The sequence below is a fragment of the Gossypium arboreum genome, chromosome 13 (genome assembly GCF_025698485.1).
Source record: "Gossypium arboreum isolate Shixiya-1 chromosome 13, ASM2569848v2, whole genome shotgun sequence".
Classification (NCBI taxonomy): domain Eukaryota; kingdom Viridiplantae; phylum Streptophyta; class Magnoliopsida; order Malvales; family Malvaceae; genus Gossypium; species Gossypium arboreum.
The window spans coordinates 127,663,338-127,807,516 of record NC_069082.1 but is presented as its reverse complement, the minus strand read 5'-3'; the positions used below and the strand labels follow the sequence as shown (position 1 = coordinate 127,807,516).

Below are 144,179 nucleotides of genomic sequence, written 5' to 3'. Positions count from 1 at the left end.
GTAGGAGCATTACTGATCCCACAAGCAAAGACTGTTGTGCCATATGGGATTTGTTCACCAAATCACTCCTCGACTTGGTGGCTGAAATACATTATGTTTGTTGTTTCCTTTCACCTAAATACATTGATACATATACATTACTGTCGATATTATCATAATTGCAAACATAACTGATGCTATTTGGCCGGCAGGGATTGGTGCATATACATAATGTGCCTTATTATTACCCTTGCAAAAAAGAAGTGAGGGAAATTATCGAAAAAGAATTATCTTTCACTCTCAACAAATTAGAGATTTTCGAAGTGAATTGGGATTTTAAAGATGATACTTAATTACTAATCAAGGTTGTTTGTCTTTGCCTTATTTTTTTTCCATCATGTATTATAGGCATTATATTAGGAAGGTGTTGACTAGAGATCGGTTGCCAAAAAACGGGTTTCTAATAGAAGAGTCAATTATACAAACAACCGAGAGGAATGCCGCGGTTCGAGACTGGTCTCTAAAGACTCAGAAAGAAAGAGGGGATAGTCTAGTGGAGGGATGTATTGCCAATTTGCCCGAGCACGTAACTATGAATGTTCCCCAGAATAACCTTGAAGAGTTGGTTCGGGTTTGGAATCAGTGGGACTTGGACACTAGGGGTATCTTCACTGAAAGATATGGGGACATAGCCAACTTGATTATCACAACGTGAGATTTAACGATTGATCCAAGCCATAGTCGATTTTGGGATCCGCCTACCAATGTTTTACTTTCAATCGTGAAGACATGACCCGACTATAGAAGAGTATGCTACTTTGCTTCGTGTCGAAAACGTACAACCTTATAAGATATATGTGAAAGAACCTAAGCCAATGACCTTCAAGAAAAAGTTAGTGAGATTGACAGACATGACTAACGCGTGGGCCAAAAAACAGAGAAAGAAGAAGAATGAAACCATTTGCATTCCATGGTCTTCCCTACGAGACTTGGTTCTGAACCATCCTGACATGTTGAAAAGGGTAAATCTATTCGCTCTGGCCATTTACGGTTTGATCATCTTCCCGAAGGTCCTTGGACACATAGAAGTTGCGGTGGTAGATTTCTTTGAAAGGTTAAAACAAGGAATCAACCCCGTCCCAACTATTCTGGCCGAAACCTTCAGATCAATAAGTAGCTGTAGGAAGAAAGGGGAAGGTCATTTTATCAGATGCGGGCAGTTACTCAATGTTTGGATTCTGAGCTACTTCTAGAAAGTAGAGCGCACATTGTTCCATATGTTTTCTAAAACATTCTCCCCGTTAAAAGAAGAAAGAATGGCTGAAGGAGGTCACTGAACAAAACTGGGTCTCAGTCTTTCAGAATCTTCACGCCGATGACGTAACTTGGAGAGCCCCGTGGATACGCCCGTCAATTTTGCTATACAAGGTCGGAGATCAAGATTGGGTGCCACTACTCGGGTTATGGGGAGAAGTTGGATATGCTCTACTAATGGTCCAAAGGCAATTTTCTTCGCGACAATTCATACCTGCCACTGGAGGATTAGCACAATCTGAGTTTGCTTTTGTGGGCGAGGGATATGGGAAGAGGGTTTGAGCTATCGCAAAGTCTTGGAAAAGAATTCATCTCATGGAATTAGCTTTATACGCTGACACTCTCACCCAAGATTACGATATATAGAGAAAGCAACGGGTGAACAGTCAGCAAATCTCGTCAATGAACTACACTGTCCAGAATCCTTTCTAGGAGAAAATGCCGTCTGAGCTAGAAATGGCAAGACAAGAATTTGAACGAGAAAAGGCCAAGATGTCTCGAGACCTTAGTGCTCTTCAAGAGGAAAACTACCAATTGAAGATCGACGTTCAGATTGAAAGATCCAGAACCGAGAAAGTGCAAAAAGAAGTTGAAGTCGCGAGAAATGACTTAAGGGACCTCCATCTGAAAAATAAAAAGTTAAGAGGCACAATAAAAAATAGTGGGTTGGGCAAGTCGTCGGCAGAATGGAAAGAAGAGATAAGCAACATTAAAGGCGGGATGGAATTTTGGAAAGGAAAAGCGAAGAAAGAGGAAGAAAAGGCTGCACGGGCTATGATAGAATTGAGGAAGAAGAACACCAAATATGAAGCTATGTCTGTCGAGGTAATGACTAGTCGATCTAAACGTCAAGAACTAAAAGAAAGGATAAAAGAGTTAGAAGGTATGCTGCAAGATCGTCAACAATAGCTAGATACTCTCTTGAAGGCTTTAGAAGAAAAAGATAGTCAGTATGATAGAGACGTTCATGCTTACGAAGAGGGCCTCCAAGAAAAAGAAATGCAACTTAGCTATTTGATCAATGAAGTTGGTGGGGTAGCCATGCACGTGGTGCAATTATCGGAAGAAGCTGAAATTCTCATTTGCCAATTCCCTCCAAGTCAAAGATCAAATATATCAGAGTTCTTAGCGCGAGTAAAAAAATACGGCGATATAGCTAGGAAGTTTGTGTAATAGCTGAATCGAAAACGGAAAAATATTTTGTAATGAACTCTTTTGATGAATGGAATGCCTAAAATAGGGGCTATCTTGAAATCAACATCAACTTCTTGCATTTCTTTCATGATTAACATTCATTTGACATTTATGCATTCATTCATTCATTCATTCATTCACTCATTGCATATCCCATAATTGTTCGCTAAAGTTAAAACCTACAATTCACAGTTGTAATACCACGAGACTGGAACCACGTCATTCGTATAGAACGCGTCGACAAGCTAGGGCAATGGAGGCTAAATTCAATGAAAGAATTGAAAGGATGGAAAGACTTCAGAGGGAATTCCAAGAGCAGTTGGCCAAGTCGCAGCAAGAGACAAGAGATTTAATGGTGAGATCTCGAGAAGAATCACTTGAACAAAGGGACCAAATGGCCAAAATGATGGAAATGATGTCAGCTTTAGCTAAAGGAAAGGGACCCATGCAGAGCCCTGACGTCGAGGAACCTCGGTCAAGAGTTAATCACAGTCAAGATCCACTCTATCCCCCAGGATTCACTCCGCCGCATGCCCACGCAACACAAAGAGGGTACACCCAAGGGGAACCCACAGACCTGGAGCAACGAGCGGTGCCACCTGCTCACATAGGGTAAAGAGTATTCGTATCAAACACAGGAGCTAGTCCTGCTGATCCACTCGTTCCAGATTTGGACGATCCAGCAGAAATAGCTAGGTTAAAAATAAATGATCATGATGTTCAGGAAAAATATAGGAGCTTGGAAGAAAGGCTCAATGCGATAGAAGGTACTGAAGCCTTCTCTGCATTGAGCGCAAAAGAACTCAGCTTGGTGCCCGATTTGGTTCTGCCTTCGAATTTTAAGGTGCCTGATTTTGAAAAGTACGAAGGGACAAGATGTCCAAAAGTGCATCTTGTAATGTTTTGTCGAAAAATGACGGGTTACGTGAACGAAGATAAACTACTCATACATTACTTTCAAGATAGTCTAGTAGGATCGGCTCTTCGGTGGTATAACCAGCTTAGTAGGGAAAAGATCCGATCCTGGAAGGACTAGGCATCAGCATTCTGTGAGCAATACAATCATGTATCGGATATGGTGCCAGACCGGATGACTTTGCAAATGATGGAGAAAAAGCCGTCAGAAACTTTTAGACAGTATGCGCAAAGATGGAGGGACGTCTCAGCCCAAGTGGAACCCCCACTAACAAAAACAGAGATAACCGCTCTCTTCATCAATACTTTGAAAGCACCATTTTATGACAAATTAGTGGGAAGTGCCACGAAGGACTTTACGGATATTGAAATATCCGGTGAGCTTATAGAGAATGCCGTCAAGAGCGGTAGAATAGAAGGTCAAGAAAGTTTAAAAAGGGTAGCGCCCATGAAGAAGAAAGAACCAGAAGCTCATATGGTGGGAATGGGAAGCCGTTATACCCCTAATCCATATCTAAACCAACCCCGACCTCAAAATTATCCTCCTCCAAATTTCTATTATCCCCCTCAAACCCCTTACTACCAAGCACCACCTCCTTCCTACCCCGTATACACCACGAACAACCAAAAACCCGTCACCATATTCCCACAAAACATGATACCCGCTCAAAGCCAGCCCAGAAACGAACCAAGACCAGTAAGGCCTAATTCCGAGAGACCTCAATTTACTCCCATCCCTGTCTCGTATGGGGAATTATACCCAAAACTTTTGGAGAAACAACTAATTTCTCCCCATTACATGGTACCCCTTAAACCTCCATACCCAAAGTGGTACGATCCAAACGCTAGTTGTGCATACCATGCGGGGAACCAGGGGCATTCCACGGAGAATTGTCTAGCCTTTAAGAGGAGAGTTCAAGGACTCATTGACGCGGGTATCCTACGATTTGATAGTGCCAGTAAAGCAATTGGGAACCCGTTCCCTAACTATACCGAAGGAAATGTGAGCACAGCGGGGAAAGAGGAAGAATATAAAGTCAGAATATGTGTTTCAGAAATAAGGACGCCTCTGCAAAAAATCTGGGAGGTACTGGTTAAGAAAGGATTGCTTTGTCACCCCGATAGAATTCTTGGATAAGAAGGTCAAAGTTTTTGCAATTTTCATGGAATTGTAGGACATGACATTCAGTCATGTAAGGATTTTAAAATGTTGCTTCAAGACCGGATGGATAATAAGGAAATCAAGGTCCTTAACAAGAGGGAAGAGGCCAACGAAAGAGAAATATGCGCCTCTGACAGCCAGTCATCAGGTCCTCCTTATAGCGCTAATTGACCATTAGTAATTTATTATGACGTGATGAAAGAGCCGGTGAAACCAAAAATGATAATCGAAGTACAGTCTCTTTTCCCGTACAAGGACGACAAAGCCGTACCATGGAAATACGACGTTAATATCGTCACACCTGAAGATAAAAAACTCAAAGCCATAATTGGAGATGTAGGAGAGGTAGGTTATTTTACCCGAAGTGGAAAATGTTATTCGAAAGAGGTCGAACCACTGAGAAGAAGAATAGTGACTGGAAGCAAAAAAGGAAAGGAGTGATGCATGAGGCCGAAGTCGAGTAAGAAATTCCACCCGTGCAAGAGACTAAAAAGCCTGTGGATGAAGAAGAAGCACAGGAGTTCTTGAAATTTATCAAGCACAGTGAATACAATGTGGTGGAATAATTGAATAAGCAACCAGCACGAATCTCGATTTTATCCCTGCTGTTAAATTCGGAGCCACACCGGAACGTTTTGCTGAAAGTGTTAAATCAAGCTTATGTGGCAAACAATAATCCGTGGAGAAGCTTGACAGATGGGTGAACAACTTGAATACGGATAATTTCATCTCTTTTAGTGATGATAAAATACCACCCAATGGTAGAGGCTTAGTGAAAGCACTGCATATTACGACTCGCTGCAAGGGCTACATAATACCAAACGTGCTCATCGATAATGGGTCGGCACTCAATGTCATGCTTTTGACCACACTTTCCAGAATTCTGATGGATTTGTCCTATTTAAGGCCCTGTCATTCCACGGTAAGGGCATTCGATGGGACAAGGCGTGAAGTCATGGGGAAGATTGAGATCCCTCTAGAAGTGGGTCCTTACATATATGATGTCGAGTTCCAAGTCATGGACATCACACCCTTATATAACTGCCTTTTGGGAAGACCCTGGATCCATTCTGCTGAAGCGGTCCCATCATCCCTCCATCAAAAGGTGAAATTTATCATGGATGGCTGTTTGGTCACTGTCGAGGGAGAAGAAGACATTGTCGCATCTATCTCTGCTGATGCGCCATACCTTGAAGTAAGCAAGGACGCAGTGGAATGCTCCTTCGGATCCCTTGAATTCATCAATGCCACTTTTGTCGCCGAGGGAAACAGAATTTCGGTGCCAAAACTGTCGAGAAATACTAGAATGGGTGTCAAGTCGACTGTAGGAAGGGTAGCTCAAGCGAGAAGAGGTTTAGGGAGATATCTACAAGGAATAGTCAGGGCTCTAAAGCCAGTACACCACAAGGCTCGATACGGTTTAGGGTTCCAGCCTGACATGCGTCAAAAAAGAAATCAGTAGAAGAAAGATCAGGATAGAAGGATCGCAAGAACATTAGGCCGAGAACCAGAATGGGAGCCTATGGAATTCCCTCATTTGTCAAGAACATTTACGTCTGCAGGAATGATATACCCAGGGCAATATAGTACATAAAGCACAATGTTAATGATCGAAGAGGGTTTTCAGAATATCAGTATAAATGTCATTGACAAAGGAGCTGACGCGAGTAAAGACGTCTCAAAGATATGCCCTTGTCCCCCGGGTTTCATGTTGAACCATTGGACTGCCGAGGATCTTCTTGTAGTTTATAAGTCTTCAGAGTAATGCTCAAACGTTAACATTCTGTTATGTCCTTAGATATAATAGAATTCTTTTGTAAGAGCTTGCATTCGCTCTTTATCATTTAAATGAATATCAATGAAGATGCATTTTGTCACAATTTTTCGCATTATCACTAATTCCATAATCATTTCATAGCCTATCTTTACATTTGCCTCATGCCATACCATAACATTCAGTTTGTTGGTTTCAATACTTAGATGCCCCTCTATAGTTTCCTTTTCCATTCAACTTTCAGGTGCTCAGATATCAATTGCATGAACAAACCCGTTCTGAGTCCCGAAATCGATTTTGAGAAGGTCGTTTGTTTAGGAGAATTCGTCAAGAAAATGTGAAAACTATGTCTCGCCTCTCGACTTGCTAAGAATGGTGGAACAAGAGGATAAACAGATTTTGCCTCATCAAAAATCTGTTGAAACAATAAACTTGGGAATTGAAGAAAGGAAGCAAGAAGTGAAGATTGGGACCTCTATTTCAGGGGGCACCAGGCATAATTTGATTGCTTTGCTCCGTGAGTACAAAGATGTATTCGCATGGTCATATCAGGACTTGCCAGGGCTGGATAAAGATTTAGTGGTTCATAAACTCCCATTAAGGCCAGAATGCAAACCCATTCAACAAAAGCTAAGACGGATGAGACCTGAGATGTTGTTGAAAATAAAAGAGGAAGTCAAGAAGCAATTTGATACTGGCTTCCTACAAGCCTCCAAATATCCAGAGTGGGTGGCCAATATAGTTCCGGTACCAAAGAAAGACGGCAAAGTACGAATGTGCGTGGATTATCGTGACCTGAATCGAGCAAGTCCCAAAGATAATTTTCCCTTACCACACATTGATAATTTTCCCAAAGCAATTTGATACTGGCTTCCTACAAGCCTCCAAACATTCATTGTTTTCTTTCATGGATGGATTCTCGGGGTATAATCAGATCAAGATGGCCCCTGAGGATATGGAGAAAACTACCTTCGTAACAATGTAGGGAACATTCTGCTACAAGGTGATGCCATTTGGGTTAAAGAATGCTGGGGCAACATATCAGAGGGCTATGGTGACGTTATTCCATGACATGATGCATAAAGAAATAGAGGTCTATGTCGATGATATGATTGCTAAATTCCGAGGGGAAGAAGAGCATATAGTGAACCTGAAGAAGTTGTTTGACAGACTGAGAAAGTTCCAGCTAAAGCTCAATCCGGCCAAATGTACGTTTAGGGCTACCTCAGGAAAATTGCTTGGCTTCATTGTCAGCGAGAGAGGCATTGAAGTTGATCCAGATAAAATAAAAGCCATTCAAGAGTTACCACCTCCGCGCATACAAAAGGAAGTCAGAGGATTTTTAGGGAGATTAAACTACATCGCCTGATTTATCGCTCAACTTACCAACCAATGCGACCCAATCTTTCGAATCCTTCGAAAACATAATCCCGGAGAATGGAACGAGGAGTGCCAAGTGGCTTTTAACAAGATAAAATAGTATTTGTCTAGTCCTCCAGTGCTAGCACCACCAATGCCGAGAAGACCATTGATATTATATTTGACTATGTTCAAGAATTCAATAGGTTGCGTACTGGGGCAACATGACGAGTTCGGAAAGAAAGAAAAGGCGATCTACTACCTCAGCAAAAATTTTACTGAATATGAGGCAAAGTATTCGTCCATAGAAAAATACTGTTGCGCTCTGGTTTGGGTAGCTCGGAGACTCAGGCAATATATGCTGTATCATACGACATGGCTAATTTCAAAGTTGGACCCAATAAAGTACATGATGGAATCACCTGCACTCTTAAGAAGAATGGCACGATGGCAGATCTTACTATTAGAATATGATATCGTCTATGTGAGCCAAAAGTCAATAAAAAGGAGCGTAATAGCTGACTTCTTAGCAACTCGAACAACGGAGGAATACGAGCCATTGAGATTTGATTTCCCAGATGAAGACTTGATGTGCCTTACAGAAAAGGAATGTGAGTCATCAAAAGAAAAGTTATGGAAGATGAGCTTTGATGGTGCATCGAATGCATTGGGGCATGGGATTGGAGCAGTCTTAGTATCACCAGAAGGAAACCATTATCCGTTCACTGCCAGGTTGAATTTCTTTTTTACCAATAACATAGCGGAATATGAGGCCTGTATCATGGGACTTCGTGCAGCAATTGAACGAAACATCCAAACTTTAGAGGTATACGGAAACTCAAATTGGTGATTTATCAAATTCGTGGAGATTGGGAAGTGAGGATTCAAAATTAGTCAAATCAATGATCTCGTGGGTGGTTGATTAAAGAATTCAAAGAAATAACTTTTAATTACTTCCCACGAGAAGAAAACCAGTTAACTGATGCCCTGGCCACTTTGGCTTCAATGTTTAAAGCAAACAGAGAAACAGAAATAATGCCTTTTCAAATGAGCATATATAAAGTCCCTGCACATTGTTTCAGCATTGAAAAAGAGCCAGATGGACGGCCATGGTTTCATGATATCTTAGAATACATCAAGAATCAAAGGTATCCCAAGCAAGCAAATGAGAACGAAAAAAGAACAATCAGAAGAATGGCAGCGGGATTCGTTCTTGATGGGGACATCCTGTACAAAAGAGGAAAAGATCAGGTACTCTTGAGATGCGTAGATGCTGTTGAAGCCAGAAAAATACTTGAAGATGTCCATAAGGGAATTTGCGGGACACATGCCAATGGTTTCACTATGGCCAGGAATATTATGAGACTCGGTTATTACTGTCTGATGATGGAAAGCGACTGCATTAATTTCACAAAAAAATGCCACAAATGTCAAATTTATGGTGATAAAATTCATGTAGCCCCTTTGCCCCTTCACGTCATGACTTCTCCGTGGCCTTTTTCTATGTGGGGCATGGATGTTATAGGGCCAATTTCCCCAAAAGCTTTTAATGAACACCGATTCATTTTTGTGGTTGTTGATTACTTCACAAAATGGATAGAAGCCGCATCATTTGCCAATGTGACGAAGACTGCAGTTTGCAGGTTTTTGAAAAAGGAAATCATTTGTCGATATGGTTTGCCTGAAAGAATCATTTCAGATAACGCTTGAATTTGAACAACAAGATGATGAAAGAAGTGTGTGCGATTCCAAATAAAGCATCATAACTCCTCGCCTCTATCGCCTAAAGATGAACGAGTCATTGAAGCGACCAACAAGAATATTAAGAAGATTATTGGGAAAATGATCGAGACGATAAAGACCGCACGAGAGTTACCATTTGCTTTGTATGCATATCGCACATCTGTACGGACATCTACGGGAGCAATTCCTTTCTCTCTGGTCTATGGAATAGAAGCTGTGTTACCCATCGAAGTTGAGATCCCCTCGTTACGAGTCTTAATGGAGTCAAAATTAGAGGAAGCAGAATGGGTTCGAGCTCGATATGACCAGTTAAACCTCATCGAAGAAAAATATTTAAAGGCAATTTGTCACGGGCAGATGTACCAAAAGAGAATGATCGCTGCTCATGACAAGAAGGTACGGCCAAGAGAATTCCACGAAGGAGAACTCGTGTTGAGAAAGTTCTCCCAATACAGAAGGACTTACGAGGAAAATGGGCACCAAATTGAGAAGGACCATACATCGTAAAGAAGGCATTCTCGGGCGGAGCTTTGATTCTCACTGAAATGGATGGGAAGGAGTTACCTAATCCAGTGAATTCAGATGCTGTGAAGAAGTATTATGCCTAAAAAAAAAAGAAACAAAGAAAAAGAGAGAGGGATCAAGGTGAAAACCCGAAAAGGGCGCCTTGATTAACACAAAAGATTAGGATGAAAACCCGAAAGGGCGTTCTAATGAAGCAAGCACTGGCTTAAAAAGCAAGGTGTTTTGAACGGTGGGTCAAACAGAGAGACTACAGTATTTGAAACATTTCTGAAAACTCGAAATCTCTTACGCAAGAAAGCCATGCTTGAAAAGATTTTTGATTGAGGAACGTGGAAGAGTTCATGCGTTGAATATCTAGAGCATTTGTATTTGTTGAAATGCGATCCCCTTTCTCTTTATGACACTTTTCTTTTACTATCATTGATTAACTTTCTTTGTTTGCTACATTTGAAATGAATAAATGTGAGGTATCCTTTTGTCCCTACCTAACCATTTTCATGCATCTCATTATGTGGTTCATTTACATGATAAATAGTGAAATGACATACTCTAAACACAAGAAGTGCTAAGTATTACCCGGATAAGAATTTGATAAGTACAAGAGCCTCAAAGCAAGGACAAAGTTCAACCAGGGGCAAAAGGGTGATATTTGAGAAATGTTGATTACTCGTAAAGCTTGGAGACGAGTACGAGGTTTGAAGAGAAGGTCGAGAATCGAAGCAACGAATGCAGACCCTCAAAAATCATGACGAAAAAGGACATACGACAAACATGCCTAAGGCGCATAGCATAATCATGTAGGCATAAAGGCATTTAAGATAAACATGTGCATATCATGATGACATCATGCATGATATATACAGGTACTCCAGTAGAGCAAGAGGGTGTGATGATAGCTGTACTGAATCAAAGGAAAAGACACCTGAATTCCACCAGATGACAGGATTTAGTATTTTGATGTTTTTTCTGTTTTCAAAATTCAACTCATATTGCGAGAAGTGAGTTGAGCCTCGGGGCACGCCGAGGTATTTTTAATTACTGTTTGTAAAAAAAAAAGTCGACTCATATTGCGAGAGGTGAGTTGAGCCTCAGGACATACTGAGGTAATTTCAATTTATGTTTTTCAATTTATATTTTGCAAAAATCAATTCATATTGCGAGAGGTGAGTTGAACCTCAGGACACGCTGAGGTATTTCTAATTTCTGTTCTTAATGACTGTTTTTAAATCAACTCATATTGCGAGAGATGAGTTGAGCCTCAGGACACGCTGAGGTATTTTCAATTTCTATTTTTTCCAATCTATTTTTTTCAAAAATCAACTCATATTGCGAGAGGTGAATTGAGCCTCAGGACACGTTGAGGTATTTTCGATTTTCGTTTTTCAATTTATGTTTTTCAAAAATCAATTTATATTACGAGAGGTGAGTTGAGCCTCGGGACACGCTGAGATAATTTCAATTCCTTTTTTTTTTTTTAAAAGTCAACTCATATTGCGAGAAATGAGTTGAGCCTCAAGACACATTGAGGTATTTTCAATTTCTGTCTTTTAAAAAAATCAACTCATATTGCGAGAGGTGAGTTAAGCCTCAGGTCACACGCTGAGGTATTTTCAATTTTTTGCTTTTTCAAAAGATCAACTCATAATTCGAGAGGTAAGTTGAACTTCGGGTCGCATCCCGAGCTATTTTCAATTTTTTTTTTTGTTTTTCAATAAAGAATGAAGATTAGACAATCGAACAAAATTTAGTGCTTTTAAGTCTTTGCACTATCCCTGTTTCACAGAGATGAGCAAAGAGGGGCAACTGTAAACACTAAGTTTTTGTCCGACTAGAGTTTGTTGTTTAACTTTCAAAATTTTAAAAAAATAAAAATAAAAAATTTTTAAAAAATAAAAATTACATTTTGACCCCTAAACTTTTCCTAAATTTCATTTTGACCCTTAAACTTTCTTTAAATTTCACTTAGACCTTTAAACTTTTTTAAATTGCATTTTAACCCTAAATTTTCTAAAAATTACATTTAGCCCCAGAAGTTTTGTTGCATTTGTGATTTGGTCCTTTAGACAGATTACGTGATTTGGGGTACCCACTTCCCAGATTTTCAGGCCACAAACATGGGTGGTTGCTCCTTCTTCACCCACTACCTGCAAATAGCATAAAAATAAGCAAAATGGGAGAAATAAAAAAAAAACCCACACAAAAAAGAGGAGGATTCTCCCATTTGAGAAAAAAGAGCAAAAAAATTCAGCAAAAAAATTTTCCAGCAAAAAAAAACAACAAAAAAGGAACATTCAGCAATCTAAGCAAGAAAAAACTCCAATATCCGGCAAGCAACCAAGCAACCAAGGACTAACCACCATTAACACCACAACCAAGCTCCCAAACCGAAACCCACTCTAAATTTCCGAGCCAATCGATTATCAGCCACCCCAAAACCCAAACCTCAACTACCCGTAGCCTGATTTCATGTGGTGCATACGGTGGCTGCTGGTGACGCGCAAGGTGGAAGGAGAGGGAGAATAGGCAGCTTGAAGTTTGGATTTTCTTTGTTTGCTCCTGGAACTTGTTTGTTTTTTTTGGGGGGGGGGGTTTAGTATTAAAAAAAATATATTTTAGTTAATGGGTTGGTTTATGTAAGGTTTGATGGGTTAAATTTAGTTTGGGTTAATTAGTGGGTTGGGTGATATGTTAAGTTACTGGGTTGGGTTGGTTCTGTTGGATTATTAAGTTAGTGAGCTGAGGTTGGTTTGTGTTGGGTTGAAGTAATTTGGATTTTGTATCTTTTATGTAGATTTTATTTGTAATTGGGCTAAACAAAATTGGTTTAAAAACTACAATAATAAAAATATATTATTATTACCAAATATATCATTTTTCCTATTTTATTATTAGTACATGATTTATTTTTATTTTTATTTTTATTTTGTAAATATCGTTATTATTGTTATTCTAATATTCTAGTATTCCATGTTAATATTTTTCATTAATGATATCTTTTTTTGTATCGTTTATCTATTTTTAATTTCTCACTTTAGGAATATTTTTTTCTCATGTTTTAATTAATTTCAAAAATAAGGCAATGTACCGATTTCACATTAAGCCATCGATTTCATCGCTATGTTGGGTGAAATTCATCGGCTTGTGTTAAAAACAGGACACCCTTTCTAAAAAATCGAAAACTAAAAATTCTCATTTTTTAATTGGATCACGAGTAAATGTCAGATTGAATTTGTACTTTTGAAAATCAAGACAACACAAGTTTAATAAGATACCAATTTTGGACGTCGCGAGGGTGCTAATACCTTCCTCGTGCATAACTGACTCCCGAACCCTATTTTTTTCTCTGGCTTTAAACGTAGACCTAAACTCGGCCTTCTTTTTGTTTAAAAAATAAATTTTCCTTTGAAAAAGAGGATTTATTAGGTGTCCGATCACACCTAGGAAAAAGGATCGGTGGCGACTCCCTTTTTAATAAAATCGAAAGTCGGTTTTTCAAATTTCCAATAAATCACCTCAATTAGTGACCAAAAGAAGAAATTTTTACGTCACTACAATTTGTTCTCAAGATTTGCACAACATGTGGGTGAGCATTTGTCAAGCGAGAAGACAAAGCATGTTTCTATTGTTGTTTCAATTACTAAGAAATAATTGTCCCTATTTATAAATCCAAGTAGGTTCAGTTCCTAGAAAAGATTAAAGAGGTCAGAAACGATCCTACTTAAAATCCAATCTTTTATATAGAATATCGCACTACTGTAATTTAACAAAACACTGAAATTTTTTATTTATTTTTCATTGTTTAATAAATCTTCATTTTTAGAAATTTTATTTGCTCTTGTACCACATTTTCTAGTCTTGCTTATGCATGTCATTTTAAGGATGGTTTGGTCGACCTCCTTTACAATTTAGTGAACGCTCAGTTCTTTTGTCGATCTTATTTGCCACTTTAGACCATTCGAGGTTGATTTTCTTATCGTATTAAACGCTTACAATCACTCCAGATATGTCGTGCTTGAGTTGTGATAGAGCTAATTGTTAACATATCATAATGTTCTATTGATTTTCTTTTCACAATCAAGAAGATATCATTAATATAATAAAAGGAACACAACAAGAGTCTGGATCACACTACAAAACAGACCAAAATACAGTAAGAGAAAACAAACAGAATAAACTATACCAGTAAACAGTAGCAAGGCAAACACATGTGAGGATCAAAACCATGAACAAAACATAAAACGACGTGCCATTGTTGTACAAATAGGGTAAAATAGAGTAAATTATTGTACTAAAAAATCACACTAGGTTCAACAGATCCAATTTCCCAATAGCAAGTCAATATTCGAGAAGATCTTCCAAAAAAGGCCTCAACAAATGTTTCAGAATCCATGACACAAAATTGAGAGAATCAAATTCTTTAATCAATGTATTATCATTATAATGGGCCAATTTAGTCCTGGCCCAAACAGAAACCCAAATACAAAAAATAGTAAATAAAACCAAAATAGTAAAATAAATAAATAAATAACAGTCGAAGTCCATTACAATTACAAGCCCAAATCAGAAAACCCTAATGGCCCAAATGGCCCAAAATTTAAACAATATTCAAAAAAAAAAACCTAGCTAGCGCCGCACCCTAACCCTAGCCGCTACCGCTCCTAGCATGCCACCACCAATTGCCTGCCACCGTCGTCAACCACTACCTGCAAGAAACAACAAAGAATAGTGGCTAAATAGTAGAAAAAAGCAGTGAAATATAGTATGTAAATCGGCTATAAAAGCCACAACAACCAATGTAATTTTTTTAGGCACAAAAAGTAATAAAAAAGAAACAAAATAGAAAAAACAAATTAAAAGAAAAGGTAGTCTATTTATTTTATTTTATCTTGTGAAAATAGAAAAGAAATAACCTCTTTCTTACCTATATCATGGTCCTTCGCCGCGTAAGGCCGAGGCTATTGCCTCCAATGAAAGGCAGAATCGTTGTCGAGGGAAGGAAACCGAAAGGTTTTTAATCTCTTAAGTTTTTTTGCCTTTTTTTATGTCAAATCAGGGCTAAAAGGGATTAAAAGGGTTAAAAGGTTTTTAAAAAAGGTTGAAAAGGATTTTTTTGCGGTTTTCCAGACCGCCGACGATCGGTGGCAACGGCGGTCCACAACGACGCTGATGGTCGGACCCTGAGGCGATTTCAGAGAAAAAACAAAAAGGGTTTTCATTTTTTTTTAAATAGTGTAGAAATGAATTTTTGAAGCATTTTTTTTACTTAAATAGGGTGCCAAAACGGCACCATTTTAGGCTAGTTTGAAATGCCCCAAAACAAAGTCATTTTAGGGCCAACCCGATTATCGACTCGACCTGCCTCAGGATCTGCGTGTTTTTTAAAGGGGGGATATTTGCGCCTTTGGTACTTCCGCTTTTAAGTATTTCTCAATATAGTCCTATTTCTGTTTTTTTTCTTTTAAAATTTATCCCTTTTAATTTTAATTTTTTTTTTATTTTGGTCCTTTTAAATGATGCGCATAGGGAAGTTTGGGATATTTTCCCGCTAAGTCCTTGTCCCTTTTAGCGTGTTACATTTTAGCCCTTATTAGTGTATTTATTTATTTCTTAATTTTTTTTAATTTATGGCCTTAATTTCATTTAAATTTCGATTAAGTCCTTTATTTTTAATCTTTATTAAACTGCTTTTCTTTTATATTTATCTACTTATTTATTTATTTATTATTTCTTTATTCTTTCTTATATATTTAAAAAAATATTGTTTATATTCCTTTTATTTGTGTATCTTGTCATCATTGTGTGTTTTTTTTAGTATATTTCTCATATACTTAAATTTACTATTACTTATTTTATTTATTTATTTATTCTTTTACTCTTTAAATACTTAAATTTAATATTATTTGTTTTGTCTATTTATTTATTTATTTATTATTCTTTTATTTTTAAATATTTAAATTTGATATTACTTATACTTCCCTTTCATTTTATTTTTTAAATTTTTCAATGTTACTTTATTTATTTTGTTATTAATGCCATGAATTAATATTCTTATTATGGCCATATTTACATTATTATTACTATAGTATTTATTCATTTATTTGTTATTTATCATTCTATTATAAATATTCTACCCACATGGTCATCTTATATTATTTTGCTATCACCATTAAGTTTAAGCATTTATCCATGTATATATTATGCCTGAATAAGTAAAATGCATATTGTTTTAAGTATTACGTTTGTTTTTTTGTACGATACATAAAAAAGGTAAAAATTTTAACTTGTGGCAATGTTCATTATTTTTTGAATTAGAAAAGTCGTGTTCCTAACTTACGGAGTATGGCTTCTTTCTAAAACCGAAATAGTTGAATATCCATTTCAAAAATATAAAAACGAGATTTAAGTAACGACTTAAATGGCGACTATTCTAATTTTCGAAAACTAAAGGTGTCATGTCCTTACTCACGGGGCATGATCCTTCTTCTCAATTAATTCAGAATTAAACCTTTTCTATTAAAATATCTTAATACAAATGGATTGCATTTTAAATTCTTTTAAAATTTTCAAATTTTCGACATTAAAACATCAAGTAATCAATTAGGTATCAATTTTGGGCGTAACGAGGGTGCTAATCCTTCCTCGTGCGTAACCGACTCCCGAACCCATTTCTTGAATTTCGTAGACCAAAAATCATTATTTTAGTAAATCAAACCTTTTATTAAAACGATCAAATTACAAGGTGCGATCACACCTCATAAAAAGCATTGGTGGCGACTCCCATTTTCGTTTTCAAAATAAAAATCAATTTCAAAAAAAAAGGTTTCGGAAATCATTATTCCATGAAGATCAGCAGAAAAATTGGAGTGTAGCACCAATCGCCTTTGTTATGTGAGGGAGTTTGTCTTTCATTGCCTACTGACAAATATTTATTATTTTTTCTTCCGAATTGTAGAATCCTATTTATGAATTGAATTAATAAATTTCTCTTTTAAAAATTGTATTATTTTGAGAGAAAGATAGGTCCGGATGATAAATCGAATTGTGGATTCAAAAATCTACAAATATTTAATTTGATTTTTTTTCAAACTTGGATACTTTTTGGTTTCAAATTTTAAAATTATTATATGTTGAAGATTCAAAGGGGGTGGAGATAGATGCCCAAACATCCATGATCTAAATTCGTATTTTACATATGCATATAATAGATGCGGATTCAGATGTCAAAATCCACTTATATAATTATTAAATAAATTTAGATCATAATTATTAATATTATTAATTTTAAATTTTAATAATTTTATGAATAAAATAGATTTAATGTTAATTTTCTCCAAATTCTTAAAAAAAAAACAAAAAAAAAACCTTTACCTCCTCCCTTTTCATATTGGTTAAGTTGAACCAACTTATCCTATAATTTTCCCCCTACTAGAAACCACATCTTGTTGAATCGACCATGTATTATATAGATTGGAATATTCACATATGCTATTAGAGGTAAGCACTCGATCAAGTTGAGTCGAATCGAGTCAAAAAAATTTGAGTTAGTCGAGTTAACGAATCCTATTTTAGCAACTAAACTTAATTTAAAATTTTTTCGAATATGGTCAAAAATTTTCAAGTCAAGTCGAGTCAAGTTAACGAATCCTATTATTTATACTCAATGTTGCGTTTACATAAACTAATTATTTAACTAGTAGACGGAATACAAAATTATTTAACTAAATAAACAATATAATGGTTTTGCTTTTAACGTAATGGGTAAACATTTATCAAAACGATATAGTTTTGTCTTTTTTTTTTTAATTTGAATTTTCAGATAACTCAAATATGAATGAATTGTGTAATTCATATTCGAGTTAAATCAAAAATTTAATTTTTTATTTCGAGTTGATCCAAATAACTCAATTAACTTGATTAATTTGAACTATTTAATTCAAAATTTAAATTTTATCAAATTTTTGAATTAAATCAGATTTTGCTCACCTTACATATCATTGTCACTAATTAAGAATTTCAGTCAACTTGTTTTGAATATTTTCAATTGATTGTACATTTTTATTGCCCCATATCTATTTTTTATATACTTTAATTAATATTTTTATTGCCCCATATCTATTTTTTATATACTTTAATTAATATTCTTAATATTTACGAGATTTTATAATATGTAAATCTAAATAACGAAATTTTCAATTTCACCTTAAATTATAGCAAATTCGTAAAAATACACAAATTTTAATTAGAGAATATTCCATGATTTTGTTGATAGTTCCAATGTTAGTTCAATACTATAAAATCTATAGATTATTGTGTTGTAACTGGTTCGTGAGACCACCTCTCGCATTCCCACGTTTCGTGGAATCACTCCCATACGCTTAGATTTTGCTGTCAACCTTTGTTGCTCATTACTTTCACATCTTTATTTTTGTGATAGTGAGATATATAGTTGGTAGTTTTTTTTTCGGAGAACTATTATTATAATACCAACTAAGCTTAATGTCTTTAAGTTTTGAAAAATTAAGAATAAAAAATATTATTTAGTGAAGTTTTGAGTGATTAAAAATTTTGGTAGTTTTTAATTTTTCGTACGGTTAAATTTAACGACCTCATCTGTAGTTCGACGTGATCAACAATAATATTATAACTAAAAATATTTATATTCAATTTTTACCGTTGCTCTATATTGTAAACAGTTATTTATGTTTACATATCGTGATAGATCCAAGAAATGGAATCAACATTTGCAGATGATTCCATAACAATAAAAATTGTTTGCTGGATGTGAATATGGAGTCTCCCAGTCTATAGATTATGGTGTAATATATTGATAGGTACAAGAAATGTAATAATCTATTGCCTTTAAATATATTGATTGATCCAAGAAATGCAATAATTTATTGACTTTAAATGTATTAAAATTTATATTTAACAATACTTTAACTGTTTTAATTGCATTTATTTTAAAACATTTGAAGGCAATAGATTATTGCAGCTCCTGTATCTATCAATATATTACACGATAATATATAGACTGGGAGACTCCATACCCACATCCAGCATTGCTATGGCATCATCTGCAAATGTTCATTGCACCAACGCCCCTGGCAAACAAATTAGCTATGCCAATAATTCCTCACTACAAGTATCTTCCTCCATCTCTTCCATTATTTTATGTATGTATGTATGTATGTATATATGTATTTCCATTAAACAAAATTGTTCACTAGTTTTTCTTTTTGTTTTTTCAGAAAAAAGTGCAATTGAAGACAAGGCCATTCCTAGAGGATACCATCAAAGACATGTTGAGCAAGATGGTTCCTGTTCCTTGTATTAAGGTGGCTGATTTGGGTTGTGCTTCGGGTCCTAACACATTCTTCCCTGCATGTGAAATTGTGGGAATCGTCACTAGGATTTGCGGAGAAGCACATTCTGAATCGCCTGAGCTTCAAGTGTTCCTTAATGATCTTCCCCAAAATGATTTCAACACTGTGTTTAAATCTGTTCCCTCATTCAATGGGAGGCCTTGTTTCATAGCCGGAGTAGCAGGTTCTTTTTATCAGAGGCTTTTTCCGAGTAACAGCATTCACTTCGTGCATTCTTCTTACTGTCTTCATTGGCTCTCAAAGGTTGACAAATATATATACAAGCATACATATATATATATGCATCATGATTTTTTTAAGTGTTCTTTGCTTATAAGCTATGAAATTAGAACAACTGTAATGAGGCTGGTGGGAACAAAAAAAAAAAGTTGAAAAGGAGTTAGTATTAACTATAAAATCTACCTCTCTCATCCATTAGGTGGTTCATGTTATACCATCCCTAATTGCATATATAACGACATTAGTATTAACCATAATTATACAACTGTAATTGGTTTTTAGGTACCAGAAGGAGTCAAGAACAACAAAGGGAACATACATATAGGAAAGTCGAGCCCTCCTAATGTATCGAAAGCTTATTCGGAGCAATTTCGAAATGATTTCTCTAAATTCTTACGCTTTCGCTATGAAGAAATGATAAGTGGAGGACGAATGCTTCTTACCTTCATTGGTAGGAGCATTACTGATCCTGCAAGTAAAGACTATTGCACTACATGGGATCTACTAACCAAATCGCTCCTCGACTTGGTGGCCGAGGTTCACTATTTTTTTCTTTCACTTGAAATACATTGATACATAAACCGCCACGTTGCATTTAACATAGTTACAAACATAATTGATTCTATTTGGTTGGTAGGGGTTGGTGTGCAAATCTGAAGTGGATTCATTCAATGTGCCTTACTATTACCCTTGCAAAGAAGAAGTGAGGGAATTCATTGAAAAAAATGGGTCTTTTATTCTCGACAAATTAGAAAGTTTCGAAATGAATTGGGATTTCGAAGACGATATTTGCAACGAAAATTTCATATTCGAAAAGAGTAAAAGCGGGCAAAATGTTGCAAATTGCATACGAGCAATTACAGAATCTATGATTGCTAGTCATTTTGGAAAGACCATAATTGATGATCTGTATTCAAGATTTGCACAACATGTGGGTGAGCATTTGTCAAGTGAGAAGACAAAGTATGCTACTATTGTTGTTTCGATGACTAAGAAATAGTTTGTCCTAGTTGTTGCTTTGGCTATTTGCTTAAAATAAAAATTGTAATGGAAGTGCTAGACTGTGTGGTTATTATGGCTTAATTTTGCAAAATTTGTCTAAATAAAAACTTAGAAATAATAAAATTTGTTTATGTAGTTTTGTTTCCCTATATTCATGAAGCTTAGCTCAGTGAGATAATTCCATTATCTTTAATCCATAATACAACAAGTGAATCAGACTCTATCACTTCCCAAGTATGAAGATCTCACCTTTGTACTTAAATACAAAAACCCTCACCTCTAAATCTTCCCCTTAAGAATTTAGACAGTAAACACTAACAATATTTATAATAACAATTTGCAGTTTCTCACAAAATAGTTCCTCAATGAACAGAGTAGAATGCTCTCAATAACATCTCTTTTCAAAATCTATACAAGTCTCCAAACACATATCGATTTCGGTTTGCTAACATAGAATCTAAGCAAATATAAAATAACTCCTTCAGAATAGCAATTACATCAATAACAACCAAAATAAAAGCACTTGAAGATATGCTCTTTAAAATCAACAACACTATCTTATTCACATCTCCACATTCCAATGGCTTAATTGATTCACCCGAATCTTATCAAATCTTCAAATGTCAAGGAATGATTTCCATAGATAGACCAGAGGATCTTCAATATAACAACATATAACCACATCTAAAAATTTTCTTAATTAAATTGTCAAATCAAATGAAACAAGTTTTTAATCATCTCAATGGCAATCTACAATTAACACTACTGAATATCATTCAACAACTCTTAACACATTTTTCAATTAAATTTATATTTTTTTTTTATGTTATACAATCAAATGTACCATGGATAGGCATAAATTTCGACAAAATCAAAACAAGAGCCTGCTACTCCGGCTATGAAACAAGGCCTCCCATTGAATGAAGGAACAGATTTGAACAGAGTGTTGAAATCGTTTTGGGGAACATCATTAACGAACACTTGAAGCTCAGGCGATTCACAGTGTGCTTCTCGACAAATCCTAGTGATGATATCCACAATTTCACATGCAGGGAAGAACGTCTTACCCGAAGCACAACCCAAATCAGCCACCTTAATACAAGGAACAGGAACTATCTTCCTCAACATGTCTTTAATGGTATCAAAAAATTGAAGTATAGATTAACTCTCAAGATTCAATAGTGTAGGGGTCATAATTGAAATTTTGGCCATTTGTCTTATAATATAAAAAAAAAAACCAATGCAAACTTAAAAGAAATAGAAAGTCACATGTCAATCTCTAAGATTATTAAAGTATTCAAATTATATATATCCACGTAATGTTTTAATAAAAAAGTTAACAATATTAACTATTTGAACTAATTAATAATATTAAAAAATATAAATTATATTAGAAACTAAATTATAAAGATTAAATTTGAAAGAGACCAAAATTATAATATAACCACATTTTTAAAATGTCAAAAAAAAATTAGCATAAGGAGTATGCCACTTGTCAACAAACAAAAGGAATACATGCTTCACTGATTTTGATGTTATTGTTATAATATTCTTGATTTCATCACTGTTTTTTTTTTTTTAATAAGTATGATGGGAGTGCCATATGTAAGAAAAGAATACATGATTCATTGATGTTATTGTTATAATATACTTTGATTTCATTATATTTTAATCAAATCAACTATCTAAATAAATATATATATATATATATATATTAGTATGGTTTACTTATTTTTTAGTTGTGTTAATTATTTATTTGTGTTGAGTTATAGAATAAAAATTTGAAGATTAAAATATAGTTTAAATAATATTTTTAAACTAAATCGATGGTCAAATTAATTAGACTACTGGTTCAATTTAATAAATCGTTAAAAATATAAAAATAAAAAATATTAGAAAAACAGTTCAATCAGTCTATATCAAATTGTGGATCAATTGGTTTGATGTCACGCTTTGAACTAGTACCCTTATTGTTTCCCAGTTCCAATAATCTGGTTGACTGATTTAGTTTGGTTCAAATAATTATGACTCTAAATCTTTATACATTTTATATATTTAAAATTGAGTCCTCTACTTTCTTAATTTTTAAAAATTCATTTTTAAATTAAATATAACTACGTGATATTTTAAGCAAAAAGTTGATGATATTTTAATTTAAGTATAATTATATTAGAAAGTAAAGTAAAAAGTACTACATTGTATAATAGTTGAATAAAATTAATCATTTATCTATAATAATGATAAAAGGACAAAGCAGCATGGTGCATCCACATGTCACGATAAGATAAATAAGCAAAGTCCACGAGAATAATGAATGGGGAAAACCCGAACCCAGATATTTCCACCACTCATACAGGTTGATTGAGAAAAAAAGGTAAGGTGGTTAAGAGATCCCAGAGTACCATTTAATGTTTTAATAAATTAATTATTCTACTTTTTTCTAGGAAAGGACATAAGCTAAGCATTCAAACAGATACTATGACACGGTTGTCTGTTTGGGATTAAGGAAACAAAGTTCAATTGGTTTTGTGTTGTTTTTTAACGGTGGAAGCTGGTGAATTGTGAAGACAGAGGAGGTGGATCCGGGAGGAAATGGAGAGCGGTGGCTCGAATTCAGGTGTCAAAACGGCGTTGTTGACCAGCGGTGAGAACGGGAAACGTGTTCGGTTCGTTCGGCGTAACTCGGTTAACTCACTCAGGAATGATTTTATGTTAAGGTTGCCTGATAAGGTTCGGACTGGTCTTGATGCTGAATCTCCTTTCGACATTGATGTTTCCAAGACCAAAGGCTTAACTCAAGGTTTTTTTTTTTTTTTATCTCTTTCTCATGCTGTCTTTTTTTTTTTTTAAATTTTTTGTTTGGTTTCTGAGAAAATGTTGGTTGGTAGATAGAAAATTTTAGGTCAAACGCATTTTCGGTTCCTTTCTATTTACATAATGAGTCAATTCATTTTAATTTTTAGTATTCACAAATTCTATTAAATGTGATTGTGATTGTAAGTTTGTTGATGTCTTACATTAAATTTGTTGAATTTTTATGATTTAGAATTAAAATAACAGAATTTGTAAACATTCAAGATTAAATTTAACAAATTTAGCTTTTAATATTTATTATTTTTATCAATTTAGTCCTATTTTTATTTCTAACAAGGGCTAAGGTTGTTAAATTTTAGAATCAAGTCTAAAATGATAGAATTTGTAAATGTTCAAGGTTAAATTAGTTATTATATCAATCAAAAGTAGATATTTTGTCCAAATTCTAAAAAAAAATCAACAAATTTAACTTTCAATATTTACATATTTTATCAATTTAGTCCTGATTCCAAATCAAAATTAGGATAAATTGATTGTGACTAATTACTTTTAGTTGTTTACTTTTCAAAATTGAAGATGACTAAATTACTCTTAATTTTTTAAAAGAATAAATTTACCTAATATCAAAATTAAAAGAGTACAAAAAGATTATTTACCAAAATTTCACATTGTGTTTTTTTTCTCTCTTTGATTAGGTGAAAAGGAATACTACAAAACACAATTTGAGACCCTAAAATCATTTGAAGAAGTTGATGCCATTGGTCACGCTGAAACCAGTGATGATGAATATGAAGATGAAGAACGAATCCAACATGAAAGAGCTATGAAAATTTCTAATTATGCAAACATTGTCTTGCTAGCTTTTAAGGTATTTTTTTAATTCGTTTTACTATTTATGTTCAATTTTTTGCTATATCATTTGTTAATATCACCTATTTCCTTGTATTGATGCAGCTCTATGCTACTATAAAGAGTGGTTCCATAGCCATTGCAGCATCAACATTAGATTCTTTACTCGATCTCATGGCCGGTGGCATACTTTGGTTCACTCACTCGACCATGAAAAACACGAACATCTACAAGTATCCAATCGGAAAACTACGGATACAGCCGGTCGGTATTGTCATATTTGCTGCAGTGATGGCTACACTAGGTTTGTCCCTTCATTGTTGCTATTAGTTTAATAAGTAAAAGTATTATGGAGGCCTTTATTAAAAAAAGGACAAATTGATTAATGTATATTAAATCAAAGAGTATATTAGTCTCGTTAAAAAATTCATCTATTTCTACTATTAAAAATTGTTCCCTATATGATAAAATGAGGTACACATGACGTTAGTTATTCTATTAGTTCACCAGTTTTTACCAATAAAAATAGATGAAATTTTTAACAGAAATGGTCCATTTACTCTTTAATTCAATGTACAATGATTAATTTACTTATTTTTTTAGTAACATGAGCAAAATGCAATCTCACTCCTAGTACAGGAGCCTCCATAGTACTTTTACATTGCCTCTTTTCGTGAAGTTTCTATGGTGGTCGCCATGTTTTATACGTGGAAAGCTTTCCAATCCTGAATTATCTGTATTGGCAATAACCTGACCTGTTCGGTTTATGTTTGTTTCGGTCATTATCATTCACATTTATAAGGTGTAATAATAACTATCTCAGTCAAAAACAACATGAATCGTTTCCGTAACACGAAAAGTGTTCGAAATTATATCAAAGTTACGTTTTTTTTCGAACTTTTTTCGGGCACATAATACTCGAATGGTAACAGGGTTTCAAGTGTTTGTCCAAGCAGTGGAACAGCTAATAGCAGATGAACCTACAGAGAAAATGTCTGCAGATAAATTAATGTGGTTATACACCATAATGTTGTCTGCTACATTTGTGAAACTTGCCCTTTGGATTTACTGCAAAAGCTCGACGAACAAGATCGTCCGAGCTTACGCAAAGGTTTTCCGTTCGATCATTTTCGATGATTAATTTTATTTTTTTAGGATTTTGCTTCGTGCCCGTAACAAATGTTTGATTTCCCAGGATCACTATTTCGATGTGGTAACAAATGTAGTAGGATTACTTGCAGCCGTTCTGGGTGATAAATTTTATTGGTGGCTCGATCCCGCCGGTGCTATCGCTCTCGCGATTTATACGATAACGAACTGGTCAGGAACTGTTATGGAAAACGCCGGTAAGTTCACGATTTTCTCGATCATTAAAGTACATAAACCAGACATGCTCATACAAACTGAAATACGAGGTTGTCTCTCCCAATGCAGTTTCGCTAGTAGGACAATCAGCTCCACCCGAATTTCTACAAAAACTGACATACCTCGTCATCAGACATCCGCATGTTAAGCGTGTCGACACGGTCCGAGCTTATACCTTCGGCGTTCTTTACTTCGTAGAGGTTAGTTCCATGTCGCTTCATCCTTTTACATACAATATATATATTACAATGTGTCATTAAAAAAGAACAAAATACAATCTAACTCTTAATATAAAAAACTCTATAGTACTTTTACCATGTGTCATGTGTCCATATGAATACGTGGACATGTTTTTTCTATTACAGGTTGACATTGAACTGCCTGAAGATTTGCCATTAAAAGAAGCACATAACATAGGTGAGACATTGCAGATAAAGATCGAGAAAATTCCAGAAGTTGAACGTGCATTTGTTCATCTTGATTTTGAATGTGAGCATAAACCAGAGCACTCTGTTCTTAGCAGGCTACCAAACAGTAAAGACTAAAGTGTTTTTTTTTTTTTAATTGGAAATTTGTTTGAAAAAAATTAATTAATTAAATATTGTTGAGATAGAATTATGTTACTCGAACTCGAATCTAAACTTATATTGTTTTATTTATTAAGAATGTTATGTTATTTTCTTTTTTAAAAAAATTAAATGTATATTTAGTTGTTGATTGAATTTTATTTCAGTTAACATCATTATATTACAACAATCAAGAAAACGTAAATTGAGTATGCTTAAACATATATTTTCTTCAGATTTAAATGTTTAAGTTCATAAGTAAAATAAGCCTTCTATTAATATATATATATATATATATAAAAGCTATGAAATCAAGATTATTTAAATTGAACTTAAATCAATTTTTACTCAATTTTATTTAATTTATAATTAATTTAAATTGTTTATGATGTAAAATATTAATTTTAATTTTAAAATAATTAAGATAACTTGAAATGTTATATAAAATTTTATTTTTTTAGAAAAATACTATAAGAAGTTATATAAAACTCATTTTATTAAAATAAAGTTCAAAATTCAACAATCAAAATTATAAAAAGAAAAAAAATAAAACAAATTAAACCGAAATTAATTGAATTGAATTGAATTGTGATGGACCAAATTTATAATTAAAATTTATATTCTTATTTAATGTTTTTGAATTTATATAAAAAATAATTAGACATTAATTAAGGGTGAGTTTGGATGGACGGTGCGGTGCATTTAACTTACTTTTTGTCTTACGCTACAGCATCGTTATAATATCGAATCATATTACCATCATTATTTTCACATTAATCACAATTAAATACACCAGTTATCCAAATTCACACTAAGCTTTGAATTTAACTTCATGTTGATAAGAATCCCTGACTGAATCAGGTGACTGTAGGCCTCTGGTTTTAGGCATATAAAACTTAATTACAGTTAACCCCAAACATCTCAACTTATTACAATTAAGCATTTTATAATTATACACATTCAAATTACCATGTATGGTCAGTTTAATTATGTCGCTCAATCCCTGTAATTTTGAATTTTGGGAATTTAGTACCTTTACTAAGTCGTGATTTAAAAATTAAAATCTAAAGACTATTAATGATTTTTGTTAAATTTGGATATGTAGCATTTTAATATTCAAAGGTTTGGTTTAAAATTAAAGTTTAATTGATAATATATATTCGAATTTAACATAAGACATGTAACAAAGTTATTAATTGGATTTTAATTTTTAAAGCTAAATTTTTTAAATTAAAATGGATGTTTAATTTTTAAAAGTGCGAAAAATACAAAGACTAAGGTCATCATAGCCTAGTGATCTTATTCCCTTTTGTTTAATTACTGAATTTCAAAGCATAAATCGCAAAAATAATGTTAAGAAAGACTTTGGTATTTTTGGAAAAGGTTGAGGTTTTAAGTCTTTAAGTATTTAGGTTTGAGTTCTTTCGTATATAATTGTTATGTATTAATCTCTAGCTCCATCATGCGTAGTGGCCATTAGTGGATTTTGTTCAATTACATTTTGATCCGTTTGTACTTTATATAGGTAATTTTACTTTTTAGTTGTTCGAATGTATAAATATATTTATAATTGTATTTGTATTTGTGATTATGATCGTAATTTATTAATACATTTAAACTCTAAAAAAAACTGATTAAAGTAGCATAGTTTGTTTAAGGGTTAATATATCATTTGGTACCTGAATTTGACTTTAATATTTAATTTGGTACTAAGAATTTTTTTGTCCCAATTTGGTACCTAAGTTTAACTTCAATATTCAATCAAGCACATAGACCAAACAACATAAAGTGGTCAATAAATATTTGACCCGTGTGTTGTAGTAAAAAAACATAGTTACTTAATTGGGGCAAATAAAACTTAAATATCAAATTGAACATTAAAGCCAAACTCAAAAGCTTAATTGGAACAAAAAAAACTCAAGTATCAAATGGAAAATAACTTAAGTACCAATTTGAATATTGAAGCCAAATTTAGGCACCAAATAGAACATTGAAGCTAAATTGAAGTACCAATTAGTATAGATTAAAATATGTCATAGATCCCTATACTCTTCACAAATTTGAAAATGTACTTTTATTTTCAGGAATTTAGTTCCTCTATTTTTTAGATTTCTAACTTCAAGTCTAACTGTTAATACTGTTTTTTTTTGTTAAATTTATTGGCATGATATTTTGAAATTAAAAAAAATACTCACTTGGTAATCATGTAACTAAAAAAAAATGACATTGTAATTTTAACAGTGTGAACGGTTTGACCTGAATTTTAAAATTTGAAAAGTAAAGAGACTAAAATTTTAAAATAAAAATATATGAACTAAATTCAAAATCTATAAAGAGTACATGGACTTATCGCATATTTTAACCATTACTATATTATCCCTTTGTATAAACCCCCTTTACTCCATCAAACAATAACCTGAGAAATTATTACAGTAAAATCTTCACTTAAATAACTAGGAAGACGAAGTTAATAAACCTGAGAAACGACACATACATACATACAAACATACATACATACATACATACATACATACATACATACATACATCTAGCAACACTGCAAAGATTCCATAAAATGTTCTACTTTATAGAATATTCTTACAAAATACGTACATATACAACAACATATTACACACAGATTTTAAACATGAAAAGCCACAAACTAATAATTAAGCCTTGTGTGTACCAAAAAAGAAATTAATTAACAAGCAAAGCTCAACCTTAGGTTTTCAATTTATACAATTATACCCCAAATGGAAACCAACGTTCATGGAAATAAGACTGATATGAAATCATATAAAGAAGCAAAACAAGCACTAACGCCACCCCCCACGGAGACCCTCCCGCCCTATGAAGCGAATCCTTCTCCGGTTCTGGTATCAACGACGGCACACGCCCCGAAAAGCAGTGGAGCAAGAGGAGGAGCACTATAGGAGCTAGCATGAGGAAGAACTTGAGTTGGTTCATGAAATCTTCGAGCACGGATTCGTAGTTTAGGTACCAGGAAAAACCGAGGACGAAGAAGAGGATGGAGATGAAGAAACAGAGATGGAGTGGGGGTAAGGATAAGTAGTCCATGTAGGAATCTCTATAGTATCTAGCCATTGTATGTGTGTGTTTTTGTGAAGAGAAAGTGGGAGAGATTGTCTGAAAATTTTCTTTAGGACCAAATTGGTTTGTTTTTGAAAGTTGACGAGTGAGGGTGTGGTTTTATATAGGGGGGAATAGAGTTAATGGATGGGGTTTTTTTGGATTCATGTGTAATTTGTTTGCTTAATTATGTTATTATTTATTACACAACTTTAGTTTTCATCAATTCACGTGTCAAAGTCAATGTTTAGTTAACATATAAAAGGAAATTTATTTTTTTAAGATGTAATGATTTAGTATTAAATAATTACGAGATATTTAATTGAAGGATGGTAATAAAATTATTAGTGTTACATTGCCTTGTCTGAATCACTTAATAGTTTAAATGTTAGTGTCATTAAAATTTAATCTATTATTTTCTAATGTTATTTATTTTTGTTTCAATAAAATAAATTAATTAAATACATTAAAAATACAAAAAATATATAAAATTATAAGTGGCATTGAGATTACGCCTCTGTTACCAAATTTAGGCACTACTACAAGATCAAATTAATCTTTTTTATCCCGACATAAGAATGCGATTTCAAATTATAAAATTATTACATCAAGGGCAAAAGCAAAGGGAGTAAGTAGTCGGTAAATTTTTCATTTAATTTCCTATTTTTATGAAATTACATATAATAAATTTACACTTTTAACCCTTTAAACTTTATAATTTATTTTAGAACTCTTTAAAATTTATTTTCTAACTTCACTCTAGATTACCTAAACTAATCTAATTTATTTAATGAATGTATAATGTCAACCCTATTTATTACATCTTTTTTCATGTTTCTTACCCTACTCTCACTTGAGAGGTATCCAGACCCAACCTAAGATAGAGGGTTTAAGATAAGATAATGATGATGAAAAATACTTGGATTTGGTAATTTCAGGTAAAAGTAGTTGAATGGCCGGTGGCTATATTTTATATATAAAGGACTAGGCTTTTTATTTTATACTATTAAAGACTATTTTTTTTAACAATCTCAGTTCTAATTATATTTGCTTTTTTGTATAATATATAAAATTATTTATAACTCCTCCTTAATTTATAAATAGAAGGGTAATGCATTTCAGTACATACGAATCCACATTCTCCTGTATTAACAACAATTTTCATATTAATTGAGTCGAGATTCAATCGGTTGGCATGTAAAGTCTTGATTTCAATATATATTATTTTTTTGGCAGTAGATTGTAAAGCATTTAAGCAATCAGCCTAGTGTTTTAGATACTACTCTTTGTCAAAAGTTAATGCAACACCCTTTTGTCACTTTTAATTTAATTTGCAACGAATTTTAAAAAAGGAATGAGCTTATTTGCTTTTTATATAAAGAAAAAAAAGGGTTTACAAATAAAGCATAGTTCTTCATTCAAAAGAAGAATGAAGCATGCAGAACCATGATTTATTCTCTTTAACCAACTGTTAATTATGGAAAGAGGTTGGTTATATGATTACGTGATAACTAGAATTTAGTAGTGTTGGTAAAAGTTGAGATTTTGAGATTTCAAGTATTCATATTTAAGTTTTATCATATGTAAAATATCACGTTTGGATTCTTGATCTAAACTTATTCTGGTTTAGATCCAATTGCTTTCTGATCATCAATTTTTTTATTTGTACTTTGTAATTATTTGATTATAGTTGCAATTATACGAATGTATTAAATATAATTGTGAATTGCAATTGTACCTTCAAATGTATATACAAGATTGATTAATAAATACGTAATTAATCAACTTATAAATTATGTTAATCAATATCTTACATTTGTTGAGCTGAGTGATGAGAAATTCAATGTCTTCTATATAAAGTTTTAGGTTCAAACTTTGCAAATGGAGGTATTCAAGATCTAATGTCATTACCAGATACTAGGTCTTTGATCAAAATAGAGGTATTCAAGGGTCGTGCAATAAACTTGACTAGCTTGAGTTCATATTTTTCAACCCGGAACTATTTACTATTTATAAATAATAAAAATATAAAAAAAATATTTTTTTGAACATTAATCTTATTATATGTTCTTATCATATCTGTTTTATTTTTTATACAATGCCTAGAACTATCTATAGCCCCTCTTCAACCCTTAAATAGGAGGATAATGCACTTCAATGCAGTCGAACCCACGACTTCTTGTACCGGCAAAAATACTAATACTAATCGAGCTAAGACTCAATTAACAAAAATGAATCATTTGAAAGAATTAAACTCAAGTTCAAACTTTTATTTTTTTTTAAATCAAATATTAATCCAACTCAATTCAACCTATAAACACCTCTAAACCTTTCATACTAAACAAACATGTAGATTGCTTTGTTACAACTTCCAACTTTGGAACAAAAAGAAGAAAAGGTTGAATAAAAATGGGTTTTCGTTACTTTAATTTTCTTTTTCTTGATTTTGGAATTTCCTTCCATCGTAAGGTTTCTTTTCTTCTTCTTTTTTTCGATTGATGTTAATATATATTTTCCAACAAGGACGGTGAGAAAATTGAATTATTTTAATGCTTGAGATTCGCATATCTGCAAAGCTGTAGACCAGTAGAAAGCTGCCACCTACAACCGACCATGTACTGCATCTCAACATATGACAACAACAATGGACCAAAAAATAAATTAAAGAAAAGCTAGGGCTTTGTGAAGAAAAAGAAATTAGAAGGGAGGGAACATGTCATTGGAAAAAGTTATACATGTATACTACCAAAATGGTGAGTGGTCCATCTCACATTTCTCCTTGCTGCTGCTTTTCGCCTATCTTTATCCACATGATGGATTACACAAATCTAAAATTATTGGAGGGGCTTTGTAATATGCTTATTTTTATGTATTTTATTGAATTTTTTTGTGTCGTTAACAGAGTGTGTACATATTTGGTCGTTTATAAAGCAAATTATTTGTAAATAATTATAGAACAATATAGATAAGAGGTTCAAGGACGAAGGTAAGGGGGAAGGTTTGGTTTCCAGAAATAGTTGTTTGTATAATAATAAAATTATACTTTGATCCTTCAATAATTTATGATTCATCTTTAATTTTCTTAAAGTAATTTTTTAGATTGATTCCTGAGCGAGTTGATTCCTCGATTTCAAAATATGATTAAGCTTAATAATCACTTATTCAAAACATAAAGATTTAATTTCATCTTTAAGATAGCCACAAAATCTCATCTCTCTAACTACTACTTAGAAAAGTACGTATAAGATGTCTCTAAACTCGAAACAATCATATTTATTATACCATCGGTATCTATTTTCAGAACCATTGCCATACTAAAATCATTTACTAAATTTTATTAAAACGTATAAACCTATGTTTTATATAAATGACATTTCTTCATACATTATACTTTCCTATTTTAAGATACAATCTATGCCTAAATTTTGTTCCACTTTTTAACAAATAATAATTGACCCAACACCCAACTATTGAAAGTAAAAATAATTGACCCAATACCCTAAAACCTTCAAGGTGGTGCCCACAAAATACAAAAGGAAAAGGTAGTTAATTTAATATTTGTCCAAATTAAATATAGACCCCCCTTGGAATCCAAATACAAATGGCACCCACTTTAGCATGGCCATATTTTTTTCATATAATATGATTATCATTATTAGTTCATGATTTTGTCGGTTAATTAACTTCTTTACAATAAAAATTAAGATTTTGTTAAAGATTTTAATTACTTTTATAAAATAAAATGTTAATTAAATCTTAATTTGATTAGTATAATTATTATTATTAATACAAAAGATATAAATTTAAATATATTAAAATATATCATTCTCCTATTTTATAAAATAAAATAACAAGTGAATACTAGAAAAGGATGTGACAACTTAAAAAGGAAGTAGACAAGTGGACATGATTTTGCCTGAAATATTGTTTATGAAAAATGATTGATGTAGGTGCTTAGTTGGACCAATGAACAGATGCCATGTTGAAAGACATAAGTAACCGTTTGAGAGGAGACAGATAACAACCGCACCACATAATTTCTAAAAACAACGAAGAATTTTGAGTGTTGTGAATGAAAAAGAAAAAAATTATCTTCGAAATAGGGTTTGGTTCAGTTTAAGATTTAGTGGAGATCTTAATAGAGTGAAGTGAGAAACAACTTTAAGAGGATCATAATAGAATTATAATTTTTAAGGAATAAAGTACAATTTTATTAATGTATTAATCTATAATTTTATTCTTTTTAAAAAATTTAATATTGAATAAAAATATCAAGTGCAAACAAGAAATGGAGGAGAATAAAAGTTTTGAATTCATAAAGGAATTCTATTTATAAGTATGTAAGTGGGAAATTGAAATGACTCTCGAAAAGTAATAACGGTGACAAAGTGTTATTTCAAAAACCTCATTTAGATAATAATAATAATAATAATAATAATAAGCATATTTAAAAACAATTAACACGCAAGGCACAATGATCAAAACATTGATTATGATGTTTTAGAATATCTTCAAGCCTTACAAGAATTTCCGAAGGCTTCTAGAATTGACTTAATCCATGTTATTTTATAACTTGTTTTTCATCTAAGAGCCAATTATATATTCATGCCGTACCATTCAACACTTGAAAATAGAATTTGATAAAACTCGATTTTACTAAGAGCTTAATCTCAACTTCACTAAAATGTAATATCAAATAAAGCTCTATACAATCCTGAAATGATATGTAGGAAAGAGCGCTACCAACACTTGATCTAATATTTATTCACCTAGTCACTTCATATTGCCTCTAGTAGTGTTTTTAGTTGACAACCTGCTACTCTACCATTTGCACCTACGGAGTAAAGTGCTTGAAGACCGAGACCCATGCCAAGTCAACTTTCCTATATAAACACTTCATTTTGACACCAAAAAAGATATATATATATATATATATATAGAAAAAAAAACACAACTACTTATGATAAAAAAAAACACCTACGATCACAACACTTTATATAACTCAATTGTTATAACAATAATATTCGTCACATTTTGGTAAGCGTAGCTATGGAGAGCGAAGCTGGATATGGTCAGGTGAGGTGTTAAGAGATGAGAAAGGAGTGGCCTATTTATTATTTTCTGGATTGGTTAAAGCTATGGGATCGAAAATGGCAAAGGTAATGACTATTAAAACTGCCTTGGAGATGTATATTGGCATGGAATGACATGTGAAAGTCCCTTTTATTATTGAATTTAGTTCATGTATTACTATGGAGTGGTTGTTGGAAAGGAATTATAGGTACTGGACATTGTGGAATCTATTCATTAGTATAAATCGTTGTACTAATCAGCTAGTTCGAGTTCACTTTGCATTTGATCACCGGTAATGTAATAGTATGACTGATGCTCTGGAAAAAGCAGGAGTAAAGAGACTTTCGTTATTTAAAGTCTGGTGGTGATTGATGTTCGTTGGCTATTAATTTAGTTGCGTTGGTATTGGATATCTCAAGTCAAGTGAGCTTCAAAGTGAAAGGTTATTCTGGGAGTTCTATAATCTTTTTGTTTTTGAAAGAAATTGGCATTTACCGACATCTTTCTCTTTTTATTATATTTCTTTCGACCGATAAAAAAAATTATTAGTCACATTTCGAATTACATTATCATATGTGCATTAGCAGCAAAATATGGACTATAAATTGAGCAATCCGTTTTTTGAGGTTAATTTGTTGGGAAAAGAATTGCTATATTTGGATTGGGCTTCTAAACTTTAAGCAAATAAATTACAACCCACCTGGTCAGATATGAGCAGGCTTTTTGGAGGTGGTTTTGGATTTACTGTGTGAGTTTTATTTTATATTTTACATAATAATAAATTTAGTCCTTAAAATTTATCATTTTATCATTTTGGTTTTAGTTTTTTCGATTATACCATCAATTTTCAAATTTTAATCAAGTTATTTTTTAATGGAAAAATTGATTGAATTGTTAAAATTTAACAATACTAATGTTGCAACCCGTGTGGTAGTCAATATGTACTGTATTGCAGATGTGGATAATATTTTTTTAGTTGTAATTTTTTGAATTTTTTATCTTTACTTTCTGAATTTTTTTGAAGTACAGGAAAATTACCATTTAGGTTACCATAACACTGACAAAAACAAAATTTAACTATTTAGTGAGGTTTTTGATAAAAAATTAATTTGATTACAATTTAAAGGTCGAGGACCAAAATGATAAAAAGATGAATTAGGGCTAAAATAATAAAATAAATAGACATTAGGGGTTAAATTTGCATTTTTACCAAGAGAACTGTTTCAAATTCATTTTTATCTCAACTAACTAGTTAATTTTTTGTAACGATCGATAAGTGGTTGAAAGAAGTGAAGTGGACTTCTTTTCCAACTATTTGGATCAAGTTCGATCATAAAATTTACATTATTGAAAAAATTTTATCTAATATCATTTCAATCCAAATAAAATTAAACTTAAATTATAAAATGGATAAAAACATCGTATCTTCCAATTTCAATTAAAGATAATGGTAAAAATTTTTAAAATAACTATAAATTTGTCAACCTTCCAAACTAATTTGAATCAACGCCTAGCACACCATTCAAAAAAATATTTTTATTTAAATTTAATTACAAAAATATATAAATATAAATATTTTTTGATTTTTAAATAATAAAAAATTCCAAGTAATCCAACCCAAATTTAAAATTTAAGAACAAACTTGAACATGAGTATCTTTGGTTATACTTCAATTATCAAAGGTTTATCACCGAAGATGGTAAAAGTATCTTGAAAGTCTTTGTATTAGACATTAGATCATATTTTGGCGTCTTTATTTAAAAAATAGGTAAATTAGTTTTTGTATGTTATATCAAAGAGCAAAGTAGTCTTTTTTGTTAAAAGAAATCATCAAATTCTATTGTTAAAAATTGGTGTGACTTGACAGAATAACCAGATAGATGCACCAAGTGTACCTCATGTTCGCATGTAAAGATTAATATTTAACAATAGAAATAGATATAATTTTTAACAAAATGATTAGTTTGTTCTTTCATCTAACGATATGGATTAATTTACTAAATTTTTAATAAATACAGTAAAATATAATCCGTCATATATATTTTATTTACTTTAAGTTAGATATTTAATAATGGTGGTAAAATTAAAGTTTTATTAGAAATTATTTTTGTTTAATTATAAATTTCATTTTTATGTTGAGAATCAAAATCTGATGCTTTTATTTTACAAAAATTTAAAAATAGTTTAATTGTTAAATATTTCCATTAAATCATTGACATAGAGGTCCACCATTAAACAATTTATAAACAAAGATTTAATAATGTTTAAGTATTCAAGTTTATGTCACAATCTGCATAGTTGCACTATGTGAGTCTCTAATCTCATCATGTGTATACTATAAATAGGTTTTGTTCGATTCTTTTTTTATTCTTCATCTATTGTGTTTTATAATAGTTTGATTTTACGTTATTGTTATTCAAGCATATATTTATATTTATATTTATATTGTATTTGTAAAACTTAAAAAGGAAAAGAATAGTTAAGTAAACAACATGCAATAAATTAGTAAAGTTCAACAATTCAAGTTGACACATGTACCAATTGTTGGATTAATTCTTCAAAATCTGTGAATTACAACAATCAAATTCGATAAATTAAAATAAAGTGAGTAACACTTTAACTTATGTAAAGTAAATTTTAAATTACTTTAAAGGGAATGAGTCATTTATTTAGGTGTAAAACTAATCATTAATTACACATATTTTGTACGATTAATATTTTAATGATTCAATTAGTGACGAATCCAGGGAGGTTGGTACGGGTCTCAGTCCCTTTTAAACCTGCTCCCTTAAAATATAAAATTATCTATTTAAACCCTTTTATAATTTATAAAGTTTTAAATTAGTAATAGTAAAATTGTACTTTGACCCTCAAAATAATAAAATTTGATTTAATCATTTAAAAATTATAAAGATATATGCTATTAAAATGATAAAATTACATTTTTGCTGTCATAAAGATATACAATTTAATTCCGTCTAAAAAGAATTTATGGTTTTGCCTCGGATTCAATTGTTGAATTATCAATATAATTATATTTGTCATACATGTAAATTTTCGAGATTAGAAAATTAAAATATTAATAATACAACATCAATATAAATAGATCTCTCCTTTTAAATTTTATATTTAATATATGTGGGTTGATTTTAAATTAAAATTTAACCTTAAAAATGGCTTTTTTATAAAAGTAACCCTAAAAATAAATTAATTATCAAAATAACCCACATTTTTAATTATGTACAAAAATAACCCATTTTCTATAGTAAAAAGTGGTGGAGCCATATGATATGGCGCCACCACTTTGCCACGTCAACCAGGGGTATTAAAAAATTATTTTTTGGTGAAACCATGTTGAATGGCGCCACCAGTATAAAATACTAGGAAAATACTAAAAAATTTGGAAAACCAGGGGACTTAAAAAAATTTTCCATTTTTGGGTGGAGCCATTCTAAATGGCGCCACCACTTTTTTGATTTGTCAGGTTCTTATATTTTTTTACTTTTTTACTTTTTTACTTTTTTTCTTATATTTTGTCTCTTTTTAGATTTTTTTCTTTTTAAGTTTTATAGTTTTTTTAATTTATTTTACTTATTTAATTTATATTATTAATTTTAAAAATTTGTAATATATATTTAAAATGTTTTATAATATTTTTAAAATTTTAAATTATTATTTTTAAAAATATTTTTAACTTTATATATATATTTGTGAAATTAATTATTTATAAATTTATAAATTTTATTTTTCAAATTAATTTTTAAAATTTTAAAAAATAATTATTTTTTCTTTTTTTAGTTTTTGAAGTCTAATTTTTTTCTTATTTTATTTTGTTTATCTATTTTATTTATTTTATTATACATTTCAAATTAAATTTTAGATTAGTTTTTCATAGATTTTGTCTTTTTCTTTAATTTTTTTAAGTTTTATATTATTTTCTTATTGTATTTTGTTTATTAGTTTTATAATATTTGAAATGTATGTTTAATATATTATTAATTTTACATAGAATTTTTAAATTAAGATTTTATATTTTTTTGTTATTTTATTTTAGTTTATTTAATTAATTTATTTCTTATTATTAATTTTTAAAAGTTTGTAATGTATATTTGAAATGTTATATAATATATATTTGTTAAAATTTTAAATATTAGTTTTAGATTTTTTTAAATTTTAAATGTATATTTCTCAAATTAATTTTTGAAAATTATAAATATTATTTTTAAATATTAACCATATTTTTAATAATATAAAATATTAAAATAATTTAAAGATATGATCTTTCAAATTTATTATTTGTTTTTATTTTTTAATAATATAAAACATTTAAACATTTAAATTTTTAAATAAAATTTGTATAAAAATTTAAAATGTTAAATATTTTTAAAATAAATAAAATTATAAATTTCAAAACTCTATGTAAAATTTAAAAATATTTAAAATCATTTAAAATATTAAAAATATTTTAAATCATTTTAAATCATTTTAAATGTTTTATAATATTAAAATATATTAAATCATTTTAAATGTTTTATAATATTAAAATATATTTAATATTTAAAAATAATTTGAAAATATATTTTAATATTTATAAAATATATATTATAAAACATTTTTAAAAAATACATTTCAAGTTTTTCAAATAAATAAAATAAATAAGGACTTAAAAAGGAAAAAAGAAAGTCAAAACTTAAAAAAAAAAGGCTAAAACAAATAAGTTGGCTGTCAGACTTGAAAACTGGTGGCGCCAAATTATTTGGCTCCACCAGGATTGCTATGGGGCCCCCTATACTCTAAAAAAATCAAAGTATTTTGGTGGAGCCATTCTTTATGGCTCCACCTCTTGGTTCTCTTCTATATATAGAGTGGTGTAGTTGTTGTGTTAAGTGGAAAAATTCAAAAAATTTGTTAAAAATGAATAATGAGGTGTTTTTGGTGTATGCTGTTTTTTATGGTGAAATTGTAGAAGGTAATATTGGCTGTGTATCTCAAGGCCGGCAAAGAGTAGGTTTGCGATTCAAAAAAAATGTAAAGCTAGCAGAAATGAAAAGGAAGATCAGTGCGAAAATAGCTATCAGTTGTGGAAGGGTGATGTCTAAATTATTTTACAAGTTTCCAATCTCTACAGATCCGTTCAAATTTTGTGCGATGCAACTGTTAAATGATGATGACTTGAGCACTATGATGGAAATATGGTAGTCCAATATAACCGGTTGAAGAAAGAAGAAAAGATCGATGAACGATTAAGCGAGACTTTGCCTTAGAGACCAATGAAATGCCATCGGGAAGCTTTATTACACAAGTTTTTTGAAGACTTCTTGCTTCTGTTTCCCTGCTTACTATTGCTATCACCTCAATTGCTTTCGACTTGCTCACTTAGAATGAAGATCAATAATAATAATGGGCGGAAAGGCTTTACACAAGACCACAGAGCGAGAGAGAGAGCCTTCACTTACCTGCTTAACCGTGCCCTCCTATCGTACCTATATCCCCTTTCTTTTTGTTACATTCAGTCTCAGTTCTGCTTCCAACTACTGGGAGTGTGAACCCTTAACCAGTTGAATTATTTGCTGAGTTAGCAGACTTAGAGCCTGTTGAGAATGTTAGCCCAATAAATCAACATCGCGAATTTGATTTTGATCTTAATGTTGGATGGACAGGCCTTTTAGAATGTGGTGGAACGTCGCAGATACCCAAAATTCCTAATTATGGTGGGAATTCGTACAACAACCCAACCCTCGGTCCCCATCTACAAATACATCCGGAGGTGATAATAAGCACTGAGACAAATGTCAGAGAAATGACCAATAATGGTGAAGATTCTGATCAAGACGTTGAAGATTTTAGTGACCCCGATGTTGATGATGTAATTTCCTAAATTAGGGCTTAATCGGAATAGTGGTTTCGTGACCACAAATCTGAGATAGAAATAATTATTTTACAATGATTTTGATGTTTATGATATGATTGCATGATTGTGTGAAAATTTCGTGATGAAATTCTATGCCTAAAGTGCTTAAATTGAAAGTAGGGACTAAATCGAATAAGTTGTAAAACTTGCATTCTAGAAGTTTCTAGTATGAAATTGTTTTGGAATATTAATGAGGAGGTCTTAAATAGCAATTTTACCAATTTTAAGTTCATGGACAAAATTAGGACATGGAAGGAATTTTTGGAAAGTTTAGTAGTAAGGGTATTTTGGTCATTTAGTTATTAAAATGAATTAAAAACAAAATTAAAAGCCAATTTTGTCCATCTTCTTCATTAGGCCGAAATTTCAAGGGTTCTCCATAGCTAGGGTTTGTTTCAAGCTTCCAAGCTCCATAGTAAGTGATTCCAAGCCCGCTTTTAATGTTCTTTACGTTTTGGAATCCTTAGCTCGATTAAGCTTATGTTAGCAATAATTCAACCTAGGGTTTATATTTGGAAAAATATCCATAAGTGAAATTTGTGTATTTTGATGTTTTATGATAGAATATGAGGTTTTAAATTATGTTAGACAACTTGTGCTACTCGGTTTTGAGTGAAAACGTAAAAGGGCTTAATCGGCAAAAATACCTAATAGTCACAAGTATATGTTAGAGAGAGAATTTGATGTTGCCATAGAAGGGAAAAGTGATCAGCATGTTATAAAACATAAGAATAAGGAATAAAGTTTAATTCCCGAGCCTATGGGGCAAAAGTGTAATTATGCAAAAGTTTAGGGGCAAAAGTGTAATTTTTCCAAAGTTCGTATTAAATGCTGTTTTGATGAATGTATGTATTAAATAAGATTAATTTGGCATTATAGATCAAGAGAAACGAGATTCAAGTCGCGATCGAGGAAAAGAAAAGGTTGTGGACTAAATTGCAAAATCTTTATATTTTGGTACCAAGGTAAGTTCATGTGTAAATAATGTAGCATAATTGTTATTTTTAAGTTATTGATATTAATTATGTGTTATGCTGAATTTCATTATGAAATGTATGCTTTGTGGTTAATTTCAAATAATATGTAAATTATGTGAACTACTTGTTAAATATAATTGTTACCGAGTATTGATTTCGCATTCTACGGAAGACGGCAAGGATAAGTGTTCGAGGAAAAGCCCGTTTGAACCTTAGGAATAGATTAGGATACAAGTGACATGTCACTAGGATGGTTGAGCATCCGAACTCGTTGAGTTGAGTCCGAGTTCACTTATGGATGCGAATGTCGAACTCGTTGAGTTGAGTCCGAGTTCGAGAGATGTAACTAGGCATCCGAGCTCGTTGAGTTGAGTCCGAGTTCACTTATGGGCGGGTTACATGGTAGCTTGGCTACATATGTGGCACTTATGTGCAAACTTTCCATGTATCCGAATTATATTCGATGTGTTCAACTGGTAAAGTTCTACTCAAATGGAGGAAAATTTCGAGATGTAAAGAGACGTATTGGTAAGTGATATGAAATGGATATTTTGGACAGGTATGTATTTAACCCTCGGGTTGAGTATTGATACAACCACGATAAGGTAATAAGATGATGAAGAATGATTAAAATGTGATATGTGTTTTAGTGATGTATGCTAATGTTGACTGGTATAACTGTTTGTTATGTTACTTATTATTTGCATATGAACTTACTAAGCATTTATGCTTACTCCTCCTTCTTACTCATTGTAGTTTTGGACAAGCCAGCTCAGAGTCGGGATAGGTCGAAGGCTCACCACACTATCCGTAAGATTTTTGGTAAATGGCTTGTAAATTTAAGTATGGCATGTATAGCAATATACCCATTTTGTGTAAATGATCTTATGGTATGGTTGTGAAATGGTTGAGGAAATGCTTGATAATGATAAATTATGAAAATGGTTAGTTTAGATTATGTTTGATGTTGAGGAAAACTATTAAGATACTTAGTGCATAAAACTCATAAAAGGACGAAATTTACCATAAAATGAATCACCGCAGCAACACTAACGCGAGTTTGAAAATTTACTAAAATTATAGAAATTGAATTTTGTGGTGAAATACATATAAAATTGAAGCTTATTATGTCTAGTTTCACATGAAACAAATGAAACAAGTAAAGGAAGTATATGTTAGAAGATATTTTAATTTTAGTGAAACAGAGTCATAGCAGTTTCTGAATCCCCTGTTCCTAATTTAGAAATTCACCATAAATTGTAAAGATATAATTAGGTGGTGTATTTTATATCCTCAAAATCCTTATTGAGTCTAGTTTTAGTATAAACAAACCTCATAGTCATATGGATTTTGTACAGAGAGAAATGTGGTTCGTAGTAAATGAGGTCAGACCAGTCAAGTCCTGAAACAGGGTAACTTTAACTAATAAACTGTACTAATTGGCCCAACCAAAAATTCTAGAAAAAAATTAGTAGATAGTATATGAGTCTAGATTTAGGGAAAATTTACGGATCTTGATTTGAGTTTCAGAACTCAAGATATGATTTTTCTTGTGATTTGTGATGCAAGTAGCTTAAAAGCTGTGAATGTAGAAATAAATAATCCAAAGTCCTAAATATGTTAAATTAAGCTTAGTAACACCTCATACTCGACTCCAGCGATGGTCTCGGGCGTGGGGGCGTTACATTTAGTGGTATCAGAGCAGGTTTAGTCGGTTCTCGGACTACGTGTTGTATGTACGGATTTTGCTATACATGCCATATGTATGAATTGTGATAGTGTGACGACTTCTGACCTTTTAAATGAAATTTTTTTATATAGTAAATGGATCCCGATCCACTGTGTGGCGATGAAGTCTGAGTAATGCGCCAGCTCGGTGATGGAGCAGCACCGATGAAAACCCACCCCTCACTGTTGGTCGGGAGGAGGGAAAGGGATCGGAAGCCTTTCTCCAAATGATGAGTGCATGGTACATCGAGTTCGTTCAGACGAACCCAAATGTACGACCTCCCCACCTCCCTAATTCCTCAACCTATGCCTCCAATGCCTCAAGGAGTGGGTATGATAAAATTTCACGAACCCCGTTGATAGAATTCGTAAACAAGGGGTGAAGAATTTAGAGCAAATATTGATGATGATGCAGAAAGCAGAGTTCGGCTTGAAAATTCTATCCGGTATTTGATGAATTATCTTGTACACCGAAGAATGTTTGAAATGTGCTACATCTTTGTTGAGAGATTCAGCCTATAATTGGTGGAAGACTTTGATTTCGTGGTACCGAAAGAGAGGGTAACCCGGGAATTCTTTCAAGAAGAGTTTGGAAGAAATATATTAGTGAAAGATTTATTGATCGAAATGTAAAGAGTTTCTTGAGTGAAGCAAGGTAATATGACAGCCTCGAAATATGAAAGAGAGTTTGTTCGATTAAGTAAGTATGCTGTGGAATATGTTCCTCTGAAGCCAAGATGTGCCGACGATTTGAAGACGGGCTTAACGAAGACATTAAGGTATTTGTTGGGATCCTTGAACTAAAAGAAATGGTGGTACTTGTCGATCGAGCTTGCAAGGTGAAGAATTCATCAAGGAAAAGAAAAGGTAGAATCAAACACGAAATTGGAAGAAAAACCAATGAGTAATGCACCCTCACAAAGAAACCGGAAAGTCAAGAAATATGAATCCTCGTTCCCAAGTTTCACTGGGCAATCATATGGAAATTTTAAGAAGCGAAATGTGGGTCTTAAATCTCGGACTATACTGCGGCTAGTGTGGAAATACGAGATTTGTTAAACCCGAAAGTGCGGTGTGTGGTAGAAATCATTTTGGTCCGTGCAGAGCAAATGAATGTTTTGATGTGGTTCTCCTGGATCATTTTATTAGAGACCCCTGAGAGAGCCGAGAAAGAAAAATTTGAATGTAAAAGCTAGTGGTGCGGACTCGAGGGAAGGTATCCGAGAAAAGTTGGAAGTGAAACAAGCAGAAGAATGTAGCGAGGATGCACCGGTTAGACTGAAGGAAGGGCTCGGCTAGAACTTATGCTATTAAAGCGCGTGAAGATGCTTCCTCACCGATGTGATTACCGTACATTTTCTCTCTATAATGTTAATGTTATTGCTTTGATTGATCCGGTTCTACTCATTCATATGTGTGCATGAAATTGGTGTCTAGTATGAATATACCTTTGAGAATACGAAATTTATGATTAGAGTGTCGAATCCGTTAGGCAAATGTGTGATTTGTTGATAAAGTATGTAAGAAATGTCCTTTAATGATTCGGGATCATTACTTTCCGGTGACTTGATGTTGTTGCCGTTTGATGAATTTGATGTTATTTTGGGTATGGATTGGTTGACATTGCATGATGCTATAGTAAATTGCAAAGAAAAGGTTATAGAATTAAAGTGTGAAAATGGTGAAACTCTGCGGTTGAATCAGATAAATCGAGGCATTGCCTAGTGTGATTTCTTCAATGTTGGCTCAAAGATATCTCGAGAAAGGGTTATGAAGCTTATTTGGCGTATGTAATTAATACAAAAGAAGTTGAAAAGAAAGTTGAATCGGTCTTGGGTTGTGTGTGAATTTGCGGACGTATTTCGGAAGAATTGCGGGTTTGCCTCCGTCGGGAAGTAGAATTTGGTATAGATTTGATACCGGGAACAGCTCCGATCTCGATTGCTCCATATAGAATGGCACCAACAGAGTTGAAGGAATTAAAGTCGCAGTTGCAAGAGTTGACTGATAAAGGTTTTGTGAGACCGATGTTTTTCACCTTGGGGTGCTCCGTGTTATTTGTGAAAAGAAGGATGGTTCTATGAGATTATGTGTTGATTATCGGCGGTTAAACAAGGTGACAATCAAAACAAGTATCCGCTGCCAAGAATTGATGATTTGTTTGATCACCTAAAAGAAGCGACATGGTTTTCAAAGATTGACTTGAGATCCGGTATTACCAACTCGGGTAAAGGAGTCGGATGTGCCTAAACCGCTTTTAGAACAAGGTACGGTCATTATGAATTTTAGTTATGCCATTCGGGTTGACAAATGCTGTGTTTATGGATTTAATGAATCGCATATTTCGCCATACTTGGACAGATTTGTTGTGGTGTTTATAGATGATATTTTAATTTATTCAAAAGATGAGACAGAGCATCTTGAGCATTTGAGGATAGTTTTGCAAACTTTGAGAGATAAGCAATTGTATGCTAAGTTTAGTAAAAGTGAATTTTGGCTCCGGAAGTTGGATTTTTGGGTCATATTGTTTCGGTGATGGTATACGGGTTGATCCTAGTAAAATTTCAGCCATTGTTGATTGAAACCACCAAAAATGTAACCGAAGTTAGAAGTTTCTTGGGGCTAGCTGGGTATTATCGGCGGTTTGTAAATGGATTTTCTATAATTGCTGCTCCTATAACTAGATTACTCGAAAGGATGTTAAATTTGAATGGACGGAAGAATGTCAACAGAGTTTTGAAGAATTGAAAAGTTATTAACAGAGGCACCAGTGTTAGTACAGCCCGAATCGTAAAGAATTTGTGGTGTATAGTGATGCTTTTCTAAATGGTTTGGGGTGTGTGCTCATGCAAGAAGGAAAAGTGGTGGCATATGCTTGAGGCGCTTAAAACCTCATGAGAGGAATTATCCTACTCACAATTTGGAATTGGTGCGGTGGTGTTTGCTTTGAAAATTTGGCGACATTATTTGTATGGTGAAAATGTCGGTATATACCGACCACAAAAGTCTTAAGTACTTGATGTCACAAAAAGACTTGGATTTGAGACAACGAAGATGGTTGGAGTTGTTGAAAGATTACGAGCTTGTTATTGATTATCATCCGGGAAAAGCGAATGTGGTTGCTGATGCTTTGAGTAGAAAGTTGTTGTTTGCTTTGAGAGTTATGAACACTTAGTTGAAAGTGTCAAATAATGGTTCGATTCTAGCAGAGTTAAGAGCAAAACCAATGTTTTTACAAGAGATTTCAAACTCGGAAAATGATCAAGATTTGCTAGCCAAAAGAAAATAGTGTGAAGTCGACACGGATCGATTTCGAATTGGTTCGATGGGTGCTTAATGTTTAAAGATCGAATTTTTGTATCAAGAATGAGGAATTGATTCAAAAGACCCTACAGAAGCACATAGTGGTTATTTCTCGATTCATCCGGTAGTACGAAAATGTATAATGACTTGAAGAAAATGTATTGGTGGAATGGAATGAAAAGAGATATATCGAGTTTGTGTCCAAATGCTTAATTTGTCAACAGTGAAAGTCGAACACCAAGTACCTTCGGATTACTCCACCTATTATGGTTCCCGAATGGAAATGGGATCGGATTACTATGGATTTTGTTTCAGATTGCCATTGACTCGGAAAGAAAGATGCCATCTGGGTAATAGTTGATGATTAACTAAGTCGGCTCATTTTATCCCGACGCGTTTAATTATTCTCTTAATAAGTTGGCTGAATCAGTATATTAAAGAAATTGTTAGATTACACGGAATACCATTATCGATTATTTCAGATAGAGATCCAAGGTTTACCTCGCGGTTTTGGCAAAAGTTGCAAGACGCGTTAGGTACAAAGTTAAATTTCAAGATCGCTTTTCATCCACAAACCGATGGACAATCGGAGAGTAATTGATTCTTGAAGACATGCTCGATGTTGTGTATTGGAATTTCAAGGAAGTTGGGAAAGATATTTGCCGTTGGTAGAATTTGCTTACAACAATAGCTATCAGACGAGCTTGAAAATGGCACCTTATGAAGCATTGTATGGTCGTAAGTGTCGAACGCCTTTGTATTGGACTGAACTCAAGGAAAATCAGATTTATGGAGTTGATCTAATAAAAGAAATCAAGAAAAGTGAAGGTAATTCGAGATTGTTTGAAAGTCGCTTGAGATAGATGTAAATCTTATGCGATTTAAAACGAAAGGACATTGAATTTCAAGTTGGTGATAAAGTATTTTTAAAGGTGTCTCCGTGGAAGAAAGTCCTTAGATTTGGACGGAAGGGCAAATTAAGTCCGCGTTTATTGGACCGTATGAAATAATTGAAAAAGTTGGACCCAGAGCATATCGGCTAGCTTTACCACCCAAATTAGAAAAGATTCATGATGTGTTTCACGATCTATGTTACGTCGGTATCGTTCAGATCCTTCACATATAATTTCACCGATGAAATTGAACTGCGACCTGATATGACTTATGAAGAAGAACTGATTAAGATTTTAGCTCGAGAAGTCAAACAACTAAGAAATAAAAGTGTTGCACTTGTGAAAGTGTTGTGGCAAAAGCATGGGGTAGAAGAGACTACATGGGAAACTGAAGAAACTATGAGAAACCAATACCCACACTGTTATTGGTAAGATTTTCGAGGACGAAAATCTTTAAAAGGGGGAGAGTTGTAATATCCTAAATTAGGGCTTAATCGGAATAGTGGTTTCGTGACCACAAATCCGAGATAGAAATAATTATTTTACAATGATTTTGATGTTTATGATATGACTGCATGATTGTGTGAAAATTTCGTGATGAAATTCTATGCCTAAAGTGCTTAAATTGAAAGTAGGGACTAAATCGAATAAGTTGCAAAACTTGTATTCTAGAAGTTTCTAGTATGAAATTGTTTTGGAATATTAATGAGGAGGTCTTAAATAGCAATTTTACCAATTTTAAGTTCATGGACAAAATTAGGACATGGAAGGAATTTTTGGAAAGTTTAGTAGTAAGGGTATTTTGGTCATTTAGTTATTAAAATGAATTAAAAACAAAATTAAAAGCCAATTTTGTCCATCTTCTTCATTAGGCCGAAATTTCAAGGGTTCTCCATAGCTAGGGTTTGTTTCAAGCTTCCAAGCTCCATAGTAAGTGATTCCAAGCCCGCTTTTAATGTTCTTTACGTTTTGGAATCCTGTAGCTCGATTAAGCTTATGTTAGCAATAATTCAACCTAGGGTTTATATTTGGAAAAATACCCATAGGTGAAATTTGTGTATTTTGATGTTTTATGATAGAATATGAGGTTTTAAATTATGTTAGACAACTTGTGCTACTCGGTTTTGAGTGAAAACGAGTAAAAGGGCTTAATCAAAAAATACCTAATAGTCACAAGTATATGTTAGAGAGAGAATTTGATGTTGCCATAGAAGGAAAAGTGATCAGCATGTTATAAAACATAAGAATAAGGAATAAAGTTTAATTCCGAGCCTAGGGCAAAAGTGTAATTATGCAAAAGTTTAGGGGCAAAAGTGTAATTTTTCCAAAGTTCGTATTAAATGCTGTTTTGATGAATGTATGTATTAAATAAGATTAATTTGGCATTATAGATCAAGAGAAACGAGATTCAAGTCGCGATCGAGGAAAAGAAAAGGTTGTGGACTAAATTGCAAAATCTTTATATTTTGGTACCAAGGTAAGTTCATGTGTAAATAATGTAGCATAATTGTTATTTTTAAGTTATTGATATTAATTATGTGTTATGCTGAATTTCATTATGAAATGTATGCTTTGTGGTTAATTTCAAATAATATGTAAATTATGTGAACTACTTGTTAAATATAATTGTTACCGAGTATTGATTTCGGCATTCTACGGAAGACGGCAAGGATAAGTGTTCGAGGAAAAAGCCCGTTTGAACCTTAGGAATAGATTAGGATACAAGTGACATGTCACTAGGATGGTTGAGCATCCGAACTCGTTGAGTTGAGTCCGAGTTCACTTATGGATGCGAATGTCGAACTCGTTGAGTTGAGTCCGAGTTCGAGAGATGTAACTAGGCATCCGAACTCGTTGAGTTGAGTCCGAGTTCACTTATGGATGCGAACGCCCGAGCTCGTTGAGTTGAGTCCGAGTTCACTTATGGGCGGGTTACATGGTAGCTTGGCTACATATGTGGCACTTATGTGCAAACTTTCCATGTATCCGAATTATATTCCGATGTGTTAAACGGGTAAAGTTCTACTCAAATGGAGGAAAATTTCGAGATGTAAAGAGACGTATTGGTAAGTGATATGAAATGGATATTTTGGACAGGTATGTATTTAACCCTCGGGTTGAGTATTGATACAACCACGATAAGGTAATAAGATGATGAAGAATGATTAAAATGTGATATGTGTTTTAGTGATGTATGCTAATGTTGACGGTATAACTGCTTGTTATGTTACTTATTATTTGCATATGAACTTACTAAGCATTTATGCTTACTCCTCCTTCTTACTCATTGTAGTTTTGGACAAGCCACTCAGAGTCGGGATAGGTCGAAGGCTCACCACACTATCCGTAAGATTTTGGTAAATGGCTTGTAAATTTAAGTATGGCATGTATAGCAATATACCCATTTTGTGTAAATGATCTTATGGTATGGTTGTGAAATGGTTGAGGAAATGCTTGATAATGATAAATTATGAAAATGGTTAGTTTAGATTATGTTTGATGTTAAGGAAAACTATTAAGATACTTAGTGCATAAAAACTCATAAAAAGGACGAAATTTACCATAAACAGAATACCGCAGCAACACTAACGCGAGTTTGAAAATTTACTAAAAATCATAGAAATTGAATTTGGTGGTGAAATACATATCAAATTGAAGCTTATTATGTCTAGTTTCACATGAAACAAATGAAACAAGTAAAGGAAGTATATGTTAGAAGATATTTTAATTTTAGTGAAACAGAGTCATAGCAGTTTCTGAATCCCCTGTTCCTACTTTAGAAATTCACCATAAATTGTAAAGATATAATTAGGTGGTGTATTTTATATCCTCAAAATCCTTATTGAGTCTAGTTTTAGTATAAACAAACCTCATAGTCATATGGATTTTTTACAGAGAGAAATGTGGTTCGTAGTAAACAGAGGTCAGACCAGTCAAGTCCTGAAACAGGGGTAACTTTAACTAATAAACTGTACTAATTGGCCCAACCAAAAATTCTAGAAAAAAATTAGTAGATAGGTATATGAGTCTAGATTTAGGGAAAATTTACGGATCTTGATTTCGAGTTTCGTAACTCGAGATATGATTTTTCTTGTGACTGTGATGCAAGTAGCTTAAAAGCTGTGAATGTAGAAATAAATAATCCAAAGTCCTAAATATGTTAAATTAAGCTTAGTAACACCTCATACTCGACTCCGGCGATGGTCTCGGGCGTGGGGACGTTACAGATGAGGTCCGGACGATATCGATAATGAAGGCCCGGAGGAGGTTGAAGATGTTCACGGCCCTTCATTCTGTAACCCGAGTCATGGTATTATTTTACGAAATGAACCTGGGGGTAACATGTTGAACGTAGATCCAGATGCAGCGCATGCATCCGAGTTCCCTGAGTACGTTGATATAGTACCTACTCATAGATTGGCGTCAAATTCACAGTTCGACGAGTTGTTCGTTGGGCAACAGTTCGAGAACAAGGCGGATTGTGTGTTTTCCATCAAACAATACAGCATGAAGTTGTCGATTAATTACAAGGTTGCCAAATCTACACCGACATTATACGTTGGGGAATGTTGGAGAGTCGACATTTATACAGAGGACTCAACAGTGGCAAATACGAAAATTAAAAAAGGCGTCATATATGTACTGTCGCACGCATATATCAAGACCACCAAAAATTGGATGCCAAAAGTATTTGCAACTGCATCATGCCACTGGTGAAAGATAGCCCAATCATTCCTGTGTCGACATTGATTGCAGACATGCAAGCTCGATTTCAGTACAGAGTGTCATACAGGAAAGCGTGGTGGGCGAAACAAATGGTCATGCAACAATTGTACGGCGACTGAGATGAGTCATACAATGAACTTCAGAGTTGGATTTCAGCAATGGTAGAGTATGTCCCAGGAACTGTCGTGGACTTGCAAACGTTGTCTTATAGAGGCCCTAAATGGAGAATTAGAACTGGGAAAAAGAGTGTTTCGTCGACTGTTCTGGACTTTCGATCCATGTGTTAGGGCCTTCTCCCACTGCAAACCGGTAGTGCAAGTTGATGGAACATGGCTTTATGAAAAATACACGCAGATACTTCTGATTGCGGTTGCACAAGACGGTAATGGAAATGTACTACCAATTGCTTTTGCCATCGTAGAGTCGGAGAACTCTGAATCATGGGCATATTTCATTCGAAACTTACGAAGACATGTTGTCAGGCAAGACAACATTTGCATTATATTTGACAGATCAAAGGGTCTTGTTGCTGTAATTCGGCAATCGGAGGTTCCGTGGAGGTCTGTCTATTGTATTCGTCACATCGCTGTGAACTTCCACAATGAGTATAAGAACAAAGACTAGCGCAAACGAATTGTCAACATGGGTAAAAATATCGTATTTAAATTCATATTTGTAATTATTTCTAGTCTATTTCCTAATTTTAACGCATTTTATCGGAATATATACATAGGGTACGGGCTAGAACCACACCGATTTAGACATAAGTTGGCGAGGTTAGAGACTGATATGGCAGGCTCAAACCTTCTCTTACACAGTGGTTGAGTAGCATGGAGCCGTGGCAATGGGCTCAATGTTTTGATGAGGGGTACCATTATGGCCATATGACAACTAACCTTGTTGAGGCCGTTAACTCTGTCTTAAGGCGTACGTGTCACTTGCCAATTTCAGCTGTTTTTTCAGCCACATTTTACAGGTTAGCAACCTTAATGTCAAAAATGGGGTTGAAACAAGCAAAACAGTTAGAGGCAGGACAAGTGTACGTCGAAAAAATCAGAGATGCCATGAAAGATAACACTCAAAGAGCTAGGTTGATGAATGTAGAACTATATTTTTGAAATTTGAAAACTTTTCGAGTGACAGAGTATATCAGTCGTCAGTCAGGGATCCCGCCACGGTTCTATGGAGTTGATCTCCGAAATAGGCGGTGTGAGTGCGGGATGTTCCAAGCACTACGGTACCCGTGTGCGCATGTGGTTGCAGCTTGTGCTACCTATAGTTTGAATGTCGAACAATATATGATGTATACACACTTGAACGTACGTTGTGTATTTGGGGTAACGAGTTCTCTGTATTAAGGGATATATCGACATGGGAAGTGCAATCGCCTGCATTCGAGATGTTGCCTGATCGGTCACTATGTAGGAGAGTCAAAGGTAGACCGACAATAACGAGGATTCGAAACGACATGGATGTAAGAGAACAAGTCGATCCAAAGCGTTGCACCATATGCAGAACAGTTGGCTACAATCGAAGTAAATGTCCCCATGAAAACGTCTACACTGGCCAATCTTCACGGTCTGAAAGAAATTAAATGTTGTAACTTAGGTCTGTCTATATTATGATCTTTTAGAAATAAAGTTTGTATTATTTAGTGTTAAAATTATATTTAAAATTAATAGTTGCAACTTTTAATATTTTAAAATTTTTTATAATAAATTAAATAAAAAAACACTAATATATATTGTGAAACCTTAAACCAATACAACAAACATCACATAATACTTGAAATTTACATAACCTAAAATTAGAAAGAACCAGGAGTGGTATAATCGTTCGGGGTATAACAGTTTACGGGCTTTCGTTGACGGGGTGGACGTTGAGATGTATTGTACACATCTGAAGGATTGGCAACTGGGTCGATTGTGGCCTGAGGCGGGATGGGGTACATGTTATTACCAAACATATCAACTGATGTCGGTGGTTGCTCTAGGTCAAATAGATTCGAACAGCCTATATCTGGGTGATATGAACTCGAACCACCCATGTCCAGGTGATATGAACTCGAACTACCCATGTCCGGGTGATATGAACTCGAACCACCTATATCTGGGTTATATGAACTGCTCTGGGACTCATCACAAAAAGTGTCAACCCATTGCTCCGATGTGTTTAAAACTTGGTCCTCCGAGTCGGGCTCCGCCATATGTTGATCCTTTACCTCCATCGTAGGTTGATTTCCACGTCTGTAATCGTAACCTGGTACTATCATAAGTTGTCCACCATATAAATAAACTCGCCGTCGATTCATGTACCACTGCATATATTCAGTCGAGGGACTGAAGTCAAACATGTAGGAACGCATCTTAGGCCGCCTGTCGTACCGGGTATTCCATAGTACTACATAACATTGATGTTCCACGCTCCAATCTAATGTATGTCTCTCCTGTATGGTCTTATCGTGGACATCAGCAAACTGTTGTGGCTCGACCGACACAAATTGTTTACACCCAAATTGTCGCATAACTCGATCACTGTTGTACCACTCAACGGTTGATAAGTTGAGCACCAGCGTGTTAATGCACCACATACGAGCTTCAGCGTGAACCCTCTGAGGAATAAGGGTTGCAATGTTTACTACAGAATATGGCATCCACAAGAACTGCATAATATAACATAATGAGTCAATTCGCATCACATACTGTAAGTGGATAAGTTAAATAAACGTTACTTAAACTATATTAATATTTATTACTTTCTCTCCGGCGTACGCCTCTATCATTTGAAGGTAAATGATTAATGTCTGGCTCGCACCAATTCCCGGAGACATCGTCCATCTGAAATCGAAACAAACACGTTGGCAGTTAAACTTTGAAAAATATTATCCACACTTATGAGTCGTTAAATGTTAAGTGTAATTTTGTTTTTACCTATTTATAAGTGGCCACGAATATGGTTGGTGCCTAACAGCTGCTAGAAACGATATCCTATATAGAACCCAAGACTGTAGTAAACCCAGACAACTAGCCATATTACTAACCCCATGTTTTGTTGCACGACAGAGCTCATAGTATAATGCAGCCAACACTGCAGATCCCCAGCTGTAACTACCGGCATGAGAAAAATCCTCCAATAGAGGCAAGTACTTAAGTGGACTCTATTAGACGTGTTGTTGGCAAAAGTACCCCCTCAATCAGCTGCATAATATAGGCTCGAGCAGCATACATCACCTCCTGTTCAGTGGCAGTGCTCGATAACTGCTTAAAATTTGCTCTCAACCATGCTAATGTCAAGCATGTGAAATTTTGTTCCCCATCACGAGGGGACCGTCCAAGCAGTCTGTGGCATACTACAGAAGGTTCCAACACTTTGCTTCGACCCGTGACCACAGCACCGTCAACTCGTAACCCAAGTTGCATAGCGACGTCTTCTAATGTGATAGTGCACTCCCCGCACGGCATAATGAAGGTGTGGTTCTCCATTCACCACCGCTCAACCAAGGCGGATAGTAAGTTTGGCCTCAAGTCAAACCTCCGGATCAATGCGACGTCCCCAAATTCGGCCAACTGTAAGTATGGCATGATCCGCTCGTCCGGATCGTACTTGGAAAAATGACACCACAACCTCAAAACCCGATAATTATCCTGTATGGTAAATTTTTATAAAAATATGATAAATCAATTATCTATATAATTTAAACATAAAAAATATATTCAAGAGTAAAATCGAAAGGTTAAGAAAACAAAAACATCACACTTATATTATACCAACGTAACCATTCTAAGTATTTTTTATTTAAATTAAATTAAATAAGTAATAATATATTAATAATAGAATTAAAATTTGTCATAAAATATTAATAATAACACATTGAAATCAAATGTGATTATTATATCCTAACCATAGTTAAGCATTAAATTAATTAAAATAAATATATTAATAATAAAAGAATGAGAGAAATTACAGAATATGAACTGGGGACTAGTAAAATTACAAGAAAAGAGAAATTCATTGAGCAGCAACTCAAACTCCACCAGTGTAAAAAATAAGTCCAAACCAGAAAGCAACCCAAAAGAAGATGATTGGTTCAAGCAAGTTCAATTTGACACCAATGGCTACAATATGTATATATTTCTAATTTTAAAATTTTATGATATCTTATTCAAATTTTAAAGTGAGTAATAGCGAAAAATTATTTTTCAAGGAATACTAATAATTTTTTATATGATAAAATTTAAAAACATAAAGTATTTTTAAACAAATACTTATGTTTTCTAGTTATTTATAAATTAACTAGTAAATAATCAAATATATTCACTTTTATTATTATTGTTTTAATAATATATATATATTAAAATTAAAAGAATTTTTTCATAAATCGAGCTCGTCAAGTAATAGTTTTATGTATTAATCCCTACACACCGTCTAATAAATTAAGTATGAAATTAGTAAAAATAGAGTAAAGTTTTAAGTAAGTCGATGTTAAGGCGTAGTTATTTAAAAAATGAAAATATCCTAATTTATTTTTATAATATATCTAGTCTATTATAATTTGTGTGATTAAATTAGATGTTTGGAGGTGAGTGCTACTAACTTTTTTTTTAAAGTATACAAATACAATTACAAATAATGTATATCTAAATCAATTATAACAAAAATAAAGTATTACAAAGTATAATCAAATTAATAATCTAAAATGTTCAATGAAGCTAAATAACAACTAATTAGAGATAAGTATTTTAAAGCGGTCAAAACATATTCAACAGAGTAGCGATTAGCAAAAAAAAGGGAAACTAAACCGAATTTTTTAATTTATAATAAATTTTACTGTTTAAATCGATCATCGATGAAGTGTAATCCGATTTGCTCCGTAAGACATCTTCAAATCAGATAATATAAAAAACAAACATACAATACAATTATTTATTATATTACATTAACTATAAAATATAAAAACAAAAAATAAAATTTTAATAAACGTATCTTTTTTTTTCCCTCACTCAACTTCTTCACCCATATATATAACAATTTTTTTTAAAACAAAACAATAAAAGAGTCAAAATAATAAAAAATATATTTAATATATATATTTTTAAATTTATATTTATATTTAAATTTATTAATAGTCACATCACGACATGATGTGACAAGTTATAATAAATATTGTATATTTTAATTTAAACTTTAAAATTTAAATACATATATCTAATGTTAAAAAGAATTTAAAAATAATATTTAAAATTGTAAAAATATATTATAAAACATTTTAAATATACATTACAAAAATTTTAAAATTAATAATAAAATAAATAAACAAAATAAAATAAGAAAAAAACATAAAATTTCAAAAAGTAAAAAAGGAAAAGACAAAATTTTAAAAAATATTTAAAATATTATGATTTCTTATATTATTAAAAATTATAATTTTTAAATGTATTTAAAATTGTATTTAAAATTTAAAAATAATCTCAAAATACATATCTAAAATTTACAAATATATATATTAATAAAATATTTCAAATTTTTAAAGTTAATAATAATAATTAAACATAAAAGAAAAAACAAAACAATAAAAGAGTCAAAAAAAAAAAAAAAATTTAATATTTATAAAATAATATTTAATATATTTTTTAAAATTTATATTTATATTTAAATTTATTAATAGTCACATCACTGACATGATGTGACTAGTTATAATAAATATATATATATTTTAATTTAAACTTTAAAATTTAAATATATATACTTAATGATAAAAAGATTTTAAGAATAATATTTAAAATTGTATGTAAAATTAATAAAATATTAAACATACATTTCAAATATTATAAAATTAATAATTTCAAAACTAATTTGAAAAATACATTTTTAAAATTTATAAAAATTAATTTCACAAATATATATATATAAAGTTAAAAATATTTTTAAAAAAATAATTAAAATTTTTAAAAATATTATAAAACATTTTAAATATATATTACAAATTTTTAAAATTAATAATGTAAATTAAATAAGCAAAATAAATTAAGAAAATAATATAAAACTTAAAAAGAAAAAATCTAAGAAAGAGACAAAATATAAGAAAAAATTAAAAAAATAAAAAAATAAAAAAATATAAGAATCACAAATCAGAAAAGTGGTGGCGCCATTTAGAATGGCTCCACCCAAAAATGAATTATTTTTTTAAGTCCTCCGTTTTTCTAGATTTTTTAATATTTTCTTAGTAGTTTATATTGGTGGCGCCATTTAACATGGCTCCACCAAAAAATAATTTTTTAATACTCTTGGCTAACGTGGTAAAGTGGTGACGCCATATCATATGGCTCCACCACTTTTTACCGTAAAAAATAGGTTATTTTTATAGATAATTAAAATGATAAATTATTTTAATAATTAATTTATTTTTTAAAGTTACTTTTATAAAAAAAACCCTTAGGAAAATCTATCTATAGATCTTATCAATGATTTAGTGGGTAAATTTCCCATTAACCATAAGCATAGACAAGAGGCCCTATAGAAATGTATATTCAAATTGATAGTGGAAAAGAAAGGCAGTCTATTTGCTTTGCCTTTTTGCATACGCATTATTTCACTGCTCCCTGCGTGGAAGAGCTTTAGGTCATCTCCATCATTAAAGTCATTGAGGCACCATCCACCATGTCCCACCACACTCCTTAACTCAATGCGTTAGGTTCACCAACCAAATTTTCCATTTCCATTTTCATTAGTACAAAATCTCACTCCCACTTTCCTTGAAATTGTTTCTTTGAATTTGTCAATGGAGAATTCAACCAAGTGGAATTAAAATAAAATACGGATTCTCGTGATTGATTTAATGGTTAAAGGATGTTGACTCATAAACTGTATTCGAATTTGAGTTTTTAGATAGTAAATAGTAGTGCTAAGATGATGAGAACTATGATGATATCTTGGGTTTACATGTTATAACGTGTGTGTATTTTTTTTTTCCAGAGTTTATGTAAAATTATGAAAAAACAAAAATAGTCTCAAAAAAAATTTTATTGCTTTGAAAAATTATGAATTTTTTTAAAATTTTACAATCAAATTGAGATTTAATTAAGGGTGACATAATGCAATTAAACTCTTGAATATAGTATAGTAGTATATATGTTTAAGAAGTTAAAGGATTGGCTTCAGTAAAAGAATCTTAAAGGCCTTTGTACTAAAAGTTGATTCTACTTTTTTCTTTTTACTCAAAAAATAGCAAATCAATTTATATATGTTAGATCATAGCATGAATTAGTTATTTCTGTTAAAAATTTTATCCATTTGTATTATTAAAAATTAGATAGTCACGTGTACCTCATATTGATATATAAAGATCACTTTTTAACAATATAAATTGATAAAATCTTTAATAAAATGATCAGTTTATTTTTCATTAAACGTTTGTAGAGAAAGAAATGCAATTCGATTATAATACAAGAACCTTTATAATACTCTTACTGATTGACTCAATGATAATTTAAAATATTAAAATTTTAAAATTACATACTCGAGTTTCGCTTTATATTAATTTATGGGCTCTCTTCTAATTTATTTTGATAAAATTTTATCATAATTGTAATTTTAGAAGGAATTTAAAAGACTTTCAAAGTCTTTGTTGGCTCATAATATTTTCTTAAAAAAGGAGACATGGAATTTCTCATATAGTTCCAAAAAGAAATTGCTTATATTTTACGCAATTTAAGCAAGAATTTTAAAAGTGGAAAATATTAGACCATGATTTGCAGTTTTCAAGCAATTCACCTCCAACAGATTATAAATAATTTATATTTTTCTACGTTAATAATAATATTTATACTAATTAAATTAAAAAGTAATCTAAATTAACTCTTAAATTATTCATTCTCACAAACAAAGTCAAATTTTTAAGTCACTTTGTTTTCAAACACAAACAAAAGTAAATTGATTAAATAATTAATTAGCTCATGCTCCATTAATGGGGTTGGTAATTAGAAAAAAGAAATTCTACAAGTCTACTTTAATCACTATATAAAGGAGGATTAAGCAGAGAAATGGTGAAAACAGACCCAACATATAAGCTCCATTTTAGCAGAGCATCCTCAAAAAGTCATCCATGGCTAAACTTTCTAAAAACACCCTAGCTGCCCACTCCATCTTCACCATTTTCATCGTTTCAGCTTTAGCTGAAAACGGCAGTAGCTTCGCGAGATCCATGGACAAGAAGGTGTTGGGGATGAAGAAGGAAAAGCTCAGCCACTTTAGGCTATACTGGCACGACATTGTTGGCGGGAAAAACGCGACGGCGGTTCCGGTGGTTTTCCCATCGAGGAATTCAACGACGGCGTTCGGTATGATCAGTGTAATAGACGATCCTTTAACGATGGGACCTGAATTAAGTTCGAAAATGGTGGGAAGAGCACAAGGGTTTTACTCGGCGGCGTCACAACAAGAAATAGGATTGTTGATGGCGATGAATTTTGCTTTTATGGAAGGGAAATATAATGGGAGTACGATAACGATATTGGGGAGGAACACGGTGTTTTCAAAGGTGAGGGAAATGCCGGTGATCGGCGGTAGTGGACTATTTAGGTTTGCTAGAGGGTATGTTGAAGCTAGAACGCATCGTTTTGATCCTGCTACTGGTGATGCTGTGGTTCAGTATGATTGTTATGTTTTGCATTACTGATTTAATTATGGTTTGATTTTCAATAATTATACTTTGTTAGCTGTTTTTGTATGATTAGTGTTACTAAAATATGGAGTTGTGGGTACTGATTTTCCAGATTTTTGTGGTATGAATTGAATGGTCCTGTGTATGGATGACAGCTACCCAGATTTTACGTTCAACTTTTTTTCTTCTTTTTGTAATTTTATTTCAATAAGTCAAGACAAAGATTGTTGAATTCTGACGTGTGAAGATCCAATGTTTTATGTTTTGTAATTAAAATTTTATACATTTTGGTCCTAAAATCATTTCATCAACCGAAAGACCAGGGCCCAGTAGGATATGAGTAATCTTACCTATTCTTAATACAATTGATATGTTAATATAAAACAACAGAAATTTAAGTACGTTAAAATATGTTATTCTTTTATTTATGGGTTGTGAATAATTAAATTTTTGAAAGAAAAAAAGGATATGAATAAACATTATGAGTCAAAATTCCGACACCATTAATTATTTTTTCTTTTTTTTTTTCTTTTCATCACTTGTGTGAGAAGAGATTTAGATGGTGATGAAACACGGTAGGGTAGATGTTGTTAAATTTACTATCGTTTCATTGTTAGTAAACTTTGCTCCATTATTTATATCACTAGATGTTAATATTAAAAAACACTGTCACCTCCATAGATATTGAATATATTTGTTCTTGTCTCTTCTCACTTCACTCCAATTTAATTTTTGCTACTTGTGTTTAATATTTTTAATCTTTTTAAATTCAAGAAAATATTTAAACATAATTATGCAAAAAATATTTAAATATAAAATATATTTGGATTTTTTTATTATATTTTTACCTTTTTAATAGTTATATAGTGGGGTGAGGAGGGGCGAACAAAATAATTATCATAACTACTCCATACTCACTGTCCAAATGAAAAAATTCACCATGTCTCTCGTCACATTCAGTGTTGTTTGAATTGAATCGAACCAACCAGTTCGGACTAGTTGGATTGGAGAACGAACACGTTGAATCAAAATTTTTAATTTTTAATTTTTTATCAATTCAGTTGAACCGATCGAACCAACGAATCAATAATTTGACCAATTCCACTACTAATCTAATTTAAAAAGCATTACCCGCATCTACTTAAAAAAAAAAAAAAGCCCCATTCGGAACGGATGAATTTGGAACCTATCGAGTGGTTTGGACACAATGTACTTATGGCAATCAAATATGCTATGTAGGGTGAGAGTCTCCCATAGAGTCTTTATTAGAACTTATTTGTCATATTCACAACATTATCTGAATAAAGCCCATCAATAGGCCATATAACAAACTTTGATGTTAGGAAAAGCCCCATCAACTATTATTACCTCTAGCTTTTGCAATAACCCTCTAACAAAAACCTTAAGCAACAAAAAATACAAAGCAAACAACAACAGTAATATTGCCCAACACAAGCAATTTTGAAGCCATCCGCCTAAAATCACTAAGGAGAGGTCATGGCTATCACCTTGAGGTGAAGTCAGAAACTATTTTTGGAGGGTTGAAATTAAGTTAGTTTATATATTTATAACTTTTAAAGGATTAAATTAAAATGTCATCATTTTAGAAGGTTAAAGTACAATTTGACCATTTATTAACTTATAATTTTATAAAATATAAGGAGGGAATACTGTTTTTTTTCCATTTTAGGGAAAGCCTTAGTCATTGCCAGCCCCTCTTAGTATCGCCCCTTCTACCACCCATCCACCATAGAAGCTCGTCTCTGTCGCCATGGAGGAATACTAACGTGAAAGAGCAACACATCACCCATCGACAAAAAAGCCTTGGAAAGGGAGAAATTTCTACCCTAAAGATTGCCCATGGCAGCAACGAAGATGAATGAGGTAGCGATGTACAACTTCAAGTAACTTTTAAGTTGCTCTAGTCTTTTAGAGCTTAAATTATTCTATGGCCAATGATAACTTAAAATAGAACAATATTGAAATTTCACTTTTTAATCACTAGCAAAATAAGAGCTATTTGATAAATTGCAAAATCTAAGGCAAATCTTTCAGTGACTTTTAAGTTTTAGTCCTTTAGAACTTAACTTATTTTGTATTGGATAATTTACAATCGAATGGTCTTAATTTTTAAAATTAATAAGAAGAGTATTTTTTTTTAAATAATCTTATTATAGATTCTAATCATATCATAAGATAATGTATTTTAGCGCACGCAAACTTACATCTTCCTACATTGACAACAATACACATTCCAATTGAGCTAAGGCCCAATCGGTAAAATGAGCATTATTTGTTACATTGTTAATAAATTAAAAAATAATAAATAGAGTTAAATTTAAAAGATAAATAATTAGACACTTGTAATCATCTTAATTATACTTGTGAATTTTGTTTTCACCGACACTCTACTTAATAATAATAGATAATAAAACTATCTATTTTAAACTATAAAATTATTATTATACATATATCCATATTTAATATGTTTCTAATAAAAGAGTTAAATGTGTGCTCCCAGTAGAGTAAAATTAATTTAAAAGTAATATTTCTTGAGATATCTTAAATTACTTAATAATGTAGTGATATTGAAATTAACTATATATTTCAAAGTATCAAACTTTATCGAAATATAAGAGCAATAGCACAAAATATTCTTCGAAATTCAAACAAAAAAGTCATTGTAGATCTTACATTATTTTTAAAATATAAGATTTATTGATTAAATTTTAATTTGATTGGTACAAGTATAATTACTAATATAAGAAAATATCTAATAATGAGATTATTTAAAAATAAAAATATAAGATTTAAATAATGCTGTCCTAATTGAATTGGATGAAACAACCAAATCAATTAAACTGAAAATAGTTGAGGTATCGATGAAAGGTAAAAGATGGATTGACTCGTAAATCGGAATAAATAATTGGTGAAATCGGATCGGTGTTCATAACTTTTTTAGTGACCATTGGATCAGTAGTCGGATGCCGTTTGTTTTGTCCGTCACTGCAAAACATATCTACTACACTGAAAGCGAAAGGCCATAGCAAACCCAATGCTCTGCCATTAGCTACATTAACACACAATATCATCCCCATTTCGCTGTGGGTCTGCTTCCCATTCCCAAATCCCATCTTCTTCTTCCTATTGATTCACTCAAGATCCAGAGCTGCTACAAAATTTCACCAAAAAAATCATCTCTTTCAGAAATCCCCAAAAATTCCAAATCGAGAAATGTTACTCTCTCTTGTTCAAAGCAGCTTCCTTTCACCTTCAACACCCCCCTGCAAATTCCATTCCAACTTAAACCCACTAAAACCCTCTTTTTTACTTCCCAAATCCCTTTCCCATAAAAAGTCGCTGTATTTGTCACCAAAGTATGCCACTGCTATTCGTGCTTCCATGATTGAAGCTCCAGTGCTTTGGGCTGGTCGGCTTTGTATTTATTATGCTCTTTTGAAGTCTGGGTTAGCTGGATCTCAGGCTAACCCACTTGTTTCAGGTTATACATATTTTTATCAAGATTGAATTTTCGTTGTTTTTTAAACTAGTGATTTTAACTTTTTTGGTTTCATTGGTTAGGGTTGGAGGAGAATGGTGATAGTGTTGGCGAATCTGGTGATTTGGGTTTCTCTAAGTGGTTGGACAATATACGAGGGAAACCAGGTTAATTAATCATCACTTACTTTCACTAGTTACTGATAAGATTTTGGGTTAATTGTTTGATTGCCTTCAGATTTTTTGAGATATGTAAGTTCAATGAAAGATATAAAAATCCCATCCCAAGATTTGATATCTTCAAAATGAAGTCTTGAGCTCTTCTAACCTTAGGAGTGTTACCTATGGGGTTTGATCAACCATTTGAATTAATAAAACACATTGTTAACACATTTGTTCATCAATGCATCAAGTCTTTCTCACCTTGTTGCTATAGAGATGCTTAGTGTTAAGATACATCGCAGTCTTAGAGAAAGAAGTCACTCTGAACCCTAGAGATGACATTGTGGAGATGGCATTGTGAGATAGGCAGCCATGAACCGGTAAAAGGATCATAGAAGCCCCTATACTAGGAGTTACACATTTTGCCCCCTCTACCAAAAGAATGGGAATATCAATCTCTTTACGTTAGATCAAAGAGTAAACTGATCTTTCTCTAAAAGGTTTTATCTAGTTCTGCTGAAAAAATTGGTCGCTTGTACATCAACATAAGGTACATGCGGCAATGTGTCACTTTCTAGTAGTTATTCTCTTAGCTGCGTCAATTTTAGCCAGTACAAATGAATGGAATTTTTAATGAAAATGACCAATTTGTCCTTTGATTTAACGTATAGAGACTAATAGTAGAGGGGGCAAAATACAATTTGACCCCTAGTATAGGGGCTTCGATGGTACTTTTACCGCCATGAACCCGGGAGATGCTTATTGTTTGGTGTAGTTTCTTTTTCTTCTTTTTTTTTATGGTCAATCAAACATAAAGATAAAGGAGAGGGTTAGTCATTTCAATTTAGTTTACAAACCTGTGGAAAAGGCTTTATTTGGCATCGGTGTCTTGTTGTTTCAATGTGCATTGCTAATGAGAAGTTGCAGAACATTTATTGTTGTGCTAAAACAGCTAACTAAACAAGCCTTGTAGCCATTATATGTTGGATTATATTAAACCTCTTGTGGCTGACTGGAGAATCGTTTACGGCTAATAGATGCTTTTTTATTTTAAAATATTAGAATTTCTTTGCATTTCTTAAGAGGCTTCCAATTCCATGCTTTATTGATGGTCTCATGTTGCAACTTGTAAATTCTTGATGGAAGAAACAAATCTTCTAAATATCATACAGCTTGGAACTATTGGACCTCTAAGTCTGTGGGAGTTTTTATTGCATAGATTTTTTGTTTAAACACGTAACTTTGTCGTTCTTTTACTCTACTCCATGGATGAAATGGTTGACTCCTAAGTTGTGTTTTTTATAGCTTAGCTCCACTCCACTCTGGACTTTAAGCAACGAACATTCTCGGAAAGGATGAACTTAATAGTTGGTGAGAGAAGCAACATAAAGGGCATTGTTTGGTTTAAATCTGAATAGGATTTACTTTTCATGTCTTTCCATGTTGCATAGGAAATACCGAACATTAATTAATCGGTCAGTGAGCACGATAATTTTGGGATATAGTCCAAGTGTAATACGGCATTCTTAAGGCCTCGTTTAGCATTTCCGTTAGCAAACTTCTTTCATAGCAATACCAAACACTAAAAATTTTTTAAACCGCATTTTTCTGGCCCTAACTTTTTCTAACCAAACTTTTTTCAACAACAATGCTAAACTAGCTCAAGATTCAATGCCATGCATTGCGTTCCTTGCAAGGAATAATTAGCTTTTGTTATGGTTGTAGACAAGGAAGCAGCTGACAAAAGAAAGCTGGTCAGCAAATGGCATCCAACCACGAAAGGTACACTTAAAAGGAACTACAGGGTACCTTCCAAATCTGAAGGCCGACGACTACTTAAAGCAGTGGCGTCTCTTCTGTCAGACGATGATCATTTTACTGATGCCACCTCCCACAAGGTAATATAAAAGTGTGAAACAAGAGATCTAGTAGTACCAGTTTTCCGTTACTTCATTAGAACCATTGTATTTGTTTACAGGGTTGCCAGATAAGGAGGGAGAGTGCTCATGGTGAAAGTGTATGCTGTAACAATGTTAGAGCTTTGTTTGATGAGCTTCCGACTCCTCACCTTACAGTCGAAATTACGCCTTTTCCTGCTGGACCTCTCACTGAAATAGATTACATCAAGGCTGAGAAATTGGAAAGGGTTCTAAGGTCTGGACCTTCTGTTTAAAATTGTAATCTCTGTAATATGTACATATTAGAACTATCAACAGGAACTGATGATGCTCACTCTTGCTTTTGTTCTTTGGTACTTTCACAACTTGACAATGAGGAAATGAAAAAAAAAAAGAAAAAAGCAATGCAATGAATTTTGAAAGGCATTGTTTGGTAATCGAATCTCGAAGTCTTGTTTGTATATGATCATCTATTTTGAGTTAACAAAAAATATCAACTGTTGAGGAGAGAAGTTTTTGAAATATTGTCAATTAGGCAGTCAATCAGACCCCTAACAATTATCAATATTTTTCACAGGTCGGGTCTGAGTTTTGTTTTGACTCGATTGAGAATCAGGGGCTTACCTAGGGATGTGGGCGTCGTGTGCCTAGTAGGGTTACCTATATCTTATAGGTTTGCTTACCAAGGGATGTGGGCGTCGTGTGCTTAGTAGGGTTACCTATATCCTATAGGTTAGAGTTTTAAACTCTACAAGGCATGCATGCAACACATACGTATCCTAGTAGGTGGTCATGCGTAAATCCAACGAGTGTGTAAATCTAACGAGTTTCTCTTGCTCTGCAAACCTTGCCTCAAGTTCAGGTCCTCCACAAAGTTGGAGACAAAACCATGACCCAACTTGAAGACAACGTCAACCATTCCATTGTTGGAGGTTCAGACAACTGTTTGATGGATGATATTTTGAAGATTTCTTTGCATCTCCTTAACTATAATTCATTTCAATACAAATATTTTGCCATTACATAACAATTCATCTCAACATGTTTATGAAAACATTATCACAAATGGCAAAACATGGATCCAAATTCCCCCTTTTTCATTACTTGATCACCACCATAACTACATTAACAGAAAAAAGGATATTAAAGAAAATACACATGAAAGACACAAACAAAGAGAAACAAAACATTGAAGAAAAACATTAACCTAAAACTGAATAAAATTTTATTCAATGATTAACCATAAGATCACCACCACCTTTCTTCCTGTTACCACTCCAATCTGGATTATTATTCTTAAAAATCCACTTCCACCCTTTAAAACTTTTCCTACTCCTTTTAATCCCTCTTTCATCCACACTAACCCTACATGAACCACCACCACCAAACATACTAACCCCATCACTTGCAAACCCCTTTTGGACTGATTTTGAACCACCAGGTTCAACAAGGGTATCATATGATGGAAACTCAAATTTCAAGTCAATGAAGGCTGAATCATCCCCACCAGTGAAATAGGTTTCTTTAAGTGAAAACACACGCCTGTTTGCTGTACTGAAACCAGTTTCATTGTCCAAGAACACACCACCAGCTTTTCTCAGTGCTTTGATATCAGTAGCAACATCGGATTCCACGAAAGCACTGTCTCTTTTATCACTGTCGAACCCACTTTTCCTCGGTTCAGGCTCACTAAACCCACTTTTTCTGTCGGGATCCATGCCCAACAGACCACCGTTCACGCTCGAAGTCCTCGCCGCCGATATGGAAGAGCTCCTCGCCGCTGAAAAGTTCATCGACCCATCATCCGATCCAAAGAACCCACCACCATTGCCACCCCTAAAACTACACAACGATCTAGACCTTGATACCCCGTTGTTATAATCAACACTCTTAACATTCCCACCATTGTATTTCTCTCTTTTTTTCCTAAACAATCTCCCTAATCTCCATAACCCATTTTTTCTTTTGATCTCAACACAGCTACTGTTACTTCTTTTAAGAAAAAAATTACCATCTTCACCTTTATCTTCACCACCACCATTGATTTTCCCCTTCAAAAGCTGGTCTTTGCTTTCATTCTCTATTAAGAACGAAACACGACCAACGCTGCCTACTTCACCAGTACATGAACTGCGAGGATTAGAAGAGATTTCAGAACATGAACATGAAGACAATCGTTGTTCACCGCAATCAGAACAAACCAATTTCACTAAACGATCTTTAAGACAATAAGCACATATCCCATTCGAAGACAATTGTGGGTGTTTCTTACAAACAAAATCTGATGATGATGATGAACCGTTATATACTTCCACAGCTTTGCCTCTATCTTTCATGGCTTATAATAAAGATCAAAATCTGAGCTTTCAAAAAAAAAAACCAGAAATTTGGGTTAAAATTTAAAAACTTGAAAGGAGAGACACAGAAAAGAAAAAAGGGTGTAAGAATTTGAAGCATGCAAGGTAGGTAGATGAAATTGAAAAAGGCAAAAAGGACATGGAAGAAAGCGTTAGCTTTACGTTTTTTTTTTTTTTTGAGAAAAGAAACAGTGATGTGAGCAGAGAAAAGTAGTGTGTGAACCTGCACTAGTTTGGTATAATTGTGTAGGGAATGTGACTGCAATTAGCAATGTATTCGAGTGAAGCAGTGTGAAACAATATATATACTGAAAGCTTCCACTAATATATATATATTCTGCATGCAAAATTGTATCCTTTCACTGCAACTTGTTATGTCATACTGTGTGGTACTTCAACTTTGATCGTAGGGTGCAAATCCCATCAATCTGTTTTTGTCAACTTTGCTTGCTGAGATTTTCCTTCACTTTTTATTTCTGTCTGTCTTTGAGTGTTTGACTTTTCTCAACATTTTCCTGTTTGGACATCACATACTAATTTTGATAAAAGTAGAAATATAATTTATAATTTTAATATTAAAAATTCAATAAAATCAAATCCTTCTATGTTAGTCTCATAAAATATTTGTTTAATACTATTACTAATGAAATTAATTACAAGAAAAATAAATATTTTATATAATTTTATGGATAAACTATAAAATAGTCACTTTTGTCTACCTCATATTATATTTTAGTCACTTATTTTTGAAATATTACGTTTTAGTCATTTACGTTATCGTTCTGTTACAAAGTAGTCACTCTACCGTTAATCACTAAAACTAGAGTTAATCATTATACAACTTGATCGGGTTAAAAATCATAACATATTCAATCTTAGATCAAAATAAATCTATACACAATTTACATAAAATGAGTCTCAAAACTATGATTTTAACATAAAAAAGTAATACCCAAAATCTAAAATAATTGAGTGACCAAAAAATAAAATTAAATAGTTGTGTGATTATCTTATAAATTTTCATAATTAGATATTAAAATTTTTAATATAGTCTAGTAATTATGACAATGTGTTTAAGGTTTATAGGTAAATTATATGTGAATAATTACATTGATATATTTGATTAATTTACACGCAAAAAATATTTAAATTACGAACGACAAAAAACACTTAAAAAAGGAAATAAAGTGCTATTTTTTTTTTGGCTGAAATTAGAGGGTCAAACCTGAAAAGATTTAAAGTTGTTTTGTGTGTTCGTATTAATTTGTCAACATTCATTTGCAATGTAGCCATGGTTCATGCATGAGAGTTGAGACACGTATTATTATTACATCATTTTCTTTTGAAGATCTTTAGTAATTTGTCCCCACCATCGACTTTGGGCATGGAGGCTTAAATTCTTTGGCATTTTTCTTTTAGAATTTTGTGTTGGGATAGGTGATAAAAAATATATTTAATTTGATACATATGTATCGAATCGAGTAGTAAAGTGTTTAATGTTTTTCTTAAGTTTCTTAAGTTTGGCTCGATTTTAAAAATTAAACGAGATCATGTGTGATTAGCTATACTAGAAGATTTAAAAGAATATAATAGGCTAAGTTATATGGGATAAAAGTATTATAAATGTTCTTTTATTAAGAGTGGGATTACATTTTACTTTTTTATTCAAAAATAGATAAATTAATCTTTATATATCATATCGAGAGAAAATCGATTCGCTTGGTAAAAATTTCATTTAGTTCTACTATTAAAATTGGTCATTATATATAGGAATGAAGTATACATGACATACCAAGTGTAAATATTTTATTATTCTATCAGTCACACCAAATTTTAACAATAAAAAATGAATGAATTTTTAAATGAAAAAGACCAGGTTTGCTCTTCAATCTAATCCACATAGACTATTTTGAATAAAAAGATAAAATACAATTAACTCCTAATATAAAACATCCATAATACTTCTACTAGATAATGAGAATATGAGATACATATTATCAAATAAATGGGTCCATCAATCATATATATATATATATATATATATATATATATATATATATATATGAAATTTTATGACATTCTTTTGGGTACAATTAGAGGTGATCATGGGTCGGGTCGACCGAGTTCGGGCCGAGCTCAACTAAAATTTAGGCTCATTCATTGAGCTCAGTTTGGTCGGCCCAAAAATGGGCTTAAAATTTTGCCTAAGCCCGACCCAAATAAAAATACTAAAACTCGGGTCTGCCCACCCTATTTATTTTTATATTATTTTATATAATTTTAAATATATATATAATACATCAAAATACTAAAAAATCAAAATAAATATTTTCTAACAAATTGAAAATAAATTTTAAAAAGATGTAGACTTAAATAACACTAATATAGAAGTAACTTAACAAGCAAATACCTTTAAAATAATAATAAAATTAATAAATGCCTTTAAAATAATAACAAAATTAATAATAAAATAAGTTTTATATAATATCCAAATAATAACAATAAAATAGGAGCAACTAATAGTAATATGGTAGCAAAATAGGGAGAAAACAACAAGAAAATAACATTCAAAAACAAAAAAAAATAGCATAATTTTTTTGTCATTTAGTGAATTCGGGCAGGGCCCAGGCCAAAAATACCTTACCCGAGGCCCTGCCCATTTTTTAAAAGGGCATCATTTTTTTGTCCAAGCTATTTTTCGAGCCTATATTTTTGCTCAAACCTTCCCATATTTCGGGAGGGCCTTCAGGCTGGGCCGGGTAGCCCGACCTATGAGCAGGTCTAGGTACAAATTTATGACATCTTATTAAGGATATATACTAAAGGTTTGTTTGAATATGATAAATTTTAATTATATCTATTTTTTTTAAAATAATATTTAGAACTATTCATATTCCCTCCTAAACTTATAATGAAGAAGATAATACGCTTTATCACACTTGAACTCACATTCTCTTACATTGACAATAATGATCATACCAATTGAACTATGTTACATAAAGCTATATTACATGAACCGACCTAGGGTTGAAGTGGCATAGGCTCCCCCTATAGCATTTACATTAAAAGACATTATTTTCATCCCTCCTTTAGGGTGTTATTTAACTTAATTTAATATTTAGTGGGAATATTTTTAAATCATCTTAATATTTTTTTGTGATTCATTTATTATAATTAATTATTTTTCGGTAATAATGATAATTGTACTAAAGAAAAAGTTAATATGATGATGAATTTTGCTTCAAAATACAATTTTGATTTCAAAATTCATTTAATGAAATTTGATGTTTCGAAAATAGAAATTAATGACTTTTCATTTAGCAAAAAACTAAAATTAAAATTAAAATTAAAATTAAAAGAAAAAAAAGAGAGAGAAGAAATTGATGGTGGTCCATGAAAGCATCATCAAAGTCTAATAAACAAGAATGATTAAAAGATGTAAGTAATTAAGACATTAGATGTGTCACGTTTCATCAACAACAAGTGTCTGTCCTTTTTAACGTGTCGTGCTTAACCACCCTTTCTCTTCCTATTGTCTTTTCATCACTCCAATCTCTAATATTACAAACTCAGTGATTCGACTTTTCGATGTTATTGGTAAAGGTTTGAGGTTTTAAATTTTTAAATATTTAAGTTGGAGTTTTGATATATTATATATATATATATATATGAAATTGTTTGAATTAGATCGGATTAATAGGTATAAGGTTGAATAAAGAATTAATTAAAGTATCAGTCTAAAAAAAGGTATTTGATCGGGTTAATTTGGGTAAAAAATTAATTTGAATTTATTTTCTTATTAATTTTTTAAGGGTAAACTATATTAGTAGTTACCCAGTTATTAGTATGTGTATTTTTTGTCATTCAACTATGAAAAGTTATAAAATGGTACTCAATTATTCAATTTTATCTTTTATATCACTAGTTGACTAACCTAAAAATGAAAACATCAAAAAATTCAAAGTAATTGAGTGGCCAAAAAAGACAAAATCAAATAGTTGAGTAGTCATTTCGTAACTTTTCATAGTTGAGTGACAAAAAAATAAAATTTACTAATAGTTGGGTGGTTGCTAGTGTGGCTTACTCATTTTTAATGATTTATTTAATTAAACCAAATGGACCAACGAATCAATGATTTGATGGTTCAACCACTAGTCCGATTTTGAAAACTTAACTATATGTAATTATCATTTGTTGGTTAAAGGTGCTCATGGGTCGGGTTGAGTATCTAGACAAATATTTCAAGCTCGGACTCGACTCGACCCGAAAATTGGGCTTCTTTTTTTTTCCAAACTCATCTAAATATAAGAAATGTAAACTCGGGCCCGAACCAACCTGCCCATATTTGATTTTTTTAGATTATCTTTATTTAAAAATATTTTAAAAATATAATGCACTAAAAATGTTAAAATAAAAATTTTTCTAACACATTAAAAATAGGTTAGTATTTATATTAAAAGCCACAACCATAAATATAATAAATATTTTATTGTATTAAATAAAATTTTAAAATTTTATATTTTAAATTAGGTTATTTAATTGGCTAAGTTTTTTCTAGATTTTGGGTAAAGGGTTTAATTGTTATTTGGCTAGTGATTTAATATAAATATATATATATATATATATTATTTAACATATATAATTAATATAACATTTTTATAACCTAATATATTCAGGTCGGATTGGCCTCGATAATATTTTTTTCCCAAGGCCCGGCCCATATAGAAAATTAGCTTTAAAATTTACCCAATCCCATTTTCTAAGCCTTATATTTTGTCAAAACCCTCCCATTTTTCAGATAAGTCTTCGGGCCTGAATACGTGGTCTGGCCCATTAGCAGGTTTACTGTTGGCCTTGAGCTTCATCATTCTCAATTATCATGGGTGGTTGATTGGATTAGACACGAAACTATGAGGTAGGTAAGGTCGTGGCCCCCTCGGTCAAATGAAAAAATTTATTAGTAATCTCTTTTAAGTATTAATCATTCAATTTAAGTCTTTTAGTCATTTGAATAAATGAATAAATAAAATATAATTTTGACCCTCCTAAAAACTAATTATATTATCTAAGTCCTTTTAAAATAAAAATTTTAACTTCAACCCTCTAAATATTTATGGGGTGTTTTGTAAACAGAGTTTTGGGTCTTTTTTAGTTGATTTGGACATAAATGGAAGCTTAGGTAGTCAAATCCTCTAATTGTAGTAATTGGTGAATGAATATTTGCAAGAACTTGTTGAGCTAAAAATTCCAAAACAAAAAATGTTGGGGACAACTTTTTTCTACAGCTAATTAGGAATGAGATATGTGGAATGACATATCTAATCATGCTTGCTCAAAAATTACTCTATTTGCCACACGCTCTCAAACCTAATAGGGGTGCTAAGATATCAGTAGCCTCCATTATCTCATTTTCATTTTCAGCTCCAAAGTCTAAAGTAAATCTTTAAAAAAAAAAATACTACATTGTCAATCTACAAAAAAAAAACTCCACCGTGAATATACAAAAATCAACATTGCCGTGAGAAATTTTCAATCGAGCCTATTCATCATTGAATATTTATATACTCTTAATTTATTTTCAATTTACTTGTGCAAAATGATTTCTTATGAAACTTTATATTAATTGAAATATACTATTTTACAAATTTATTCATATTGTGACATAATCATCACTAATTTACATACTAAGAACATGACATGATTCTTACTAAGAATTAATATAGTTTACAATTATATTGATTCACTATTAATATTTATCAATTTTCATAAGGTTAATATTTGCTATAATAAGGAACTTAATAAATGTGTTTATTTAAATTTTCAAAAATATTCACTAATTAAATTTCCATAATGAATGTCTTAATTTATTGGTAATAGTGTTTTATTTCAATAATTTCATCCCATAAAGATTAAAGTATTATAAACAAGTAAATACTTGACAATAAAATATGACATGCCCTGATTTATCATTTTATGCAACAGCCTAAAATTTCAGTGGTGTCGGAACAGTGATTCGAGATCACTAAATCCAATGACTGAGATTAGGAAATTAAAATAAAATAATATTTAGAAGTGAGAGAGATGTTAGAAATATTTTAAATAGGAGAAATTAAAATTTAAAGAGAAATTATTAAATAAATTAAGTTGAAAACGAGGTATCGAGACCTCAATTTTGTAAAACGTAGCCAAAAATAATTTTATAAATATTTATGGAGTGTTAGTAATATGATGTTATAATTTTGTTAGAAAATTTTATCGTTTGGGTGGTTAATTAAATAAAAAAGACTAAATTGTAAAGGTGTAAAATTTGTAAAAGTGATTAAATAGCTTAAGTGTCTAATGAGGAAGGACCTAAAGAGAAAATTTTCCCAAGGAAGATATTTTGGACGTCAATAGCTGAGAAAAAGTCAGGAAATTAGTGAAATAAGGGCAAAATTGGAATATTGCCAAGATTAACTAAATAAAGTTAGGACTAAATTGGAATTATCTAGGTTTTTCTTCATTTTTCTTCTTTCTCATCAGCTAAAAATGCCATAGGAGGCCTGGAACAAGGTGGTTTTTGATATTTTTGCATCATGTGAGTTTAATTATTGCTTTTTCTTTGTAATTTTTGTTTTTTAAGACTTTTACAACTAGGTCCTACTATTAAATTCATTTGTTTTTGATTCTATGAGTGAAATTGAAAGTTTCCATGAATAATTTATATTTAGCATGTATTTGAAGTTTTAATCTTATTATATGATGATTTTATTAAGCAATTTTAGTGGAAATTGATTTTAGGACCTAATTGTGAAAAAGTTTTGAATTAAGGTCTAATGCTGAAATTATGATTTAAAAGGTTATCAAGTAATTTAAAGTAATAGAATAAAGTGTTAATTGAGAAAAATTAGTTCAATTGGAGGGTTAATTGAGTAGGGACTAAATTGTAAAAATAGTAAAATTTGAGGTAAAAGTACAATTTAAAAAATTAAAGTGCATAAGCTGTAAATTAGAGTAGAATTTGAATAAATACTAATGAATAAATGGAAAAATTTTATATTATAGATCAGGAAATCGAGGATAAACGAGGAAAAGAGAAAATTCCGGAATAGTTCCAGAAATCTCTACAACTACTGCAAATTATTCCGGGTAAGTTCGTATAGTTAAATTATTAAATTTCAATATTATTTTATGAATAGTGATTAATATTTATGTATGTTAATTGTTGAAAATAAGTAACTTATGTATAAAAGTTACGAAATCGAACTGAGTATTTCGGAGGAACGGAACGTAGGAAATGAGTACGATCGTTCAGTGAAAAAGATGAATTGACAGTAAATTTCCCAACTAAACCGAGATTCAGCATTTGTTGCGAATTCTCGTGTTTGTTTTTCGTTTAGCTCTTATGAGCTTCCGTTAACTCATATGAGTTTCAGTTAACCCTTTTGGGGTTTCAGTTCAGCTCTGATGAGCTTCAGTTAGCCTTCGGGCTTACGTTTAACACTTATGTGCTTCAGTTAGCATTCGGGCTTCCGTTTAACACTTGTGTGCTTTAGTTAGCCTTCGGGCTTCCGTTTAGCACTTATGTGCTTCAGCTAGACTTCGGGTTTCAAATCACGATGTACTCAAATCTATAAGTCGTTCCTTAAATGGACAAGTTGGTAAGTCGTAAATGTAACGTGTGGAAAAAGAAATGTAAGTAATGTTATCATTATTATTATTGAGCTCAATTAAGTAATTTTTTTTAAATGAGATTATGACTTACAGGATGAAAGTAATTTACTTGAAATGTCCATATGATTAGAATTTTGGAAAACTAATATTTGGTAAGATTTATGGTTAAAGTCGACGAACTTACTAAGCTATAGTCAACTTACTTATAATGTTTATTGTTCTTTGTAGATTAACGGGAGGGTCAGAGGATCGGATCATCACGCTCAAGTCATACTATCTCGATTTTCCGGTAGATTTTGTTATAAATACTTTACATGGTTTATATGGCATGTATAGGAGCTTATATGACTATGTTTTGTATTAACTCATGAATATATTAGTTAAGTTAATATAAGTTGATATATGATAGGAATGGAAATTAACTAAGATGTTTAAATACTACTTGAAAGTATGAATGGATATAATGTTAGATAAAATAAGGACTAGTGATATTGTTACGAAACGAATATGATTTGGATGAAGATTGTATTTATTGAGTTGTTGTTTGTGCTGAATTGGTTGCAAATTTGAAATTGCAGGGAATGTTAGATGTTTCTAAAGGAGTTATATTGAGTTTTTTATTAAATAATAATAATAATAAAATAAATAAACAAAAAAAATAATTATATTACGAAAAAAATAAAAATAAAAATAAAAATTCCGGAGTACTTGAATAAGTCCTTATTCATTTATAATACGTGGTTTAAGCCTCGAGGGTTCATAAAAGAGACTTAATGATTTAATTCTAATATGTTTGTTGTTTACTCATGAATTGTTTGTAAATTAACCAATATGTTCGGTAATGACTCGTAACCCTATTCCGGCGACGGTTTGGGGTTAGGGATGTTACATTTTACACATATCAACTTTCAGCTATTAGCTAAGTTTTACTAAACACTTTTAAATAAAGAGTTAATAGAATCAGTTGGTCATACCAATTAATAGAATCAGTTGGTCAAACTAGCCACTGCAATCATCAATCAGTTATTAGCCAACTGTCAAACAGAGCATTAGAATTTTATCTCAACCCCCTAAACAATGTCTCTAGCGTCATCCTGGATAGAATATATATTTTTAATTATACGTCGTAACTGTTCTAAGAAAACGATAAACTCGATTTTGGATGAGTAACTTTAAATATAAATTTAAATATTATTTTAACTTTTAATTGCAATTGTTTTTTTTTAAATATACACTATTAAATTAATTTTTAAGGCTTAAATGATACATCAATAGTTAAATTATTATTTTTTCATTTTAATATCTATTTTTTTAGAAATATTATTTAAACTATATTTCCTTTATCCAAATCACCTAAACTGTTAGTTTTATTTAAAAAAGTTAATTAAAACTACCGTGTGGCACAAAAGCAACATAAGCATTATAATGAATTTATTTATATAAAATAATTTTTTAAAAAATAGAAGGAAAATATTAAATCATTATTGATTATCTTTATTCTCATATATTAACTCTCGAATTAAATCTAAGGATGATAAATTTTAAATCTATCTGCTTTTGAATGAGAAGATATTTATTTATTTATTAAGGAGATTAAAATTATTACATAACAATCAATTTAGGAAAAGATAAACCAGTAATATCCTCATGCAATTTATTCAAAGTAAAATCAGGAGGTTGGGACAAAGAGTAAAAGCCAATAACCATTCCTTCTATAGCTTTTGCTAAGCAATTAGTCATCCTATCGTGTTCTCGATGCATACGTCTAATACCAATATTTCAATCTTGATGCAACAAGTCTCGGATGACATGAATGACATACAAATCCGGTTGATGTATCATCAAAGTAACCATAATATGATGCAGTGCTTCCAAACAATCCATTTCTAACATCACGTCACGACAACCATGAATTATCTTGAAAAATTATTAAGATTATCCAGTTGACGAGTCATTGAATCAATCCATTCAGACAGCAACGACCCTAAAGATTTGCCACAACCTTGTTTTTTCCGCACTTTAAACCCACGCTTGGTTATCTCATGCATAGACGTACTAACCCTCTTCATTACATGAATGAGATATTTTGAAGAAGAAGCAATAGAGTAACCCATTTAAGTGTTGTCGTCCTCAATGATGATAGTTGTATGACTCGATTCCAATAAAATATTTATTTATTTTGAGTAGTAGAAGTGAAATGATTTAAAAAAACAAATATAGAATAGTTTTAATATTTGCTTCTCACACTTGATATTTTAAAACCATTATTTTACTTGTCTATAACTTTTAAAAGATAAATAAAAATATAATAATATATTTAAAGGAGATATTTATAAATTATGTTTCAAATCTATATATCAAATGCAAAATATATTAGTCAAAATATAAAATATTAGTCACCAAAAAATCATTATAACAACTCTGTTGTGTGTACATGCACCAAGTCTTACTCTAATTAAAATGGATTTCTTTTGGCTAACTACTTTGACTTTGATTAAATGATGTTTGGATGATGAAATTTTTGAAAAATGTTAACTGTTTAGAAATCATTGATGAATAAATGCCATGGTTAGTTGAATTGGTTTAATAAGTTCAATCGATTATTTAATTAATCTAATTATAATTTAAAATAGAAAAAGATTGAATTACGCAAAATTGGAGAAAATTGTTTCAAAAGATTTAATTTAATTTAATTTAAATGTTTAATTTCATTATTGTAATCTATAAAATGGAGGTTTATGTTTTTGTTATAATTTATTTTTGTTTATTATTTCAATTTTTATTTTATAAATCTTTTAATTTTGTAATGGTTGAATTGATTATCCAACCAATTAAATTGAGAACTCGATGGTCTAATCAATTTGATAAATATAATTTATTTTTACTTAAATATTGACTTAATGGTAAGGTTGGTTCAAACCCCACCCTCTTTGGCTTATCTATTTAGATTTTATTATAGCTTAAGTCTCGGCACAGTGAATCCTATCTATATTTATTTTGGTATAGGTTTAGATGTATTTTGGACACCGTAGAAAAATAAGATTAAAGTGTATTGTTAGTCTATATTATGCATAAGTTGTGGATCTAATGTCAATACTTTAATTTGGTCATTTTAGTTTCTATATTTTTCAATTTTAAAATTTCAGTCTTGACCAAAAGATAATTGTTAAATTCATTAAGTCTTGTTATTTCCAAAATCTTATACGGCAATCATATTTTGTGTGAAATATCATGTGCTAACTTGCTATTTCGACATATTACTCGCAAAAAGCCAGTTAATAGGTTTAATGGCTATTGTTTGTATCAAGATTGAAATTTCAAAATTCGAACAGTGCAGGGATTAAAAATGATCAAACTGGAGAACATGTAATAAACAACAACTTTACACATAGTATAGGGCTAATAGCAGAAGTTAACCCAACGGATTTAATTGCTACCATTAGATCAGTATTGAAATTTTAAATTTTAAAAAGTACAATTACTAAATTTAACCAAATTAAAGTATAATGACTGAATTAACAACTTACACATTATTAAAGGCTAATAATAGTTTGACCAAAAAATAAAGAAACAAATAAATATAAAAAATTTTATACAACTATCCGCATAATAAATACTAACCCTTAAACTTGGACTTAAATAGTTACAAATATGCTAATAAGGTCTTGCCATTATTGGTTAAGAATGAGATGTTGAGTCTTTTAGTATTTAAGTTTGAGTTTTATCTAGAATTAATTATGGGTTAGGTCATTCATTCAAGCTCGAAGGTCTGCTTAAAAAATAAGAAGATTTGAGCAAAATATAGATCTGAAAAATGAGCTTGGACAAATAATAAGGCTCATTTTTTAAACGAGTTGGGCCAAAGGTAAGATTTATTGGCTGGAGCCCGGCTCAATCCGAATTTGCATAAAATTTTTTCGTTGTTGTTGACTGTTGTTCGTTGCTATTTTGATGTTGTTTTCTTGTTATTTTGCTATTGTATTACTATTATTTTGTTGTTATTGTTTGAATGTTGTATAACTCTTATTTTATTATTAATTTTGCTACTATTTTAGAGGCATTTGTTTGTTAAGTTGTAACTATCTTTGTGTTATTTAAGTATAAAGACTATTCGTGTATTTTTAATTTGTTGGGAAATATTTATTAATGTATTATATTTTTTAAATTTATTTTTATATAAAAGAATTAATTCGGGTGGGCGAAGTCGAACTTGAGTTTATCATTTTTTATCTGGATCAGGTTTAGATAAAATTTTAGACTCATTTTTTAAGTCGAATCTAATCTTAAAAAATAGGCTTAAAATTTTACATTGGCCCAACTCTAACCAATCTCACAATCAAGTCTAGTCCCACCATGTGTAACAATGTGTGGGTCTCTACTCTCTAGTCTTACAAGGTGCGTACTTCATTTGTGAATTTTTTTCGGTTCTTTTCAATTATTCACCTGCTACACTTTGTACTAACTTGATTATATTATAATTAATCTAACATATATTTATACTTACAAATAAAAAGAGTAACTTAAAAAAAAAAATACAAAACCCAATTGAGGTGAACATAGGAGAAGTGTAGATAGCAGAAACATGTCCATGGTGATACATAATGGGAAGGCGGCACGCTCAACGCATGCTAGCCAGATCCGCATGCATCATTGTAATTGAGACAAATAAACAATTGTTCTAAGTCATGTATCTTTTTATTGTTTTCAAAGATGGTAATAATCATGATGTCTCAACATTGTTCTTTCATTCACTAATGATTTTGTATTCTTGTAGTTGAAGAACTCTATTTTCTTTCATTATTTATTTATTTTTTAATTTTTGTTGAAATTAAAAAAAAAAAGGGTTTTTGCTAGGCATTGAAACAATAATCATTTTGAGATGTGTTATAAATTAACAACATTTTTTTTATAGCATGCTTAGGGACCCATAAACTTTAAATAACCTAAATTAATATTGTTTTCACTCACGTTTCGTATTGAGTTAATTATTATAGTGAGAATAAACATAATATTGTAACGCGCCTGAATTTAATAAAAATTTTAACGGTGTTAATAATAATTCATATTATTATTTTAATTAAAATAAAATATTTAGACTAACTAATAATATTATAAAAATTTTGAACGATCAAATTGAAATTTATTCATTCTTATAATCTAAAAGTAGAGCTTTTAACGTTTAAAAGAAAAATTGGTGGAAGCCAACGGGAAAGATATTCGAAAGACATCTTCAAAGTGAAAAAGATTGCACTATTTTGCTAATGGTTAGGTGCTGTTAACGTTTGAAATATTTTTAATATTTTTTAGGTTGATATATATATTTTTTAAAATTCGTAATTAATCTTTTCAATAATTTTTTTTTATTGGATTGTAACGTGATTGAGTCAAGTTACCATTCCCATGATTGACTGACAGGTGGTAGGCAAGTGGGTAGGCAAGTAGGGACTTAAGCCGCCCCTTGGTTGAATGGTCTAATTGCCTTTTCAAGTCCTCTTAAATTTAATATTTTAATTTAATTATTGGCTTGTCTAAGAAATTAGTAGTTCAATTTAAGTCATTTGAACACAATTTTTTTTTAGCTTTGGTTCCTCAAATTTTTTTAATTTTATCTCAACCCTTCAAAGTAATTGATTGATAGAGGTAACAAAGTGATTAAATAGTTTTCTATGCCCCATGTCGTTATGTGATTGAGTCACGTTATTATTGATAATTGTTAGACTAATAATTAATTGAAGGAGATCTAAAATGGAAAAAAAATAGTTTAAGTACCAATTCTAATAAAAAAAAGTTTAAGTACCAATATGTGAATGCAACTATTAATTTATCATTTAAGCCTGTAAGTTAATTTTTGGGTAGAGTTCAGTTGGGTTTGGTTTAAATATTATTTGATTTATGTCGAAATCATCTTTTCATTTTAAAATTTTAAATTTAATAAAAGAAAAACGGGGGAATCGACTTTTGAAAAATAGAACTATGGAGTCGCCACCGATCTTTTTGTTTTGGTGTGATCGGATCACCTAAGAATTTGGTTATTTTAATAAAATATTTTGGTTTACTAAAATAACGATTCTGGTCTACGAAAATATGAAAAAACGGGCTCGGGAGTCGGTTACATATGAGGAAGGATTAGCATCCTCACTATGCCCAGAATTGGTACCAAATCGATTAAATACTGTCCTCATGTCTAAAATTAAAAAAATTTTTGAAATGTGATTCTTTTTTTAATAACATTTGAATAACCCGAGTTGGTTGCCAAAAACCTTCTTGTTTCGATGTCCGAAAATTTATAATTCGAAAATTACAAAAGGATACCCAACTATTTGGTCCAACGAAAAATCGAAAACCCAGCACAGTAGGGCACGATTCCTCGAATTTCCAAACATTGAACATTGCCTTACCTTAGAAAATACGAGTGAAATTTCGAAGAGATATTTGATTATTTTGAACAAACGAGAAATTGCAACCCAGTACGATAAAGTACTATTCCCCGAATTGTCAAACATCGAATATTTCTTTCATTTTAAAGGGTTTTTAGAAAACGTGAGTGAAATTCCGAAGGGATCTTCGATCGTTTAGAACAAATGAAAAAGCGCAACCCAACACGATAGGGCACGATTCTCAAATCGCCAAACCTCGAACATCCTTTGTTTTGAAAGGTTTTTAATAAACATGAGTGAAAACCTAAAGGAGTATTCGATTGTTTTTAGCAAACGAGAAATCACAACCCAGCACGATAGGGCATGATTCCCGAATTGTCAAACACCGAGTATTGCCTTCGTTTTAAAGGATTTTTAGAAGACCTGAGTGAAATTTTGAAGGGATATTTGATTATTTTGAGCAAACGCGAAATTGCAACCCAACACGTTAGGGCACGATTCCACGAATTGTCAAATATCGCATATCGCCTTCGTTTAAAGGATTTTAAAAGACATGAGTGAAATTTTGAAGTGATATTCGATTATTTTGAGCAAACGCGAAATTGCAACCCAACACGTTAGGGCACGATTCCGCGAATTGCCAAATATCAAATCTCGTCTTCGTTTTAAAGAGTTTTTGAATGAATGATTATAAAACTAACTTAAAACGTATTAATTCGATTTGAAATAAGATGAAATTGTTCATAAAAATTTGGATTTTATAAAACCACATTTCATAAACTAAATGGAGAATGATGATATGGGATAACGGATATATGAGATACGATCAACTAACAAACTAATAATTAAATATGGCTAACCTAAAAAAAAAATGTAATCCGATTACAATAATGCATGGAGAATAATTGATGTAATGACATATAGAAATGGGCAAGCATGATGTAGCAAATATACAAGAAATATCGTGAATATAATTAACACATGAGATACCAAACGATACGGAATCAACGTGACGTAAAAATAATAGACTAAAAATGATGGACTAACAATCAAATGATATATGCTAGAGTTTGAAATAATTTATAAAAGGAAAGTTGAGAACATATATATACGTAAAGAAAATTTAATAGACGTTACAAAAATGTTTGGATCAAATAAAATACTAAATATTTAGCCATAAAGCATTTACTTAAGGTTGGTAATATCCCTACCATGAGAATAATCTATATAATATATAAGATGTGAAAGGATAATGGGTATAAAGCATATAGCTACATATATATATACAAGTATGAGTAAATTTTGAAGTAATTTATACAAAGATAACATGGAATTAAAATATGAATTATATATAAGAAAAAAATGATTTTATTATAAATTATATATATATGTATATAAATAAACTAGAAATAATTGCTTGTAAAAATGATATAGAAACGTACTCAAGATTGAATTATTTTATTATAAATTATGACGGACTTAAAAGCATACTTTTGTATAAAGAAGATTATATGTATAAAATGTAGGTTTAATAATGTATGTAAATCAAAAACATATACTAATGTAAATGAATGTAAAATAACTTAAATTTTATGTAAAACATATATACAAAGCATATTCGAATAGCAAAATGTATATTAAAATATATGAATTTAATAATATATAGATCAAAGGTAGGTATCGATATATATACACTTGCATAACGATGATTTAAAAGATATATTATAGGAATTATGTAATATAATATAAGAATATATTTGAGGAAATTATATGTATATAAAATAATACAATATTAATAATATGCATGAAATAAAAATAACTTTGTTATAAAATACATGGGTTAGTAGTGTATAGGTTAAATGTGAGGGTTCACAAATGTATGCACATATAATGATAGTAGCTAAAAATATTACATAGGGTTACATAATGTGCACAAAATAAACTTGAATTTTATTATAAAGCATATATATATATAATAGTAATATATACAAGGATATTTACGAAGCATTGTGCAAAATGTTGTAATAATATGACATAAAAAAAGCAAACAATACAATAATGATCCAAGAAAAGAGAAATAAAATAAAAGCATTAAACTAACCTAAAATATAAAACGTAAAACAAAGATAAAAGTGTTGAATGTGCCTTTAAAACAAAAATGAATCACAAAATGAAAAATAAAAATAAAAGGGACTTAATTAAAATAGAATTAAAATAGGAGGGATACATTATAAACAAAATGGACTATTAAAATAAAAAAAGGGCTTGCATGCGTTATGCGCGAATGCGTAGGGACTAAGCTGGAAATAACCCAGCTCCCAAAATGCAATGTCCAGGCGCGGATCCCCTTGCAAACAAAGCGTAAATTTAGGGGCTGAATTAAAAGGAATAAATAAAATAAAAGGTACGCAATTGACTGCGCGTGAGAAAGGGGAGGGTCTGGCGCGCAAATATCCCCTCACTGCGAAAACGCTCGGATCCCAGGGGGACTCGGGCCGGATCATCGGGTCATAGCTCTTAGGACGGTGTCGTTTTGTAACCATTGAGATTGGCCCAAACGGCGCCGTATCTGCTCTCATATAAAGGCTAAACAATGCCTTTATTCCAAAGCCATTCCAGAACCCTAGCCTACCCCTCCTTTTCTCCTTAGCCGATCCCTACCTCTTTAGCACCGATCTACCTTCACACGCAGCACTCGACCAGTTTGGGTTTTGAAGGGCTACCTTGTAGCCTCTAAACTCCCCTTAAAACTCCGATTTCGATGGAGCAAAGGAAAACCGATGGCCCTAAAGCAAGGTAAAGCTCATCCCATCCCTTTCCTTTTATTTTCTCTTTTTTTTTTTAAAAAAAAAATGATGAAAGATTCAAGTAAATAACAGCAAAAAAAAGAGAAAAGATTATAGAAATCGAAAGTGGCAATCACCTTCTCTGCTTTTGGTTGCTCTGCGTTTTGTTTTTTGTAAATGTGTGTAACCGATTACAAGATTAAAGTCTGGCTTTATAGCCGAAAAGAAAGAGGAAAATAAATCAAAATACAATATGTGTTTTTTTGTTTGTATTTGCTGCTGTGTTTGTCTGTTTCTTTTGCAGGTACGGTTGTGCGCTTGGGTACGGGGCCGTGTGCTAGCGTTCGGGGCGTGGGCGTGGCGCCAGGAGGCCGTACGGAGGCGTGGAGGTTGGGACTGCTGCGGCGCAAACAAGCTGCTAGGGTTCTACCCTAATTTTTGAGTCTTGGGTCACTTGGGCTTATCGTATTTGGGCTCGGGTTTATTTGTAAATGGGTTGATTTGGGCTTGTATAGGGTCATGTATTAATTTTGGGTTTTGGACTGTAAAAAGGATATTTAATGGACTGTGGTTATTTATTTATTTATTTTATATTTTGTTTTGGGTTTTTGATGGGCCGGACAAATTGGTCTGTTTACAGTTTAAATATTAAAAATTGAAAATCGATTGAATGAACTGTAGAAACCTATTTAATTCAGGCCCTGGTTGATAAATTATTAGAAAAGATTAAATCCATAGAAAATTAATATTTTTAATGATTTAATTCTTTATGCATGTTCGATAATATAAAATTAAAATAATCTAATAGAATTTTTCTACAAAAATTATGAAAAATAATAAGTAGATATGAGCTACTTATCACTTAATAAAGAATATTTTCAATTATTTCAATTTCAATTTATTTATTTTAACATTGTATTATTCTTTAAAAAAATAGGTTTCAAATTTGAGGTAAAATGTCTAGAATATAATTTTTGTAATTCAAATATATATATATATATATATATATATATATATATATATATATATATATATCAAACAATTTTATTATATTTTGTAATTAATTTTAAGTCATACATCAAACAAATTTTATAACTTAAATTTTTATACTTAATTTTTCTAACAGCATTTGAAACTATTAGTGTTCTTTACAATACTTATTACATTAATAATAATAATGCACATGAAGGGCATCACGTGGATCTAATTTTTAGAAATAATTTTTATATTTTATTATTTTTCATAATGCTAGCACTTTATTTAATAATTTTATATTTTTAATTTTTAAATATTAAAAAATAATTAAATTATTAATATGATATCCACGTAACAATCCACGTCAAAGACAACAAAGTCAACATCTGTTGCAAAACATTTTTGAAACCCAAACTATTATTGAAAAAAAAAAGAAATTTTTGAATAAAATTGTTCTAACCATGGATTGTTCTCAACATAAATATTGTTTTGTAGTGATTATTTCCTTAAAATAGTTTATCATGAACAATGATTATTCTTAGCATAGCCTACATCCTTCTTACCAAAAACCACAAGCAAAGAATCAGAAATATACACATATATATATATATATATATAGTCTTAAGTTTGCACAAGAACAAAGAGATGCATAGAACATAACTCTGAATAAAATTAAAAACATCCAACACAACGGACTGAATATCACCATCAACCAATCATCACCAACCCATGAATACAACCAATCAATGCAGCCCAATGAATCATTGAGATTTATCATTCAAGACCTTTTTTTTTTTTTTTTTTTGCTTCCAATGGAGATGAACACTAAAATTATCTTGCATATTAAGTAGTGTTACCATGAAATGTTAGCTTAAACGAACTTGGTCCGAGACTCAGTTTGGAAACCCAAAAAAATGGTCTCTCTTCTTTCACTCCGAAGCTACGAATCAGATGCAAGACCGGAACGTGATGAGGTTCCTATCTGTATTATCCACGACATGGTTGACAAGGAGAGAAAGATAAGATTGAAATAAGGAAAACAATCCGGGGTCATCAGCAACTTCTTCAACCAGCTTACCGGAATGAACCAAATACCACTGGGAAATGAAAACCAGAGGTGTCCAAGCTGTTTAGATAACGGGGATGGCACCTTCACATCTCTAGGTTTTTGATCAAATGAGCCAAGTATATATTAACTCGAGTTGGACAAACCATGTACACTTCAAAGCTTCTCAAAGATTGCATGCTGCAAAATGATAAAGATCTCCAAAAGACTGGTCCTAAGCCGACCAAGATTTACAAGTATTTGCTCTCTTCATAAAATGTAAAGAAATAACTTCATAATTCAATAGCAGAGATCAACAGTGAACCACCTCACCTGCATATGCACCATGGGATAAAAATCCAAGCTGTTCATCAACTTCAATATCTCAAAAGAGCCCTTGGTTGTCTTCGTTGTTTCACTTCTTCGAGTTAATCAAAAAGCGGAACATTCTTAATGTGGATATCGATCCCCTCCCCTGGTGGGTCACCATTGATATCAATCACCATAGCGAGAATAAAAACATCAGGAAAGGTAACAGAAAAAATATTCATCTTTTTCCACTCGGTAGGTGCTGAACCTCGACTTGTTAAACGAATAAACTTTTGAAATCCGAATACCAAGGCATAAACAAATGCAGGAAAATTTAACATGGATACGTAAATCATAGTCCCCCTTCTCATGCTTGAAGCACTTGACAGTGAACAATATGACTTCTCAAGCCACTTCGGCCTGCTATACTTGACCATATATTTGTAAATAGTGTCCTGAAATGACCTCTGCCACCGATGTTTTCCCAAAGCTGAGGGTTGCTTTCAACCTGTTTGTCTGGACTGGAAACATCAACAAGACTTATGCTCATATTATTGCGAATGATACAAAGCTTGCCATTGAGAGGGACTAGGCCAGCAGCCTCCAAGACTCTAGAATTCCCTAAATGGAGCTTACTATCAATAAATTTATTCCATGAATCTGTGGCTCCATCATACACCCTAAGCTTGCATCCATCACGGCAATCCAGCGCATAAAGCTGTCCATTTAAAGAGATACTAGGGTTGCGCCAACCAGAAATCATCCCGCCACTAGCAGGAGACCAGGAATTAGATTCAGGATCATATGCTTCACTCATAACCTCACGATGAGACCCAAGACCTTTTACAAACCACTTTCCATCATAAACTACCCCAATGAAAGGTACCATAGCAGTGCTCATATCTTGAACAAAACTCCATCTGTTTTTGTTAGGATCATAAACTTCAGCAGATCGTAAAGTCCTATGAATTCCTTCACATTCTCCACCAGCCACATAAAGGCAATTATTTATCACACAGGAACCAAAGAAATGACGTTTTCGAAGCATATCTGGTGCTCTATGCCACTTGTTTGTCCGAGCACTATAGAAAATAACACGTCTCATTGAACCCCTTTGTCGATCCTTTCCTCCAAACAAGTACAAGTGGCAACCACTTAGAACAGCACAACCAAAACCAACTGCCTCAGAATACTCCCTTGGAACTGGAGGAAGTGGCTGCCACAGCTGATGGATAGGGTCAAATGCATTCCATGATATCTTACCATCACGATCTCGTTTGAAGACATAAACCCACTCTTCTGCCATTCCAAGACTTTTCCTAAGAGAATAAAAGAAATTCCCAGCCAGAAGGCGATACCATCTCTTACAAACTACACGGAGTTTTCGGTGTTCAGCACGAGGAACTCGAATCAGACATGCAATGGCAAGATCATCAGGAAGGCCAGGGAGAAGAGGTGGCTGGACTCGAGTCCTCTCTCTGCGAGAGTTTTTACTCTTGTGTGCATTGGGATTGATATCAGGCTGAATACAAAGCTTCGACCCTGGGACAAATTTTCTTGCCTCAGCAACTGTCTTCAATCCAGAATCCACTTTACAATAGCATGATACAGAATCAACCTGCAAAAGTTTTCCAGTTAGGAAAGAAACAATGAACATCTGAAAATTACTCTCAAGTGTGTTCAAACCCACGTCTTCCAGGTTGAGCAATAGCAACGATGCCAACCGAGCTAAGACTCAATTAAAAACATATTGATAAATATTGAACCTGAGTGTAAGCTAATGATACTGTTTATCAAGAACAAAGCTACAATCTGCATATGCATTTATATCCTTAGAAAACTATGAGGAACCTATACACAGGCTCCGCCATGGTTCTTCCTCAATGATGCCAGTAGCAAATTAGCAGATAAAGAGTATACAAATAAAGCCAGTCAACAAACCGCCGAGCACTATTTCCTTTTAATTAATTTTTTTTATTGTATCATCTAACAAACAAATAAATTTTATTATTGTCCAACAAAGTAATACAATAGTTGTAACTAAAGAAAGTTCAATATCACTCTCACATTTTAATTCTCTTTCAAGCCAAGCATAATTTCGGACCAAATTTGATTCTCTTTCAAGCAGAAATAAAATAAAAATGTTCAACAAATTCACTCTCAAAAGGCAAAGTTGCAAGTTACAAAAGAAAGTCAAAATGGAAAATGGTTCCTATTTAAATGTTCATAGATCCCAAATGACCACAAACACACAAGAAATGGTAGACTGGTTCAAAAAGATTTGATCTTGGAATCCATAGCTAAAGAACAACCCAATGATAAAATAGTAGAACTCCCACCATCAGTAAACAAAACAACTAAAACCTTCAAAAAAAATAATAAAATAATAATGAAGAACCCATAGTATAGCACACTAAGCTCTTTCAAAGTCTAAAACTTTGGAATCCCATTTTCTCAATTAACTACAATTCTCAATCTGGGTATCTTCAAATCAGGTTTTCAACAAATTCATCAACTGTTTATCTCTAAAAGATACAATAAATTTCACGAAAAAATGGGGGGGGGGGGGAGGAGAGAAGGTGAGGTTTTGGAACTTACCAATGGAGCTTGAACTCGAAACCCTCTAAGAGCATTAGATGACTGTTGAGAAATAGATTGGTCCATGCTTTAAAACCTAAGATTTCATAGAGAATAATCAAAATCTATTATAAATCTAACACCTTTAAAGAAACCCAGATCGAAAAATACCCAATTTAAGAGATTTCAATACTCAGATTCTCATCATCTTCTTCTCAACCTTAAAAATTAAATTTTTAGTGATAGTAAGTACAAAAGAAAACCGACTTTACTTGCTTCTTTTGTTTCTTTTCTTGTCATTTTTATTTCCCTTGTCCTTCTTTCAATAAAATAGAAACAAATTTTCATTTTTTAAATAATTTTTCCTCTCTCTGCTATCAAAAATATATATATTTTTTCCCATCTCAAACTCAAAGTCTCAAACATGGCAGGCTAGATCCGTTGGTTTCTTTTAAATGAAATATTTTAAAATCGAGCTGATAATTCAATCGGTTAGATTATTAATTTTGATTTATTAATAATTAAAAATTATAAATTTTTAAATTTTTATTTTTTAAATTTTAGCAATTAATTAAAATATCAATTTAATTTTTTATAAGTACCAATATTTCAATCCGTCAATTTAATCTAATTTCAATAACACCGATTAAATTTATTTTAAGTATAGGATTAGCCATAAAATTGTTTTAATATGTAAAAAGTTTAGATAAAAATATTTGAGAAAAATAAGAAATTTAAAAAATCTAATTCAATTAAAATACGGGTGAATTTAGACCGAGACTCAAGCTCAACACGTTATTTTTTTAATTATGTAATATATTAAAATATTTTATTTTATATATTAAAATATATAAAATTGTTTATTTTAAAATTTAATTAAAATATATTAAATTATTAAATATTGTAGCCCTAAAATAGATTTAATTTAATTATGAATATTTATTTTTAGACTGAATTAAACTGAATATAAAATGAGAAATTAAGATTTCATTTAATGTTAGATTTTTGTTCAATTAGTAGCATTAAATTTGACTGAATTTAATTTTAATATTAAATAATTTTTAGTGTCTTTGAAGTTTGCATGATGTCTTTAATTGTTTACTGTTGTTGGGTCAATCTTTACTTTAAATGGAGCAAGAGATTGGAACTCTGGTTAGATTTTTTTTCTCATTTTCATATAAGTGTATTAGTAAATTTATATTTTATTATTCAAGTTTAAAAGTCACAAAATTATTGTTAAAATATTTAAAATTTTACATTTAAATCAATCTTACGGTCAATGTAAGAAATTGGTGAAGAAAGTTGTTTAAATTTTAGTTCGTAGATTTACGACGTTCAAAGTTATTTCATTAAAAAATATTTGTAGGAGAGAAAAAGACAGCTTTCAATTGATGTAAACGGTACAAAAAGAAAAGGTCATGTAGCAATGATTTTAATAATTCAATGACTTAAATGAAATTTTCGAATAATTCAGTTGTCATTTTGTAACTTTTTGAAATTAAGCGATCAAAACGTAAACTTATTAATAATTTAATAACCTTGAATGCAACTTACCCATAAAATAAATTAAAAGGCTAATTAATTTTCATAAAAAAACCACTTAAAATTTTTTTTATTTATTAGAATTTTAAATTTAATTGTTTTGTTTTAAAAGAAAATTTATTTCTTTATTTGATCAAACTCAAAAAATATATTATAAAATATTATTTTTATCACATACTAATTAATATTTCCAGGTAATAAAGTGGGAGAAAATTCTTTTCAAAAAATATAAATTTATTAAGAGGAAAGCCATTTTTCTCTTAAAAAGGATAGTTTTAAAATAATTAGACATAAACATCTTTATAAATATCTAATAAATATATGCTTGTACATCTCAAAGACTAACATGCTACAAAATACAAAAAGTTCTCACAAAAAGACCAATTCTAAAGCCCAAATGACTATGATTTACAAGTATCTGCCTGCTCTCTTCATAAATGTAAAGAAATAACCTCAAAATATCAACAGTGAACCACCTCGCCTGCAAATGCACCATGGGATAACATCCAAGCTGTGTTACCCGATATCTCGAAAGCACCCTTGGTTGTTGAGTCTGTCACAAGCAAAACATTCTTAATGTTGGATATCGGTCCCCTCCCCCGGTGGGTCACCGTTGATATCAATCACCATTGCAAGAATAAGAACATCATGAAAGGTAACAGAAGAATATATATTCAGCTTTTCCATTCAGGAGATGTGCTGAGCTGAACCACAAAATATCGGTATACGAAAAAAGATTTGAATAAAAAAAATGCAGGAAACTTTAACATGGATAAAAGAATTATAATTCCCCTTTTTCATGCTTGAAGAACCTGACAGTGAATGATATGACTTCTCAAGCTACTTCGGCCTGCTATACTCGACCATATATTTGTAAAGAGAGTCCTGAAATGACCTCTACTGGCAATGTTTTCCCAAAGCTGAGGGTTGCTTTCGACCTGTTTGTCTGGACTGGAAACATCAACGAGACTTACGCTCATGTTATTGCGAATGATACAAAGTTTGCCATTGAGAGGAACTAGGCCAGCAGCTTCCAAAGCTCGAGAACTCCCGAAATGGAGCTTACTATCAATAAATTTATTCCATGAATCTGTGGCTCCATCATACACCCTAAGCTTACATCCATCACGGCAATCCAGGGCATAGAGCTTTCCATTTAAAGAGATACTAGGGTTGCGCCAACCAGAAACCATCCCACCACTAACAGCAGACCAGGAATTAGATTCAGGATCGTATGCTTCACTCATAACTTCGCGATGAGACCCCAGACCTTTTACAAACCACTTTCCATCGTAAACTACCCCAATGAAAGGTACCATAGCAGTGCTCATATCTTGAACAAAACTCCATCTGTTCTTGTTAGGATCATAAACTTCAGCAGAGCGTAAAGTCCTATGAATTCCATCACATTCTCCGCCAGCCACATAAAGGCGGTTATTTATTACACAGGAACCAAAGAAATGACGTTTTCGAAGCATACCTGGTGCTCTGTGCCACTTGTTTGTCCGAGCATTATAGAAAACAACTCGTCTCATTGACCCCCTTAGTGGATCCTTTCCTCCAAACAAGTACAGGTGGCAGCCACTTAGAACGGCACAACCAAAACCAAGTGCCTCAGAGTACTCCCTTGGAACTGGAGGAAGTGGCTGCCATAGCTGATGGATAGGATCAAAGGCATTCCATGATATCTTTCCATCACGATCTCTTTTCAAGACATAAACCCACTCTTCTGCCATTCCAAGACTTTTCCTAAGAGAAAAAAAGAAGTTCCCAGCCAAAAGGTGATACCATCTCTTACAAACTAGGCGGAGTTTTCGGTGTTCAGCACGAGGAACTCGAATCAGACATGCAATGGCAAGATCATCAGGAAGGCCAGGGAGGAGAGGATGCTGGACTCGACTCCTCTCTTTGCGAGAGCTTTTACTCTTGTGAGCATTGGGATTGATATCAGGCTGGATACAAAGCTTTGATCCTGGGACAAATTTTCTTGCCTCAACAACTGTCTTCAATCCAGAATCCACTTTACAATAGCAAGATACAGAATCAACCTGAAAAAGTTTGTAAATGAACATCAGAATATGATAAAGATGTACAGCAGGAAAAATTTGAGAAACTATTCATATTGGATCCATCATTAATCATTCATTGTGCCTACCTTACTTGCAATTCATGCACTTATAAAGAATGTCAACAAATGGCAGCAAATTTTATCATTTCCTGATGAAACAAAAGCTTTCACATTTTCTCAAGAAAAAACAGAAGTGACCAGTTGATCAACTCCTACCCTGATTATCGGTTTGTTTCCGATGAAAAGCTGTTTAAGATAGCGTGGCATGTGCTAGATGTCCACATTGTGACAAGAGAATTCTACCTAAAGCTTCAGAGGCTGAAGGCAAGTTATGAGTCTGCAGGTGTCGTCCAATATGCTATTTAAGTTGACCTACCTTGATGGTAAGATCTTCCTTCAACTAAAAAACAATTAAATTTAACTTCCTATGACCGGAGATCGAATTCTTGAGGCACACTCCAATGAATTTACACAAGAGGAAGTACACACAACAATTTATCAGCCTCAGTCCACAAATTAAGCATTTAAGTTTCGAACATTTGAGAGCATCACCGAACCTAAAAACTTGAAATGATAGAGATGGCAAACTAATATATACTAATATGAATCCTTGACATGACCTGTCACAAACAAATGAGGCGGGACATTGTATGTAGTACCATCTAATGGATTAACATCATAAGTGCTGGAGTCTTTGGATCCCCAAACACAGAATCACCAGATAAAATAGGCTTCGAACATTTCAGATAACTATTGGACCTGAGTGCAAGCTAATGGTTTAGAGCCAACAACTCCTTTAAGGTTTCTTTTCGGTACATTGACCTTTAACAAATTATTTTGACTGCTTAGTATAAACACATTGGTTCATTGATAAGATCTGTCACCTGCAAAATTATTTGCTGTGATGAGATAATTAGTAAACAGAATTGCAAGTGAAATGTTCCCTTTTATTGAGAAAATTACATCAATCATCCAATACAATTAACCAAGTCCAAACAAAACTGTTTATCAAGAACGAAGCCACAATCTACCCCTCATAGAAAACTAAGAAGAACCCACAGAGGCTCCTTCATAGTTCTTCCTATATAATGGTAGTAGCAAATTGGAAGATAACTTAAGAGTATATAAATAAAGCCAGGCAACAAAATGCAGAGCACTATCTCTTAAGTAATCACTCTTTAAAATATCAACTAAAAGAAGAAAAAGTATATGAACAATACCAAAGCCAGCATAATTTAGGACCAAATTCCATTCCCTTTCATGCAGAAACAAAATAAAATCTTCGTCAAAATTGAACAGAAAAAAGACTCCAAAGCTTTATATGAAAGGAACGTAAAACGCCTAAGCTGCAGGAGTTTAAAATGCTGAATCGAAATACATAGAATAAAATCTGAAAAAGCCGAAGTTGCAAGCTACAAAAGAAAGCAAAAATAGAAAAATGGTGTTCCTGTTTATGCATTCATAAATCTCAAAATTGCCGCCAAAACAATGGTAGATAACGTTGAACACAAAGAACCCGTTTTACAGCACACTAAGCCCCTATCAAATTCTCGAATTTTAGAATCCCAATTTCCCTATTAAGTAACATTTCTCAATCTGAGTATCTTCAAATTTTCATGAAAACTAAAACCCAGAAAAGTAAACACCATGGGTATATTAAAATTCATGTTTTCATTGAATTCATCAACAGTGTATCTCATAAAAAAATTTAAAGAAATGGAATAAAATAAAAAGAAGATAAAGTTGGAGCTTACCAATGGAGCTTGAACTCGAAACCCTCTGAGAGCATTAGATGACTGATGTGAAACAGATTGTTCCATGATTTAAAACCTAAGATTCATGGATAAGAATCAAAACCTACTATAATTTAATTCCTTTTAAAAAACCCCAATCTCATCATCAATTCATCATCCTCAAACCCTTCAAAAAGAAACTAAATTTGGCAAAGTCTTTAAAGTCTTAACTGAAGAGTAAACACGCAAGCGGTATAGCTGGTGATGGACCCAATTTCACCAACTAACTTCTTTAAATTTTGGGTTTCCTTCAATTTTTCATTTAATGTTAAGATTTTCTTGAGTGAATTTTAATTTTAATTTTAATGTTAATCAATGACAAAAAGTCTTATTACAAGACAAACAAGTTTGAATGACTTTTCATTGTTTACAATTGTCGGGTCAAAACCCACTTTAAAGGGTGGTGTAAGAGAGAGAAATTAAAAATTATTCACTTAAATTACAGTAACAGTGATTCAATTATAAGTATTTTTTTTGATGATTTAATTATTAAAAATTATAAAATAGTCATTTAGTTATTTAATTTGGTCTTTTTGGCCATCAGTTCGGTGAGGGTGGTAGCTTTTAAAATTAGAACAATAACAATTTTAACTCTCAACATTTACATATTGTGTAATTTAGTCTTTTTCGAAACTTTTCTTTTCTTTGTGACATTAAGAATTAAGTTTAAACGAGTAAGAAAATATGAAAATTATTATTTTAGATTTCTGGGTGTTTCTATTTTTTTCAATCAAATTTAGTTTATAAATTTATTTTTTCTTAACTTTTAAGTAAAAAGTCACATAGAAAAAGAAAACTATAAAAGACTAAATTACACAATGTGTAAATGTGGAGTATTAAATTTTTTAAAATCGAAGCTAAATTGACACAATGTATAAATGTTGAGCGTTAAAATTGCTATTATGTCATTTTTGAAAGTTGTCATTGTTAGTCAGCTAGTGATAAAAAATGACAAAATTTAATAATCAGGTGACCAAAAAAGAAATTTACTAATACTTGCATGACTATTGGTGTAGTTTACCCATACTTTATAGCAAATAAATACTAAAACTACATATGAATTTTAGTAGGAAAAGTATCATAGAGGCTACTATATTAGAAGTCAGATTGCATTTTATCCTCTTTATTCAAAAAATGGATAAATTGGCCCTTCTGTTAAAAATTTCATTCATTCTACATTTCAAAATTGATTGTTGTATATTAGCAAGAGGTATTGTTGTATATTAGCAATAGGTACATGTGGCACGTCACATGTAACTATCTAATTATTCTGTTAGCCATGCCAATTTTTAACAATATAAATGGACGAATTTTTTTAACAAAAATGATTAACTTGCTCTTTAATATATCATATGAGGACTAACTTGTCATTTTTTAGCAAATGGAACAAAATACAATCTAATTCTTAGTATAGGAATTCAATGGTACTTTTACCGAAACTTTGATTTAATTCAAATTTCACAGATCAAGTAGCATCTTTTTACATTTATGTATTACGTAATGCATACACAAACAATTATATTAATGCGTATAAAAGTAAATTATTCTTTTTAAAATGTGTATTGTTGAATTAAATTCAAAATTTAATATATACATATGAATCACAATCAAAGTTTTATGTATATAATTGTTCCAATTCAAAGTCACCAAAATTCATAGGTAAATTTGACATTTATCGTTTTTATAACATCAATTAAAACAAATGAATTTATTTAATTATAATTTTTATTTTAAAGGTAAGCTACGTTATTAGACAACCGACTATGTTTTCTTTTCATTTTTGGTCAATCGATTATAAAATAGTCATTTAACTATTTAATTTTGATTTTTTTGGTCACTCACAATATTGAATTTTTTGGTGTTTTCATTTTTATATTAGATGACAGGTGATCAAAAAAGATAAAATTGAATAGTTCGATGACCATTTTGTAATTTTTATAGTTGAGTGACTATTTTGTAACTTTTCATAGTCGGGTAATAAAAAAACTACTATAATTGATTTATTAAAATAAATTTAAGATTTATTTAAATATAATTTGAAATTTAATACTTTAAATATTCTTTTTTCCTCGACTTGTATTTAGAAGTCCACGAAAATGAATGAACACCGACCAATTTCGATGATGTCAAAGTACAATGACCAATTTGGTAATTTCATTATTAAAGAATAATCAAATTATATGAATACATTTTTCTGTCATTTCATATTAAAATTAAATTAATTTTATTTTTAAGAATAAATTATATTGAATTTGAATTATTTAATTCGAATATCAAATTCAATTAAGTACAAAATAGTAATATAAATGGGTTTAATTTTGTGTTTCATATTTTATTTTACGAAAATTGAAAAATTAATTCTTTTATTTTAATTTATTAGAATTCAGTACTTATATTTTACGAAAATTAGTAAATATTAAATCTTACCGTTAAATTAATTATCTATAAAAATAAACTGTTCAACTATTTATACATAAAAAAAAAGCAAAAATGAGTTATTCAAATTCATTACATTTATGACTAGAGTTTCAGATTTTGTAAATTATAGAAACCAAATTTAATAAAAATTAAAATAAAGGGACTAAATTTTAAATTTGATAAAATAAGGGATGAAATTCATAGTTATAGTAATCAAATATTGTGGGAAAGTCACGAGATAATAAATGATAAATGGACCGACCTGACACAGAAATAACAATGTACAATTAATACAGTGATTTGGATTGATAAAGACATAATTAAGCTTTTAAACCATATGCAAAATATTCTCAAAACTTTCTCTTTTATTAAATAATTATTGATTGAGTTATAACTCGGTTGGTATTAATATTATTATTTATATAAAAGATATAAATTTGAGTGTGTTAAAATATATTTAAAATAATAATTATTTTTTAACATATATTTAAAATAATTATGTCTCATAGAAATTTTAATAATTTTATGTTGAATCAAAATATCCCATGTGGATTGGTTTTACAACATTGTCTTATTAGATTATACATGGAAAATGAAAAGTCATACCAACCATAATAAATTACCCATAGATTTTTTTGTTCATAAAAGGCTTAATATCTTCTTTAGTCCTTGTACTATAGTTCTAGTTATAATACAAGAACCAAAAGAGATATTAAGCTTTCGTTAAAACTCTTTCTTGAACAATCTCAAAATAAGTTTTGATTATATCTGCTCTTTTTGACACAACGCCTAAAACTAGGTATAGTCCCTCCCCAACCTATAAATAGGAGGATAATGCTGTTCAACATATTCGAAATTTGAACCTACGTCATCCTGCATTGACAACAATATACATGCTACATAAAATTAAGAATCAATCAGCAACTTTCGTTAAAACTTGAAATAAAAAGAAAATCATAAGCATTACATCTTATTTAAATAATACTTTTATTAAACTTAAGTAAATAATTTTATTTAATTTTTATCTAAACTACTTCTTAATTTTTAACTTTTATTTAAATATAAATTTATTTAAATAAACCTTTAATAAAATTAACTATTCATTTAAATATGTTTATTTAAGTGTAAAAAGTGAACGAAGACATTAATATTATTGGTTAAAGTTAAGATCCTACTTTGCACATTTAAATTAAATTTTTACTATATATAATTACAATCAATGTTTTCAGAATCGAATTGGCGGTAGAATTGACTATCTATTTGCTAGTCCGACCAATTTGATTAAAAAATATTAAAATTATTAAAAATAAAAATATTTAAAAAATACTATTCAGCCAATTCAATATCGTTCTTTGGACTGATACTCAAATTGGTTCCCAATCAACTAACTAATCCAATCTAGTTTAAACATCATTAATCACAACAAAACTTATTTCTATGTTTGTAATTATATTATTTTCATAATAACTAGAAAAATAAAATATTTTAATATAATAGAAGTATGAAAAACTTTAAGATAAAGAAAAATATACAATTAATACATTCAAATATTAAAAAAAAAAGGGTCAATCCTTATAATATTCGAGTGACTAAATAGTTGAAGCATATTCAGTATTTAAATTAAAATAAATTTGGATAAAAATCAAATTAATAGCTTCACAAATTCCATATGAAGTAAACATAAAACATAATTCTTTTCTACAATACCAATTTACTAATAATTACCTAAATTTGAACCTTGACGATCAAGTAAATACCCAAAGAAAATAATATAATGGCTTAACATATAAATTAGTATTTAAGTTTGACATTTTTTAAACGTGATATTTATGTTATTTTTGATTTGATGTAATATTTATATTTAATAAAATTATATATTTTAGTACTTAAAAGATAACATTGTTAACTTTTAAAGTTTAATTCAAGTATTAAACTTGATTTGATAAAAATTATAATTAGCTAAAATATTAATTATTAACATTCATCAAATCAATCCTAAAATCCAAATTACCTTTAGATAATTAAAAAGTCATAACTAAAAGTTATATCATTAACTTTAAATACCAAAATATATAACTTTTATCAAATACAAGTATCATATTAAATAAAAAATAACTCAAATACTGGAGTATCAAATAATATATTAAACCTCATCTAAAAACGCCTGTGCAATGCATCCATAATGATTATGTCATGTGCCATTAACAGATTTGAGTTGTACTTTTGGATTGAAAATTTTCATCAAAAAGGACAATCAATTGCATGAGTGAAAAAGGAAAACATAAATACAATATGTTTTGTCTTATTCACTTCCCTACAAGATTTCAATAATACTACTACATGTTTATAACATGTGAAACAACATCAATAAAACATGAAAAGCCTCAAAAGTATGAATGACAAACAAGCTCCATATATATTCTCTGCAAGTCCAATCTTAGAGCCCCCAGATTTCATGTTTTCACAATTATACCATTACAGTACAGTACAGTACAGTACAGCTGATAGTAAAACAAGATTTAAACCACCAACAACCACCACCGCCGGTAGCGGTAGCAGGAGGAAGAGGTATATGGTAAGATAGACAATACGTTGCCTCTCTCCCACAACATATTCTACAGCCCCATTGCATTACCTAACAAAACATGACAGAAACTAAAGGAGTAAGAAGTGACCCCTATTTTTTGGTTAGAATTTCTTCACCAATGCCTACTAACACAATACACACAACTTCGACTCCTTCGACACCTTGTAAAAACCTTCCTAACGTATAAAAAGACAATCACTAATGTTGCTAGCAAAATATAAGTAAAACCCAAGAAAGAAAAAATTGTCCCTATGAAAGAAAGGGAAGCTCTGCTACTATTAGACGCTGAAACTAGTAGAAATAAATGAGTGTGTACTCAATCCCATGCACTGGCAACGTTTGCGCCGTAGCCTCCACCGTATCCACCTGAATTGTTGTTGCCTCCACTATAGTAATCTGAACCACCTCTGTTGTAAGATGAATCCCTTCGAAAGTCACGTCCACCGAATCGGCCTCCTCCTCCAGGACGACGATTCCTCGCTCCGAATGAACGAGCTGCATATCGAGTGAGCCAAGCAGGTACCTCTTGATTCGCTTCTTGCATTAGATCTGCTAATGCCTTTGCCATATTAGTATTGTTCTCATTGAAGAAGGCTGTGGCTAAACCAGTTTTGCCTGCACGCCCTGTACGTCCAATTCGATGAACATAGTCATCGATATCATTAGGAAGGTCGAAGTTCACCACGTGTGCAACGTGAGGAATATCAAGACCACGAGCTGCCACATCAGTTGCTACTAGAATTGGGGTAGCACCGGTTTTAAATGACCGTAATGCTTGTTCCCTTTCCTGCAATGTGCACAATAAATGGGGATCTTAACAAGAGGTAAAGAACTGTGAGGCCAAACAGCCAAAACGATACCTTACAAGAGCAGAAAGAAAATATAAAAAATACGTAGGAGGCAAGGCAGAGAAGAAGACGATAAATGTCAAAGTAAGGACACTGATTGATGCAAGAATATTCCAAAGTGAAAACAAAGGCATGGTTAAGTAGAATAAAGGAGGTATCCATACTATTTATTTTACAACAAATATTCTTAGACACCTCGCAACGGAAAAATAAATAATAAATTGCAATATAAACTCACATTTATTAGAAATATACCTTCATGTAGAAATCCAACAGCAACCATATGCATACTCGACACTAATTTGCATGTCAATAGATTACTTGAAAGCTAACATGTTAGTTAATTCTTGGCATCCACTAACAGATATTTTGATGATTAACATCCATTAACAGAGATGACATACAAGTCCAAAGGAAAAAGGAAAAAAAGGTTCCACACAAGATCCGTACAGAACAAATATGTAATCAAATGTGAAATTGGCATATGTTAGAAATGACGCAAAGAATAGAACAGCAACCACTACCAAACCGGAGGATGATTAAGACAATGTGCATAAGAGGAGAAATAACAGCAATATAAATGGGGGATATGTTGACCTCATCCAGCCAGGAGATAAAAGGGAAAACACCAGAAGCACTAACGAAGATTTTGCTAAGAATTATTAACTCCTAACTAGAAGCTAATAGATTCGCGATAACCTCTTATCTAATGTACCATAAACAAATTGATACGTATAACAACAGGAAAATTGCATTAAATTGCAAATACCCATCATGTCTGCAGCAACTTCCCTAAATACAAATATAAAGCTTTACTGGCAAAGAAAGAAGCCAAAACCAAACATTTGAGGGTTTAAATACACTTTTTGTCTACAACAATTAAATTTATAACAAGTTCCATGCATAAGAAAATACAAAAAGAAAAAGAAAATATGTATATTTACCTGCTGGCTTCTATCACCATGAATGGTAGTTGCAGGAAAACCATTCATGCACAGCCAATGTTCAAGTGAATCAGCTCCCTTTTTTGTCTCAACAAAAACTAATGTAAGAGCTTGCTGCAAGATCAAAATATGAAGGTTATCTAATAAGGTACAGTCAAATTCACAAAACCAGAAAAAGACATGATTTAGAAATACAGCTAATCTGTGAGCCATACAGGAATTTCCATCAAGATCCTTAGGATAAAGTACTCCAAGTCCAAAAGTTTAGTACCTTGCCCTGGACACCATTTGCTCTCTGAGCATGAAGAAGGTCCATAAGGTGACTTCTTTTGTCTGACTCGTGAACAAATTCTACTCTCTGGACAATCAAATCAGTACTTGATCCAACTCGCCCCACAGCCAAGAAAATATAGTTTGCAAGAAAATCAGAGGCCAGTCTCTGCATGCAACATTATTGAAAGCATAAAAAGTTACCAAAAGACTAGATACGCACACTCAAAATAATATTCAAAGGCAGTACCAATTTTGTTGCAGTTCAAGTGGCAAGAATGCAATGGAGTTTCACTAAATAACTATTTTAGCTGCAGTGCTCTCTTTTACCGATAAAGGAAACTAAAATTCCCGCACAAATAATGTTACAAAGAATAATCTGAAATAATCAGTATTACAATACATATGCATGCCATGTACGAATCTAATAAAGAGCTTCATACTATAGAGAGTACTGCATTGAAAACCGATAAGACACTGATCGATTATTTAAATTCTAGCAGGGTTCTTTACAAAGACAGGATCAACCTGTATCTCTCTTGGAAAGGTGGCACTGAATAGCATTGTTTGTCTAACACCTGGTGGAGGCATATCCATTTGTTCCACAATCTTTCTTATTTGAGGCTCAAAACCCATGTCCAGCATTCTGTCTGCCTCATCAAGGGCCAAGTACCTGATCATCTGTAGAGAAACTCTAGCCCTCTCTAGCAAATCTACCAATCTTCCAGGAGTTGCCACAAGAATATCAACACCTCTCTCCAGATCCCTCAACTGTCCAAATAGAATGCCATCAACTTAAACTAACAAATAAAGTTCACACATACAATTTAAGACAAAAATGATGCCATAGAATCAGCACAGCTCAAAACCATAATGGAGTTTCAAATCTTTTATGCTAGAGATAGCAAAAAGACTTATCAGAGAAAAATTTACAGAACTTGTAAAGAAATATTTTCAACAAGAGCAGAATAGGCAGCCCCTCAACCATGCACAACACTCCCCCCTCCCCCCCCAAAAAAAACCAGAAAACAGTTCCTCCTTGGGAGTGTAGAACAAGTCAAAATTGTTATGAAACCTGAAGAACAGTTGCTAGATACCAAATAATTAAGGGTGAATCAATGTTGTCAAGGCACAGCAATGGCTTGTGCCTTAATTCTAGAAAAAAAAAAAGTGCCTCAGACCCTTCAGGCAAGGCGCATTTGATAAATGCCTAAGTGCACTTTTCTTTTAAGGAGAAAGGCATAAAAAAGTCAGCCTAATAGAAGTTCTCTATTAATTTCTTTTATCTTTAACATTTTTCAATAGACATAATTGTACCATTAAGCAAGGGGATAGTATCAGACACTCTACTTCTCGATATTTAAGTGTTCAACAACAAAGAAAGTTGTGCATTGGGCCACTCTACAGAATTTGTTATCATAATTATATATGTTAAGCTTATATACATACACATATATACATATTGTGCCTTACTTCACTCAGGCAAGACTTTTTTTTTTTTTTAACTCTTGCACCCAAGGTAATATACGCCTTCTAGCAATTAGACTGCACCTTGTGCCCCTGACAACACTGATATTAACATATAAACAATTGAAAACCGAGAGTCTAACACAAAATAAGCTAAAGAACGCTACTGTTTGCCTCAAGAGCAGATAGTTTCACCTTGACCAGCAAACCTAGAGTGCAATTGTTTTTCTATATAGGGACCGATGCATCAAAACTATAGCACTACTACATTGGGTCAGATTAATATAAAAACGGAATAATGAACCATAAACTGAAAGGAAAAAGAAATGGAGAGAAAAATTACTTGTTGATTAATAGGAGCACCACCATAAGCAACAACCACCTTAACACCTGTTTGGTAAGAGAACTTCCTGGCTTCCTCATGTATCTACAATAAACGTCATCAAATATAAATTCCAAGTTATCAATAGAAGCACATCATTTAAATTGTCAAAAAAATGAAACCCACTTGCATTGACAGCTCCCTGGTAGGAGAGAGAATAAGAGCTAATGGGAAAACTGTACGTGCTCCACGTAATGGTTTTTGTGGAACCTGGCCTCTCATAATTCCACTGATAATAGGAAAACAGAAGGCAGCTGTCTTTCCAGAGCCAGTCTGAGCACATGCCATCAAATCCCGTCCGGCAAGGGCAATGGGGATGGCATGCCGCTGAACAGGCGTCGGCTTCACATACTTGCACCTTCGGATGTTTAGATTCAGAGCATCACCCAAGTCAATCTCTGCAAACGTATTGACAGGTGGAGGCACATTGTCCCCACTTGTCTCCACGGGAATGTCTTCATAGGCATCAAAGTTAATTGCAGTATTCTCTTGCTCACTAAACGCCTGCTCTGTATCTGCATCATCATTTCCAAATGGATTAACTTCCCTATCCCTCCCACGATCCCAACCACCTCTGCCACCCCACCCACCAAGTCGACCACCACCACCACCATATCCTGACCGGTTGCCATAATCACTCCTGGGAGCAGCCCAACGAGATCCACCTTGTCCAGGTCGGTCATTACTTGAAGCAGGACCAGTGGAAGTGGGAGCAGGTGGGTCAGCAGAAGGTGGACGATTACGGAGATGTGGAGGAACATAAACGGGTTTGCTATTGCTAGCAGAAGAAGACCCAGAACCTACATTCTCAGCTGCAGAATTTGCAGCCATATCTGCCCATGATGTTCGTGTAGTCATCACAATTCACAAGCACCAAAATCCTAATTTTTTTAACAAAACCCTTTTTTAGTCAAAATCCACTATGAAAATTCGTCAAACCTGAACAAACCACATAAAAATAAATTACAAAATCCATCAAAACAAATATGATAAATAGCTATCATATCTTACTTCATTACTCACCCAAATGCAGCACGTCCATGTAAAAATGAAAAATAAAACCCCAAGCTTTAAAAAAAAAAAGCACAACGATTCATTCAATTGATTTAACAAAAAAAAGGGGTTTCCCCTCTTTTACATAATCAACAAGAAATCCCAAATGAAAATCTATCATCTTTTTTTCAAAGGTAAAGAAACAAAATTGATCTGCTAATACTAAGAACAAACAACAAGGAAAAAACACCAACAACCCATTAAAGATTCAAATGCATAAATAAATTTAACTAATTTTTACGTACCCAGAAAACGATGAAAACCGGAGAATGATAAAACCCTGAAATTTGTCGTTGAAATAATGAAGATCCAAATAGAGGGGGAAAAAATAAAGAAAAAAGAAAGAAACCCTAATGTTATGCAGACACAAAGCTGAGAAGAAGCAATAAAGGATGAAATTTTTATTTTTTTTATTAGAAAAAAACCTTCCTTTCTCTCTCTAACCTCTGTATATTTATTTATTATTCGTATTTTATTCTTTTTTTTTTCTTTTACTTATCAAAAAAGTTTTCTCTTCTCGCTTTGTTTCTGCATTTGCCTAATTTTCCCCCCTTTTTTTTATTCTTCTATTAGTTTTTTTTTAATTTTTTACCAGGTTTTTAAAAAAAATTAAAACTGTGAAGTTTTTTAAATAAATAAATAAATAAATTAGAATTTAGAGATGTCCGTACAATATTTGCGGCTAAGGGGAATGAGCGGTCTCAAAAACGCACCCAAATTAGGTAACTTACACCACTCAATTTACTGCGCTGTAAATAAATGGTGAAGTTATGTAATTACCTCATTACTCCCCCAATTTACTAAAAATCATGAATTTAAGATCATTTATTTTTGAGATTTAAAATTAAGCCCGGTTATTTTAGGGATGAGAGCTTATTGTAGTTATGATCTTTTTTAAATCAACGGTTATGATTAAAAAACATAAATGAGGAGACTTGAGTTGTTTGATCAAACCACGTCAAAAATCAAAAAATTGTGTTGGGTACTAGGAACTTATTAAATCAGCTACCGAAAGTATTTTTTTCTCTAGATATTAGCTTCTCCTTCTTTAGTATTAAAATCGGTTAAATTGATTAAAAAGTAAACTTACGTTTTTAGATACAAATCTTATGTAGCATAATCAACAAAAAATCTCACGATCTCCTAGTATATTGAGACATTTAAATAGATGCCACCATTAAAGTATTTTATCAAACTTTCTAACTTAAAGTTTGAGATTTTGTCATTATATTTAAATAAAATAAAATTTAAATATTTTTTTATTAAAATTATTAATTTAGCTTATTGATTAAGTTGTCTTTATATGATTTATTATATTATTTATAAATAATAAATATATTAAGTCAAAAAATTGTCAAAAAATAGCAATGGTGTTAACAATTAAATAAAGATTTTTGAATTAAAAATTTTAATTTTAAATTTTTAAATATTAAAATTAAATATCAATTTTTATTAAAATTATTTCAAAGTTGTGATTAAGAATAAAGTAAAAATAATTAAGAAAATAATAGTCCTTAGTCCTTAATGGAAAAGTTGTTTCAAATAGTCAATCACATCATTCTTTTTCTTTTCTTGACCTCTCTTTGCTTTATACAAAAGTTGAAAGCAAGCAAATTTTATGCAAGAAAAAGAATCATTCCAATATATATATATATATATATATATATAAAAGAGTTGGTGATGTGCCCGAATAAATTTGGGTAAACAATAAGACCCGCTTACGAAATGGATCGAGTTTTGAATAATATTTTTTATTCGGTTTGGTCTAAATTTATAATAAAAATTGTTATTGTTTTCTCATTTTTACCACTGTTTTGTTACATTTTTATTATTATGTTGCTATTATTTTATAGTTAATGTTTAGATATTGTATAACACTTGTTTTATTGTTAAATTTGTTACTATTTTAAAGGTATTTACTTGTTAAGTTGCATTTATCTTAGTGTTATTTAAGTATAAAGACTTTTTTAATTTATTTTCAATTTGTTGGGAAATATTTATTTTAATATTTTTAGTATATTTAGTTTTAAAATTTTTATCCGAATCAAATTTGGACAAAAATTTAGACCTATTTTTGGCCCTAACTATCAATCGAGTCTAAATTTTTATTAGAACCCGGCTCAAGACCATGGACAACTCAAATATATATAAATATATATATATATATATATATATATAATTATAATTTTGTAAGAGTGTGTTTAAATTTAAACTTATAAAATTTAAATATTTTTAAAATTCAACCTTTTAAAATGTGTATATTTTTACAAATTGATTGTGTGTATTAATTCGAACCTAATTATTTAAAACCATCTTAAATATTATCTATTACAATCAAATCCATAAAAATTTCAAAATTATTTATTAAGACAATTTCATTGTACTGGGTTAAAAATATGTTAGAAAAACTGTTTGTGAATAATTTGTTATAGTTGTAACAATCCCATTTATATTCCTCAAAAGAAAAATCCATTTTATATATAAAAAAATCAGTTTAACTCTAAAATTTGTTTAATTAACAATTAACCCTTTGCATTTTCATAAATTAAAGTAATATTAAAAAAATATTCCACATTTTATAGATGTTTATATAAATTACATCCTCTATTAATTATATTTAACATGTCGAAATAATGACAATTGAGTTATAGTTTAGTTGAGATTGTTATTAATGTAATTAGGGACCAAGTAGAAAAAATTTTTGGGGTTGACATTAAGTTGTATATTTTATAAGAGTTAAAACGCAATTTCACAATTTTAACAGTTTATATCTTTATAAGTTTCAAAGATTAAAACAAAGTTTTTATGTTTTTAGAGGGGTAAATGTGTAAGTTTACTTTTTATTAAATTAAAATCTTGTAAATTTTAAAGGGCCAAAAGCAATTTCTTATATTTTAAGGGGTTGGGGTCTCCACCCCTAATTATAACTACTAGAAACATATGAATTCAAGCGCACTTAAGCACGGTTTTCTTCCATTTTAAATGTTGGGAGGGGTTATGAGTAGAAGTAATTATTTTATAAAAAATAAAAATAATGTTGTTGATATAATTGGTAATGGTGGATGCTTGTCCGATTAAAATGCTTATATCACTTGTACCCCAAAAAATATTATATAAATATTTTATATAAATAACAAGTAAATCGAAGCCAATTATTTGAATATAACATCATGACTTCAAATTAGACATGTTCATGGATTAGACAATTCATTCGGCTTGTTAGGTTTGATCCGATTTGGGTTGAATTTTGGTAAGATTTTTATCTTTCAATCTAGCCTAGGTCAAATTTAATTTCAACAATTGTTTTTTTAATTTAAATTTACTTGTAAATATATACAACATTAATATAAAAAATATATTTTTAATATTTTATTAGATTATGAATAATGAAACAAGTATTTTGGGCAGGTTGAATAAAAAATGAGCTTGGGCTTGAATTTTTTAGAACTAAGCCACAACCCAACCCGACTTAGCCCATGGATAGGTCACTTCGAACATAATAGCCCATGAGGTCCTTGAAAATTCCTTATGACCAGCCACCCTTTGTCTTTTCTATTCCATGTATCCCCCATTATTGATCAGTAAGCACTCTTGACCAAAAAGGCCCCTATTGAGGTGTGCACCCAATTGATTTTATTAGGACCAGCGAAAGGGTGGTGAGGGGATAGTCACAACTCTTTTATCAATATCCTTTGGAAACCTAACTCTAAAAACTTCTAGATTCCACATCCCATCCTCAGTTACCATGTAATAAAGTAAAACAATCCGTCATAAAATTGATTTGAGAAGGCACATGATTGGATGAACACCAACAATAGATAGAATTCCCTGTCCAAAAAGACCAATATAGATTCTTTCTTGATATGGGTCGTACCTTAGCAAGTCCTCTCCATATAGCTAAACATTTTACCCGTGCAATACTTTCAGGCACCCCCACTTTCATTCCATACTTCGATCGAAGAACTCGAACCTAAAAGGTAGTATCCTTAAAGACTTGATTAAACCCCAATTTTAGCAAAAAAAAAAGCATTCAGATCCTCTAAATGCCTTAGACCTCATCCTCTACAAGCATGAGGTTGACAATTAAAGTCTCAACCAACTAGAGACACTCTCCTTCCACCATTAGCCGACACCTATATGGATTGTCTTGTCGAACGTTCAATCTACACGCAAACACATTTTGAAATTCACATTGGTTGCATAAAACAATTTGGTAAAAAATAAGAACAGACTAAACAAAAGTAACACTACCTGCCACAGAGAGCTGTTTAGCGTCTCAATTACTCAATTTGCTACGCACCTATTCTACCACAAACCGCAATGTATAGTTAGAAACTCTGTTATGGAATAACGACACTTCCAAGTACATTTCAATATCTTGTGTAACACCCCACGCCCGCATCTGACGTCGGGACGCAGTTCGAGGTGCTACCTGACTTTTGCTAACACTTCCATACTAAACAAGGCCATGAAATCTCAAATAATTAAAAACTTTTCTTTTCACATGTAATCTGTCCCTTATGCGAGCTTACGAGGCCCAATACATGCATTCGGGGTGGTTCAGGACTCAACCGAGAACTCATGAAAAACTTAGGAAATCTCTTGCATCAAGGCTCCACACGCCCGTGTAGGTATAGAGCACACGCCCGGGTGCTAAGGACACGCCCGTGTCCCGAACCCATGTCCAAAAACCTGGACAAATTCAAGGCTATTTTCCAAGCCATTTTGTCACACTCACAACACATGCACGCATACTTATACAATAGCATACAACATGACAAAATTAGGCACTTAAACCTTCCTAACATGACATGACCATGGTAATTTCACATGCAACCATTACAATAAGTTTTTCTTTCATCTTTATCATATTAATGCTATAGCTATCAACATGTCATCAAACCTCATGTCCATCACAAATCATGCATAATCATATCCACAAACCATTCATGAAGCATTATTAACTATTTACCAATCACTTAATCCCGCATTAGTTATTAGCTCATCAATGAATCTCAATTCAATCTCTAGGCATACATGTTGTAAGCCACATCACAAGAGATAATAACATACATGCATAAGAATAATCATATGGGCCCATAACGATATTAGCCGACATAGGCCAATTTACATGACTAATACTACCTTAATAACAAGCCAATGCCTTTGGCTAAATCATAATATTACAATACTACCTTAATAACAAGCCAATACCTTTGGCTAAATCATAATATTACATACTCACATTAAAACCCTATACACGCCATAGACTAGAATCACTTGAGTTTACTTACGCCGATAGCGTTAACTCGACAGTGTGATAATATCTCTGATTGCCTCCAACCCGAGCTAACCTGGAAACTCTAGAAAACATGGGAAAGAAGAGGGTAAGCTTTCGCTTAGTAAGTTCATATGAAAACAATAAGCAACTCATTAACTTGTTTTATCAATGTTTACAACATATTCTCAAGTTCACTACAAGTCGTCTTCCGAGAGCAGCAGTCACTAAATTATTTATATCTGGAGCTACGAAACTCCAAATTAAGTTCTGTTAATTTTCCCTGAAACTAAACTCATTTATCTTTCTTCATAAAATTTTCAGAATTTTTGACTTAGCCAATTAGTACAGTTTATTCCTCAAGTTTGCTCCTGATTCACTGTCTGACAGTTTCAACCCTTCTGCACTAAAGTTCAATTATGTCATAGTACAGGACTCGAATAATGTTCTCGTCTATTTCTATTGAAACTAGACTCATATGTCTACTTACTAATTTTTTTCTAGAAGTTTTGGTCAAGCCATTTAGCACAGTTTATTAGTTAAAGTTTCCCCTGTTTCAGGGTATGACTACTCTGACCCCTATGCACTACGAACCGAATTTCTCCCTGTACATAATTCCAATGATCATGCCGTTTGTTTTCCTTAAAGATAGACTCAATAAGGAATCCATTCATGTAAGGTATCACTCTTAATAGTTTTTTTACAATTTACGGTGAATTTATAAAATCAGAATAGGGGATCTCAAATTCATTCAGACCCTGTTTCACGAGAATTTAAATATCACACAATATAGAATTATTTTTCTTCCTCTATTTCTTTCATGTGAAAATAGACTCATTAAGCTTTAATCCCATATTTTATTCTGCCTCTAATTCATTTTCCACTATTTTTAGTGTATTTTCAAAGTTACACTATTGCAGTAACTCAAATCTGTCAAGGCTAAGTTACTCATTTATGGTCATTGTTCATAATATTAATACAACACCATTTTATCCATCATGGTAAGAACACATATTATGCATCATAGATCATCACGTATCAAGGCATTCTCATAGGCTTAGTATACATACTTGCACAACTCGTAACATAACTCGAGTGCATACTCACCAATGACTTACCTCATTGGGACCATCATTAACTCTTTCATTGGATTGCCCGTTGAACACTTGGAATACTAATTGGATACTCAGAAAAGCCTTTGCACATAAGTGTCTCAATTGTAGGTAAAGCTATCTCATATCTCATGACATTTCAATGCTCACTATCGAGCTAGTCATCTAGACTCATAATTCCTAGTGACATGTCACTCGTATCCTAATTTATTCCTAAGGTTCAAACGAGATTTTTCCTTGCCTATTAAGGCTTTGTCTTATCATATTTCTATTAATCACATACACATTAATATCTGTACAATTCATGTAATGATAACATTTAAATACATGTATAGCATGGTATTGTTTACATACGAACTTACCTCGATACCACAAAGGTGAAAAGACATACTCGTCCATAAATCGATTTCTTTCCGTTCTAGGTCCAAATCTCAATTTTCATCATCTATAACATCAATTTAGCCTAACAATCAGTCACAATATTCATATGGGTCTAAAAATCATATTTTTACAAACTTTCATTTTGACCCCTAAACTTTTGCATATTTGCACTTTTGCCCCAATGCTCGTAAATTAATTTTTATCACATTTCTTTACTCCTTGAGTCTAGATGAACCATTTTCATAACTACAGCAACTCATAATTTCAACTATTTTACACATTTACAACTCATTTTACAACTTAGCAATTTAGCATTTTTTAAGGTATTTTCATGCAATTTCTTTCACAAAAGTTGTTTATTAGACAACTAGGACACATAATATTCCATAAAAACACAGAAAACAACACATTTACTCTCATGGTAAAACCCTAGACTCTTCATCATTTTGCAAAATAATCCCTTCTTATGAAAGCTCATGCTTTAGGGGTTCCAAAAATGTAAAAATCATCAAGCAAAGACATTAAAATCACTTACTATAAAGGGAGTTTCTTTGCTGAAAGTTTCCAGCTTCTAAACCCTTTCTTTGCTGCCATTTTTCGGTGGAGAGAAGATGAAGAAAAGATGATATTTTCTTTTCTTTATTTTATTACTAATTAGTCAATTAAAACACATAAAAGCCACAAATTTTGGCCTTTTGACCAATTGGTCTCCCTTGGCCGCCACACACTTAAAAGGGTCTAATTTCCTTTAAATGCCTCCAATTTTAGTTCTCTAATCTATTAACACATTTAGGCATTAACACACAACTTTTACCTTTTACGCGATTTAGTCCTTTTTCGAAATTGGACTAGAAATCGCTAAAATTAACTTACCAAAATTTACATGCACTTATAAAATTATATTATAACACAAAATAATACTAAAATAATTTTCTCTGGCCTCGAAATAGTGGTCCCAAAACTACTGTTCTGACTAGGCCCAAAATCGGGCTGTTACATTTCTTTCCCCCTTTAGGGATTTTCGTCCCCGAAAATCTTACCAGAAAAAGTTGTTCTCTACTTTCACGAGTCACTTATATCTTTTTCTCACAACTTACAAAACAACTCAGCACAAGCTCAGGTTTTCCATAGTTGAGGTATAAACCTCGGAGCTCAATTTGAAACACTAGAGACTGACATTCTTGGAACTATAAACTCAGAAACATACAACTCACCACACATCATCCGAATAATATATCTGTACATACTAAAATAATCATGCGGACTTCCATCATCAATCTATCACAATTCAACTTGCATCCCTCATTTTTCCTGGGAATGAGAGACATCCCGATACGAAATTCATAACAGTCATTTCTCATTTTCTTCCTACTGTCATCACTGACAATAATAATCTCGAATACATTTGATATTCGGCTTTACCCTATAGAAAATTCGACATCCTTTGAACAAATAGACAAGATATCTTTGTGAACTCAGACTCAATTCTCAGATACCCGAGTTTCTCAAGATCAAATCTTACTCAATTAATAGTAATAGAAACCAGAAATCAAATCCTCCCTGAAATTCCAAATTAAAAGTCGAATCATGCTTTACTTGTTTAATTTACCACTTATAGCCACATTTCTATACTCTGATCATCAACTGTTTAGAAACTTTACTAACATGAATCAAATGATTCCAACTTCATAGATGTGGTCTCTTTATTAATCAGGATACTTATACTTATAACATCTCTCGAACAAGAGAAATCCAACTAATATGTTTCCATAACATACTTTCAAGAATAAAACCCTATCATTTCTGACTGTACAACTACTTACCAAAGAACACGTAACAATATTCTCGAACCAGAGAATAAACTTAAATGCACATAACTCAGATTTACTTTTGCAGAATAACCATTCTTTACCCCAGGAATTTTAAAGAAATCTCGACACTGAAATCCCCACACTTCTATGGTCGAGCCAGAAGCTTAATCATAATAGATTCTAACATCGCAAGTCAAAGATTACTTGTAAAGATAAGCCAAGCTTGATAATTCTCGAAACAAGAACGAGAAAAAAGCCCATATAAGAAATTCCAAGATATAAAGACTATACCAGAAATCCGAGAATATAATCCAGAAGAAAATAATAAAGATGATCCGGAAAATCCCTCAGAGAAAACCAGAAGGAAACTACTGTCTGTACGCTCTAGAATTTCTTGTAACAGAGATAATATAATTCTCGCATAAATAAACCATAATCAATAGAACATCAGAATAATCTCACATAGATTTTTTTTTTTTACTATCAACTTCATTCCAATATATCAGAATAGAAATCTGAAGAGATGGGGAAAATGTCAATCATAACTAACTGGACCAATAGAGCTTTTCATCTAATATCACAGTCACTAGCATCCTCGTATGATAGAATTTCCATTCGAAAGGGATAACCATACATATTCCCCAGAATTGAGGAAAACATAGAATACTCAGAAGAGAAAGATAGCCATCACTTTTGTTTAATTGAATCCGTTATACTCAGACATCTGTGTGAGTCTGATGTTATTCCTCTAACTAATTCTGTCTTCGCTAATCTCATACTATTCCATTATTGTACTGTTCAGTTTCACTTTTGCAAGCTTATGCAACATATCTCTCGAGAATCTCATGTATAACTCTATTCTGGTAAGAGGGCGAAGATTGTAAAGCCTCTAAACTTTTGACTCTCAAGCAAATACATATTCAACAACAACATAGCTTTACGCATATTGATTCAAACATTTCAAATTTCCAACTTGTTATAAACACATTTTCACTTATCTCAGTAATACATGCAACTTTATTTCATACGAATATTAGCTAAACATAAGTGAATTTATCATAACTCAAACTTTCATTTCTTTTTTCTCAAATTACCCTTAATGTCTTATCAAGTTTCCACATTTAGTCTTAATCACTTTCCAATATTTATCAAATTGGAGAACGTCTTACGGTTTTGAGTACATCGTTTACTTGATGCCATAGTTCAACTATGGTCTTATACTAACTCTCATCCATCTATGTCGATGCCGTGTCCCAGACAGGTCTTACACTGACACATGTAACCGTGCTAACGCATGTCCCAGACATGTCTTACACTAGCACATCTCGTAGTCGACGCATGTCCCAGACATGTCTGACACTGGCTAACATCTCGAAGTCGATGCATGTCCCAGACATGTCTTACACTAGCCTTCGTCTCAATGCCGATGCCATGTCCCATACATGGTCTTACACGGGCACACAAATCTCATGTATTGCCATGGTCCAACCATGGTCTTTTCTGTCAATTCATTAGTGAATGATCGTACTCATTCCTTGCGTTCCACCCAATTTGATCTTTCATTACAACTTTCATGCTATTGTGACATTTATGATTCTCTAACTGAGATTATAAAATATAATATTACTGCATCTTGACTTCTTAATCTAAACATAAATGTCAACCTCATATATATACTGATTATTAATCATACAATAAAAGCATTCATACATACATTCTGTCACTTCAAGCAAATTTCTTTCTTTTCATAAACATTTGGCCAATCAAGTTGGACATTTAACATCGTATGAATACTAACATGCATAAAAGCATTTTTCACAACTTAACTGTGTTTTGCTCCACTATTTCACATTCTTTGACTCAAGAGTATCATATAATGAATACTAGGTCATGTAAAAATCATGGATTTCTTTTCATACCTTTCCCAATTTTCAGCATATCATAAGCATGATTCCATAATCTCAACTTTACTCTTATCTTTATCAAGATTTGCTCGGTTCGAACTCATTCCTGTCTTAACCAACAGTTTTGTTAGGGGCGAGAGATATCACACTATCATGAGTAATACTATGGCATGTATAGCTAGATTCTATTACGCTAGGTTAGTCCAAGAACCGACTAAACCATGGTCTGATACCACTAAATGTAACACCCCTCGCCCGCATCCGACGTTGGGACGCGGTTCGAGGTGCTACCTGACTTTTACTAACACTTCCATACTAAATAAGGCCATGAAATCTCAAATAATTAAAAACTTTTCTTTTCACATGTAATCTGTCCCTTATGCGAGCTTACGAGGCCCAATACATGCATTCGGGATGGTTCGGGACTCAACCGAGAACTCATGAAAAACTTAGGAAATCTCTTGCATCAAGGCTCCACACGCACATGTAGGTATAGAGCACACGCCCGGGTGCTAAGGACACGCCCGTGTCCCGAACCCATGTCCAAAAACCTAGACAAATACAAGGCTATTTTCCAAGCCATTTTGTCACACTCACAACACATGCACGCATACTTATACAATAGCATACAACATGACAAAATTAGGCACTTAAACATTCCTAACATGACATGACCATGGTAATTTCACATGCAACCATTACAATAAGTTTTTCTTTCATCTTTACCATATTAATGCTATAGCTATCAACATGTCATCAAACCACATGTCCATCGCAAAGCATGCATAATCATATCCACAAACCATTCATGAAGCATTATTAACTATTTGCCAATCACTTAATCCTGCATTAGTTATTAGCTCATCAATGAATCTCAATTCAATCTCTAGGCATACATGTTGTAAGCCACATCACAAGAGATAATAACATACATGCATAAGAATAATCATATGGGCCCATAACGATATTAGCCGACATAGGCCAATTTACATGACTAATACTACCTTAATAACAAGCCAATGCCTTTGGCTAAATCATAATATTACAATACTACCTTAATAACAAGCCAATGCCTTTGGCTAAATCATAATATTACATACTCACATTAAAACCCTATACATGCCATAGACTAGAATCACTTGAGTTTACTTACGCTGATAGCGTTAACTCGACAGTGTGATAATACCTCTGACGGCCTCCAACCCGAGCTAACCTGGAAACTCTAGAAAACATGGGAAAGAAGAGGGTAAGCTTTCGCTTAGTAAGTTCATATGAAAACAATAAGCAACTCATTAACTTGTTTTATCAATGTTTACAACATATTCTCAAGTTCACTACAAGCTGTCTTCCTGAGCAGCAGTCACTAAATTATTTATATCTGGAGCTACGAAGCTCCAAATTAAGTTTCGTTAATTTTCCCTGAAACTAGACTCATTTATCTTTCTTCGATAAAATTTTCAGAATTTTTTACATAGCTAATTAGTACAGTTTATTTCTCAAGTTTGCTCCTGATTCACTGTCTGACAGTTTCAACCCTTCTGTACTAAAGTTCAATTATATCATAGTACAAGACTCAAATAATGTTCTCGTCTATTTCTCTTGAAACTAGACTCGTATGTCTACTTACTAATTTTTTTCTAGAAGTTTTGGTCAAGCCATTTAGCACAGTTTATTAGTTAAAGTTTCCCCTATTTTAGGGTATGACTACTCTGACCCCTATGCACTACGAACCGAATTTCTCCCTGTACATAATTCCAATGATCATGACGTTTGTTTCCCTTAAAGATAGACTCAATAAGGAATCCATGCATGTAAGGTATGACTCTTAATAATTTTTTTACAATTTACAGTGAATTTATAAAATCAGAACAGGGGATCTCGAATTCATTCAGACCTTATTTCACGAGAATTTAAATATCACACAATATAGAATTCTTTTTCTTCCTCTATTTCTTTCATGTGAAAATAGACTCATTAAGCTTTAATCCCATATTTTATTCTGCCTCTAATTCATTTTCCACTATTTTTAGTGTATTTTCAAAGTTACACTACTGCAGTAACTCAAATCTGTCAAGGCTAAGTTACTCATTCATGGTCATTGTTCATAATATTAATATAACACCATTTTATCCATCATGGTAAGAACACATATTATGCATCATAGATCATCACATATCAAGGCATTCTCATAGGCTTAGTATACATACTTGCACAACTCGTAACATAACTCGAGTGCATACTCACCAATGACTTACCTCATTGGGACCATCATCAACTCTTTCCTTGGATTGCCCGTTGAACACTTGGAATACTAATTGGATACTCGGAAAAGCCTTTGCACATAAGTGTCTCAATTGTAGCTAAAGCTATCTCATATCTCATGACATTTCAATGCTCACTATCGAGCTAGTCATCTAGACTCATAATTCCTAGTGACATGTCACTCGTATCCTAATTTATTCCTAAGGTTCAAACGGGATTTTTCCTTGCCTATTAAGGCTTTGTCTTATCATATTTCTATTAATCACATACACATTAATATCTGTACAATTCATGTAATGATAACATTTAAATACATGTATAGCATGGTATTGTTTACATACGAACTTACCTCGATACCACAAAGGTGAAAAGACATACTCGTCCATAAATTGATTTCTTTCCGTTCTAGGTCCAAATCTCAATTTTCATCATCTATAACATCAATTTAGCCTAACAATCAGTCACAATATTCATATGGGTCTAAAAATCATATTTTTACAAACTTTCATTTTGACCCCTAAACTTTTGCATATTTGCACTTTTGCCCCAATGCTCGTAAATTAATTTTTATCACATTTCTTTACTCCTTAAGTTTAGATGAACCATTTTCATAACTACAGCAACTCATAATTTCAACTATTTTACACATTTACAATTCATTTTACAACTTAGCAATTTAGCCGTTTTTAAGGTATTTTCATGCAATTTCTTTCACAAAAGTTGTTTATTAGACAACTAGGACTCATAATCTTCCATAAAAACACAGAAAACAACACATTTACTCTCATGGTAAAACCCTAGACTCTTCATCATTTTGCAAAATAATCCCCTCTTATGAAAGCTCATGCTTTAGGGGTTCCAAAAATGTAAAAATCATCAAGCAAAGACATTAAAATCACTTACTATAAAGGGAGTTTCTTTGCTGAAAGTTTCCAGCTTCTAAACCCTTTCTTTGCTGCCATTTTTCGGTGGAGAGAAGATGAAGAAAAGATGATATTTTCTTTTCTTTATTTTATTACTAATTAGTCAATTAAAACACATAAAAGCCACAAATTTTGGCCTTTTGACCAATTGGTCTCCCTTGGCCGCCACACACTTAAAAGGGTCTAATTTCCTTTAAATGCCTCCAATTTTAGTTCTCTAGTCTATTAACACATTTAGGCATTAACACACAACTTTTACCTTTTACGATTTAGTCCTTTTTGAAATTGGACTAGAAATCGCTAAAATTAACTTACCAAAATTTACATGCACTTATAAAATTATATTATAACACAAAATAATACTAAAATAATTTTATCGGCCTCGAAATAGTGGTCCCGAAACTCTTTGTTCGACTAGGCCCAAAATCGGGCTGTTACATTTCTTTCCCCCTTTAGGGATTTTCGTCCCCGAAAATCTTACTAGAAAAAGTTGTTCTCTACTTTCACGAGTCACTTATATCTTTTTCTCACAACTTACAAAACAACTCAGCACAAGCTCAGGTTTTCCATAGTTGAGGTATAAACCTCGGAGCTCAATTTGAAACACTGGAGACTGACATTCTTGGAACTATAAACTCAGAAACATACAACTCAGTCACATCTGTCGAATAATATATTTGTACATACTAAAATAATCATGCGGACTTCCATCATCAATCTATCACAATTCAACTTGCATCCCTCATTTTTCTTGGGAATGAGGGACATTCTGATACGAAATTCATAACAGTCCTTTCTCATTTTCTTCCTACTGTCATTACTGACAATAATAATCTCGAATACATTTGATATTCGGCTTTACCCTATAGAAAATTTGACATCCTTTGAACGAATAGACAAGATACTGCTGTGAACTCTGTACTCAATTCTCTGTATACCCAGAGTTTCTCAGTACTGAAATCTTACTCTGAATTAATAGTAATAGAAACCAGAAATCAAATCCTCCCTGAAATTCCAAATTAAAAGTCGAATCATGCTTTACTTGTTTAATTTACCACTTATAGCCACATTTCTATACTCTGATCATCAACTATTTAGAAACTTTACTAACATGAATCAAATGATTCCAACTTCATAGATGTGGTCTCTTTATTAATCAGGATAACTATACTTATAACATCTCTCGAACAAGAGAAATCCAACTAATATGTTTCCATAACATACTTTCAAGAATAAAACCCCATCATTTACGATTGTCGACTACTTACCAAAGAACACGTAACAAAGATTCTCGAACCGAAAATAAACTTAAATGCACATAACTCAGATTTACTTTTGCAGAATAACCATTCTTTACCCCAGGAATTTTAAAGAAATCTCGACACTGAAATCCCCACACTTCTACGGTCGAGCCAGAAGCTTAATCATAACAGATTCTAATATCGCAAGTCAAAGATTACTCGTAAAGATAAGCCAAGCTTGATAATTCTCGAAACAAGAACGAGAAAAAAGCCCATATAAGAAATTCCAAGATATAAAGACTATACCAGAAATCCGAGAATATAATCCAGAAGAAAATAATAAAGATGATCCGGAAAATCCCTCAGAGAAAACCAGAAGGAAACTACTGTCTGTACGCTCTAGAATTTCTCGTAACAAAGATAATATAATTCTCGCATATATAAACCATAATCAATAGAACATCAGAATAATCTCACATAGATTTTTTTTTTACTATCAACTTCATTCCAATATATCAGAATAGAAATCTGAAGAGATGGGGAAAATGTCAATCATAACTAACTGGACCAATAGAGCTTTTCATCTAATATCACAGTCACTATCATCCTCGTATGATAGAATTTCCATTCGAAAGGGATAACCATACATATTCCCCAGAATTGAGGAAAACATAGAATACTCAGAAGAGAAAGATAGCCATCACTTTTGTTTAATTGAATCTGTTATACTCAGACATCTGTGTGAGTCTGATGTTATTCCTCTAACTAATTCTGTCTTCGCTAATCTCATACTATTCCATTATTGTACTGTTCAGTTTCAATTTTGCAAGCTTATGCAACATATCTCTCGAGAATCTCATGTATAACTCTATTCTGGTAAGAGGGCGAAGATTGTAAAGCCTCTAAACTTTTGACTCTCAAGCAAATACATATTCAACAACAACATAGCTTTACGCATATTGATTCAAACATTTCAAATTTCCAACTTGTTATAAACACATTTTCACTTATCTCAGTAATACATGCAACTTTATTATATTATGAAATTATATTATAACACAAAATAATACTAAAATAATTTTCTCTGGCCTCGAAATAGTGGTCCCGAAACTACTGTTCCGACTAGGCCCAAAATCGGGCTGTTACATCTTGGGCCCTTTGTAAGCCAAGTAACCCACTTAGCATGTTACTAAGATCATCACCCACTCCTTCAGAAAAGAAAATGTCAGTTTTCTGGGCATTGACTTAATGGCTTGAAAAACTACAGAAGCAGTGAAGAATTCCTTTAAGGATCCGAACATTCTTTAAGTCCGCTTTCGAATAGATTACCAAATCATTTGCAAAGAAAAAATGAGAAAGAACTGGCCCAATCTAGATAGTTTGATTTCAATTTGTTAAAAAGAACCAAAGAACCAAAGAACCAAAGAACAAATGAGAAAGAACTGGCCCAAGCTTGGTTTGATTTCAATTTGCTAAGAAAAACAAAATGCTGCAAAGTGACATCATTTTTTTTCCACGGATAGAGAAAAATATCTTAGTAATTGTACAGGCCAATTTTGGGCCCAATTTTAGACCCATTTACATCAGACCCAACACCCAATACAAATTAAACCCATCTAAAGCCTAAACCATCCGATTCAGCCCAATACAAAACAACCCCATTATAATTAAACCCCTTAACCTTTTTTTAAAACCCAATACCCACCAAACCCAGACCCAATTAATATATCCCAAGCCCAGATCAGAAAAAAAGAAAAAGAAAATGAAAAAACCCTAGGTGCGCCGCACCTAGGTCTGCCTCCCCATGTCAGCCACCAAACCGCCACTCCACCTGCTACCAACTGCTCCCATTCCGTCACCTGCAAAAGGAAGCACAAAACACGCAATAAGCAGTATCAAATCACTTGTAAATGGCTATAAAAGCCTTTAAAATTCTATGTAAAAGTCGGATTTTTTGGAATAAAAAAAAAGAAAAAGGTTTCAAGGATACAAAACAAAAAGAAAGTGAAACTAACAGATAGAGCATAGACCGAGAATCAAAACAAGAAATCAGAAACAAAACAAGGAAATCAGATCAAGAATTGGATTACAAAGGTCGAATTATCTTATTTCTTTTCTTTTTTTCTTTTTTCGAATTTGTTTGCATACATTATTTTCACTCTACTATTGTTATATGCGGATACATACATGTGTTTGTATTTAGTTTTTATATTTTTAATGCTATACTTATTTTTATATTTCAATATTATTATTATCATTATTATTACCAATATTTATATGTGTTTTAGTATATATGTATATATATATATATATATATTTAAGTATAGGCTTATTTTTATTACTTTATTTCAATATCTTTATTGTATTTGTTTTTTATTTCAATCTTGTTATTATGTTTATTATTATTATTATTATTATTATTATTATTATTATTATTATTATTATTATTATTATTATAATATATATTTCTATTTATGTACATAGATTTATATGTATAGTATTTTAGTTATGTAACATTGTTCTTTTTTGTATTTTAATACCATTACTATTATAATATGGTGTATGTTTTGTTATATACGTATATATTATGTATATTTTATGTATATTATTATTTTATTAGACATATTACATATATACTAAATATCGTATCATTCATGTATTTTATTTTATATATGTATATATCTTTAATTTATATATATATAAGTATACCTTTTGTAATATTAGTATTATTATTAACATTAATCGTTTTAACATTGTAATTATGTATGTATATATTATGTAAATGTTTTAATATCATAAAATATATACGTTCTATATATATTATGAACATGTATTTTCAGTATTATTGGTTAAATTTTTTGTATATATTACCCTATATATATATTTCCATATTATCCCATGTATATATATTTTTAAATTCTATTATACGTATATGCTTATTTTTATCATATTGTACATATATTATTATTACATTTGTTTTATTCCTACTATATTTATCATTAATATTTACACATATTTTATTCCTGTACACATATTCTATATATATAGTTTTAATTTCATATATCATTATATTCATTATTATACTTATTATCTCCACTTACTATTTTACTTCAATATTATTATATGTTATTTGGTATATATATATATATATATATATATATATATATATATATATATATATTTTCATTGTTACTATTTTTGCTATTATTATTAGCATAGGTCTGTTATATATGTGTATTGTATATGTTTATTTTAAATATGTTATGTATGTATATATATATTATGTACCCATATTATTCCTATTTTATGTACATATTCTTAATGTCATTATTACGTATATACATTCATTGTTTCCATCTCATATTTAATTTTAGCATTACATTATATCTTCATTGTTTATAATATTATTGTCACACTTATATTTGTTTCAATACACTTCTAGATCTATCATTTATTTATCTTTATTTCATGTCAATTTGCTTTACGAAAATCTTTTTCTAATTAATTTTCAATAAGCAAGGCAATTTTAAGTCATCGATTTCATCGCTATGTTGGGTGAATATCAATTGACTCGTGTTAAAACGGTATATCCTTCTCAAAAATCAAGAAAAATTGATTGAAAATTCTCGTGTTTCAATCGGATCACGATTAAATCTTACATTGAACTCGTATTTTTGAAAATTAAGACAACACTTGTTTATAAAATACTAATTTTGGGCGTCGCGAGGGTGCTAATACCTTCCTTGCGCGTAACCGACTCCCGAACCCTAATTTTTCTCTGGACTTTCACGTAGACCTAAACTTGGCCTTCTTTTTGTTTTAAAAGTAAATTTATTAGGTGTCCGATCACACCTATAAAAAGGATCGGTGGCGACACCCTTTTAATTTCAAAAATCAAACGTCAAATTTCAAACTTTTTTTAATAAATCGCCACAATTAGCGACCGAGCTAAGCAAATTTTTTTTACGTCGCTACAGTAATGTCAATTTAAATGATCTTTGTCTCCCCATATTTTCTTTACAAATGACTCATTATTCTTTCTTGAAGTTGAATAAAGTAATTTTCAAAGGATAATAAGGGAAAGTTCACTAGTACATTTGGATGCAAGGAATTAAAAGAAGGCATTAAGGAGAAGGCAATTAAAGAAAGCAATAAATTGAAATGGAGTATGGCACAAGTAGGGTGGGAGACGATAAATACGTCTTAGAACAATAAGTGTAATTATTACAGATTTTTGCAAAAAGGTCATAAATGGAAGAGGTAAGATGGTTGATATTATTTCGGTTTGGTTAGATTCTAAATCCACTTTGAATAGCTAATGATTGGAATATTAAGGATTTATTAACTTAATGGAATATGAAAAAAATATACAATTTTACAATGATTATTTAAATTAATTCAAAGTTTCAACAACAGCAACAATGGGAACAAGTCTATGCCATCAATATTATATTGTATCAATCAAGATAACAAATTCACACATTATTATCTATACATATTCCCTTTTTTTTTTGCCTAATACTCATTTGGATTTTCAAGCTCGAGAGTTGATGTTATCTCATATCCCATTGAGACATAATATTTTATAAATCGATTCCCAGCAAGGAGTCGAGGTGCTTGAACCTTTGCGTTAATCAACTCCTTTTCACAATTAGCAATTTCGGGACCTATAACAGCTACATCATAGTTTGCGGTTTGGGGATCTTCAACCAATTCTGAAGATACCATTTCAAATGATAAGATTGCATATTTGTAAGCTTCAACGCAACAATTAAGAGCTTTCAAAGCCTGGGGAGAACCTGGTTTCTTAATTATTTCATTATATACATTCAACGTTGCTTTGGCATTTGCTGCTCCTAATTTCATAATGAGGGTTCCTAGTTGGGTTGTATCCATTGCCGCAATAACTTTAGGAGTGGAAAGTGCTTTCAGGCAAAACTTGTGATTTTGAATTGCCTTGCCATTGCATAAATTTTCTACTAGTTGCGATGAAGGTATCGGAAGGGAAACATTAGCCTTTGGAATAATTGCACTTGTTGGCAAAGAAGAAAGAGAAAAGATTGATAAAAAATAACTAAAACTAAGCATAATTGATATGGAGGAGCCATTGTCTTGTTGACTATGATATTAAGATATTTTTAATTACAAATTTTGATTTTGTGATTTTTTAATTTATTTTACTACTTTTTATAAAGGTAAAACAAATCTATTTTTGGATAAGTCTTAGTTATGATAACATACATTATTATCAATTATAACAATAAAGTTATTTTACAATTTTGTTAACAAAACTAATTTAGTAATTTATTTTCTAATATAAGTGTTTGATTGTACAATTATATTGATTTTTCTCTTTTTATTGAAAATTTTGGTTGCAATCAACTTTTCTTTTGGTGTGTAAATAAAACTAACCAACCCTACTAAATAATGACAAATGGAAACTCAACTATTTTATCAAACCCAAATTCATCTAACATCTCCTCAGGGAAATTAACAAACACTTGCCCTCTGTATTCCTATCTGAACCCACCTTAGCAAGCTGTCATCAACTTTATTCCTCTCTCTCGAATACACTTGATTTGTAATTGGACTATAATTTGTAAAAACAAATGAATCCTTCTTATCAAGGCTGAGGACGAACTGGCCAAGCAGCTAACCTGCAAAGCTTTAACGAATTCCAAGCTATCCATGTGTATCGACACATTCTTGTACCTTTTTTTCTGAATAATGGCAAAACCATCAAGTATCCACAAATTTCAGCTTCAAAAATAGAAATACTCCCAAAATAGTGGTTATATCCAAGGATTCCATTCTCCATTTTGTTTACATGTAACACCTCGGTAGTAGCAAAACATGTTTCCATCCTAACATCCCCCTCGGTAAATAATGCATAAAATTTCCTACCAAAGGATGTTCAGAATCAATAGGGATATGTCTAGACAAGTGACTCTTATAGGTTGAATTGTACTGTTTTGCCAAGCTTGTGAAAATCTCCTTAATATTTTATTATATGTCATTGGCAACATTATTACAAAGTAATTTTACTATTGTAGTTCTTTTATATTATTATATTGCTTGTTCGTGGTCTAAGCTTGGGCTTAAAATTTTCAACCTTATATCGGTTCGATTTATTGTTTAAAAATAATAATATATTGAATGTGTTTTTAGTATTGTTTTTCTTTGTCATTTAAAAAATGGTTAATATGTAGTTTGCCGATTAAACTTGTCCAAAATACTTAGTTGGTGCCTGAACTTGTATTCCGTCACCTACATTGGTACCTCTACACTAACACTATTAGTTTGTGCTGACGTGACACTAATGGCCAATCTAATGGTGACTTGTGACAACCTCTGAGTATGACACATGGTGGACATGAATTAAATTAAAAAACTTTAAAAATATATATTTTTAGACAAATTCATGTACACTTAGGTACTTTTGGATAAGTTCAGGGGACAAACTATATATTAACCTTTAGAAAGTTAATGTTGTTAACGAATTGAGATAATGTGTTGCGTGTGAAAATTTTCAAACTCAGGTACCAATTAAGTACAAAAAAATTCAGGTATCAACTAAGAGTTTTTGGATAAATTTAAAGAGCAAACTACATATTAACCCTCTAAAAAAATACAAGAAAGAAAAAAAACAATTATAAACTATAAGTTTTTATCAAAAAAAATATTATCCAAAACATTTTTAAAAAGTGTTTTTAAAATCGAAAAGTGAAGCTATTAATTGAGAGAGGGGGCTACACCAATAAGACTTAAACTATAGTAAATGTCACTAAACAATTAGTAAGTTTACGTTTTGGTCACTCAACTTCAAAAAATTATTTAATGGTCACATAACTATGGAAAAGTTTTCATTTAAGTCACTGGATTGTTAAAATCGTTGACATATAGTCTTTTCCATTTGTAATGCGGCACCTACAACAATTGAAAGCTCTCTTTTCCCTTTTCTTGTACGGTTCAGTTTTTTCAATAAAACAACTTTTACCATCACAAATTTACGAGCCAAAATCCAAACAACTTTTTTATTCGATCTCCAACATTGACTGTCAGATCAACTTTGACCTAAGATACATTCTTCTACTCATTGATGGGTACTAATCCATAATATCGATTATCGAATTGATGCTTGAAGCTTGCTAGCCTTAAAAAAAAAACTTAATAGCCCAATGACTTATTGTAACTTTTGTTTACCGTAGGTTACATTTTAGTCACTTATGTTTGAAATGTTACATTTTAGTTACTTACGTTAACGTGTTGTAACATTTTAGTCACTAAGTCGTTAGTTGATGTTAACGGTGTAACGGTAAACTGACGTGGCACGTTAAATCATCATTTCGAACAAAAATTTTAAGTTAAATTATACAATTGATCCTCATATTTTTTTCGCTTTGAGCAATTTAATTTTTTTCTTTTACGTTCTTTTAACTTCTTTTTTTTCTTTATTTTCCATTCTCTTTTGCTTCTCCCTCTGTTTTTCTCCCTTCTCTATCTCCTTTAACGTAGTTTTTCTATGTTTTTCATTTGTTAAGACTTTTTTAAGTTTATGAAAAAAGAAAAGGCGAAAGTTGAATCCAATTTGGATCTCTCAATAACCTAGTCTTTGGTAGGCAAAATTTATGTTTCTGTAGTGAAAAAAATAAGAAGAGAGAGAAATAAAGGGGAAGAAGAAAAGGAAAATAAATAAAAAATAAAAAATTAAATTGTTCAAAAAAATATATAGGGACTAGTTTTAACAATTGGAAAACATCGAAAAACTACGTTAAAAGAAATGGAGAAGAGGGGAAAACAGAGAGAGAAGGAGAAAAGAATGGAAAATAAAGAAAAAAGGAAAGTTCAAAGAATATAAAAAAAAAATTAAAAATTTCAAAATGAAAAAATATAGGGACCAATTGTATAATCTAAAATTTTCGGTTGAAATGATGATATAACTTTTCAGATCAGCTAACCGTTACACCTTTAACGATAATTAACACTCAGTGACTAAAATATTACAATATGATAAAGTAAGTGACTAAAATATAACATTTTAAATATAGGTGACAAAAGTAACTATTTTGATAGTTTACCGAACAATAATTCTAATCTAGCTGTTTATAGTTATAACTTCAATGCATTTAAAATTAGGTGGCATATGAAATTGCTGGTTTGACTAAATTTTTACATATAAAAATGTCACATAAAATTTCTTAACAGAATAAGCGGAATTTGCTATTCATTGGACTGAATTTTTATGGTATCTAAAAGTAGAGAAATCATTAATGATCAAATTAATTGTTGAAATCACTTTTTTTTTTAGAAATTGAAATCTGCACAATTTGATCCCATTTTTCTTTCTAAGAAAAAAAATCAGGTTTTATTTTTCTTTTGAATTAACAAGTTTGAGGAAATTTTGGGAATCTAAGGTTAAAGAATAATAAAAAGAAATGGAATCTTCGGTGGGTTTGAATTCACATGATAATTTAGATAAACAGATTTCTCAGCTGATGCAATGTAAGCCCTTATCGGAGCAAGAGGTATTTTTATTTTTCATTCTATAATGGAATGAATCTATTTTAGAATTGATTTATTTACTTATTGATCTGTGGATTTTTCTTATCATTCTAAGTCCACTTTGAATAACTAATGATTGGAATATTAAGGATTTATTAACTGAATGGAATATGAAAAAATATACAATTTTACAATGATTATTTAAATTAATTCAAAGTTTCAACAACAGAAACAATGGGAACAAGTCTATGCCATCAATATTATATTGTATCAATTAAGATAACAAATTCACACATTATTATCTATACATATTCCCTTATTTTTTTTGCCTAATACTCATTTGGATTTTCAAGCTCGAGAGTTGATGTTATCTCATATCCCATTGAGACATAATATTTTATAAATCGATTCCCAAAGAAGGAGTCGAGGTGCTTGAACCTTTGCGTTAATCAGCTCCTTTTCACAATTAGCAATTTCGGGACCTATAACACTACATCATAGTTTGCGGTTTGGGGATCTTCAACCAATTCGAAGATACCATTTCAAATGATAAGATTGCATATTTGTAAGCTTCAACGCAACAATTAAGAGCTTTCAAAGCACAGGGAGAACTCGGTTTCTTAATTATTTCATTATATACATTCAACGTTGCTTTGGCATTTGCTGCTCCTAATTTCATAATGAGGGTTCCTAGTTGGGTTGTATCCATTGCCGCAATAACTTCGGAGTGGAAAGTGCTTTCGGCAAAACACGTGATTTTGAATTGCCTTGCCATTGCATAAATTTTCTACTAGTTGCGATGAAGGTATCGGAAGGGAAACATTAGCCTTTGGAATAATTGCACTTGTTGGCAAAGACGAAAGCGAAAAGATTGATAAAAAAATAACTAAAACTAAGCATAATTGATATGGAGGAGCCATTGTCTTGTTGACTATGATATGGAGATATTTTTAATTACAAATTTTGATCTTGTGATTTTTAATTTATTTTACTACTTTTTATAAAGGTAAAACAAATCTATTTTTGGATAAGTCTTAGTTATGATAACATACATTATTATCAATTCTAACAATAAAGCTATTTTACAATTTTGTTAACAAAACTAATTTAGTAATTTATTTTCTAATATAAGTGTTTGATTGTACAATTATATTGATTTTTCTCTTTTTATTGAAAATTTTGGTTGCAATTAACTTTTCTTTTGATGTGTAAATAAAACTAACCAACCCTACTAAATAATGACAAACGGAAACTCAACTATTTTATCAAACCCAAATTTATCAAACATCTCCTTCGGGAAATTAACAAACACTTGCCCCTCTGTATTCCTATCTGAAGCCACCTTAGCAAGCCTGTCATCAACTTTATTCCTTTCTCTCGGAATACACTTGATTTGTAATTGGACTATAATTTGTAAAAACAAATGAATCCTTCTTATCAAGGCTGAGGACGAACTGGCCAAGCAGCTAACCTGCAAAGCTTTAACGAATTCCAGGCTATCCATGTGTATCAACACATTCTTGTACCTCTTTCTCTGAATAATGGCAAAACCATCAAGTATCCACAAATTTCAGCTTCAAAAATAGAAATACTCCCAAAATAGTGGTTATATCCAAGGATTTCATTCTCCATTTTGTTTACATGTAACACCCTGGCAGTAGCAAAACATGTTTCCATCCTAACATCCCCCTCGGTATATAATGCATAAAATTTCCTACCAAAGGATGTTCAGAATCAATAGGGAGATGTCTAGACAAGTGACTCTTATAGGTTGAATTGTACTGTTTTGCCAAGCTTGTGGAAATCTCCTTAATATTTTATTATATGTCATTGGCAACATTATTACAAAGTAATTTTACTATTGTAGTTCTTCTATATTATTATATTGCTTGTTCGTGGTCTAAGCTTAGGCTTAAAGTTTTCAACCTTATATCGGTTCGATTTATTGTTTAAAAATAATAATATATTGAATGTGTTTTTAGTATTGTTTTTCTTTGTCATTTAAAAAATGGTTAATATGTAGTTTGCCGATTAAACTTGTCCAAAATACTTAGTTGGTACCTGAACTTGTATTCCGTCACCTAGATTGGTACCTTTACACTAACACTATTAGTTTGTGCTGACGTGGCACTAATGGCCAATCTAATGGTGACTTGTGACAACCTCTGAGTATGACACATGGTGGACATGAACTAAATTAAAAAACTTTAAAAATTTATATTTTTAGACAAATTCATGTACAATTAGGTACTTTTGGATAAGTTCGGGGGACAAACTATATATTAACCTTTAGAAAGTTAAAGTTTTTAACGAATTGAGATAATGTGTTGCGTGTGAAAATTTTCAAACTCAGGTACCAATTAAGTACAAAAAAATTTAGGTATCAACTAAGAGTTTTTGGATAAATTTAAAGAGCAAACTACATATTAACCCTCTAAAAAATACAAAAAAGAAAAAAATAATTATAAACTATAAGTTTTATCATAAAAACTATTATCCAAAACATTTTTAAAAAGTGTTTTTAAAATCGAAAAGTGAAGCTATTAATTGAGAGAGGGGGCTACACCAATAAGACTTAAACTATAGTAAATATCACTAAACTATTAGTAAGTTTACATTTTGGTCACTCAACTTCAAAAAATTATTTAATGGTCACATAACTATGGAAAAGTTTTCATTTAAGTCACTGGATTGTTAAAATCGTTGACATATAGTCTTTTCCATTTGTAATGCGGCACCTACAACAATTGAAAGCTCTCTTTTCCCTTTTCTTGTACGGTTCAGTTTTTTCAATAGAACAACTTTTACCGTCACAAATTTACGAGCCAAAATCCAAACAACGTTTTTATTCGATCTCCAACATTGACTGTCAGATCAACTTTGACCTAAGATACATTCTTCTACTCATTGATGGGTACTAATCCACAATATCGATTATCGAATTGATGCTTGAAGCTTGCTAGCCTTAAAAAAAAATACTTAATAGCCCAATGACTTATAGTAACTTTTGTTTACCGTAGGTTACATTTTACTTACTTATGTTTGAAATGTTACATTTTAGTTACTTACGTTAACGCGTTGTAACATTTTGGTCACTGAGTCGTTAGTTGCTGTTAACGGTGTAACGGTAAACTGACGTGGCACGTTAAATCATCATTTCGATCAAAAATTTTAAGTTAAATTATACAATTGATCCTCATATTTTTTTCGCTTTGAGCAATTTAATTTTTTTCTTTTACGTTCTTTTAACTTCTTTTTTTTTTCTTTATTTTCCATTCTCTTTTGCTTCTCCCTCTGTTTTTCTTCCTTCTCTATCTCATTTAACGTAGTTTTTCTATGTTTTTCATTTGTTAAAACTTTTTTAAGTTTATGAAAAAAGAAAAGGCGAAAGTTGAATCCAATTTGGATCTCTCAATAACCTAGTCTTTGCTAGGCAAAATTTATGTTTCTATAGTGAAAAATATAAGAAGAGAGAGAAATAAAGGGAAGAAGAAAAGGAAAATAAAAAAAGAAAAAGAAAAAATTAAATTGTTCAAAAAAATATATAGGGACTAGTGTTAACAATTGGAAAACATAGAAAAACTACGTTAAAAGAAATGGTGAAAAGGGGAAAACAGAGGGAGAAGAAGAAGAGAATGGAAAATAAAGAAAAAAAAGGAAAGTTCAAAGAATATAAAAGAAAAAAAATTCAAAATGAAAAAAATATAGAGACCAATTGTATAATCTAAAATTTTCAGCTGAAATGATGATATAACTTGTCAGATCAGCTTACCGTTACACCTTTAACGATAATTAACACTCAGTGACTAAAATATTACAATATGATAAAGTAAGTGACTAAAATATAATATTTTAAATATAGGTGACAAAAGTAACTATTTTGATAGTTTACCGAACAATAATTCTAATCTAGCTGTTTATAGTTATAACTTCAATGCATTTAAAATTAGGTGGCATATGAAATTGCTGGTTGGACTGAATTTTTACATATAAAAATGTCACATAAAATTTCTTAACAGAATAAGCGGAATTTGTTATTCATTGGACTGAATTTTTATGGTATCTAAAAGTTAGAGAAATCATTAATGATCAAATTAATTGTTGAAATCAATTTTTTTTTTTTACAAATTGAAATCAGCACAATTTGATCCCGTTTTTCTTTCTAAGAAAAAAAATCAGGTTTTATTTTTCTTTTGAATTAACAAGTTTGAGGAAATTTTGGGAATCTAAGGTTAAAGAATAATTAAAAGAAACGGAATCTTTGGTGGGTTTGAATTCACATGATAATTTGGATAAACTGATTTCTCAGCTGATGCAGTGTAAGCCCTTATCGGAGCAAGATGTACTTTTATTTTTCATTCTATAATGGAATGAATCTATTTTAGAATTGATTTATTTACTTATTGATCTGTGGATTTTCCTTTTCATTCTAAGTCCACTTTGAATAGCTAATAATTGGAATATTAAGGATTTATTAACTTAATGGAATATGAAAAAAATATACAATTTTACAATGATTATTTAAATTAATTCAAAGTTTCAACAACACCAACAATGGGAGCAAGTCTATGCCATCAATATTATATTGTATCAATCAAGATAACAAATTCACACATTATTATCTATACATATTCCCTTTTTTTTTTTTTGCCTAATACTCATTTGGATTTTCAAGCTCGAGAGTTGATGTTATCTCATATCCCATTGAGACATAATATTTTATAAATCGATTCCCAGCAAGGAGTCGAGGTGCTTGAACCTTTGCATTAATCAGCTCCTTTTCACAATTAGCAATTTCGGGACCTATAACAGCTACATCATAGTTTGCGGTTTGGGGATCTTCAACCAATTCTGAAGATACCATTTCAAATGATAAGATTGCATATTTGTAAGCTTCAACGCAACAATTAAGAGCTTTCAAAGCCTAGGGAGAACCTGGTTTCTTAATTATTTCATTATATACAATCAACGTTGCTTTGGCATTTGCTGCTCCTAATTTCATAATGAGGGTTCCTAGTTGGGTTGTATCCATTGCCGCAATAACTTCGGGAGTGGAAAGTGCTTTCAGGCAAAACCTGTGATTTTGAATTGCCTTGCCATTGCATAAATTTTCTACTAGTTGCGATGAAGGTATCGGAAGGGAAACATTAGCCTTTGGAATAATTGCACTTGTTGGCAAAGAAGAAAGAGAAAAGATTGATAAAAAAATAACTAAAACTAAGCATAATTGATATGGAGGAGCCATTGTCTTGTTGACTATGATATGAAGATATTTTTAATTACAAATTTTGATCTTGTGATTTTTTAATTTATTTTACTACTTTTTATAAAGGTAAAACAAATCTATTTTTGGATAAGTCTTAGTTATGATAACATACATTATTATCAATTCTAACAATAAAGCTATTTTACCATTTTGTTAACAAAACTAATTTAGTAATTTATTTTCTAATATAAGTGTTTGATTGTACAATTATATTGATTTTCTCTTTTATTGAAAGTTTTGGTTGCAATCAACTTTTCTTTTAGTGTGTAAATAAAACTAAACTAACCAACCTTACTAAATAATGACAAACTGAAACTCAACTACTTTATCAAACCCAAATTCATCTAACATCTCCTCAGGGAAATTAACACATTTGCCCCTCTGTATTCCTATCTGAAGCCACCTTAGCAAGCCTGTCATCAACTTTATTCCTCTCTCTCGGATACACTTGATTTGTAATTGGACTATGTAACACCCCTTACCCGTATCCGGAACCGAAACAGAGTTCGAGGCATTACCGGACTTACATCATAACATTTAAACACATTCGAATCATACATTTTGCATACAATTTAAAACCTTTATATTCGCAATCATATTGTCCCTTACTAGGCTCATCAAAGCCTTAAAACATACTCAAAAGAGGTTCGGGACTAAACCGATGACATTTGAAACCTTTTGGAAACTTAGAAAATTTTCATCTCTGCAGGGGTCACACGCCACAGCATGCCCGTGTGTCACCCACAAGGCCAAGTGGCACGCCTGTCTCCCAGTCGTGTGGAAGCAGGTATGCATCGACTTGGGTCAAGCGACCGACCACACGCCCATGTGCGGTTAGTGTGCCTTACACGGCCACAAGACACGCCCGTGTGTTTAGGTCGTGTCAAGTCTGTAGGGTATACTGACTTAATTTGAGAAGCTACCTAGGGGACACACGGCCGTGTACCAAGGCTATGTGACACACACGGTCAAGCCACACACCCGTGTGCTCAGCCGTGTTTAATGAAAATAGGCTTGGTTAAAGCCACATTTCTCACCCTCCAAAAGCATACCTAAATACCACACTTCATGCCATTTCAAAACACACATAGGCAATTACAACATGGAAAATTCATATACAAATCAAAGCATTATATCACAAACCAAATCACTACTCAAAAAACTCAATCTTAAACATATCCAAAACAACATATCATTATCAAAAATTTTACATATCTTCCTTATGTATTATTCTCAATCTTCCATCACCTAAATCATGCTTCTCAAACACATCAATTCATTATTTATACTTCATACTAAAATATGCCAACACAAAAGCATTATAAACATCACATATGTCATTTATCAAACACATACTTTAGGCCTACTTAAATGGCCAATACACACCAACCTTTATAAGCCAAATCACATGGCTAAAATCACAACAAAACATACCATCTTAACACTAGTCTATACATGCCATAAACCAAGCCTCAAAGTGTAAAAATACCGTAATTCAATAAGCGGATATTGTGATACGATCTCCGTTGGCTTCGAACCTAAGCAAACATCCGAAATACTACAAAACATAAAAAAAAAATAACACAAAGTAAGCTTCACAGCTTAGTAAGTTCGTATATGAGTCTAAAATGATCATAACATTCATATAACAATTTCGAATTAGATAAATCTTTAACAATTAAAGTATCAATTCTTGAACTAATTTCAAATTATTCATGTCCTCATTCATAAGTTTTCAACTTCATATAACTCGACAATCATATACACAAGCTCAAAAATCGTATTACAACATCACGTACGAAATATCCATATGGCGAATATATATGGTTTTGTATACACATATTCACAGACCAAATTCTAAAATATTCATATCATTTTATCATAAAACCGAATACACATTCCATAATCACATATATACTTCATTTGCATCACACATTATTTGTAATAAATCATCATGTTACTTACTTACCTTATATTAAATAAATAATAAGTTTATTCATACACGCCATTTAGCTCGTTTAATGAATTCAAATACCATATCAGCATGGATTCTTCTAAGCATAAACTTTTAATAATTCACCGGCATAAAGCCTGCTAGGCATAAGCCTGAATTACACACCGGCTCAAGGCCTATTAGACTTAAAGTCTGATTTTATATTCACCGGCAATAAGCCTGCTAGGCATAAAGCCCAATTACATTCACCAGCACCATGCTTGCTAGGCTTAAAGCCCGAATATCACTATTATAAACTGTTTCATACACAATTCATATAACAAAAACTTCAGATATTTCATATCGACCATTCGAACTTTCAATGATATAACTTAGTCAATTAAACTCAAATACAATATTTATATTTTTAAACACATTCGACTAGCTCTTTTATGAATCTATAGATTCCAAAATAGCATATTAAACCAAGTCACATTCAATATAAATGATGTTTAATTGCTTAAAGACTTACACTTTCTTTCTCGACTTGACTTTGCCGTTGAACCATTCGAATCGTTAAGGATACACGGTAATCACATATAGCTCGTACAATGCCATATCCTAGATATGGTCTTACATGTTATCATATATCGATGCCACTGTCCCACACATGGTCTTACGAAATCACATCTCGATAACCTAATGTTATGACATTTGTATCCTATACTATTCTTAAAGTTAAATGCAGCTTTGGATATCATAACTTTGTCGATTCTTGCTCGTATTAAATTATTCGATATTCATGAAAATTCAATGATAATAAAAAAGTATTTATAACACAATTTAAATACATTTATTAGCATACGAGCTTTCCTGGCTAAGTTGTAGAGATACCAAAGTTCAGGGACATTTTGGTAAATTTCCTATTTTCCTTGATTTTCCACCCGATCTTGATCTAAATTAATAATTTCATTCAATACATTAATTTAGAAAGTAAAACACCTCATTTCATGCAATTTGGTCATTTTTGACATTTTTACAAAATTGCCCCTAAAGTTTTACTTTTATTCAATTTAGTCCCTGAGCTCAAAACATGCAAATTAACCATTTTTAACCATAATTAAGCTTAGCTGAATGTTCATGATATCAAAACAGCCCATAAATCACTTTATGGTAAAATTACATTTTTGCCCCAGATATTTCAACTTCTTTACAATTTAGTCTCTATATCATAAAAATGCAAATTCATGAAATTGAGTACAATCCTACTATAGTCGAATATCACCAATGTCCCTAGAAGCCCTCACATTTTATTTATTCACACTTTTACCACACAATTTATCATATTTCACGATTTAGTCCAAAATTGACATTTTTACTAAAATTCACTTAACAAAACTCATTAATCTAACATCAAAAATTTATTTTCTATCATTAAACATCAAGATACTCAAACATTAAATAATGGCATTATCCAAATACTTTAACAATTTTGAAATAGGAGGTACGGGCTAGCTAGATTACGAAGCAACGATCTCAAAAACCTAAAAATTATCAAAAACTGGGACGAAACTGACTTACATGCATGAAGATGAATGGCCGAACCTTAAAAGGACAACCATGGCTTTCTTTTCTTTTTTATTCGGCTGAAAGAGATGAACTTTTCATGCATTTTCATGTTTTATTTATTTAATTAACCTTTAATAACCTATTTACAATTTTACCCTTAATATATAACCACTAAAATATTTCATGCATGACCAAACATGTCCACTCACAATTCAAATGGTTTAATTATAAATATTTATGACTCGATTTATAGAAACGAGGTCCCGATACCTCATTTTCTAAACGCAGTTGACCTTAGGGTCATATCACTTGAACTAAATAAATCGCTTATAAAATAAAAATCACAATAACGAAAACATTTTTGAAATCACAATTAACTCGTAAATATTAAATATAATATTTACAAACCTTCTCTGTAACACCCCAAACCCAGCTCAGAAGTTATGGCCAGATCCGGCATGCCACATCAAAAACGTAAAAAAAAAATTCCATTCTAAGTCCAGAAAATCGTACTTGATGTTCAAAAGATTAATTCATTAAGGGTTAAAGTGAATGGAAGTCATGCACCGGTAGGAAACCGGAAAAGAGGTGGTGAGTCCATCGGATTTGCTAAGTACCAAGCTCCTTCGGATCCAATCCTAGACATGCATACCGCCATTTCCACACCTTAACGTCATGGATATTTCTAGGAAACCGATTTGATTAAGTCATTTTTAGGAAAAGTGATTAATTTTGGAAAATACTTTCATTGCGGAAGGTTTGCTTGTTGTCGTGTTATTTTGAAATCAATTGTTGTTTTTGAAAACGCGCCTAAAGCTATCCAATTTCAACAGTTAAAATAAGTATTACCTATCTTAGTAATACATATTAAAACCATCAAAAATAATTAAGCGGCCTTATTACATTTAAAACCCAAAACTTCAAACGTAAATAAAAGGATGTCCAGTTCACGGAAGAAAATCAAACTTTCGAGCGGGTGGCCACTCAAATTCCCTCACGACTCCAAGCCCACTATGGTTGGGGATTTCTGCGTGGATGAAAATAAAAGGGAGAGTTTGGGAAACTCGGTGTGTAAGGAAAACCCATTCAAAGTCCAAGTCACTCAAGCCCATTGGGCTAAGCCCATTCAGTATGATGGTGCTGGGCGAGCCCTTTTCAGATTACAATAAAGCGGGCCTTAGCCCTTATTCAGATAACAGATGGCCCATAGGCCCATTTCAAAATACATGCAACATCAATAACATATGCAAGCCCATTTGGGAGACTACTCAACCCACCAACCACTACACTCCACCCGTACCAGCCATACACTCCATGTGGGAATAACTCAACCCACCCATTTAACACTCCACAGCTTGCAGCCTTGCTGCTCGGTTATCATAAATTGAGGCAAAGCCTCCAAGACGTGGACAAGCCACTTTCAATACTTCCTCCGTCAATATCCCAGGTCCATGCATCGATAATAACAACATGGCATGCGATAAATAACAACGATCAAACATGCATTTAGGTCAATTTAACCTAGGGGTATTTTGTAATTTATCTACTAGGGGTAAGCGTAAATTTTCCACTTTTAAAGGTATTTCAGTAATTTATCTATTTTAGGGTTTTTCATGCATATTCCTACTTTTCACGTACTAATAGAATCACGTCATCGAAGGTTCTTACGAATTGGGCCGTTGGCCCATCATTCCAATTTTGGCCCATTAAGCCCAAAAATATCGAGGGCATAGAAATCATGCACTTTGCGGTCCAAACATTGCAGCTTACCAAAAACATTAATCGATTTACCTCACGAGCATTCGCACTTTTCGCAAATCTACAAAATACCGGTTTTCGGCATTTGGCTTTTGCCGATCTAGACTAAGAAAGAGGGTGTTAGTTACACACTGTTTGCGACGATATCTTGTGAGATCCACACACGAACGCCTACAATTGGATTACTAACACGTTAATCTAACTATTCAAATACAAACTACGTATTAACCCCTTACAATATTCGCCAACCACACCTACAGATCATAGTAAGCTTATAAGAAATCAATAAGCAACTCATTAATAAATTTTTGTCAATGTTTACCACATAATCATAATTTCACTTTAGTTGTCTTCACGAGCAACAGTCACTAAATTATTTATAACTAGAGCTACGAAACTCCAAATCAAGTTCCGTTATTTTCCTGAAAATAGACTCATATATCTTCTATCAATAAAATTTTCAGAATTTTGGTTTAGCCAATCAATACCAGATTTTTCTCAAATTTTCCCATGTTTCCTTTGTTTGACTAATCGACCACTCTTCATTACGAATCAAATTTCTCATTCTACAGAATTAAAAATATGTTCTAGTTTATTCCATTTGAAACTAGACTCATTAAGCTTTAATTACATAATTTATGCAGCTTCTAACTCATCTCCCACAATTTATGGTGATTTTCCAAAGTCACGTTCTTCTTCTTGTCCCAAGCAGTTTATTACCCAATCACTCTTTCACACCTAACTTGCATGCTTATTATTTAAACATGTATATCACCAATCAATCATCACATATCTATGATTTTACTTAAGTATAATCTCCATTTCATTATTCTAAAGCACAACATGTTAGCTGATTTTTCCTTTAACATCTAAGGCATATGCATGCTCATTTGTTTGGCTCAACTTCACCTATCTTCCATTTTTCATCAAAAGAACATGAAACAACAACCATTTCCTTCATTTTAATTCATGACTAAATGCTCACAACACAACTAAAACCAAAATATGCTTCAAGAGTTAAGGTAGAATCAAGAAGAACTCATGAACATCAAGATAGAAGCCAACTACCATGAACTTACCTTCAATTTTCTTCCCCAAGTGACCGAACACTCAAGAGCTTTCTCCTCTCCTTTCTCTTCTCTAACTTTCAGCTATGATGAACAAAGATGGACAAAACTTTGTTCTTTTCACCCTTTTCTTTTAATAAAACTTCATATTTCATCCATTTAATTCTTTAATACAAAAGACATGAAATTCTTATCATGAAACATTTACCTAACCCATTATCATGAAACATTTACCTAACCCATTATCATGGAACATTTACCTAACCTATTATCATTGAACATTTACCTAACCTATTATCAATTTGTATCAATTTGTACCATAAATTATGGATATCAAGTGCACATTTTGTCTACAACAACATGATGGCTGGCCACTTCATGTAAAATGGGAGGTTTGTCATGCAAATCCTCCTATTTTGAACTCCTATTTATTTGGTCACTTCAATTTAGCCTATAGCATTTTCAAACATTTTCACATAGGTCCTATTTCATAATTTCACTCACAACTGACAAAATAAAAGCATGAAATTTTGCCAACATTCACAGAATTCCCGAAAATTAGGGCGTTACATTCTCGTCGAATTTGGTGGCACCGAAACCACTGTTCCGATTAACCCTAAAAACGGGCTGTTACAGACTATAGTTTGTAAAAACAAATGAATCCTTCTAATCAAGGTTGAGGACGAACTGGCCAAGCAGCTAACCTGCAAAGCTTTAACGAACTCCAAGCTATCCATGGGTATCGACACATTCTTGTACCTCTTTCTCTAAATAATGGCAAAACCATGAAGTTTCCACAAATTTCAGCTTCAAAAATAGAAATACTCCCAAAATAATGGTTATATCCAAGGATCCATTCTCCATTTTGTTTACATGTAACACCCCGGCAATAGCAAAACATGTTTCCATCCTAACATCCCCCTCGGTATATAATGCATAAAATTTCCTACCAAAGGATGTTCAGAATCAATAGGGAGATGTCTAGACAAGTGACTCTTATAGGTTGAATTGTACTGTTTTGCCAAGCTTGTGGAAATCTCCTTAATATTTTATTATATCTCGTTGGCAACATTATTACAAAGTAATTTTACGATTGTAGTTCTTTTATATTATTATATTGCTTATTCGTGGACTAAGCTTAGGCTTAAAATTTTCAACCTTATATCGGTTCGATTTATTGTTTAAAAATAATAATATATTGAATGTGTTTTTAGTATTGTTTTTCTTTGTCGTTTAAAAAATGGTTAATATGTAGTTTGCCCATTAAACTTGTCCAAAATACTTAGTTGGTACTTAAACTTGTATTTCGTCACCTAGATTGGTACCTCTACACTAACACTATTAGTTTGTGCTGACGTGACACTAATGGCCAATCTAATAGTGACTTGTGACAACCTCTGAGTATGACACATGGTGGACATGAATTAAATTAAAAAACTTTAAAAATATATATTTTTAGACAAATTCATGTACAATTAGGTACTTTTGGATAAGTTCGGGGGACAAACTATATATTAACCTTTAGAAAGTTAATGTTGTTAACGAATTGAGACAATGTGTTGCGTGTGAAAATTTTCAAATTCAGTACCAATTAAGTACAAAAAATTCAGGTATCAACTAAGAGTTTTGGATAAATTTAAAGAGCAAACTACATATTAACCCTCTAAAAAATACAAAAAGAAAAAAAAACAATTATAAACTATAAGTTTTTATCATAAAAAATATTATCCAAAACATTTTTAAAAGTGTTTTTAAAATCGAAAAGTCAAGCTATTAATTGAGAGAGGGCTACACCAATAAGACTTAAACTATAGTAAATGTCACTAAACTATTAGTAAGTTTACATTTTGGTCACTCAACTTCAAAAATTATTTAATGGTCACATAACTATGGAAAAGTTTTCATTTAAGTCCTTTGGATTGTTAAAATCGTTGAATAGTCTTTTCCATTTGTAATGCACCTACAACAATTGAAAGCTCTCTTTCCCTTTTCTTGTCTTGATTTTTTCAATAGAACAACTTTTATCGTCACAAATTCACGAGCCAAAATCCAAACAACTTTTTTATTCGATCTCCAACATTGACTGTCAGATCAACTTTGACCTAAGATACATTCTTCTACTCATTGATGGGTACTAATCCACAATATCGATTATCGAATTGATGCTTGTAGCTTGCTAGCCTTAAAAAATACTTAATAGCGAAAGCTCTCTTTCCCTTGACTTATAGTAACTTTTGTTTCGATCTCCAACATTGTAGGTTACATTTTAGTCACTTATGTTTGAAATGTTACATTTTAGTTACTTACGTTAACGTGTTGTAACATTTTGGTCCTTTTTGGTCAATGAGTCATTAGTTCTTTATTAACGGTGTAACGAAACCGACGTGGCACGTTAAATCATCATTTCGATCAAAATTTTTAAGTTAAATTATACAATTGATCCTCATATTTTTTTCGCTTTGAGCAATTTAATTTTTTCTTTTACGTTCTTTTAACTTCTTTTTTCTTTATTTTCCATTCTCTTTTGCTTCTCCTCTGTTTTCTTCCTTCTCTATCTCATTTAACGTAGTTTTCTATGTTTTTCATTTGTTAAAACTTTTTAAGTTTATGAAAAAAGAAAAGCGAAAGTTGAATCCAATTTGGATCTCTCAATAACCTAGTCTTTGGTAGGCAAAATTTATGTTTCGTAGTGAAAAATATAAGAAGAGAGAAATAAAGGGAAGAAGAAAAGGAAAATAAAAAAGAAAAAGAAAAATTAAATTGTTCAAAAAATATATAGGGACTAGTTTTAACAATTGGAAAACATAGAAAAACTACGTTAAAAGAAATGGTGAAGAGGGAAAATAGAGGAGAAGGAGAAGAGAATGGAAAATAAAGAAAAAAGGAAAGTTCAAAGAATATAAAAAAAAAAAATTCAAAATGAAAAAATATAGGGCAAGAAAAGGAAAATAAAAAAGAAAAGAAAAAATTAAATTGTTCAAAAAAATATATAGGGACTAGTTTTAACAATTGGAAAACATAGAAAAACTACAAATGTATAATCTAAAATTTTCGGTTGTAATGATGATATAACTTGTCGGTTCGATGATATAACTTACACCTTTAACGATAATTAACACCCGTGACTAAAATATTACAATATGATAACGTAAGTGACTAAAATATAATATTTTAAATATAGGTGACAAAAGTAACTATTTTGATAGTTTACCGAACAATAATTCTAATCTAGCTGTTTATAGTTATAACTTCAATGCATTTAAAATTAGATGGCATATGAAATTGCTGGTTGGACTGAATTTTTACATATAAAAATGTCACATAAAATTTCTTAACAGAATAAGCGGAATTTGTTATTCATTGGACTGAATTTTTATGGTATCTAAAAGTTAGAGAAATGATTAATGATCAAATTAATTGTTGAAATCAATTTTTTTTTTACAAATTGAAATCTGCACAATTTGATCCCGTTTTTCTTTCTAAGAAAAAAAATCAGGTTTTATTTTTCTTTTGAATTAACAAGTTTGAGGAAATTTTGGGAATCTAAGGTTAAAGAATAATTAAAAGAAATGGAATCTTCGGTGGGTTTGAATTCACATGATAATTTGGATAAACAGATTTCTCAGCTGATGCAGTGTAAGCCCTTATCGGAGCAAAAGGTACTTTTATTTTTCATTCTATAATGGAATGAATCTATTTTAGAATTGATTTATTTACTTATTGATCTGTGGATTTTCCTTTTCATTCTATGTCCACTTTGAATAGCTAATGATTGGAATATTAAGGATTTATTAACTTAATGGAATATGAAAAAAATATACAATTTTACAATGATTATTTAAATTAATTCAAAGTTTCAACAACAGCAACAATGGGAGCAAGTCTATGCCATCAATATTATATTGTATCAATCAAGATAACAAATTCACACATTATTATCTATACATATTCCCTTAATTTTTTTTTGCCTAATACTCATTTGGATTTTCAAGCTCAAGAGTTGATGTTATCTCATATCCCATTGAGACATAATATTTTATAAATCGATTCCCAGAAGGAGTCGAGGTGCTTGAACCTTTATGTTAATCGGCTCCTTTTCACAATTAGCAATTTGGGACCTATAATGACTACATCATAGTTTGCGGTTTGGGGATCTTCAACCAATTCTGAAGATACCATTTCAAATGATAAGATTGCATATTTGTAAGCTTCAACGCAACAATTAAGAGCTTTCAAAGCCCGAGGAGAACTGGTTTCTTAATTATTTCATTATATACATTCAACGTTGCTTTGGCATTTGCTGCTCCTAATTTCATAATGAGGGTTCCTAGTTGGGTTGTATCCATTGCATAATAACTTCGGAGTGGAAAGTGCTTTCAGCAAAACACGTGATTTTGAATTGCCTTGCCATTGCATAAATTTTCTACTAGTTGCGATGAAGGTATCGGAAGGGAAACATTAGCCTTTGGAATAATTGCACTTGTTGGCAAAGAAGAAAGTGAAATGATTGATAAGAAAATAACTAAAACTAAGCATAATTGATTTGGAGGAGCCATTGTCTTGTTGACTATGATACGAAGATATTTTTAATTACAAATTTTGATCTTGTGATTTTTTAATTTCTTTTACTACTTTTTATA

At 31.7% G+C, this 144,179-nt stretch overlaps 11 protein-coding genes and 3 long non-coding RNA genes across 19 annotated transcripts; 5 read left to right on the top strand and 9 right to left on the bottom strand.

Moving 5' to 3' along the window:
* The first annotated feature begins 19,029 nt into the window (after nucleotides 1–19,029).
* LOC108451235 (probable methyltransferase TCM_000331) lies at nucleotides 19,030–20,654 on the top strand. The gene is made up of 4 exons (XM_017748950.2): nucleotides 19,030–19,107; nucleotides 19,214–19,591; nucleotides 19,850–20,104; nucleotides 20,205–20,654. Exons 1-4 carry the CDS (start codon nucleotides 19,030–19,032, stop codon nucleotides 20,565–20,567), a joined length of 1,074 nt encoding a protein of 357 aa, XP_017604439.2. The 3' UTR covers nucleotides 20,568–20,654.
* A 2,160-nt stretch (nucleotides 20,655–22,814) lies between these two features.
* On the top strand, nucleotides 22,815–26,296 carry LOC108450611 (metal tolerance protein 4). 3 transcript variants are annotated; one of them, XM_017748310.2, is made up of 8 exons: nucleotides 22,815–22,943; nucleotides 23,014–23,369; nucleotides 24,079–24,251; nucleotides 24,338–24,536; nucleotides 25,165–25,343; nucleotides 25,428–25,578; nucleotides 25,667–25,797; nucleotides 25,963–26,296. In XM_017748310.2, the coding sequence occupies exons 2-8, from the start codon at nucleotides 23,162–23,164 to the stop codon at nucleotides 26,140–26,142; spliced, it is 1,221 nt and encodes a 406-aa protein (XP_017603799.1). In that variant the 5' UTR covers nucleotides 22,815–22,943; nucleotides 23,014–23,161; the 3' UTR covers nucleotides 26,143–26,296. The 3 variants fall into 3 exon arrangements, with proteins under 3 accessions (XP_017603799.1, XP_017603801.1, XP_017603800.1); XM_017748312.2 differs by having other exon boundaries at nucleotides 22,825–22,943; nucleotides 23,137–23,369; XM_017748311.2 differs by having other exon boundaries at nucleotides 22,835–22,943; nucleotides 23,019–23,369.
* Nucleotides 26,297–28,729: 2,433 nt separating this feature from the next.
* On the bottom strand, nucleotides 28,730–29,371 carry LOC108452152 (uncharacterized). Its single transcript, XM_017749908.2, has one exon. The coding sequence runs from the start codon at nucleotides 29,266–29,268 to the stop codon at nucleotides 28,906–28,908; it is 363 nt and encodes a 120-aa protein (XP_017605397.1). The 5' UTR covers nucleotides 29,269–29,371; the 3' UTR covers nucleotides 28,730–28,905.
* Nucleotides 29,372–58,876: 29,505 nt separating this feature from the next.
* On the top strand, nucleotides 58,877–59,755 carry LOC108451837 (dirigent protein 22-like). Its single transcript, XM_017749527.2, has one exon. The coding sequence runs from the start codon at nucleotides 58,966–58,968 to the stop codon at nucleotides 59,536–59,538; it is 573 nt and encodes a 190-aa protein (XP_017605016.1). The 5' UTR covers nucleotides 58,877–58,965; the 3' UTR covers nucleotides 59,539–59,755.
* Nucleotides 59,756–60,036: 281 nt separating this feature from the next.
* LOC128286663 (uncharacterized) lies at nucleotides 60,037–111,952 on the bottom strand. Its single transcript, XR_008277283.1, has 5 exons — nucleotides 111,839–111,952; nucleotides 111,285–111,367; nucleotides 109,747–109,895; nucleotides 109,498–109,696; nucleotides 60,037–60,051 (listed from the first exon to the last, which is right to left on the bottom strand). It is a non-coding gene; the product is annotated as an uncharacterized LOC128286663 (long non-coding RNA).
* On the top strand, nucleotides 62,382–65,523 carry LOC108450129 (uncharacterized). Its single transcript, XM_017747614.2, has 4 exons — nucleotides 62,382–63,025; nucleotides 63,106–63,189; nucleotides 64,909–65,081; nucleotides 65,162–65,523. Exons 1-4 carry the CDS (start codon nucleotides 62,758–62,760, stop codon nucleotides 65,354–65,356), a joined length of 720 nt encoding a protein of 239 aa, XP_017603103.1. The 5' UTR covers nucleotides 62,382–62,757; the 3' UTR covers nucleotides 65,357–65,523.
* On the bottom strand, nucleotides 66,050–67,795 carry LOC108452049 (uncharacterized). The gene is made up of 2 exons (XM_053024001.1): nucleotides 67,662–67,795; nucleotides 66,050–67,439 (listed from the first exon to the last, which is right to left on the bottom strand). Exon 2 carries the CDS (start codon nucleotides 67,415–67,417, stop codon nucleotides 66,311–66,313), a length of 1,107 nt encoding a protein of 368 aa, XP_052879961.1. The 5' UTR covers nucleotides 67,418–67,439; nucleotides 67,662–67,795; the 3' UTR covers nucleotides 66,050–66,310.
* Nucleotides 83,889–84,845, top strand: LOC108466031 (uncharacterized). Its single transcript, XR_001868601.2, has 2 exons — nucleotides 83,889–84,264; nucleotides 84,559–84,845. It is a non-coding gene; the product is annotated as an uncharacterized LOC108466031 (long non-coding RNA).
* LOC128279295 (F-box/kelch-repeat protein At1g55270-like) lies at nucleotides 85,810–89,625 on the bottom strand. Of its 3 annotated transcripts, none has more exons than XR_008277282.1 (3): nucleotides 89,182–89,625; nucleotides 86,308–88,201; nucleotides 85,810–86,211 (listed from the first exon to the last, which is right to left on the bottom strand). XR_008277282.1 is itself a non-coding variant. In XM_053024000.1 (3 exons), exons 2-3 carry the CDS (start codon nucleotides 89,245–89,247, stop codon nucleotides 86,951–86,953), a joined length of 1,317 nt encoding a protein of 438 aa, XP_052879960.1. In that variant the 5' UTR covers nucleotides 89,248–89,257; nucleotides 89,332–89,625; the 3' UTR covers nucleotides 85,810–86,950. The 3 variants fall into 3 exon arrangements, 2 of the variants coding, with proteins under 2 accessions (XP_052879960.1, XP_052879959.1); XM_053024000.1 differs by having other exon boundaries at nucleotides 85,810–88,201; nucleotides 89,182–89,257; nucleotides 89,332–89,625; XM_053023999.1 differs by having other exon boundaries at nucleotides 85,810–88,201.
* Nucleotides 90,976–94,923, bottom strand: LOC108453418 (F-box/kelch-repeat protein At1g55270-like). Its single transcript, XM_017751507.2, has 2 exons — nucleotides 94,525–94,923; nucleotides 90,976–92,750 (listed from the first exon to the last, which is right to left on the bottom strand). Exons 1-2 carry the CDS (start codon nucleotides 94,588–94,590, stop codon nucleotides 91,500–91,502), a joined length of 1,317 nt encoding a protein of 438 aa, XP_017606996.1. The 5' UTR covers nucleotides 94,591–94,923; the 3' UTR covers nucleotides 90,976–91,499.
* Nucleotides 99,373–105,137, bottom strand: LOC108453175 (DEAD-box ATP-dependent RNA helicase 37-like). Of its 2 annotated transcripts, none has more exons than XM_017751123.2 (7): nucleotides 104,778–105,137; nucleotides 103,606–104,418; nucleotides 103,441–103,524; nucleotides 102,159–102,401; nucleotides 101,632–101,799; nucleotides 101,361–101,474; nucleotides 99,373–100,355 (listed from the first exon to the last, which is right to left on the bottom strand). In XM_017751123.2, the coding sequence occupies exons 2-7, from the start codon at nucleotides 104,335–104,337 to the stop codon at nucleotides 99,885–99,887; spliced, it is 1,812 nt and encodes a 603-aa protein (XP_017606612.1). In that variant the 5' UTR covers nucleotides 104,338–104,418; nucleotides 104,778–105,137; the 3' UTR covers nucleotides 99,373–99,884. The 2 variants fall into 2 exon arrangements, with proteins under 2 accessions (XP_017606612.1, XP_017606613.1); XM_017751124.2 differs by having other exon boundaries at nucleotides 103,606–104,360.
* Nucleotides 111,953–115,834: 3,882 nt separating the features above from the next.
* Nucleotides 115,835–116,232, bottom strand: LOC128286955 (uncharacterized). The gene is made up of 2 exons (XR_008277644.1): nucleotides 116,073–116,232; nucleotides 115,835–116,022 (listed from the first exon to the last, which is right to left on the bottom strand). It is a non-coding gene; the product is annotated as an uncharacterized LOC128286955 (long non-coding RNA).
* Nucleotides 116,233–123,959: 7,727 nt separating this feature from the next.
* Nucleotides 123,960–124,340, bottom strand: LOC108451236 (uncharacterized). Its single transcript, XM_017748951.2, has one exon. It carries the CDS (start codon nucleotides 124,338–124,340, stop codon nucleotides 123,960–123,962), a length of 381 nt encoding a protein of 126 aa, XP_017604440.2.
* An 8,257-nt stretch (nucleotides 124,341–132,597) lies between these two features.
* Nucleotides 132,598–133,191, bottom strand: LOC128286858 (uncharacterized). The gene is made up of 2 exons (XM_053024626.1): nucleotides 132,882–133,191; nucleotides 132,598–132,797 (listed from the first exon to the last, which is right to left on the bottom strand). Exons 1-2 carry the CDS (start codon nucleotides 133,189–133,191, stop codon nucleotides 132,598–132,600), a joined length of 510 nt encoding a protein of 169 aa, XP_052880586.1.
* Between the last annotated feature and the right edge of the window lie 10,988 nt (nucleotides 133,192–144,179).

Excerpts from the sequence above, each read along its gene's own strand:
- LOC108451235 (XM_017748950.2), top strand. The coding sequence starts at position 19,030 with ATGGCATCATCTGCAAATGTTCATTGCACCAACGCCCCTGGCAAACAA. Across the intron at positions 19,108-19,213 it reads CCAATAATTCCTCACTACAA|AAAAAAGTGCAATTGAAGAC; the intron begins GTATCTTCCTCC and ends TTGTTTTTTCAG. Across the intron at positions 20,105-20,204 it reads TCCTCGACTTGGTGGCCGAG|GGGTTGGTGTGCAAATCTGA; the intron begins GTTCACTATTTT and ends TTTGGTTGGTAG.
- LOC108450611 (XM_017748310.2), top strand. The coding sequence starts at position 23,162 with ATGGAGAGCGGTGGCTCGAATTCAGGTGTCAAAACGGCGTTGTTGACC. Across the intron at positions 24,537-25,164 it reads TGCAGTGATGGCTACACTAG|GGTTTCAAGTGTTTGTCCAA; the intron begins GTTTGTCCCTTC and ends GAATGGTAACAG. Across the intron at positions 25,344-25,427 it reads TCGTCCGAGCTTACGCAAAG|GATCACTATTTCGATGTGGT; the intron begins GTTTTCCGTTCG and ends TTGATTTCCCAG.
- LOC108452152 (XM_017749908.2), bottom strand. The coding sequence starts at position 29,268 with ATGGCTAGATACTATAGAGATTCCTACATGGACTACTTATCCTTACCC.
- LOC108451837 (XM_017749527.2), top strand. The coding sequence starts at position 58,966 with ATGGCTAAACTTTCTAAAAACACCCTAGCTGCCCACTCCATCTTCACC.
- LOC108450129 (XM_017747614.2), top strand. The coding sequence starts at position 62,758 with ATGTTACTCTCTCTTGTTCAAAGCAGCTTCCTTTCACCTTCAACACCC. Across the intron at positions 63,026-63,105 it reads GGCTAACCCACTTGTTTCAG|GGTTGGAGGAGAATGGTGAT; the intron begins GTTATACATATT and ends TTCATTGGTTAG. Across the intron at positions 63,190-64,908 it reads CAATATACGAGGGAAACCAG|ACAAGGAAGCAGCTGACAAA; the intron begins GTTAATTAATCA and ends TTATGGTTGTAG.
- LOC108452049 (XM_053024001.1), bottom strand. The coding sequence starts at position 67,417 with ATGAAAGATAGAGGCAAAGCTGTGGAAGTATATAACGGTTCATCATCA.
- LOC128279295 (XM_053023999.1), bottom strand. The coding sequence starts at position 89,247 with ATGGACCAATCTATTTCTCAACAGTCATCTAATGCTCTTAGAGGGTTT. Across the intron at positions 88,202-89,181 it reads TTCGAGTTCAAGCTCCATTG|GTTGATTCTGTATCATGCTA; the intron begins GTAAGTTCCAAA and ends AAACTTTTGCAG.
- LOC108453418 (XM_017751507.2), bottom strand. The coding sequence starts at position 94,590 with ATGGAACAATCTGTTTCACATCAGTCATCTAATGCTCTCAGAGGGTTT. Across the intron at positions 92,751-94,524 it reads TTCGAGTTCAAGCTCCATTG|GTTGATTCTGTATCTTGCTA; the intron begins GTAAGCTCCAAC and ends AAACTTTTTCAG.
- LOC108453175 (XM_017751123.2), bottom strand. The coding sequence starts at position 104,337 with ATGACTACACGAACATCATGGGCAGATATGGCTGCAAATTCTGCAGCT. Across the intron at positions 103,525-103,605 it reads CCAGGGAGCTGTCAATGCAA|ATACATGAGGAAGCCAGGAA; the intron begins GTGGGTTTCATT and ends CGTTTATTGTAG. Across the intron at positions 100,356-101,360 it reads ATGGTGATAGAAGCCAGCAG|GAAAGGGAACAAGCATTACG; the intron begins GTAAATATACAT and ends TGCACATTGCAG.
- LOC108451236 (XM_017748951.2), bottom strand. The coding sequence starts at position 124,340 with ATGGATACAACCCAACTAGGAACCCTCATTATGAAATTAGGAGCAGCA.
- LOC128286858 (XM_053024626.1), bottom strand. The coding sequence starts at position 133,191 with ATGGCTCCTCCATATCAATTATGCTTAGTTTTAGTTATTTTTTTATCA. Across the intron at positions 132,798-132,881 it reads TGAAATAATTAAGAAACCAG|AATTGGTTGAAGATCCCCAA; the intron begins GTTCTCCCTAGG and ends TGGTATCTTCAG.